The sequence below is a fragment of the Zingiber officinale genome, chromosome 1B (genome assembly GCF_018446385.1).
Source record: "Zingiber officinale cultivar Zhangliang chromosome 1B, Zo_v1.1, whole genome shotgun sequence".
NCBI lineage: Eukaryota > Viridiplantae > Streptophyta > Magnoliopsida > Zingiberales > Zingiberaceae > Zingiber > Zingiber officinale.
Window position 1 is genome coordinate 114,604,357 of NC_055986.1, and position 144,179 is coordinate 114,748,535.

At 40.0% G+C, this 144,179-nt stretch overlaps 6 protein-coding genes across 17 annotated transcripts; 3 read left to right on the forward strand and 3 right to left on the reverse strand.

Moving 5' to 3' along the window:
• Positions 1-4,877: 4,877 nt before the first annotated feature.
• LOC121974171 (WRKY transcription factor WRKY51-like) lies at positions 4,878-8,418 on the forward strand. Its single transcript, XM_042525244.1, has 4 exons — positions 4,878-5,637; positions 5,725-5,850; positions 5,939-6,084; positions 8,232-8,418. The coding sequence occupies exons 1-3, from the start codon at positions 4,940-4,942 to the stop codon at positions 6,081-6,083; spliced, it is 969 nt and encodes a 322-aa protein (XP_042381178.1). The 5' UTR covers positions 4,878-4,939; the 3' UTR covers position 6,084; positions 8,232-8,418.
• A 25,395-nt stretch (positions 8,419-33,813) lies between these two features.
• Positions 33,814-47,797, reverse strand: LOC121974187 (protein SEMI-ROLLED LEAF 2-like). Of its 8 annotated transcripts, none has more exons than XM_042525249.1 (20): positions 47,423-47,797; positions 46,653-46,795; positions 45,035-45,109; positions 44,284-44,399; positions 43,641-43,755; positions 43,415-43,543; positions 42,573-42,620; positions 41,338-41,414; positions 40,934-41,130; positions 40,560-40,852; positions 40,122-40,271; positions 39,624-40,043; positions 39,365-39,514; positions 39,022-39,094; positions 36,844-36,971; positions 36,036-36,236; positions 35,814-35,942; positions 35,618-35,737; positions 34,809-35,036; positions 33,814-34,294 (listed from the first exon to the last, which is right to left on the reverse strand). In XM_042525249.1, the coding sequence occupies exons 2-20, from the start codon at positions 46,785-46,787 to the stop codon at positions 34,124-34,126; spliced, it is 2,955 nt and encodes a 984-aa protein (XP_042381183.1). In that variant the 5' UTR covers positions 46,788-46,795; positions 47,423-47,797; the 3' UTR covers positions 33,814-34,123. The 8 variants fall into 8 exon arrangements, with proteins under 8 accessions (XP_042381183.1, XP_042381179.1, XP_042381184.1 ...); XM_042525245.1 differs by having other exon boundaries at positions 41,221-41,414; XM_042525250.1 differs by having other exon boundaries at positions 33,814-34,288; positions 47,423-47,796.
• Positions 47,798-50,076: 2,279 nt separating this feature from the next.
• Positions 50,077-54,291, forward strand: LOC121974271 (serine/threonine-protein kinase STY13-like). The gene is made up of 3 exons (XM_042525256.1): positions 50,077-50,246; positions 50,410-51,454; positions 53,648-54,291. The coding sequence occupies exons 2-3, from the start codon at positions 50,550-50,552 to the stop codon at positions 53,982-53,984; spliced, it is 1,242 nt and encodes a 413-aa protein (XP_042381190.1). The 5' UTR covers positions 50,077-50,246; positions 50,410-50,549; the 3' UTR covers positions 53,985-54,291.
• A 365-nt stretch (positions 54,292-54,656) lies between these two features.
• LOC121974299 (protein PHOSPHATE STARVATION RESPONSE 3-like) lies at positions 54,657-58,489 on the forward strand. 3 transcript variants are annotated; one of them, XM_042525302.1, is made up of 10 exons: positions 54,657-54,778; positions 54,866-55,214; positions 55,302-55,730; positions 56,032-56,737; positions 56,828-57,035; positions 57,112-57,188; positions 57,278-57,317; positions 57,649-57,718; positions 57,798-57,867; positions 58,126-58,489. In XM_042525302.1, exons 4-10 carry the CDS (start codon positions 56,087-56,089, stop codon positions 58,255-58,257), a joined length of 1,248 nt encoding a protein of 415 aa, XP_042381236.1. In that variant the 5' UTR covers positions 54,657-54,778; positions 54,866-55,214; positions 55,302-55,730; positions 56,032-56,086; the 3' UTR covers positions 58,258-58,489. The 3 variants fall into 3 exon arrangements, with proteins under 3 accessions (XP_042381236.1, XP_042381228.1, XP_042381244.1); XM_042525294.1 differs by lacking the exon at positions 55,302-55,730 and having other exon boundaries at positions 54,866-55,261; XM_042525310.1 differs by having other exon boundaries at positions 55,302-56,737; positions 57,115-57,188.
• Positions 58,490-58,777: 288 nt separating this feature from the next.
• On the reverse strand, positions 58,778-59,744 carry LOC121974320 (zinc finger AN1 domain-containing stress-associated protein 12-like). The gene is made up of 2 exons (XM_042525322.1): positions 59,432-59,744; positions 58,778-59,340 (listed from the first exon to the last, which is right to left on the reverse strand). The coding sequence occupies exons 1-2, from the start codon at positions 59,534-59,536 to the stop codon at positions 58,936-58,938; spliced, it is 510 nt and encodes a 169-aa protein (XP_042381256.1). The 5' UTR covers positions 59,537-59,744; the 3' UTR covers positions 58,778-58,935.
• Positions 59,745-60,816: 1,072 nt separating this feature from the next.
• Positions 60,817-67,771, reverse strand: LOC121974279. 3 transcript variants are annotated; one of them, XM_042525284.1, is made up of 4 exons: positions 67,495-67,771; positions 66,165-66,517; positions 61,529-66,057; positions 60,817-61,433 (listed from the first exon to the last, which is right to left on the reverse strand). In XM_042525284.1, coding segments are annotated over exons 2-3 (4,491 nt in total). In that variant the 5' UTR covers positions 66,167-66,517; positions 67,495-67,771; the 3' UTR covers positions 60,817-61,433; positions 61,529-61,568. The 3 variants fall into 3 exon arrangements, with proteins under 3 accessions (XP_042381218.1, XP_042381202.1, XP_042381210.1); XM_042525268.1 differs by having other exon boundaries at positions 66,165-66,522; XM_042525276.1 differs by having other exon boundaries at positions 61,525-66,057; positions 66,165-66,522.
• Positions 67,772-144,179: the final 76,408 nt, after the last annotated feature.

The following is a 144,179-nucleotide window of genomic DNA, read 5'->3' on the forward strand; positions in this document are numbered from 1 at the left end:
TCTTCACAGTAGATCATCATATTTTAAATCTAGATATTGATATGTATTTTTGACTACACCGATTTAACTATCTTTGACTTAATTTTGACTTTGACTTATGCTTTGCTCTGATAGTCGACTCATACTTTTCTAATATTTTTTTAGAATATGACCTATAAACTATTTTTAAAAAAATTCAAATTGTTTTCAAAATTTATGTGTTTTTTTTTGTAAAATTCGAATTTTTTTTACTGATATTTTTACTATCATACTGACTAAAAAATAAAATTTTCATTTTCTTTGCATTTTTCCAAAATATAAAAACACGGTCACCACATTTTTGTTTAATTTGACTAACACATAAAAATTACTAACTTCTGATAGTCGCTAGTAGCTAATTTTTTTTAAAAAAAATAGATAAATATTTTTTTTTTCCTGGACTCTAAAGAAATCGTTCTTTAATTGCTTGATTGGATTATAAAGAAATCTTACTTAACAATTTTTTTTACTTAAGTATTTTTTTTCATAATAAATTGTTGCTTAATCTTATAATATTCATCTTGAAAGATCTAGCCAGTTTGATATATATATATTTTTAAAAATGACCTTAGATAACGTCAAAAACAAAAAATTATATGTTAAAGTATTTTTAAAAATCGTAAAAACGCTTAGTATTTTCTAAAATTTCTTTAGGAAAATTGAATAAATTTTTTCATAAATCTGAGTGACTTGCAAATGTTTTAAAATTAGTGTTTTAAACCTTGTATATATTAAATGTTTTGAAAAATAACTGTCTGATTTTAATTTTTTTTTAAATACCGACTTAATATTTTCTTGCTAATAAACTTTTTTGATATATGAGAAAGAGGCAAGAAAGGTTAAAGTAAATATATTTTTAAAGACAAAGTATGTAAATTTTTAAAATAAAATTTTAAAATATGTTTTCTCTCTCGAGCATCTTTTAAAAACTCCTTACTTCAAAAATTCAAAAGTATTTAAGACTTTGAAGACTTAAACATCTTTGATTTTTTTTTAATATATCTTTAAAATACTATATTTTACTTAATTTTAAACTAGATTATCATAAATCAAAAAGAAAAAAATTATTGTTACCGTAAGCATTAGCTAATCAAATCTATATTTTGATATTAACAAATATTCAAAGTTAAGAGTTATTGTGATCTAACAAGGTTAACTAAATATATAAGAAAGTCCTAGTTGAGATTAAACAAAAAAAGTCTTGATAAAATGGACTGGATATGGAAGTCATGGTCGAGTGGTCTAGGTAGAAGTTTTGACATATCGAGGATATCAGACAGAAGTTCTAGGGGTCGAAGACACTAGGGAGGAAGCCCGGAGGTCGCGAACATCAGGTAGAAGTTTATACGAGTCGAGGATCGGACGTCTAGCGATAAGTCTCAGGGGGGGTCAAGATCGGATGCTAAACTAAAGTCCAAACAAGTCTGGACAACTGATGTTTGGAAAAAAAAAAAAGGTAAACTCTCCTAAGAGAAATAGATGAGGACGCATTCTCGGTTGAGGGAACAGTAGACATCGGTCCGATATGAGATTTCAACAAAATCTAAAAATCAAGACCAGACAGTCTAAAGACCGTTAATTCATTATATTTCCATATTATTATGTTTTCTTTACTAACTCTATGATGCAGAAGTCAAAAAGTCTGGAAATGCTATGATGCAGAAGTCAAAAACTCTGGAAATGTTGATTCAGGCGCTTGGAAGAGATCTAGATACCCTGATCACCTCAACTCGTCGCAGGATGAGATGACAGCCTTTGATTGGTCAACATACGTCCGCACCCAGATGCTTGAAAGGGATCTAGATGCCCGGAACAGGATAAACTCGACTAGGATAGAACTTCGATGAGGTACTCCCACATTAACTGTCCAAATGCTTAGAAGTGGATAAGTTGACAACCAAGGTGAATAAGATAGACCTTGGTGGAGACGTTTGGAAGGAATCTAGTGGCCAGAAAAGGACTATAAAAGAAGAGTTCAACAATCACCTCATATACATCATTTTTCATGACTTTCGTACTCACATGCTACTCCAAAAATCACTCCACAACACTGAAATACTACTCCGATGACACCAAAAATCTTACTCTTTCTTATTGGTATAATTGCTTTTTATATTCATTTGTTTATTATTGTATAATAGCCGAGTTCCCAACTTAAACACTCAACGACTCGGGGCTTAGACTAGCTGCACGGATTGTGAACCAAATACACAATGTGAGTTAGCATTGTTTATATTACTCATAATTCTACTACTTTAACTCATATTTTCTAAAAAAACAAAAAAAAAAAACATCGAGCTATTCATCCTCCCTTAACATTTTCTTTCCATCCTACACATCTGCGCTCTATTCATCCTCCCTAAACATTTTCTTTCCATCCTACACATCCGTGCTTTGTATTCAAGTAGATGCAGGCCTCATCAACGACAAGCCACCCATTCACATCTCCCCTGCTCGGTGGGCAAGTTGGTTGGTTGGTTGCTAGGACTCGATGATACCTCTTGAAAACAAACCATTTGTAGAAGTGACTTTTACAGCTGCAGGAATTCCATATGCATTTTTGAACTGCTCCATGCAATTTGAATGGCTTCGATCAGTATCACAAATGAATGAACTGACACCCCTTTCTCATTCAACGAGCAATGAAGTAGCACACCGTTGTGAGGGAAGTTCAAGCAGATCGAGCATGTTATATCATCCAAATCCAAATCCTCTTTAACATTCCCAAAGTCCATAAGGTAACGATGCGGCTTGAATGCTTTTTCGTCTATTAGTAATGGGAAACCACATCACAATTTGTTAAAATTGTCAACAATCCACTCAGAGTATCTGGTGATCATTAAACAAAAATAAATAAGTCTCAAGAAAAAAAAAGGAATTTAAAGAGGATTGTATTAATTGGAATTTATTGTTGAAAAAAAAAAGAAAAAAAAGGAAACAATAGAAACCAAAACAAAATTCACAAATATAACAATCATAAGAGTTATGACATAAGGGCAGCAAAGATAATTACTATAGGAAACATCAAAACTAATTTTGATCAACCTAAACTACAGGGACACTCAGAATAGGCTCTGCTTTTATGCACATAAAAAAAATATCAAACCCAATTCTATGGTTTAACTTTAAGAATTGGTATCTCAATTGACCCGCACGAATAGATTCAACATACAAAGATACAATTGGTTTCTCAAGATCATCCGAACATATGTGCTTTATTTAGATATGCAATTGATACTTTCTTAAGTATACATGCTAAAATCAAACCAAATGTATCACCATAATTTAGCATCCAGATCTCTTCAAAAGACAATGCGAAACTCACAGAAATATGCGAACGAATAAAATGCTTCCATGAGTTCAAAACTCCACCTAATTTTAGCTTGCTAAATGATGGGGACTGCAATGGGTTGTTTTCACTACTGTCTTGTCGAACATTCAGTTGCAAAAGCTTTAATGACAGTCTTGAAAAAGAATGCAATGGATCAATCAGTGTACTGGAAGTTCTTTGAATAGGATTACATGGCCTTTGCATCTAAAAATAACAAACTTCAAGAGATTATCTATAATTATTGCAACACTTAAATGGCTGGAGGCTTTCTCAAATTATGTTTTGTTTGACTATCAAAAAGGGAGAGAGCTTGCTAGTTGCTACTACTAGTTCTAGATTTGCACTATAAGATCTTACAGTGTTTCATTGCGAGCATATGTTCAAGTGCATTAGGTGAACCAAAATCATAAAGAGCTAACCTTCAGTGGTCATGGTACTTTCTTGTAATCTATTTAATCAATTGAAGACGTCTCAATTATGAGAATATTAACAGACTAATACATTGCAAGATTGATTTCAGCGGTGATTCTACAAACATATTAACTTCTGAGTAAATGTACATCGTTTTGTTTAATTCTTCCAGTTGTGAGATGAATTGATTTGTAATTATAGAAGAAAAGATAAATTCATTAACTTTAGAATCTGACTACAATAAGTAAGTAGAAGAATGCCAATGCACTATTCTGCTAGCAACAAAAAGAAATCCAGTTATCATCCAGAAGAAATTTTTAGAAAGTAAAGAAACAAAACGTCTGCAAGTCTTTTGAGCGCAATGCATGCCTTCATCGACCGAATTGGATCATTCTGAACTCTAGAAACAAATGTAAGACAAATGAATAATCTGAAACCAGACGGTTTAACAAGTTCGAAATCGAAATTTCACGGTGAACAACTATCAAATGGGAACCAGCTCAAGCGATTGTGCGACCGATTCGCCAATCGCAGAATTAAAAAAAAAAAAACACAAGGAAAAACACTTACTTTCTCATAAATTGGGGAAGGCGAAGAGGCGGAGCGAAGTCGAGGGGGAGCAACGAAACCCTAACTCCAATTCCATTTGGCCGGCCGAGAAGCAGCAAGCGAGAGAGTCGCACAAGAAAACCAATCGCCATTACTTTTTTCTTATCGACATTCGCAATCGCAATCAACTCGACGAAATCGCGAGGCCGATCGATCGATCGAAGTCTTCGAGCGCGAGTGAAAATTTTCTCAGCAGTTGACCCATTTGCCGTGAAAAACGATGGTTGACCCTAAGACAGCTGACTTGCACGTGCCAATTGCAGTACGTTGAATGATGTGTATATACAACCATTTCATCTTATAATTAGGTAAGCAAAACCAAAAAAATTAGGTAAGCAAAATAGTGGAGTTATTTGGAAAACGTCATTAATTGTTTTTCTGGGCAATCTCAGCCGTCGGATTGAAACTAACCAGCTTTAACACGAACCGTTAAGGGCCCTCTTCTTTTGCCTAGGCCCTAGGCCTATAAAATGCCCGCCCCTTCAGGTCTCATCGCCTGGCTAGTTCCTTCTCCGCCGCTTCCTTCTCGACTGCTCTTGCTTGCTAGTTGCTCGGCTCAGATCTGCGGCGATGGCCGTCGATCTGATGAGTTACGCCGAAATAGAGGAGAAGATGGCCATCCAGGAAGCTGGCGCCGCTGGACTCCGCTCCATGGAGCACCTCATCCTCCGCCTCTCCGATCACCGATCCCAGCAACAGCTAGATTGCCGCGATATCGCTGACGTCACCGTGTCCAAGTTCAAGAAGTTCATCTCCATCCTCAACCGTACCGGCCACGCCCGATTTCGTCGCGGCCCTACTGCATCGCCCCCGCCGCCGGCGGTGCCGGAGCCGGTTACCGCTGTGGCGAAAACCTTGACCCTCGCCCCCGTCCCGCTCCGGATCAAGCCTCCCGGGCATCCCCTTCCGCCTGCGGCGGTGCCTGCCCTGGCCCAGGCCCGGACCCTCGACTTCACTAAGCCGATTCCCGCCTCCGCAAGCGAGACGTCGCCGCCCAGCCGATTTAACAGGGAGTATTTCAGCATCTCTACGCCGATCTCCCCCGCGACATCTTCGTTCGTGTCTTCCGTCACTGGCGACGGCAGTCTGTCGAACAGCCGGTTCGGTGCCGCCTCATCCCTCCTCCCCCCGCCTGTTTCAGCCGGCAAGCTTCCGATCGTCTCCGCTGCGGTCGATCGACGGTGCCACGAGCACGCTCACGCGCACTCAGAGCACGTCGTCGGCAAGTGTGCCGTCCCCGGCGTGCGTTGCCACTGCTCCAAGAGAAGGTAACTGGAACTTAACCAAAAAAACTTCAAGATCGCAATATGACAAACAACCTTGACCCGATGCAACCCCAATCTGATTTTAATTAGGAAATCTCGTGTCAAGCGGACGATCCGCGTCCCGGCGGTGAGCTCGAAATCTTCCGACATTCCCGCCGACGAGTACTCGTGGCGAAAGTACGGGCAGAAGCCGATCAAGGGCTCCCCTTATCCCAGGTAAGCGTCGCCGTTTCCTCATTCTCCTCCGCCACCGAATCTCTGACGAACGGCCTTGGAATCGATCTAACATTCTCCTCTCTCGCAGGGGCTACTATAAGTGCAGCACCCTCCGCGGTTGCCCCGCCAGGAAGCACGTGGAGCGAGCACTCGACGACCCTTTGATGCTGATCGTGACCTACGAGGGGGAGCACCGCCATACCTCGAGCGCCGCCGCCGACTCCGTCATTTGAGGTCCTCCCCTTCTCCCGCAGTTTTCAATCTTCCCCGTTCACTTCTCCTGACTTTTTTTTTTCCCCTTTCCACGAAAATTACCCCAAAACAAAAAAGAAATTAATAAGAAAAAACAGAATAAAAAATTCAATAGCGAGGAAAGAAAAGGTCAAAAAAAACATTTGTCCAAAACTTTATTTTAACTTGGCATTTTCCTCGTAATCTACCATACACATCGTTAATTATCTTCTGAATAGACAGTAACATTGTTAACGATTGTTAATTATTATAAAAAGAGGAGAAGTTAGAGGGGTAGAAATTATGGGCACTAGAGTTAGAGCAATAAGTTGGGTTGGAGATTCGTTTGAAATCCGGGTAGGTAAATTGGAGTCAAAACGAGAGGGCCCTGCTTTCCCCGTTGACTGACAGTAGATGACAAAGCGACACGTGGGTGTTATTAATAATGGTTCCTATTTGGTGAAGTGGGTGGTTTTCACTCTATGAGTTAATTCAATGAGGACTAAATGGTGTGCGTAGTTGAGTCAAATTACTTTAGTTGGGGCACTATAAATAGTGGAGGATGACATGGTCTTTAATTTTAAGAGTAAATCTTGCTGGCGTCAACTAGAAATCTTTATCTCCCAATTAAAATACATGTATGGACATGTATATAATTAATGTGGTCATATGAAATTACTAAAATATCCATGTATCTGCATGCATGTATATATTCTAGCTGGTCAGATTCTGATCATTTAGCAATATCCTAATTTTAATATGCTTGACTTCTTCTTTATTATTATTATTATTATTTTTAATAATTTTGGTATTAGGGCTTCCCTCAATTAATTTTAAAATATAATTTATTTAAAATTGTTCTCTGTGATTCAAACTCTAGTCACCCTTTGAATTTGAGTAGCACGGTAATTTCCAAAAGTCTTGGTTAATTTATTAATATTCTAGAAACGCCACTTGCACTCAGTTTGATTCGATACCAAATGCCCAACCACTATCATGGGGGGAAAATGGCCAGTAGAAGAATCTTTAGCCTTTGTTTTTTTTTTATTTCACTAAATATTCCAAAAGATCAATACAAATCCAATTTGGCTTTGAATATTTTTGACTTGTGCATAGCAAACCTAGACAACCTTTTGGATTGTTGTCCAAGTTGGTCTTTGTTTATTAAATTAGATGCCTCAATAGTCAACCTTTTGTCTCGAAACTACTACACTACGTCTAGTGGGTGGAGGTTGGCATCAGTGCCCGAGAGCAATAATGAACTAATTTTATTGGACGATGCTCGTGGATGAAAGCCAACGCCCACTTCACTAGCTTTTTGAGTGGTTGGAGCAATATGTTCTTATGGTTCTGATGCTCTTTTTACTTCATAACTCAACCTAAAAAGGTTATTCAGTGCTATCCAGTAGCAAAATGTCAATCCAGTTGAATTGGCATCTATTGCCATCAACTAATGCAGGGACCACTCGCTTCCTGACAAGGCAAACCAAACCAAACCAAACCACGAAACGCTTGTGTAACACACTGGGCAAGGTCTGGTTTGACAAACGCCGCCCTATCAATGGCGATTTGGGACCACTTCCAATTAGCCTTTCATTGGATTCTGGACGACTCCATCACATGTCGGTGCTGTCCTTTCTTCGTCTAAATTAATTTCAGTCAACTCGGGTAGGTTTGACCTAGGGCCACAGATATCAATGTGGTGATGCATGACTCATGAGGGAATAATGCAATTGATAAAAGTTAATTGTCCATAAATTGCAACCTTACAATTTCTTTATTTATATTTTTTAAAAATATTCATTTCGCTCAGTGAAATTTACCTCTAAAGCTTCAAAGACAGCAAATCAGATAAGTTTGTAAGTTAAAATAGATGGAATGAATAAAGTAGACTAGGCTAGCTGAGTAACCACTACAAAGCAGCCTGCTGCACTTTGCGATTAAACATAGAGATAGAAATTTTTTATATATAATTCAAATGAAAAAGAGATTATAATAATCTTTAAATGATAGAAATAAGATCTTTTTTATATATAAATTATTTTCTAACAAACAGATAGACTCGATAACCAAGTTATTTTGAATGCTTATATCCTTCATTGATTGATGTAAATAATGATGAAATTTACACGCGTCATATAATCTAACAGGTTGGTAGGAACAAAAACTACACCGAGGGGTTTACTTTGCGGGCAGTTGCTTCGCATACCAATGCGATCGTAGTTGAGATGCCCGCTTTCAAGATGCCCGTTTTCATTGTTTATATTTGCCTATTTGGTTGTATTAATATGAATAATTTATTCTAGTAGTTTTATTTTGTCAATTTTTTTTGATGCACCTGCCTGAATTGGGTCGTGTAACTTGCCAATTTAGATGGTTAGTTCGCCTAGTCCAGCTCCAGGAATAGTCGTTTGGCTTCCTCGGTTGTTACTATGGCTTCTGTTGCCTGCCAAATCAACTGACCAACTTGATCTATTTTGTTTGCCTCTTATTTAGTTAGTATGATTAGATAAATTAGCTGGTTTATTAAACTTACCATTAAATACCTTAACACAATCAACCTATGTAATAATAATGCACAAATTTCAAACAATGAACATCGTACAAAAATTTCAAGAGAAACTAATTATCACTCTACCAGTTGATTCAATTTTCTTGCTAGAGTAAAAGATGATAATGTTAATCTCAGGTGATCTAGTATCGTCATCCCTTGTCCTAGCACAACGGTTTTTTGCATGAGGTAGGTAAAACGTTGTTTTTTGCATGAGGTAGGTAAAATGCTTAACGAGGAATTTTATATCAGTTGGAAATTGATCCTAAAAGCTATTAGAGTAATCATCCGTGATTGGAGCTTTTATGTAAATTATATGAATATATGATATGTGGATTACAGTTTCATCCAACAAAACACAATCAACATTCGATCTCTACCTCAGTTTCTCTGAGTGGTTCACAGTATGTGTGAAGGATGACTGTATTTCTTTTTTCTTTTATTTTCTAATTGAAAAAAAAATCATTCTAAGTATTAACATATAAGATGATACATAGTAAGAACAATAAAGTGCTGTGTTTCTCTATCTATTGACCCATATTAAGCAGCATGTCAAGCCCTTTCTCGCCAAACCTTGAAAATTCTTCAGGTATGGGAATGTTCAGCTCTGAACGAACCAGCTGCTCAATATTTCTTGTGACGCTCCCTAGTGGCGTATTGTTCACTGTGAAGGCTCTCGAAAAATTATTTTCGATGCCACAAAACCCGGGGACCCACCCATTCCAGAGTGCCCAAAACTAGTCGAACTACTTACTACTCGGGCTGTTGAAATTCCTAAAACCTAGTGCAAACTTACCATTCGAGACGACTAAGCTCGAGTAATTGCCCAGCCTGAAGAACTCTAAGGGTGTAATTGAGTCGACTCGAGTTAAACTCTTGAATGTTTGAATTTGACTCGTTTATAATCAAGTCGAGCTTGAGCTTTATTTAACGAATATATTTATAATTCACGAATTTATTTGAACTTTTATAGAGCCTAAATGAACTTAACAAATATAAATTATAAATTTAAATATTCATTAAAAATTATTTAGAAAAAATTATAATATTCTTATTAAAATTTATAATTTTATTCTAATAAATAAATTTAATATATTTGTCTATATTTTTCATAATTAGAGTATAAAATCTATAAATTCAATATCAAAATTATTAGGGTGCGCTTCGTTTACACGTTTTCTATTTTTATTTTTTGGAAAACGTGTTTTTTTTGAAAAATGATATTTGATTTATATTTTTCATGTCTCTTTTCTAAACAATAGATAGTATTTTTTGAAAAAATAGAGAATGTTTAAAAGTTATGTTCTATTTTTTAAAACCCACATGTTTTTCAGAAAATAAAAATGAAAAACGTGCAAATCATACGTACTCTTATTTTTTTCATTTAAAAATTAATTTATGAGTTTACTAACTGATATGGATATGAAAGGAAATTATGTGGGGGAGGAGGGGTAATTTTGTCATTGCATTATTTAGAGATTTATTAGGGGAAGAAAGCACTGTGCAAAAAGGGGGGGACTTGGTGTTGGGTTGGTTCCGTCGCCAGGAAGGAGGAGCTCTCTCTCCTCCCTCCTGGCCACCTCCTTTCCCAGGGATCAACGTCACTTCCTCCTCCTCCTTCTGGATTTTTCGGTCACCATCGAACGACGACGACTTCTTCCCCTTCTCCCTCCGGTCACTGCCTCCTCCTTCTCTCTCCCTGTCCTCTCGCCGGCAAATGCCTCCGGTCATCTCTCTTCTTCATCCGCGCGACCCTCGCCTCAAATGTCGCCGCTGTTTTCTCCAGCGAGGCCGCAGCCACTTTTCATCCTTCTCCTCTGCCGCCGTCTCATCTCCCCTTCGAGCGTACCACCGGCGACGACAGCAACCGTCGCCGCCCCTCCTCCTGTTCAGCGTCGCCTCCCTCTCTATCTCTCACACTCACCGGCAGTCCGTACGCCTTCTACCTCCTCATATCACTGCCGGCCAGCATTGCCTTCAGCAGTTGACGCCGCTCACAGCTGGTTGAGGCCGCCCCAAGCGATCAACGAAGTCCACAGCCAGGCGTCACCGTCTCCAGGGGATGGCGATGTCCTCCGGACCGTCTTCGTTAACACATACCTCTTCGATCCATCTGATCATACCCGTCTGACGACAATCCAACATTCTGTTATGACTCTTTGATTTAGACTGTTTCCAGCTTGTGAACCGTGGTTGTTCCTGGCCTTCGTGTCGTTTTATTGTGTTATGGCTTTTGTGTCGATCTGACTTGTGTATTGTATTCCATCCTACGCACTTATCCTGCCTGTGTGTCGTGTCCCGGCCTGCGTGCCGATCTAGTTTCCCGGCCTACGTGCCGACCTAGTGTCTCGACCTGCGTGTCGACCTCATGTCCCAGCCTACGTGCCGACCTAGTGTCCCGGCCTGCGTGCCGATCTCGTTTCCCGGTATGTGTGCTGGTTTCGTGTCCCGTCCTGCATGCCGCTAATATCTCCCGGGATGCGTGCTGGTATTTTATCTCGACCTGCAGCTCGTCTTCCGAGTCTGTGCCGCGTTCAGCTCCTCGTCGTTAGATCCAGCTCTCCAGCCTGATCGGAGTCATCCACTCTTCCGGGTCACGACAACTTGAGCCGCGTCCCATCCGAGGGCGCCCCCTGGGTCAGGGTACGTTCCTTGTTCATATTTCATATGCATTTTCATTATTTCATGGCTTAGTCTTGTACTCATATATTCGTTCGATCTGCCTCGAGCATCGGGGTACCGGGGGCCGGGTCAACCCGGTCACTGGCTACAGGTAGCGTTGACCAGAGGACTTTTGAAGACTTGGTCAACACAGAAGCCATCTCAGCACACCCCCCTCCGGGATGCCGCAATTCGGTCAACATTTCAGCCACCTCACCTGACGGTCCGTCTGACTCAGCTTCCGGACGAGATCAAATTTGGCGCCGTCTGTGGGAACATCCTTCACCTGTTCTGGAACGTGAAGATGGACGACGTCGGGAGGTTCTCTGCTATTATCACAATCCCGGAGGATCTCGATGCATATATTATATTCTATCCTCACTCCACTGGTATTCGGGAGTCGAGGGATCGAGTGGAGCTTTAGCTGGCTGACATGTTAGTTTTTCCGTTATGTTTTTTCCCTGACTCCACTGGTATTCGGGAGTTAAGGGATTTAGACAAACCCTTAGCCGGTTGGCACGGCTTCCCGATCAGGTACGTTACAAGCTCTGCTCCCTTTTTACGATTATAGGGACTGATATAGCTCCCTGATAAGAGAGTAAAATCCTAGTTCCTTGGTCAAAGACTAGGGCCTTCGATTTTTGATCGGACACTAGGGGCTCAGCTCCCCGCACATACACTTGGGACACAGCTCCCCGCTCATACATTTGGGACACAGCTCCCCGCTCATGCACTAGGGACACAGCTCCCCGATCATTGACTCGCAGTACGACTTCTCGATCAGGATCTAAGGGCCTCGCTCTTTGATTACGGGCTAGGGGCCTTACTCTCTAATCAGGGCCTAGCTCCCCAATCAGGTGTATTATAGGCTCTATACCCTTCGCCATGAGGCTCTGCATCCTCTTACTACTACCGGCTCTGCACTATAGGCTCTGCATCCTCATACTACTATAGGCGCTTCACTATATTATTATTATATGCCCTGCATCCTTCACCTGTTTTGCAGTCTCTTACATCTACAGGTGCTGCTACCTGCATCCACAGTGCTCTGCTTCCTTCTATAGTTATGGACTCTCTTCCCTTATATCGGCTTCACGCTTTTTATCCTCTCCCCTCGCTCCACGGGTATTTGGGAGTTGAGGGACTAAGATAGATCCTCAGTTGGTTGACACCACTCCGTGATCAGGTATGATACACGATCAGGTATGACAAAGGCTTATTCCCTCATGTTGCTACAGGCTTTGCTTCTATGGGCTTCAAGGCTTAGCCTCCCCCGTTCGGGGTCGAGATATCGCCACTGGTCTCGGGCCAGAGTATCACCACCAGTCTTGGATCGGAGTATCGCTAACGATCTCTGTCGAGCCTCCAGATCAATTCCCGGTCGGGCTTTCAGACCAATTCCCAGTCGGTCTTTCAGACCAATTCTCGGTCGGTCTTTCAGACCAAGTCCCGAGCAGGTCTCCAGATCAAGTCCTGGTCAGATCTCCAGATCAATTCCGGGTTAGGCCTTCAGATTGCTTTTTTGTCAGGCCTTAAGATTGTTTCCCGATCAGGTCTCCAGATCAAGTCCTGGTCAGACCTCCTGAACATTTCCTGGTTTGGCCTCTAGAACACTATTTGAGTCAGGCCTCCAGAGCATTTCCTGGTCAAGCCTCCAGAGCATTTCCGGGTCAGGCCTCCCGAACATTTCCTGGTCAGGCCTCCAGAACATTTCCTAGTCCGGCCTTAAGATTGTTTCCCGATCAGGTCTCCAGATCAAGTCCTGGTCAGACCTCCTGAGCATTTCCTGGTCTGGCCTCTAGAACACTATTTGAATCAGGCCTCCAGAGCATTTCCTAGTCAAGCCTCCCAAACATTTCCTGGTCAGGCCTCCCGAACATTTCCTGGTCAGACCTCTAGAACACCTCCCGGTCGGGATTCCAGACTATCGCCTCAGTGCGAGTTATAAGTGAGCATGCTCTCACGCCCAACGACCGACAGGTCGGATTCTAGACTCTTGTCTCAGTGCGAGTTATAAGTGAGCATGACTCTCACGCCCAACGACCTTCCCGGTCGGCTGTCCCAGACTCTCGCCCCAGTGCGAGTTATAAGTGAGCACTGCTCTCACGCTTAATCCCCCAACGACCTTCTCGGTCGGCTGTCCCAAACTCTCGCCTTACTGCGAGTTATAAGTGAGCTCTGCTCTCACGCCCAACGACCTTCTAGGTTGGGTCCCAGGCTCTCGCCCTAGTGCGAGTTATAAGTGAGCAAGGCTCTCACGCCCAACGACCTTCCCGGTCGGCTGTCCTAGACTCTCGCCTCAGTGAGAGTTATAAGTGAGTTCTGCTCTCACGCCTCCAGACTCTCGCTTCAGTGCGAGTTATAAGTGAGTAAGACTCTCACGCCCAACGACCTTCCCAGTCGGTTGCCCCAGACTCTCGCCCCAGTGCGAGTTATAAGTGAGCATGCTCTCACACCCAACGATCTCTCGGTCGGCACTGACTCAGTCGCCGCTCTGCTCGGCACGCATCCCACTTGATTCACTTGACGCTCTGCCCGGCACTCTCAGCTCACGTTTTCGCTCACCGCTGTTGCTCGGTCGGCACTCATCGATTCACTCGCCGCTCTAGTCAGCACTCATCATCCGCGTTTCGCTTATCACTGTTGCCCGGTCGGCGCTCACCACTCCACTTGCCGCGATGCCCGACACTCGCCATTCACGTTTCGCCCATCGCGATTGTTTGGCCGTTTGCTCGATTGCTCGCTCGTACCACTCGGCTACTCGCTTTACGCCAACTGGCTTATCGCTTACTAGCTTTCTCGGTTGTGTACTCGACATCGCTCGCTCGTTCTTATTTTGCCCAATAGACCTTCTCTCTGTTTCCTGGTCGGCATTGTTCAATTGCCTGGTCGCGATTTATTGATGCTCGGTCGTGCTCACGACTTTGCGCGTCCATCATACTCTTTATTGCCCGGTCACGACTTTATTGTCACTCGGTCGATATTTCCTCGGTTGCATTCACGGCTATGTTCGCTTGGTCACGCTCTTTATTACCAGGTCGCGATTCATTATCGCTCGGTCGACACTCGCTCGGTCGGCACTCACTCGATCACGCTCTTTATTACCAGGTCACGATTCATTATCGTCCGGTCGCAATTCACTATCGCTCGGTCGGCATTCGCTCGGTCGGCACTCGCTCGATCACGCTCTTTATTACCAGGTCACGATTCATTATCGCTCGGTCGGCATTCTCTCGGTCGCGCTCACGGCTCTGCTCGTCGATCATTCCTTCTATGGCCCGGTCGCGATCTATTGACGCTCGTTCAGTACTTTTCTCAGTCGCGCTCACGGCTCGGGCAATACTTTTCTCGGTCGCGCTCACGGCTTTGCTCGTCCGTCATTCTCTCCATTGCTCGATCGCGATTTATCGTCGCTCGGTCGACACTTTCTCAGTCACGCTCATGGCTCGGGCAATACTTTTCTCGATCGTGCTCACGGCTTTGCTCGTCCGTCATTCTCTCCATTGCTCGGTCGTGATTTATCGTCGCTCGGTCGGCACTTTCCCAGTCGCGCTCACGGCTTCGCTCATCGATCAGTCTCTCTATTGCCCGGTCGCGATTTCTCGTTGCTCGCTCGATTCTATTTGGGTCCCTTGCTCAGCATCGCCACAGTTGCTCGTTTGACGTGATAAGACGAGCCCAGAGTTCTGATTTCGTGTTCGGTAGTGATTCTGTGTAGGGCTTGGTCTAGTCAGTCGGACTTGCGCCTCCTTCGACTAGACTTGAGGGGGAGACTTGTGATATGGATATGGCTTTATGGCAGGAAAGGAAATTATGTGGGGGAGAAGGGGCAATTTTGTCATTGCACTATTTAGGGATTTATTAGGGGAAGAAAGCACTGTGCAAAAAGGAAGGGGGGGGGGGGGGGGGCTTGGTGTTGGGTTGGTTCGGCCGCCAAGAAGGAGGAGCTCTCTTTCCTCCCTCCTGGTCACCTCCTTTCCCAGGGATCAACGTCACTTCCTCCTCCTCCTTCTAGATTTTCCGGTCACCATCGAACGACGACAACTTCTTCCCCTTCTCCCTCCGGTCACCGCCTCCTCCTTCTCTCTCCCTGTCCTCTCGCCAGTAAATGCCTCCGGTCATCTCTCTTCCTCATCCGCGCGACCCTCGCCTCAAATGTCGCCGCTGTTTTCTCCAGTGAGGCCGCAGCCACTTTTCATCCTTCTCCTCTGCCGCCGTCTCATCTCCCCTTCGAGCGTACCACCGGCGACGACAGCAACCGTCGCCGCCCCTCCCCCTGTTCAACGTCGCCTCCCTCTCTATCTCTCACACTCGCCGGCAGTCCGTACGCCTTCTACCTCCTCATATCACTGCCGGCCAGCATTGCCTTCAGCAGTTGACGCCGCTCACAGCTGGTTGAGGCTGCCCCAGGTGGTCAACGAAGTCCACAGCCAGGCGTCACCGTCTCTGGGGGATGGCGATGTCCTCCGGACCGTCTTCGTTAGCACATACCTCTTCGATCCATCTGATCATACCCGTCTGACAACGATCCAACATTCCATTATGACCCTTTGATTTAGACTGTCTCCAGCTTGTGAGCCGTGGTTGTTCCCGGCCTTCGTGCCGTTTTATTATATTTTGGCTTTTGTGCCGATCTGGCTTGTGTATTGTATTCCGTCCTACGCGCTTATCCTGCCTGTGTGTTGTGTCCCGGCCTACGTGCCGATCTAGTTTCCCGGCCTACATGCCGACCTAGTGTCTCGGCCTGCGTGCTGACCTTATGTCCCGGCCTGCGTGCCAACCTAGTGTCCCGGCCTGCGTCCCGATCTCGTTTCCCGGTCTGTGTGCTGGTTTCGTGTCCCGGCCTGCATGCCGCTAATATCTCCCGGGATGCGTGCCGGTATTTTATCTCGACCTGCAGCTCGTCTTTCGAGTCTGTGCCGCATTCAGCTCCTCGTCGTTAGATCCAGCTCTCCAGCCTGATCGGAGTCATCCACTCTTCCGGGTCACGACAACTCGAGTCGCATCCCATCCGAGGGTGCCCCCTGGGCCAAGGTACGTTCCTCGTTCATATTTCATATGCATTTTCATTATTTCATGGCTTAGTCTTGTACTGATATATTCATTGGATCTGCCTTGAGCATCGGGGTACCGGGGGTCGGGTCAACCCGGTCACTGGCTGCAGGTAGCGTTGACCAGAGGACTTTTGAAGACTTGGTCAACACAGAAGTCATCTCAGCACACCCCCCTCCGGGACGCCACAATTCAGTCAATATTTCAGCCACCTCACCCGACAGTCCGTCTGACTCAGCTTCCGAACGGGATCATTAACGAACATTTTCACGAACTAACGAATCAAGTATTGTGAATCTTGAGCTTGATTTATTTATCTTAACGAGTTCAAATTAATTTTTATCGAACCGAATTTTGAATAGCTCATGCGCAGTTTAATTCATTTACACCCGTACGAAGAAGGCATCATGGATCTTAGGGGTCATTTTATCAAGAGTCTTGTGGTCAGCATTAGTATCGGCTACAAGATTATGGCCATTAGAGTTAGTACCGCCATGTTTGCATTTACTTTTCGACTGCTTGCTTAACGGATCTCCTTGAGTTTCCATTTCCTCTTAAGAGGCTTGGGGGGAGGGAACATCGAAGCATGGCCATGACTACCAAGGAGAGGCTTTGAGGTAGATGGATGAGGCGAGGAATGGATCCGCCCGTAGCGGCGGGAATTATGCCTCTTCGAATGTTTAGTGTGTTGAATAGAACAGAATTACCTTATAGAAAGCTGGATGGCAAATGAGGCCTACCTACTTCTAATGTCCAGGAGATTTTGTAGTTTGTTTTGGTCGAGGGTTAGGGTAGCCAAACAAGATTCGACACCTGGAACAAGAAGAAAATAATTGTAAAATGGCATTAATGCTTGTCGAATTAGCTATTTGAACGAGAAAAAACAGGAGAAATTTTCACGTGCCAAGGAGGAATGCCAATGTATATAGTTCGCCTTCAATTCCAAGAAGGTGGATGAAAGCTTCTTCCAGACTTCCTGAAATTTCTTTCCAGATGCATGCTGTTTAAATTGAACTTATCAAGTATTAGCGTAATATGTCATCAACATCTAACATTAGGAACACTATGTCACCAACATCTAACATTAGAAATATAACTGTAACCTTCGTGTACATGGACTCATCTAGATTTTACAAAAAAAATTAAACTATTTGATTACCTCATTAAAATAGATATTCCAATTTCTGAATGTTTATTTTAGTTCATAAATAGGCTGTTGAAACTTACATACTTTGGTTTTATCAACCGAAATAAAAATTTTGGATTGTACCATATACGTATCCTTGAACATGTTTCCATTAAGGAAAGTTGTTGATACGGCACGTTGTGAAGAGACCCAAAGGTAATATGGGGTCGACAGTCAAGACGATGTGACAATTAAAGTCTAGGTGAGGTTGTTGGTGCAGTTGACATCAATGATCAAACCTAAATTTAGATGAATGATAAATGGATTAAAGTTAAGTATAGTGTGATCTAACCTTTCTACCAAGTGTGCAGAACTTGATGGATGAACTGACACCAGATTGAAATCCAGCTAGCTTGGAGGACCTGATAGTTGGTATAGAAGTTCAAGTAGGTCAATAAGTGACCTGACATCTGGCGGGAACTCTGGCTGGGTCCGCAGGACCTGACAGTTGGTCAAAATTCAGTTAGGTTTGCGAATCTGACAACTGACGGAAAGACCTGGTGGGCCAAAAGAGAGTTAATCGATTCTGCATGGTAACTAAGATAAGTCACTGGAAGAGAGTATTCTAGTGAGGACAAGTTCCAATTAGGGACTTTAGGCGCTAGCCCAGTTTATGTCTATTTTGAAAACCTAGACTGAGACCATGACTAAATTCTGGTCTTAGAAAGACATGATCTAATTAATAATTCTATTTTATTATTATGCTAACTTTGTTTTGCAGTGTATAGTTTGATTTTAGACTAACGCATTTTGTAGGGTTGAAATAACAAAAATCAGCCTAAGATGAACAGTGTTTGAAGTGCCTCAGAGGTGTTTGGAGGCGCCTCAGATCAGCATGAAGGCGTCCTGGATAGGGCAAAGGTGCCCTCAAAGAGATAAAGTTTGCGGATAAGGTTTCGATGCACGGAGGCACCCTCGAGGCGTTGGAGGTGCCTTCGAAGCACATTGGAGGCATCTCAGAGTACTTGGAGACTCCCTCGCGCAGATAGAAATCGCAGTAAGTGGAGCTTATCAACACCGAGGTTTTCGAGATCATTTTTTCTACTAGAGGTGCCCTCATTGAGCTTAGAGGCACCTCGATACTCAATAAAAGGGCTATTCACCCAAGCATTCAAGACAACTCATTTACAACTTCCATACACGATCTTTCAGGATTTCAGCTATTCCGACTTCGCCCTCCTGCTGTGTTGTGACTGTTGGTACCCCAAGGTAGTTTTGATATGATCAAACAAGTTAGATTAGGTCTTGTTGTGTTTAACCTTGTGTCTAAGTGTACAGGAACTTAGGAGCACAAGAAGTCGAGCAAAAAACGCAGCTAGCGAGAAGGACGGCACGGGAGAGAGCCGACGGGCTCAGTGCGTTTGAGGAACGAGGTGCTGCGGAAGAGTATACCGACAGATGAGAAGGAAGTGTGTGGTGTTTCCAAGGGACGAGAAGTCGAAGCGGAAGATTGCCCAAGGAGCAAAAGACGCAGCTGCCCGAGGGACTAAAAGCTGTGGAAGAGTACGCTGACGGAGGAGAAGGAAGCACACGGCAATTCTGAAGGACGAGAAGCCGAAGTGGAAGCTTACTCGAGGAGAAGGCCGGAAGTTGGGTTCAGGTAAGCCCTATTTTGGATGGCCGAAATCATCTAAGTGAGCGGAGCCGGAGCAGAAGACCCGGACTGATGCAAACGGAACTGGGGTAAGAGACTGGGACCGAAAGTCAACAAAATGTTGACTTTTGGTGCTCGGGACGCTCGGACCAGTCCGGGGCGCCCGGGACCCAAGTTTTAGCCAAACTCGGCATGGCGTGTACCCTTGCGTTAGAGATAAAGTTTTATCCCATTCCAGGCACCTTGAACCCTTCCAGGCGCCCCGAGCAAGGCTATATAAGCAGTCCTGCTCCCAGAAACTAATAACAACAAGAAAGATCTAAACAACACTTGTATACACTTTCTTTTCTATTTAGCTTTGTCATTTTAAGCTTTCATTGTTGTAAAGAGGCTTCTCCGCCTGAAGGAGAAATTAGCACGACTTCATCTGCCTTGGATTAACAACCTCCCCGGTTGTAACTAAGTAAACATATTGTACCTCTGTCTTTTAGTTTATTATTCATTCTATATTTATGCAAGTGTTATTTTAAGTTATAAGTCCGAGAAAGATTCCTTTTGCTTGATTTGTGCAGGGGCTATTCAACCCCCCCTAGCCGACCACCAAGGATCCTAACAAGTGGTATCAGAGTCAGGACGCTTCAGAAGGACTAACCGTCAAACGAAACACATGAGACGATGGTCGGACCAAGCATCTACCCACCAAAGTTCGAGAGGGAGTTCTCAAGCTGGAAAAAGAGAATGGAGGTATTCTTTAAAATCGATTTTGAATTGCTTTTAATAATAAAGTTCAATTTTGTACCACCCGAAGGTGAGGAATAATACAGTGGACGAAGAAGGAGCAGGCCGACTTCGTGGCAAATGGCAAAGCATAGTTCCATCTGCTGAGCGTCCTACCGTCACAAGAAGTCAACCAAATCGGCACCTACAACTCAACAAAGGAGCTTTGGGAAAAGTTCCTTGAGCTACACGAAGGGACGTCCGAAGCCAAGCTCGCGAGACGGGATCTGCTAAGGAACCTGAGTAACATAAAATTGGAAGCAGAAGAAATCATTGCACATCTTCACTCGAGAATGAAGGAACTAATCACTGGACTCACGAATCTCAAAGAAAAGGTAAGCAACCGAGATTCGCTAAGGTACGCGCTTAATGCATTTCCTAGAACTACAGAGTCGACATCGTTAGTAGATACTTACTATATATCTAAAGATTTAGAATCTGTTACCTTAGAGGAAATGTTTTCAACATTTGAAGTCCATGAAATGAGATGTACAGATCCGAAGAAGGAGCCGAAGCACAATGTTGCCTTTAAGGCAAAGATGGTCGAACAAGATTTAGAATCCTCTCTCGATGACGAAGAAATGACAATGATGGTAAGGCGATTTAAAAAATTAGTTAAATCTAGAAAAACTAACCATCTGCATGATAGAAAGAAAAGAATAATCAGATGCTACCACTGCAACGAAGAAGAGCACGTTAAAGACAACTGTCCTAAGTTAAAGATCAAGAATAAGGACAAAGGAAAGAACAAGAATGTCCAATCTAACAAGTACAAGACGCTAAAGGCGACGTGGGACGAAACATCGTTCGAATCAGAGATTGAGGCTTTCTCCGGACTTACGTTAATGGCGAGTCACCAAAAAGATGAAAACGAAACAAGCTCGTCCGAAATGAGCATCGAGAGCATCGACGAAGGGGAGCAACATCAGAAGAAAGTAGCAGTTCAGAGGGAGCTACGGATAACAAGATCGACAAGGTAAGTCAGGTACGATCTCTTCCTCCCGATAAGTTATTTAAATTTGTTAAATTATTATCACTGTTGCAAACTAGAAAAATAAAATAAAGAATTAAAATTAATTGTCAAATCTTGTCTATTAGAAGATTTTAAAAAATTAAAATAAAAAATGATAAATTGAAAATACAAGTAGAATACTTGAAAAATCGTGCATGCTTAAATGTGAAAATTCAAAATATTAGGAAATATAATAATTTGAACTGTTATTTTAATTACCACAAGTGACAAATTAGAAAAATTTCTTAGAAATATATTCCGAAGAGATTTCTAATTAATCCAATTGGAAGGAACCTGTATTGGATTCTCAAATCTTGTATAAATTGAACTTTAATTAGACTTAGGGTTTTCAGTAAGAAAATTAAATGTTTGATTTCCTTAAGAGGCTTTGTCTAGAAAGTAGTTATTGCTCCAATAACCAAAAAGGTATAGTGCATCGCCACAACCTGGAAACTAATTAATGAAATAAAATATTTAATTGACTAATCGATAAAATATTTAATTATAATTAAATAGTATTTTAAATAGTTACTCAAACATTTTTTTCGGTATTTTTAACTTAGAATTTTTTTAAAAAAAACTTAAAGTTTTTTTAAAATTATTTGCCTATCAAAATTTTTTTTTGAAAGTATCAGCTTTATGTTACCAAAATTATTCAAATATTTTTTTGTAAATTTATTTAACTTAAGAAATTGTATTTGCAAAACTTAAAATTTCTAAAATTATTTATGTTGCAAATTATTTTCAAATTTTTTCAAAATTTTCAAAAACGTTATAAGTTTTTTATTAGAAAATCAGAGTTTTTTTATATAACAAAAAAAAGCTTTTTTATTTTTGAAAAGTTATCCTTAGATTTTTTTTGAGGTACCCCATTTTTTATGTGATCAAAGGGGGAGAAGGGAAGATTAAGTCTAGGGGGAGAAAGGAAGATTAAGTCTAGGGGGAGGTAGTTTTAACTTTTTTAAAATTTTTCACTTTAATTGCAAAGTTATTGCTTTTATTTTATGTTGGTTTACCCTAACTTAACTTAGGTTGCTCACATCAAAAAGAGGGAGATTGTCAGTACCCCAAAGTAGTTTTGATGTGATCAAACAAGTTAGGTTAGGTCCTATCGCGTTTAACCCTATGTCTAAGTGTGTAGGAACTTAGGAACACATGAAGTCGAGCAAAAGACGCAGTTAGTGAGAAGGACGGCACGGGAGAGAGCCAACGGGCTCGGTGCGTCTGAGGGACGAGGTGCTGCAGAAGAGTACACTGGCGAACGAAAAGGAAGTGTGTAGTGTTTTCGAGGGACGAGAAGCCGGAGTGGAAGATTACTCAAGGTGCAAAAGACGCAGCTGTCCGAGGGATGAAAAGTTGTGGAAGAGTACACTGGCGGACGAGAAGGAAGCACATGGCGATTCCGAGGGACGAGAAGTCAGAGCAGAAGCTTGCTCGAGGAGAAGGCCGGAAGTTGGGTTCGGATGAGCCCTATTCCGGATGGTCGAAATCACCCAAGCAAGCTGAGCAGGTGTCGAAGACCCGGACCGATGCAAGCGGAACCGGAGTAGGAGACCGGGACCGAAAGTCAACAAAATGTTGACTTTTGGTGCTCGGGGCGCCCAGACCAGGTCGGGGCGCTCGGAACCCAAGTTTTAGCCAAAATCGTCATGGCGTGTACCGTTGCGTTAAGGATAAAGTTTTATCCCATTCCAGGCGTCTGGAACCCTTTTAGACGCCCCAAGCAGGGCTATATAAGCAGCTCTGCTCCCAGAAGCTAATAACAACAAGAAAGATCTAAGCAACACTTGTACACACTTTCTTTTTTGTTTAGTTTTGTAATTTTGAGCTTTCATTGCTGTAAAGAGGCTTCTCTGCCTGAAAGATAAATTTGTACGACTTCATCTATCTTAGATTAACAACCTCCCTAATTGTAACCAAGTAAACTTGTTGTGCCTCTTTCTTTTAGTTTATTATTCATTCTATATTTATGTAAATGTTATTTTAAGTTATAAGTCCGAGAAAGATTCTTTTTGCTTGATTTGTGCAGGGACTATTCACCCCCCTCTAGCCGACAGTGGCACTGCAACATCCTACTATTATAGAGAAGTCGTCCAACACCGAGCTCGATCTGATAATCTTCAAGTGTTGGATAACAAAATTTTTAATTAAGTGTTTAATTACTGCATAAAGGAAAGTGTAGATTGTTATACTTGTCCTTAGTTTACAATTGTACTCTATTCCCTCTTCCGATGGTTCCAAAAGAGTTTTATAGTCGATTGTCGGTCTATACGGTCCAAGGGATCGTAGGTCTTGGTGTAGGAGTCGCCGAATACTTTAAATCAACTAACACCTCGAGTTTTTATTCTTGCTTTTTGTTTCTATGTTGTGTTATTCCGCTGCGTACACATTTTCAAAGTCGAAAAAGATAAGGACGCGTTTGGTTTGTGCGTTTTTCATTTTCATTTTCTGAAAAACGCGCGTTTATGAAAAATGATATTTTGTTTGTATTTTTCATGTCTGTTTTTTAAAAAATTAGATAGCGTTTTATAGAAAAATAGAGAATGACAAAAAGTCATTTTCTGTTTGCCTATGAGGAGTAGGAAGCTGAGCCCCGATGTTCGACCAATGGGGTCGACTAGATGTAAACTAGGAGTCATGCCCATGAGTTGGGAGTTGAACCTGGGTCTTCAACCGGCTTTGGGGCCGACCGAATTTTAAGTTGAGAGTCATGCCCATGAGGAGGGGGGAGCTAAGCCCAGATGTTCGACTAGATCTAGGACCCACTGGATATAAGCTGGGAGTTATGCCCATGAAGAGTGAGGAGCTGAGCCCCAGAGAAAGTGGTTCGTTCGGATACGTATACCTTAACTTTGACTGCCATTGTAGGATCGGTGAGCACGTAAGGGGTGAATCACATATCTTTTAAGAAACTTAGGGTGTGTTTGGTTTACACGTTTTCCATTTTCATTTTCTGAAAAACGCGCGTTTTCCAAAAAATGAAAATGGAAAACGTGTAAACCAAACACACCCTAAGTTTCTTAAAAGATACGTGATTCACCCCCCTTACGTGCTCACCGATCCTACAATGACAGTCAAAGTTAAGGTATACGTATCCGAACGAACCACTTTCTCTGGGGCTCAGTTCCTCACTCTTCATGGGCATGACTCCCAGCTTATATCCAGTGGGTCCTAGATCTAGTCGAACATCTGGGCTTAGCTCCCCCCTCCTCATGGGCATGACTCTCAACTTAAAATTCGGTCGGCCCCAAAGCCGGTTGAAGACCCAGGTTCAACTCCCAACTCATGGGCATGACTCCTAGTTTACATCTAGTCGACCCCATTGGTCGGACATTGGGGCTCAACTCCCCACTCCTCATAGGCATGACTCCTAGCTTACATCCGATCAGCCCTAGAGCCGGTCAGACACGCGAGCTCAGCTCCCCATTCATGGGCATGACTCCCAGCTTACATCTAGTCGGTCCTAGAGACGGTCGGATATTGAGGCTCAGCTCCCCACTCATGGGCATGACTCCTAGCTTACATCCAATCGGCCTATGTCGGTCGGACATTTGGGCTCAGCTCCCCACTCCTCATGGGCATGACTCCCAGCTTATATTCGGTCGGCTCCAGAGCCGATCCAACAATCGGACTCAATTCCCCACTCATGGGCATGACTCCTTGCTTACATCCAGTCAACCTAGAGCCGGTCGAACATTGAGACTTAATTCCCCACTCCTCATGGGCATGACTCCCAGCTTACATCCGGTCGACCTCAAAGCCAGTCAGACTCCCTCTAAGAGATAATATTGTCAAAGAATTACAACAACCTATCAGAGAATAACGGTTACTCACTAGAGAGTATTTCACTACTCTGACATATACCCTCAACGAAACTTTCCTCTGCCAAGGGGAAAGTTGTTGTACATCTTTCACCACTCGATATATTCTGACACTAGACATTCTCTGACGTCTCATCATTGTGGAGGTTATGAGAGATAGTATACCTCTCCATTGGCTAGGTACGTGCACACAAGCATCTACAATACTGTTCATCTTTTTTCACATTTTTGGTCGGGACTACTATTTTGACTTGAGCGTCAGAGTACCTGTGCAAGGGACCCCCTCCCTAGTTCTCACTCTAATGTTCCTATTTTCTCTCTCTGTGGTGTGCGCAGGCTCATGGTTTCCATCTACCAATCCCTTTGTCAACATTCCCGCCTCCTCACCAGTCACTCATCTACTCAACTTCCAGACAGGATCAATTGTTTTCATAATCATTTGTCATATCTTATAATCATGATGAGTTGTTATGGCCAGGAGTATCCAAATAAATTCGAACATGATTACTGGTGAGAAAGTTTCGTCATAGTCAATATCATATTTTTTGACGATGACCTTTTGCCATCAATCTCACTTTGTAGGTAATCAAATTATCATCCATATTGGTTTTCTTCTTAAAAATCTACTTACATCCACAGGTGTAATACCTTCAGTGGATCTAACAAGTTCTAAACTTGACTTTCATACATGAAATCATTTTTGATTTTATGGCTTCTAACTATGAGTCGCTTTCTGAACTATTCAAAACTTCTTCATAATTATTAGGCTTCTTATCCTCAACAAGTAACACGTCTTTCGATTCACTTATTTGAAATTCATCTCTTGAAAATTAGATATATCCTACTAGATCTACGAAGAGGTGGTGTAACAATAGGTTCAACCGTTACCTCATCCTTATGAGTAATTGATTGTGATTCCTGATTAGACATCTCTTCGGTGTCTATTGTGTAGGTGCAGCGGAGGCCGGCAAGAGGGGGTGAATTGCTCCTGAAAAATTAAAACTATACCCTCCTCGGAATTCAACTCAAAAATAAAAGCAACAGAAAAATAATAGCAACTAAATTAAGGAGACAGAAAATAAATCAGAAACAGAATTTAACCTGGTTACAACCAAAAGGGTTGTTAATCCAGGACGATGAAAGACGCACTAACAAAAATCTCCTTCTCTGAAGGCGGAGAAGCCTTTTACACTTTGGAAGCTCACTAGTTGCTTAGGAATTGCTTACAAGTTGGATGCTTGAGTTGATGTTTAATTCCTAGGTCCAGGGGTCCTTTTATAGCCCCTGGAAAGTCTATCTCGAGGGTCCAAGGCGCCTCCAACAAGGGTCCAAGGTGCCTCTAGGTAAGTGGTCGGATAGAACTCTATCCACAGCTCAACGATCGTTTTGACCAGGCTTAAGGTGCCTTAAACCTTGTTGAAGGCGCCTCCAAGGTGGAGGCGCCTTCAACAAGCTTTAAGGCGCCTCCAAGGTGGAGGCACCTTCAACAAGCTTTAAGGCGCCTCCAAGTTGGAGGCGCATCCATTACTTGTTGAGGGCGCCTTGAGCTCGGTTTCCAACCTGATTCTTCCTTTGTTTTGACTTCCGACACTCCGATCTTTTGGGTGATTGCGGCCAACCGGAATTGGGCTCACCCGAACCTAATTTCCGGCCTTCTCCTCGAGCAGCCTTCCTCCCTGGCTTAACGTCCCTCGAACACCGCGCACGTTCTTCTCGCCCACCGGTGTACTCTTCCGCAGCTCTCTCGTCCTTCGGACGCACCGAGCCCGTCGGCTCCCTTCCCGTGCCGTCCTTCTCGCTAGCTGCGTCTTCCACTCGACTTCCTGCGCTCCTAAGTTCTTGCACACTTAGACACATGGATCAAACACAAAGCAGGACCTAACCAACTTGGTTGATCACATCAAAAGTACCCCGGGGTCCAACATATTGGAGTTTCTTAATCTTCCCCAAGTTCAACCTCACTCCCACTGTTTTCCTGTAAAAGAACTTGTTCTCCAAGAATACAACATGCCTTGAAACAAACACTCATTATTCTAAGGGATGATAGAATTGGTAATCCATTATTTTCTTAGGGTAACTAATGTAGGCCCAACTCGTGTTGAAGCCCAACATGAATCTTCAATTCAAACTTCAAACGGACATAACTTATGACTTGGGACTTGGAATCAGGTTCTATCTATCGTCACACATGTAGAATTCGAAAACCTACGTTTGTTATCGGTGAAACCATAATCGTCAAATTTTCATCCCTAATTCTGTCGTTTAAACCCTTTTCAAGATATTTTTGTTATTTTTGGTAATTTTTATTTTTTAGATATTTAGGGTAATTTTCATATTTTTGGTATTTTTTAGAGAGGATTTATCTTGTTTCACTCTTGATTGGAGTTAAGATCATTAAGTTAATTACTTTCCTTTTTTGGTAAAAATCTATTTCCTTTCTTTAAAACTGTTAATTGTAATTTATTTCCTTATTTGAGTTTTAGGTTATGGTCTATATAAGAGTCATGTTTAGATATTGACGGATCAACCTAATGTGCGTAGATTATATATGTTTTAAATCATTTTTTAACGCACATCTACTTGTATTTCATACATATAATTTATGTTTATTGTACCATATTTCATTATTATGTTATACTTCCATTCAATTTGTCCGGAGATATTCTCTTTGCATATTTTAATTGACAGAACGTCATTTGGAGCGAAAATGGAGCAAAAGGCACACATTAAAGCAACTTGTGAAGATCATCAACATGAGTCTTGCCTCTTGGCATGGTCGTGTGCCCTTTCCCATTGCATAGAAGGGGTAGGTCATGCCTTAAGGCACAGTCGTGCCTCCCATTAGCAACAAACTAAGGAGTGGCCATGTGAAAACGCACGGTCGTGTCTCCCACCACGGATGAACTGTGTTCCGGTCGTGCCATATTTCCAGAGATACTTCAAAGGCCAACCGTGCCAAATGGCATGGTCGTGCCTTTCCACCCGAGGGCATCCATGCCACGATCATGCCTCCAAACACGACCGTGTAATGGAGAACAAGAGGGGGTCGTGTGACGTGGAGTTGAGACAGTGTCGTGCAGAAAATAGGGTTGTGTTGAATTTGAACAGACTGTAAACTTATTTTGAAACAGTTATAATTTTGTGCTTGGTTGGAGTTATGTACTATTCTTTATACCGAAATGTAGCTAATTTCAAGATCTACAACTTTTTTTTAGGTTCAACGGTGAGAAATAGGGGTCTAGCCATGCTAAAAGGCACGGTCGTGCCTCCCAGTCGCGACTAGATCGGGTCCTCGGTCCATACTGCAGACCAAAATTTGAACTATCATAACTTTCGGCTCAGTTGGATCCAGGGCTCGATCCAAATATTAGAATGTAGATAATTGGCTACAACTTTGGTTCAGGGTGAAATATGAGAAAATCATGTTTAAGGGGTGAAAAATCAGTTTTGGTGGAGACCTGCAAACCTAGTAGATATAGGCAGTTCGGAGGAGATATAAAAGGATCAAGAAATTCATTCTTTCACTCATCTTGGATTTAGGATTTCGTCTCTCTCCTTGGGGAAGAGTTCTCTCTTTAGGGGGGAAACCTATAGCTTCCATTTTCTTCAATCCGCACGATCCGTCCACCTCCGGAGCAAGGATTGCAAGCAAGAAGACTAGCGACACATAGATAAACATTTCTCTCTTCTCTATCTTGTGTTTTGGATTGTAGGATGCTTAATTTTTTCTCTTGTTTGTATCTTCCTTGCAATAGAGTAGATTTTCTCGATCTAAGATGTAGGAAGTAACTATGATGTGATGTGATGTATGAGCTATGTATTTGGTAATTTTCTTATTCTATGTCATGTTCTATATGTGTTGTACTTTTATGCGTTTGATGAAATGTGTCAATGGTGTAATCATATAGATGTATTTTGATTGTTTACCTCGTAGAGGGGATACTCTATATATTGTATGACCGAGGGCCCTAGTGACATGAGTTTCCCTTTAACTAGACATCTAGAGTATCACCTTGAAAGGAATGACAATTCTCCATAAGAAAGCATCTAATTAGGCTTGATGAGTTATCTCTCATCCTATGTTAATAAGTGTCTTGTGTAATCTAGCGATTATATGACCGGGGGTCCTAGTGATAAGGGTATCCCTTTAACCGACTTGTTAGGTTACCTCTTCTGCTTAGTGACATCGGATACCAATAGGGGTGACACTCTGACATGACCATCGCGAAATAATGTCAGTATTTAGTTAGACTTCCTACATGTGCATAAAGATGAAGGTAAGGAGATGAACAACACATATGGATATTAATTAGCATTATAATGAAACCGAACTCCTAGAATCATTCCTCAAATCACTCTTTCCCTCTCTCTACTTTCTTTTCCTTCACTCATATGCACTCTCTCTTCCCCTCTCTCTCCCTCTCTTCTCAATCTCTCTCTTTCAAGTGCTCGTGAACCAATCTTCGAATGTCTAGAAACTCATCATGTGAAGTTAACTAGTGCTTAATTAACAATCTCTGTGGGATAAATATTTTATTATTTGACGACAATCATGCACTTGCGGATTGTACACATCACAACCCTCTAGTTTTAATAAAAAGTTTTCTTCTTGGAGGTTCCTCTTTTTGTCTTCTCCTCAATTTTTCTCTTCTCTTTAGCCCGTAGGATAATCGCTATCATGTCCGGCTTTAGTTGGTATTAGAGCCTGAGAAGGTCATCAACAAATCCAATGGTGGGTCATTGTGGTCATAGTCACAGTTACAACAACAGGCTTCGATGGAGGAAGCTGAGCACTGTGGTCATAGCATCCAAGACATAATGACAATTGAGGATTTATGGAGGCAAGTTGCAAATTTAATCCAGCGTATGGCGGTGTGAGATCTCGAAGATCGTAAGATTTTAGATCGTGGATTTGAGTCTTCCTTCGAGAACCATATCACCGGTGGGACTCACCTCAGGAACGTCGTAGACGAGAGGAGCCTGTTGGAGACTTCGAATTTCAGGATCTGCTATAATTTTTCGGTTCATTGTGAGCAAAGGACCTCATTGAATAGATCAACGAAGTAAAGCATATCTTCAACTACAAGCGAGTTCTAGATTGGATGAAAGTGAAGTTAATTGTTGTGAGACTCAAAGGGCGAGTATCAGCATGATGGGAATAGATGCGGCGCTCTCAAGACAAGCAAGGTAAATCCCAAATAACTATCTGGGAAGATAAGAAGGAAAACATGAAGGAACACTTCCTTTCCTTTTCCTACACCCTAACTCTATTCCAGCGACTTCACTCATTAAGACAGGGCACGAGATCAGCCAACAAATATACAGAAGAGTTTTTCTAGCTAGTTGCCCGCAATGACCTATCAAAGATAAAGGAGCAGCAAGTGGCATGTTACTTAGGGGCTCTGCACTTGGCCTTGCAAGATGCCCTCAGTCTTCATTCACTCTTGACGGTGTCAGAGGCCTTTCAACGTACACTGACAGTTGAAAAGCAACAAAATAGGAAACCAGCGGGGAGAGGCAACCAGAACAATCGACCAACTCGTCCTCAAAATCTTCGTCCTTCACAGCAGCAGCCATCGTGACGAGTACTACAGCAGTCACCACAGGTTTACTCTAATGTCCCTGTCAAATGTTATCAATGTGGTGAATAAGGACATATGACACACCAATGCAGGAAGCCCTCTTCTACTGATCTAAAGGGTAAAAACTTGTTGATCGAGAAAGAGGTGACAAAAGATAGAATAGCAATTGACGATCCGATGTATGAAGCATCTGATGAAGTACCCTACAAGTTATCTTGACTGAATAAATAAAGTGAGGTAACAGTAGACCAACGATGCCTCGTTTCCTTTTCAATTGGCAAATATTTTGATAGCACTTGGTGTGATGTAGTGGTTATATATACATGCCATGTATTGTTGGGGCGACCTTGGTAGTATAATCGCAGTGCTTTTTTTTATTGGCAGAAGAATACCTATACCCTTAACGTCAAAGGAAAAAAAATTATGTTGGCACTGCGACAAGAAAGAACTACTCCAATTCCGATAGCTAAAAATACTAATCTTCTTTCTATATCCAAGTTTTTAGATGAAGTGGAGCAAGGAGTTGTGTATGTTTTCCTACCATGCCAAAGCATTGCTCAGATCATGGACGTTGAGTTATCAGTCGAAGTACAGCAACTGCTAGCGAATTTGGATGAACTGATGTCAAAAGATCTTCCTTCTGGACTACCACCTATATGAGATGTCCAACATCATATTAACCTTGTTTTGGGGTCGAGTTTGCCTAATCGGCTAGCTTATCACCTTAGCCCTAAGGAAGCAGAAAAATTACAACATCAGGTGGTGGAGTTGCTGGAAAAAGGACACATTCGAGAGAGCATGAACCCCTGTTTAATTTCTGCCCTACTAGTGTCGAAGAAGGATGGGTCGTGGCGTATATGTGTCGATAGCAGAGCCATCAACAAGATTACAGTGAAGTACAGATTTCTAATTCCTCATTTGGACAACATGTTGGATCAGCTATCTATTCTAAGGTCATCTCAGAAACTGACCTTAAAAGCGGATACCATCAGATCAACTATTTGATTCTTTCGGTGCAACCTACTCGCTCAGGTCCTCCATACTCTATCTCTAATAATTAGATTTTGTAGGATCGAAAAGAATTTAGATATCTCCACAATAGCATGATATTGTCCACTTTGGGCTTAAGCCCTCATGGTTTTGCTCTTGGGTTCTACCCAAAAGGCCTCATGCCAATGGAGATATCTTTTCTCTTATAAACCCATGATCTTTTCCATGTGTTTTCAATATGGGACTATGTTTGCAACTTTACAGCCCCAACACATTTATTGACAAGTTGGCACATTGACCTCTGAAAACTATTGAGTCGAAACTTGCTTTGCTGTCGAAACATTAAGATGTGAGCGTAACAAATGTACCTATGAAATAGTCAAAAGTAGATGATTATGACTTTCCATAAAGTTAGTGACAATCAAATTAGGTCCAGTTTGTTCCTTGACAAGTGAAATCTTTGATATACAACCAGTTCAAACTTCGCCACATGCTCTAACACTTGTCCATTGATCACCTTTTGTATGTTTATTTCACCGCATTTGATTTGTATGCTATTCTTTAAAGCATACAAATATTTTTCACACAACTTCATTTTTCTTGTTATTTTTCTTATTATTGTTTATCCTTGCGCTAAATTTGACTTCTTGTGCATATTGGTTATAAAATGAAAATGCATCCTTTATTGATAAGAGTTTCATCCTAATTTTTGACTTTTGATCATTTGCAACTTGGGGAATGTATAGATGCCCCTCGCCGTCATTTTCTTCCATTGCTGGCGAATGTCATATTCTTCAATTATCTGAAGTTCTCAAGTAGGTCTTGTTACACATCACACAGATTCAAAATTGTTAAGAAGAGTAGAGGTTCTATTCTGGATTATCTATCAGCTTTAAACAATACATGACAATAGATAACTCAAATAATAGTATATCTTATATATATTGTGCAAGTTGTCATAAATTAAAGATATTATTTAAGCATTGCAATTTAAAGAATTTAAAATCAAAAGCATTCCAATAATTCTTCCGAAAGTAATTTTCTCTTACAGCATTGCAAAAGGATATACTAACCAAAATGTTATAGCAGTTTTTTTCATAGCTGCTACAACGTACTGATTTAAGAGTATTGTAGCAGTTACATAATCGTAGCTGCTACAACGTGGTTAAACAAGAATATTGTAGTTATTACGAAACCGTAGCTTATAGCAGCTACGATAGCTGCTACAACGTGGTTAGACCAGAATGTTGTAGCAGCTATGGAACTATAGCTGGTATATTGTATTAGCTACAGTTTCGTAGTTGATACAATGTTGTATCAACTACGGAATTATAACATTTGGATGGAGTTGCAAGATATTTTGGATATGTACATTTGCAGAATACACTGCGGATGAATGGCAACAAGCAAGCTCAGCGAGGCGACACCAAGAGAGTTGATTGGCGATGACAGTGATCGATGACTCTACATAGTCGCAACACCATAGGAAACAAGGTAGTTCAAATGGGAGTTCGAAATATTTGAATTTTTGAAAGGGAACGAAGTTTAGTATTTTTTTTATTCTGATGTGAGCGCTACTATAGTAGAAAAATAATTAAATTTGGTGACAAAACACTGCTATAGTAAAAATTAAGCACAGTTATGCATCAGATGGCGGGGAGCATATCAGCTTTGTATATGTATATATATATGTGCTCGACTGGCCGTCCGCATTGTATTTTCACAACTGATATTACTCAAGGCAGCTGAAATCACTCGAAGCGTCTTGAGTGATTCCAGACACCCCGAGTGATTAACGTCCCGAGTCATCTCAATCATGAAAATACAACGCGGGTGGCTAGTTGGGCACCCTACCAGTGCCCTATATATATATAGAGAGAGAGAGAGAGAGGCACACATTGTCATGTTATTGCCATTCCTCCCAGGATTGCAAAAGCAACACAAAATGGATCTGCTCAAGTGGAAGAAGCTTGCAGTTGTGCCAAAGGATAACATCGACAAGAGCCAGAAGAAGCGTGATGTGCCCTTCGCTGTCCCTCAATGCCTACTTGCACCATCAGGCTTTTGGGATCCTGCTCAGAGGAGCAGAGGAGTATGGGTTCAGCAGGAAGGCATGCTGAGGATTCCCCGCGACATCACAGAGTTCAAGAGAGTTCGCAAGTAGTACTCTTCCTTTGTTTTGCTAGGAGAGTACTGCAAGTAGTAGTTTAGCAGAGAAAAATAAGAAAGGTTGCTACAAGGATTCTGTATTCTGATTTCGAGATGTTCAAGTAGGCAGAGTAAAATTTGAACACATTTTAGAAACAATGCCACGAGATTTCTACTCTGATACGATTACCAAAATGCAAATATCAGCTCATGTGCAATCGAATAGAAAGAAAAAAGGGTTTAGGAACATGCACCTTGTCAAAACTGTGAGTTGCACTTGAGGGAACGGCATGAACCTGAAACTGAATGAGGGTGGAGGCGTTGAGGGACCTGGAAATGAATTATCAAACAAGCAATAAGTTTGCAATTTAGAGGTTAAATTTCACTAAACTCTCCCTTTCAACCTGAGATAATGATTGGTTATTACAGGCACTTATGCATTTTTGTATACAATTTGAGGTTACATGTGGAAAAGCTTTTGTTTTCTACAGTTCTCGACAAGAACTAGGTTAAAAAAAATTGAAATAGTGGAATTTTTACACCTCCAGCAGAATGAATATGTAAAAAATCCTGTAGAACTATACAGTATACACAGGGTAAACGTGGGGAACTATTCCTAAAGAATTTCCACTTGTAGAAAATTGACTTTCACATATACAGTGTACCCCTTAGCAGCCTGCAGCCTTTAGGAAGTTGTCGAATGGGCTTGACGCCGGAAGCTTGAGGCACTGTGGCTGGTAAAGGAAGTCGATGGGTACCAAGGTATTGTTTCTTGTGTTGCTGTGTTTTCTCTGGATGTCTACAAGGTCTTCGTCCAGGAAAGGATTGCCACTCTGCACCCACATGATCAAGCCTTTAGCATACTAGGCGAAATCATTATTTTGGTTTCATACAAATAAATAAATACCTAGAGACACAGATACTTTCAATGAACTCGTAAAGAAAGTTTAAGTCGTCAAGATATGAATGGCTAGATGCTTACAAAATGAGCATGGGAGAAACTTGCAAAAAAAAAAAAAGAAACTCTAACACGAAGATTTGTAGAGATGGAAGCCAAAGAGCACAATTTGCCTAAATTTATATTAAAAAAGAAGACAAATTTTAAAAATCTTTCAACATAAAACAAGTTACAAAATTTGATTAGAGTAGCAACAACAAACTAAAAGCTAAAATCCTCCGAGTTGCAGAATCAACATTTTGGAAGAAAACGAGAAGATACACGACATTAGCATTATCAAAAAAAATCTTACTAGAGAAGTTGAAGGAGAGAATAACATGGTAAATGGTCGTCGTCATCATCATGATTTTTTTACTAGCAAATTGATGGCTTATAAATCCTATGTACTTTAGTACCTTTCCTACTTGGTCGATCTCGGAGCATGAATACTTTTGCATTCCATATTGGTCCTCCAGGGAGCCAACATCTAAAATATAATGTTTCTGTTGTGTGTTGGCAAAGACGGACATTTTCTGCTGTTTTCCCATCATAAGAGCCTCACAATGATTAGCCATCTCTTTAAATGGTACATCAGAGGTTGTTGACACTGAAAATCTTCCAACTTTCCATGCTGTATCGAAGACCTGCACAACCAGCTGAGTAAATAATAAAGGGACAAGGCAGCACACAGCTACTTCTTCACCAAGTAATAAAGGCACAATGTTAACAATTATATTATTTGCTATCGGTTTTTGTCTCAAATAAGGAAGTTCTCTCGCAGTTTTGCAAAGGATATGGTAGTTGAATTATTAATTACTAATTAAATTATAAAGCTTGATCCATGCAAACATCATATTTCATTCAACTCGACCATGGATTCAATTTGCATTTAACAAATTATAAGCCAAAAAATGATTGATATTCAAGTTAAAATGAAAAGTCTCGCTCCAATTTCCAAGTTATCTCTTAGGATGTCAGGCTCAACATTTTAGCAGGTATTCTTCCCAATCTTATGCTGACAAATTTAATTATGTTATACGGGTAGGAGAATTTCTTAAGTAAAAATTAAAAAACGAACCATGAAATGCAGAGTCTAAATCAGAAACTACAAGTGACTTCAGTATGCATGATTGTTTAGGTTCGCACGCTAGAAAGATCACTAATCTTAAATATTCTTGCATAATATAGAAACAGAGTACTGGAAAATGCATCAGTGGAAACATACTGTCTCTAGAAGCTGATCGACACTAAGAAGATTAGATCTGTCATCAGGCAACTCTGAATGATCTCGCCCAGTGTCAAATGATTCAGAAAAGTCCTCATGAACCAAAACGGCAGAAGTGACCTGTAAAACAAAATAAAAATGTTTCAATGATGGAGCTTTCAAGTCTCAAGGAGCACTTAAAATTCATGAGCCTTACCTCCTTTTCAATTACAGACTCACATGGCAAAAGCTGCCCAGATGATTTCATGAATTGAGGTCCAAGCGGACAAATATCATCAGGTAAGAAATCACTTAGCAATTGATTTCTTATTTTGAATTGCTCTGACTGCATAAACATTTAAAAGTTAATGGGAAACTGATAGTGAACAAGTAGTCATGCATCTGATGAATACAGACATCCAGTCCAATTGAGGATTACCTCTGATAAATCACTTAAGCTGTTCATGATGACAGAAACTATGGATTCTTTAGTCTGGCTTTCTGTTAGTTCTATGGCCTGAAGAGATATCGACGCTTTGTTATCATCCTCTTGTGACCCGTAAGTTACCAAAGAATTGTCAGCTGTAGTTTTCACAGCTTGAAGTTTGGAGTTGTCAACCAATTGGAGAAATGGATCAACCTGGACAAGGATAGCTCTTTATGAGAATTAATAGGTTCATAGAAGTACATAAGCTAGTTTTGTGGCAAATACATCATAAAATATAGTAAATCAACTGCCGAGATTAGCATAACACAATATTTCATCAAATTGAAGTTTATAGGACAATGACAGCTATTGTTTGAGAAGTAATGGAAGTATAAGCTTATTTCAGTGGCAATTTGCTTCATGAAAAATACTAGTAAATTATCTGTCAAAGTTGTTGGAGTAAGATAATAGTTGATCCTATCAAAACTGATAAGACAGGAATTTTATTGGATGCAAAATCTTACCAAATCCCATATAGTACCAAAAGGGTTGCCTTTCCAAGTACTAATCAGGATACATTTTTTCTTTTACTAGAATGCCAAAAAAATGAAATGTAGCAATCAGAACAATATGACGAAATTAGCAGCATGATGAGCATCACATAAATTATGAATTTTTAATTGACTACAAAAGGCTCCCTTTTGGAATAGCCATCGATTGTTTTTCTCTAGTACTGCCGAGCTTTAGCTGATTAGCAAGAATAAGTATGCTCTTAGAATGTAGAACGAAAGGGTAAAAACAGAACTGCAAGTGTGCATACTGTTTTCTTGTTGATGGTTGACTGCACAATTGAAATTAGGGGAGCGATATTAAATGCTTTTGAAGCAAATATGAACATAGCTGTGGCGAGAGTAAGAAGGGACCGCCGACGTGATGGTGGAAGCAACCCTACATAAAATCACACCAAAGGTCAACAAGAATGATTTCTTATGGAACACTAAAAATACCTATGTCAGTTGTGAAGGGAATAAAACAAGCAAACAACAATTAAACAAAAGAACCAATGTTTCTCCACTACTTGAGATTGGTTATATATACATTGAGCCACCGTCAAGCCCAATGTAGAATGTATCACTAGTAATATCCAAGCCATTTAGATCTGTTTTCATTATGTTAATTAACCCCACTAGGTGGAAAAGAAATCCAACTATTGGTTTCCTTTAGTTAAGCCAATAATTAAATTTAGAATTATTCAATTTAATTAATTAAAATGATATGTTGAATTTAGCAAATTGTTTTGATTAACTTGTGAATTTAAATCACAAATTATTAACTGTACACAAAACATTCAAATATTTATCGATTTTGTCTTTGACATGTTTTATTATCTTCAAAGAATAGTATACTGATTTATCTTTGCATGGATCTAACAAGATCACACTTTAAACTATATTCTCTTCTTGATCATTTAGCAAGCAGTTAATATGAAGAAGTGAATTAACCACTAATCTTTTTTTGCTTTTTACAAGTGTATAAGGTTATCAACCTAAAACATATGATATCTACTTATTTATATCTCACTTCACTCAAACTTAACTTAAAACTAGAGCATGTTATTTTAAATGAAAAGAAAACCTTATGAGAATAAAATGGCCATCCGTTAACAGCTATCAGGACTATAGTATACATTCCACATCAACCTTTATGATACATCTGAGGGTACTTTAAATTTGGTTAGATAACTACTCTACAGTCAACCCAAAAAGCATATGTTGTGGCTCAGTGATTGAAATATCGTTCAATGTCGAGCGGCACGTACGGTTTTTACAGTTCCGACACGGGAGCGAAACCGGCACAACTTGCGCGACAATTTTGTGTGCTTCATTGCACGCGTCACACGACAAAAGAAATCAAGCACGTGTCACGCGACAGAAGGAATCACAACAGACACGCAACGGAAGGAAGGAATTGTGACACAGCGCCGCTGGAAGCGTTGCTGGCGTCCCGGAGGCATCTTGAATACCTTGGGCACTCTTTGCAAAAGTACCATGAACCAGAAGCATTGTCGGACATCTCCGGCAGTGCCGGAAGCGTCGCCAGATGCCTCCGGCGACTCCGGAAGCGTTATGCAATGATTTTCTTATTCGAAAATTAAACCTGCGATTTAATTAATTCAAACAATTCCCAACTTAAGTGTGATATTTCAAATAGGCTTTCATAAATCTTAATTAAATTATCTCAATAAAATATATAAAAAATATATTTAAAATTAAAAAATTAATATATTTTATTAGTTGATATTCTTAAAATTCTTTTTTTATTTTTTTAAATTTTATTAAAATATTCTAAAAAAATAAAATATTCTAATAAATCAGATTTATATTTTGATAATTTTTTATTATTTTATATTTTTTTTACTGTTTTACTGATATTCTATTTTTTTACTATTTTAAATATATATATTATTTAAATTAATAATTAATTAAATAAATAAATAGTAATTTATATAATTACTGTATATAAAGTAACATCTTTGTAGAACTATGGAGTTGATTTAACCAAAATGTTGCTAGAACCAATGTTTCCATCTGATTCATGTCACTTCTTTTGGTATTAGTAAGGTAAATGTAACAATTTTAATTCGAGTTATTGATTGATCATTTTTTTTTAAAGAAAACTATATTTAATTATTTTTTTCTAACAATATTAAGTTGTTCAATAATTGAGAACTTATATAAAATTAATATACAACTTATTTTTAAATTATACACCATAAACATATTTATCTAATAATTACTATATATAAATAAAAAAAATACCAAAACCATAATGGCACGGCACGATACGATACCGAAATAGTATCGTTCCAATCTAGGACAATCTCGGCACGGGTCGAGATTTTAAGTCTTGCTGTGGATTAGGAAAGGGTTCAGAACATACTGTTATATTCTTTGTAAGCCTTCGCTTTTATTCTCAACAAAACAAATGAATATCTTACCCTCTGTAAGTGAAATGTTTCTCAAAGCAAAAGCAAGCTGAAAACTTCGTGCAAGTGACTCGTGGATTGATGACTGCAAAATCAGAAATAGAAAGATAAATTAATGATAGTTTTCTGAAGCTAGATTGTGAAATGTTATTAACCAATGCAGTGTTATTTGCTAAGAAACCATAAAGAGAGCACACATTGGAACACCGAAATCTAAGGCTACAATGTACTGCAGAGTAAGAAAAATGAACCAAACTATAACAGTAGAACTGTCACAGTCTAGGAAAGTAGATTTTATGTATCCCAAACAGAACTGTACTTAACCATATTTGCAACAAAATAAGAATTTGATTACCTTTGCTCGAGTAAACAGCAATGTCAAACTATAAGAATGAGCAATTGCTTCATAGTTCTCTGGAGCGTTTTCAGGAAACATAGCCTGGGCCCAAAATGATGAAAGAAGAAGTGTGATTTGACGACTGCTCAATCTTAAAAGAATAGAGTCCTGAATACATAAAGGCAAACAATTTGTGATTAAGTGAGCATACAAAGAGCTAGTTACATAAAGATGGAGTAGCTGAATAAATAATACTTGACTGTGTAAAGCTATTGACCTTATTTGACTTGACCACTGGAATATTATCTTCTCTTAAAAATGGAGGTCCTTTGATGCTACGAGTACGGCTTTGAGATGACTGCAGCTTAAAAAGCTTCACGTCTTTACCGTTTTCTTGTCCATTATGACTAGGAACCCTGCTCATATTTTGTTGGTATGCTTTTTCTGTCACAGATACCTTTTCCCATCTAAGCTTCTCAAACAAAGCAGCTGATGATGAAAAGACAGAAACAGTTCTTGAGAGTGTTCTCTGAAGATCAATGTCTTTAAGTAATTCTGGAGTCACTGATCTAGGTTGAGGAGATACAGAAGATGGAACAAGAACAACAGAGAATATACGATGAGCACCTACGCGTGTTTCATGATCAGGGTGCACCATTACTAAGAGCAATTGATGCATCAAAGTTTCAGGAAACACCTGAAATGCATGATGAGGAGAATGAATTACAGGCTTACGGCTAAAAAAATTAACCTATAATATGTATACTTGGCTGACCTTATTCCGATATGATAAATTTGGAACAGATGCAATTATCTGTGCAGTACGATACACTACAACAATAGTTGACCTTGCAATGGCCAAATTCAATGATAAATTTTCTAACATAACAGCCATCATGTCGAGAACAGGCCCAGCATCATCAATCTGTTGACAGACACCACATCAATGTCATAATTTTTGGTAAGAAAGGTCATGCTTCTCAAATCTAGCTCACAAAAAACTCCTTTCTAAAATATATTATATTTTAAGGACCTTTTTCAAAGACCTCGTTTTAAAGAAATAGATAAGCGGAAATACATGCTTAATCTTAGTATTGACATTCAGACAAGCAATGGTAAATAGAACATCAAACATAAATCTCTAGCTGAGAACCTTCTATGGTTTTGGCCTCCTATTTTCTTTTCAAAAAAAAAATCAGAAAAGTAACAATACCTTTTTAGATAAATGAACGATGCACTCATCTAGTGCATTTCGGAAATTGTCATTCCACTTGATGATGTCATCCCCCATATGTTTATTACCAAGTCCACAATGCATGGATTTACGTAAATGTTTCACAAGATCACTTATTGGACCAATAATTGCTGCAGATGCTTGTGCTTTAGACTGCTCAGCAAGACGAGCAGTAACTTCAACTATATTCAACTGAATATCTGGTTGTTTTATAATAGTCTTGTGCTCAAGATGCTTGACCAATATCGATATCAGAAGAGATGCATTTTGCCCTGTAAGGTGAGAAAAAATGAACTCTCAAGAAAAATACAAACACAAAAAACAAAGAAAATTGTAAAACAAAATTTTTTTACCATCCTTTTCCATCAATAACTGCATATCACATAAGACATATCGAGCAAGACCATTTTGTGCAGACCATGAACCATTATTATCAAAATAATAAAATAAAGACTCCAAAACACGCCGCACAGTAGTTGCTTCTTTGGCTAGCTTTGCCATGTTACGCAAGCAAACCCTAGACCAAAAGCAAGGACTGTTCTTCTCGTCCCTGTTAATTGTATATGGGTATAAAATATTAGACAAGTTGAGAAGCATTAAAACTACTGAACAGGTTAAACCTACAGGATGAAACTCTTACAAAGTCAAATTAAGTTCTCCTTTGTCATTTACAATACTTTTCCAGGAAGGAATCCTAGAAATGATAAAAGGAGAAGGAGATACATGACCCTCAGTTTTAAGGACTTCCTGTACCCACCGGCTCTGTTCACTTTGTTGATCATCCTCTGATTTCTTTTTGGTATCTCCATAGTTCTCAAAGACAGCAGAAACAATCTATATAGTACAAAAGACATGAAACTTAAAAAAAACAAAATAAATTTTATAACAATCCTAATAATATACAATCTAGAAAGATAGTAAATGTTCCTTGGACAAGAACTTAGCAACTAGTGGTGAATGTTTAGTAATTTTAACCATTAAAAAAAGTTTTAATGAAATATAATGAGAGGTTTGTGACGGACAAAACAAAAGTCTTAGAATCAATTGTATTTAGTCAAGATATGCCCACTGTGGTTCATGATACACTGATAGTTATTGGATATTCTGGACAGTAAATGAAGTGTCATTTTCAGCATTTTTTATACTTGTGAATTGTATTTTGTTACATATTTGTAGGTTGCTTTCCTCACAACTTTAGCTTTTGAGGATTATGTATAATTGGTTACCCAATTAAATCTGAACCAGGTACAGAAGCACACATGATGAGTTCCAATGTCAGCTCATTGCTCACTCCTTTTCTCTTGTTACATCATATACGCCCATCATGGATTCATCCCTTTTCCATTATTATAAGCATTCTTTACCCATGATTCAATCTTAGTATGGTTCATGAAGAAAGGCATTAAACCATGCATCTTAAATTTGGGCCTTTCCTAACAGCACAAGGTTTTTTGCAAGGGTCCCCAATCAAATCTCAACTTCTAAGAACTTACTTGGGAAGGCACAAGAATTACTCATACAAGAAAGTTCTGCAAGTCTTCTCATACAACTTCATAGATCACCATGGAAAACAAAGACACTGGCCCATAAGTCTAGAAGAAAAGGCGCATACAGGGTTTTATAAGCACATCGACATTAGGATTATGGAATTAACATTTGTTACTTTCTTTTTCTTAAGTTTTTTTTATTCTCTTGATAATTAGTTGATACTATATTATACTATGTCCAATGTGCTACAGTTAACAAATCATGAAAGTCCAAAATTAACTTAGACAAAGTGGAAAACCAGACATTGGTTTGTTTTTAGATCTTTCACTGAAATTCAAAGTTAAATTCTCGCTTGGTGAAGCTAAAATTCAACTTCAAGAAAGTATTTATATTATGAGGAAGAGTGTCATTCAATTTAACTGTTCTGTACATTAAAGAAGTCAGCATTGATATAAGTCATAGTTCAGTTTAATTGGAAATTTGAAAAGTATAAAATGTGCTTACACTGTTGAATTCCGTGGAGATGTGAGAATGCTCACCCATAAACCAAACCTACATGTCATTACAAAGGGACAACATATGAACTTCACTGGATCGCTAACGAGAAATAGAATGATCAATGAATTATAAAGAGAGTATTATGATTGAAAATATTGACTTGAATTAAACGGAGAGTAATATAAAATGATCTGAATTACTCATAATTGAGTTATATCAGAATGCAAAATTTACTTTTGTTATATTGATATTTAATTAAATATAGGATGCATTATTTGTAAGTTTGTTAACATAATGATTTTAATTAAAGCAAGTCCAATGTTAATTCAATCTGATTTTGATTTATTGAATTTAATGAATCCAAATTAATTACATCTGATTTTAAATAATTTAATTTAATTAATTAATTAATCAAATAAGATTAATTTTGATTTAATTTAATTAAGCTAATTTAAACTGATTTTATTGAAACCTAATTTTACTTAAATTCATTAAATTAGTTATCTTGATTTGGTTTCAATTAGCTTTAAAATGAGGTTTAACTAAAATCAGACTTGCCGTGATGAGGATGATATTAATATAATTTCACTAGTCAAGGTCAACCAATTTTTTAACTTAATGGTTTACTTAGATTGGGAAATGATTCTCAATCAAACAATCTATTCTGGCTGGTTTTCAAAAATAAGAATTGCACCCACTTAAAAAGTGCTCCTAGCTCTGCAACTGAAGTAGTTCATTAAGTTCAAATTTAAAAGATGTTATGACACCAAGATTCAGAAATTTATGAAATCATATAATGAGTTAAAATGAAATATGAAATGGTAACAAAATAATACAAGGTTAAATACCAATGAAGACAGAGCTTGCAACCCTGCTGCACGTAAACAGCATGCTTTCTCATCATCACCCAATTCTTGAGCTATACTGCACAATTTAGGAATCAGACCTTCTATATTGAACTGGTGTGTGCCATCAACCTAGAATTGGTAGCAGCATCATGATGTGAGATTTGCCAAAAATAGGCAAGTAGATTAAGATGGCAAAATGTAGATATGTAGCAGAGAAGAACTTTACTTGGCTATTAATAAAGTCAAAAAGTGTATAGCAACCTATAGTTTGCACTTCAGCTTGTCTTGTTTGATCAAAAAGTGTGTGTATGATGTCCAGTAAGCTACTTGCAAACAGAGGCCTGAAAAAGATAAATTCATAGGATAGGTCATGTCACCAAATTGTCAGGCATACATTATTAGCAAGTACATCTCAAAATCAAAGGAAAAGATCAATGGAAATAAAATTCTTCTGGAGTTGATTACAGCTTTATATACAGTCTTAGAAGCATAAATGGAAGAGTGAGTCAAATCCATTTAAGAATCCAGAGTGTAGGTAACATCCTTTAGAGGCCGGCAATTTATTAGATTCCTGTATATGTTCTCTCACAGAAGATTTAAGTATGTGCCACCCCATAATAAAATTGGAAGCTTGCTATATGGAATTTTGAATCAGATGTGTAACCACTACCCACTTCTTAGAAACCAAACATTTTATTCTACATTTCATGCACGCTCATCTAATCATACATGTCCTAATTCCTGGGCTTAGTGTCATTCACCAATAATGCAATCGTGAGGAAAGTCACGATAATTTGTGTAGATTGACCAAAGGTAAACATCATCAAGAAGAAACAAATAATAAAACCATAAATTCAAGTAAATCTTACATATGCTCCTTGCAACTAATCACCAATTTACGGTAGATACACATCACAATCTTAACATAGCCAAAGTGTTCGCTTCGCAACTCCTTGTAACATCTCTGCTCCAAATATTCTGTTATCTGCCAAATAAGCAACAAAATATATAAATATGGAAGCTAAAAAATAGCAACAGATGAGTATAGGATGAAAAATCACAGACAAACAGAAGAAATTATAAACTTAGATATAACAGATGGGATAAAATTCAACCAAAAACAAATGGGATAAAAGGAAGCATGTGCCAGGGGAAACGAGGAATAAAGAAAATCATTGTCTATTCAGATTGAAAATTAAAGCTCAGCTCCTCGGAAGGCATTATATGTGGTATCTGAAGTTCTGAACTACTTGAATCAAATAACCTTTTAAGGTGGGAAATAGTTAGTCAGCACAGAAATAGACAAGGTAGCCAATGCCCTTGCTCATGTGTGATGTTTTGATAGGAACAAAAAAAACATGTTTCTGCTCCTTGGAAGAATTCCTGATGGACATAGCTAAGTCCATTCTTCCGGATAAAGAGGCAGGACAGCAGGTATTCAGACATGGAAGATCAAGAAAAAAAAAAAGTGTCGGTAATTGAAGTTTAATGTGTATACTGGGCAATTTTTGTATCTCTTCTTTACAGTTTTCTTTTTGTACTTCTTTACGGGTAGGAAGTTGTTCAACTCCTAACACAAAGTCATCTTAAAGTAACCAAACAAAGAAGACAATACTTTACCTTTGGAATGCGAAGTGGGTTTCTAGAAGCATATTCACACAACTTCCCAATTTTTCTATCATTTGGTTCTTCATCCTGCAAAGAATTATTTGTTTTTACACATCAACTGAAGCATTTACTTGAAATCATTGTGATATAATCCAACAAAAATACAAGCAAGTAATCATATCTCGAGTCTACATCATAAACCTTTTAAAAACTGCATTTTAATGTTTTTGAGAAGGCATGAGTATACCAGTATCATGTATAGCATCCAATGTTACCATAATTTTGTTACAAGTACATCATACTATCATAGTATATGTGTCAATTTCGACAGTGGTTCAAGACACTTGACAAGAAAAATTGACAGCCAATATATAGATGAACACTCATACACACATGAGAAATTTGTTAGTTACTGTTTGTAATTAATTTATTAGGCATGTCCATCGGGCATTTATCTGTGCCAACTTAAGACAGAAAACAATCACTGTGTGGCTGAGTATGCATACCGGCTTTATCAAAATACATATGCCTCATGCCCACCATTACACAATTGGATTGAATATACTGCCAAGTTAGTGATTATAAAGGCCACATTTTACTTTAAGTTTCAACTCGATCATCTAGACCAAGCTAATTACTAGCATTTTAACTAAATGAACACCAAAATAAGCAGACCATACATAAAGGAACAAATCAAACATTGATAAATTAATTAATTTCTTTTAGGTTCAATTTAAATTGCTAACATACACAGAATTGACAAAATGAGAAGATATTTTTTTAAGATTTCTATAGTATTTAATTATTTATATAGGTTCAATCTTGCACAAATTTATTTTGTGTAGGCACTACATGTTTTGCTTACCGCTGACATCTTACATTGTATTTTCACTATTTTGTACTTTGTTATTCTCTAGGTGTGGATGTAAACAAACCCTTTTTTGGATTGTATATAGATTCAATTGTGTGGAAATTCTTGCTCCTGCTGAACCATTCAATGATTTTTCTTTTGATGATCTTCTGATTGTAGGAAAATAATCTAGACATCAATTAAAATGATAATAGATGGCATTAGTATTGTTAAAAATATATAAGGTCTATAGAAATATAATTTTCAGTTCTTAATATCGGCTATGCAAGTTGGTCCTGTTTTTGCAGTAACAATTGTAAGCATAACACAAACATGTAAATGAATGCACGACATATGATTTGTCAGTTGCAATGGAATTGTTACAATAAATAGCAGACTCTAAACCAAATTACTCAAAAATGGATAATCAGTAACTTGCCCATTAGAAAGGTGGTTAACGCAAGGGTAAAAGACACTTGAAATGTACGATAAATGTAAGATGTCGGTTTGAATGTTGGCTCACCACAATGCTCGGTATGTACATGGTTCCTGTACATTGTTTTTTACACGTGAAGGCACTAAATTGATATATTCCTTTAGTTGCATAAGAACATTAATGTTGAAGTACATGAGAAATCAAAAAGGTTTACAAGTAGCATGAAGTACCAACAACATGATTCTTATCAACATATTCAATCAGCGAATTGAGGAAAAGCCAAGATCTCACACTCAGAAGTCAGAAATAAAAGATAGCTAAGATGTCAGAACTATAAATATCACCTGAGATTGAGGAAAAATGTCAGCTAGCAGTTGCTTGTACCGCTTCACTGGTTGTCTAGATCGTGCCCTCAGTGCAGGGCAAAGATAGCACATTCTACCACATGCAGGCAAAATCTTCCTTGACATCACACCCATCTTGTATTCTACAAGAAAAAATTGTGGAATCTAAGAAAATTAGAAACACATGCATTTTAAGTTCTCGAGGCAGTTGAACTCAAACTTATTTACTATCATACACCATAATTGCTGATTTTCAAATTAAATGGCATTACTAGACCATGATTGCCGAAACCTTTACTATCATAAACCATATATTACATGGCATTACTAAACAATAATAGCTGAATCTCAACTTACATGGAATTGCCTAAGTGGGTTACGTGCCTATGAGACAAACCAAAATTTTGAATAACGATTAAGCTGAGTACAAATGGCCAGTTCATCCAACAGTGAGAGAATTCGAGTCAAGCTGAAGAAACCAATAAATATGTAGACATCCTATCCAAAAAAATTAATATGTAGACATATAGAATATAATTAAAGCAAGAAAACAGCAGAAGAATAGCGTATCAAAAGATTAAATATAAACGATTAAGATACTCGAGATGCTCACATATTTTCACGAATATGCATTACCTAATCAAACAAACGAAGAAAAATCCAATCTTTTACCCAAATATCAAGGATGACGGGTAAGAATGTTGCATTTTTAATCTAAAAAAAATACAAACCAATCGCCATCTCCCAGGTTGGAACCCACAAGCACGTACCTTAGAATAAACCCAGCAAACAATTCCACTAGTAACCGACCGGGTCGAAGGGGAAAGATGGAGGGAAACGACCAAGACCCTGCGAAGAGATGGATCGACGAGAAAGCGCAGGATCTTGCTCCAATTCGTTGGAAGACGAAGACAAAGGGGGGGAAATAGCTACCTTCCTCCCCCGCCTTTCCTCCCTGTTTCTCACTCTAGCTCTATCGTGGCGATGCCCTTGACCTTGTCCTGAAGAATTCTCGACCCTCTCCTCTATCCGCGGAGACTGCTTTCGCCCAATAATAATGCGAGAATCGAGAGCAAAACTCGGGGAAATCCAACTGCAGCATCGCCACGGAACGCCGATCTGCATTCAAAACCCTCTCTCTACCTTTCTTCCATTTTAACCTAATAATTTTGGATTTTTCCTCAATAAACCCTATCCTTCTAGCCATACAAAGGATCGAGGCCAACTTTGCTTTTTTGCCTAAATATAAATAAAATCAAAACAAGTCAAACAAACGACTCAATTCTTCATATTAGTCGAATACTAAGAATATGAACAATTTACGATTAAAAAAAAAACTAAAAGTCAATCAAACATCATTTAAAAATATTTTTTTATATAAAAATGAAAGAGATAAATATTATTTTTTTGTCTTCTCTCTTGTCAAGTAATCATTTATAGTAAGTATAAGAATAGAGAGGGAAAACAATAAGAATTGTTGAAAGATGTTTAAAAAAAAATCAAAGAAGGCAAAGTTTATGTAATGAATTGAAAATTTTCAATTATGAAGGATGTTTTTTTAAATGACCTAATAAAATGTGCAGCCAAGAAAATACTCTTAGCTGTCATTTTTGAAATATAAAATTCGGCAATTAATTAATTGTTTGTTGTGGAAAGGTGATTTCGTCTCCAAGTTAGGTAAAGGAGTTAATCATGAGGTCAACTTTAACCCGGCCGTTAATTAATTAAGTGTTTATTGTGGCAAATATGTGGTAACAACATTAAAACAAACGGCGGTTTTTATTAAGCCGGTCTCACGAACAGAGAGGAAGATAAATGTATATCTGTCGTCTAAGGTATCTCGTACGATTTGAAAGAGAAGTGATTAGTAAATTACAGAGAATTTTATTCAGTGTAGTAATAGTCAGATGACATGCAATGTATTTCTTAGATGTTAATAATCGATCTATGATCTATTACATTATATATTGCCAATTCATGAGACCAACAACAATATAAAATGTTTTTTAGGAGATTGTGAAAGGACATCAAATTATCACTCACGTATACAGGGTTCAATTTTAATTATAATTCAATTTTAATTATAATATATTTATAGAAATTTTTTTTCTAAATGAGATGCACAATCATAAAATGTTGGACTTCTGAGTTGTCCTAGTACTTTCCGATTTACCTTAATAATCAATAAAAAAATATTCATAGAACCAAATCGATCATCCCAAATTCGATATTACCTGGTTTATTAATTTTTTTACCTCAATAATTTTTTGTTTGATGGATGAAAATTGGATTAGAGCACAAATCCTCTGGACCGTAATTTACGGTCCAGAGAATGAACCACTACATCTATTGATTGATGATGATGGATCTCACCTATTAAATATGTGGGTTAATTCGATCCTGTCTGTACAGGCAGTGCCACAACCTCTCACATTGGGATGGTGGGACCCACATTTAAGTAGTGGGTCACATCCCTCTCATTGTGAGAGGTTAGGGCACTACCTGTACAGGCAAAGTGAAATTTATCAAATATGTGAGATTCATCTCATCAAAATAGGTGAGATCGATTTCCATCAATTAATAACTTATGTGATTCATCCTCTCGATTGTAATTTGTGGTGAAAAGGATCCTGAGTGACTGGATTAACCGTGGGAGATTAAAACTAATTATTGATTGCGGTAACCTGGCTGACTGGATTAGCCGTGGGAGATTAAAATTAATGATCAATCAGGCGCTAGTAATTGTCAACGCGCGTTCTAGTGATGTGGCATTCAACGCCGTCAAAGTTGGCGGGTCGGACAGGAACCAGCAACCGGTCCAAAGTCAAACTACAACTGCTACTTTTTTTAGCATTAATTTATTTGACACAGAAGTCAATTTATGTACTTTTTTAGTTAAAAATATCGTATCACTTAAATTTTCTCTTCGTTGTATGTAAAATAAAGTCAAATTGAATTATTGACCTGTGGACTTACGATATGTGTTTTTAATCCACATAACAGAATGTGTGTTTGGTGAGGCGAAGTTTAAAAAGAATAATTAGTTGATAATAAAGTTATATATTAAAAAAATTAATTAAAGTACTTAATTTAAGTTTTTTTAAAAAAATGATACACTAAAATTATTACGACACTTAGTAATTTTTTACTTTAAAATGGCCATTATTAGGAATTTGTAATTTACGAAAAAAACAGAGATATTTCTACGTTAAATTGAAACTATAAGGCTAAAATGATAATTTCATACCTATGGGGTCATTTTATGAAATATACAAAACAGTGCGGGGGCAAATGAAATTTTCTCTTAGTCTTATGTGAATGTAACACGTTATATTGAGATAACTGTCACATAACATGTCACAGTATCGGACATAACATGACCGTTACTTCCTCATCTCGATAGAAAAAAAATGAATAAGAAAAAGGAAATAAATAAATAGGAAGGGAAAGCAAGGGAAGACTTGCTCTGCGACCTAGTGCTCGTCGTCGTCATCTTCCTCCACCTCTTTATTATTCCATTCTGCGGCATACTTACTTTATTATTCCGTTTTCTCCTCTGCATCTTCTCTTCCGCGCAACCTGCTCTCGATCGAGGTACGTATCATCGAAATCAGTGTTTGTTTCGTTCTGATCTGCTTCGGATGTTGCTTTTGAGGTTATTCGGCCTCGGATGGCTTCAAAAAAGGATATTTTTGGTTGGTTTATGGGAGGGATTAAACTCTAGGTCTTATTTTTGGCTTCTATTTGGATGTAACAGTTATTGACGAACTTCAACTGGTTGGTCTGGCGCGGTTAGTTGTTTGGAATGGTTAAATAACTCGTATTTGGGTGGAATACTGGTGGATTAGAAAATTGTTTGAGAGTAACTTTGGGAATTTCGCCGTTGTTTGGATAGAGATGGAAGGTTCTAAATTTGCTGGCTTTATTAGTGGCGGCGGTGGTGTAAATGTTGTCGGGAACAGCTTTTACGACTTGGGATGCTACCGGAAGCTTGATGAGGGCTCTAACATGTCTGTAGATAGCATCGGAAGCCTGCAGACGAGCACTGGGGATGGATCCATTGCTATGTCCGTTCAAAATAGCAGTGTCGGATCAAACAACTCAAGAACTGGCATACTGCGTCATGGACTCCGTCTGTTTCCCGCTGCCAACTTATCAGCAGGGCACAGTGTGCGACCTGGTAGGGTGTCCCATGCCATAAATGACGATGGGTTGGCTCAGGCATTGATGGATCCACGTTATCCCACAGAATCTCTTCAGAACTATGATGAGTGGACTATTGATCTTAGGAAGTTGAATATGGGGATGGCCTTTGCTCAGGGTGCTTTTGGGAAACTTTATAAAGGCACATATGATGGAGAAGATGTTGCTATTAAGTTATTGGAAAAGCCAGAGAACGATCCTCAGAGGTCACAACTGATGGAGCAACAATTTGGTCAGGAGGTTATGATGCTGGCAAATCTCAAGCACCCGAATATTGTGAAGTTCATTGGAGCTTGCAGGAAGCCGATGGTCTGGTGCATTGTGACAGAATATGCCAAGGGAGGATCTGTGAGACAGTTTCTCATGAAAAGGCAGAATAGGTCAGTGCCTCTGAAACTGGCTGTCAAACAAGCATTAGATATTGCCAAGGGTATGGAGTATGTGCACGGGCTAGGGTTCATACATAGGGATCTTAAGTCTGACAATCTGCTTATAGTTGCGGACAAATCAATTAAGATTGCTGACTTTGGAGTTGCACGTATTGAGGTCAAGACTGAGGGGATGACGCCAGAAACTGGAACTTACCGTTGGATGGCACCGTATGCAAACATTCGTCTTATATTTTCTTAATAACTTGAGATATCGTAAAAGTTCTATAAATGCGATAAATTTGCAGCTCCTGGTTTCTTCATTGTTTTGTCAGTTAGCCATACTTTCAAGAAATTGTCCTGCATCTTATTCATGTTTGCTATTTGTCATTACCTAAATTTAGTAACCTAGTTAAAACTTATGTTGCTATGCATTAATGGAGTATATTTTTAGGCATTTGTTTGTACTAAAGCCTTTATTTTCTCCTCCCCGATGCAAAAAGATGGTACGAGCAGTGACAATTAATTATAAGTGGGCAAGTTGTTTAAATTTTTTCTTTTTATGAAAAATGCATACTGGATAGATACTAATATTTCAACCTGTGTGGCGATCATTCTCTCAAAACCCTTTGTTTTAGTTGCCTTGTTGGAGGCATCATGATTCATACACATGATCTATAATTGAAGTTCATACAGTAGACCAGGCGATGGCCTTGTAGCTTTAATTTATGAACAGGGACCAACATGGTCTTCAGAAGCTTACTACTCTAAATCATCATCAACATCAGACAGTTTTTAGTCAACCAGATGGTTAGATATTCTGTCGCATCTTTATTAAGGGACTGTTGGCAAATTTCTTGTCATCATGTGCTCATATTGTATGTTATTATACCACACAGTGTACATAGATGTGTTTCCTGCCATAGGACAAAAGTTTATACCTAAATGGGCTACATGCAGAATTTGAACTTGAAACCTCTTGTATGTCCAGATGCACAAGCCATCCAAGCATCTTCTCATGTGCGTGTTTTTATGATTTATCTTGTATGATGGATATATTATTTGTTTAAATGATAGCCTTATTGATGATTATGTTGCATGTACTTCCATTCTATCGCTAATACTTTGTCCATGATGACTGCTTCCCATCCATGAAGTTGATATTTTCAGGTTATTTTTTAGTAGCAATTAGATATTAGCATTTATGGAGGATAAATGTGGAAAAACTAAATTCCATTCCGAATTTGTTAAGAAGATCTGTAGCTATCTTTTTTAGACAAGTTGAACTGAAGAAGACATTGTGACTTTCGATTGCTTTAAATAATATTAGCTTGATTTAGATTCTAGTTATTATGTACTTTTTGGCACAAACTTTTATTGCTAATGTTTATAGAAGTATGAAATTCTGGCTAGGAGTTATTTCATCACATGTGGTTTTCTTATAGTGCTTTCCATTTAACATTTCTACTCGGCGTCCATTAAAAAAATACTAGCTTGTGGTTATTATTACTATTATTTTTCTGGCAGTTAATTTAGTTATTGCAAGTGGACATCTGTCAATTCTTACATGTTGATTGGTTGAAGTTTGGAACGAGTTATTCAAGGGTCCCAGGAAGATTAGGATATCATCAAGTAGGCTAAAGTCGCAATGAATGATTGAGGTGGGAGTTGAGTGAAGAAGATCAACAATTCTAGAAGGCTCCTTCTTACTCCCAAGTCCTGCACCCCTACTTCTAGAGGAAACCTTCCATGCTTGCTGAGAAATCATAACCTACTTTCATTCAATGCTCGATAGCGTCCTCCTCCTTCAAGAGTGGAAAAATATATTAGAATAATTCATTTTCTAATCAAGGATACTTCCTTCTTTTAGAGTTTGGACTATAAGAGTTTCCTTTTTCTCAATATCAAATCATCCTTTATGTCTTCAAGTACTCTTCATCTCTTCATTTGTGCCTTTAAATGTTGTATTTTGCATCTCTCTACTCTTCTTTCTGCAGGCTTGCACTCTGTGTCCCACTGGAATTTATTTCCAGAGAATGGATTTCTTATTTCCTATGTTTGACATATCAACTGTGTATAACTGGGACATGTGCTTACTTCACACATTTCTTCTCGTAAATATAAATAAACACATATGCCTTTGTAGATTGAAATGTATGTTTTGTCTCTCACATGACTCCACATCTTATTGAACATATGCAAATTTGCTATTGCTAAATAACAGCTGAAAATCTCATTGTTCATTTATCTTTACATTCGCATAGGCCAATATAACTTTTCTAGGTTGGTCTTAGCTCTCTTATACTTTGTTTATCGTAGTCATAATCGTCTTTGTGTTGCAGGCAATGCCCGGTATCTTTATGTTATCCTTTATGGCATTGATTGCTGATTAATTTATATGTGAAAACACCTTTGTGTTTGCAGAGAAATGATCCAACACCGACCCTACAATCAGAAAGTTGATGTTTATAGCTTTGGCATTGTTCTCTGGGAGCTCATAACCGGTATGCTTCCATTTCAAAATATGACAGCCGTGCAGGCAGCTTTTGCTGTGGTGAACAGGGAAGTGCGTCCCAACATACCACCGGATTGTCTCCCTGCGCTCGGTGAAATCATGAGACGCTGCTGGGATGCCAACCCTGACGTGCGCCCTTCCTTCGCCGAAATAGTCACAATGCTCGAGACCGCACAGCAAGAAATCGTAAACACTGTTCGCAAAGCACGCTTCAGATGCTGCATACAGCCAATGGCCATTGACTGAGAGGGTATGCAAGAAGTGCCTCAATTGTAGAAAATACCTTTTGAACCAACAAGGTACCGGTACCGGTACTGGAGCATTTTGCTCGATTCCCCCCTATGTCTAAAGTGTCGATTGGGAATGTTTGTGTCGATGTGTTCGAATGCTACCAAGTAGAAATAAGATATTGGGATCTTTGTTTTTATAGAACGCAAACGAATCTATTAGCTAAAGCTCGACTATTTCTACACTGCTTGATTGACTGTAGTCTCGACTTGTAAAATTCAGGCTAGATCCTGTGTTGTTCTATTGAAATCGAAAAGTTACTCCAGTCTTTGAAGTACCATTTTGTCGATAGACACAATCAGAAAGGTAGGTCTGTCACTTTAACGGTCCTTCTAGTGTCAGACGTTAAATGTGTGATGGAATAAATTTCAGATAAAGTTTATCAATTTCTGTGATCATTATACCAAAGATGTCATGAATGTATCATCTGTACTACATCATGAGGGTATCGGCATTCAGATAGAGGTCATCACGAGGTATAAGTCTCGATTTATTCCATTTCTAAGTGACTGAGGTCGTCTTCAGAAAAAAAAAAAAAAAATAGTCAATTTTTAATAAGATTTATTGTTTAAAAAAACTAAAGAAAAAATATATATGTTTAAATTTGAAAATTTTATTCTAAATCCAGCCGAAGAATCCTGGCGGCGGTTCGCTCGCTCCAGCCGTCTCGTGGTGTCAACGGAATGGCGATCGCCATCGTCGTCTTTGTCTTCGTCTTCGCTTTGATTTGCTTTTTGTCAGTGCACCACAAGGTTTGCCTACTTGTTCTTTTGTTGTAGTTTCTCCCCCACTAATACGCCGCCACCGTGCATTGATGATTAATCCATCTGGTGATCCAGTCGTACGAGGAAATAATTCATCGAGCTCAATCGTATTGTGATGTTGTTTGGATAAAGTAATGGAGAAGGGAGAGGAGAGAACAAGAAAACGCCTGCTCCTTCCGCATCCTTATCCACTGAGATGCACCTGATGTTATAATATTAGGGTCAAAGTGGATGCGTTTTGGGGAAATCTGCGGGGGGATTCTTTTCTGCCCCATTCAAAGTCCAATCATTTGCGTGAGGAGGAAGAGGCGAGACGGCGGCAGAAGCAAACGGCATTAAAACGAGGCTGCTTCGTACAAGAAAAAGGCGAGCAAAACAAAAAGATGCATTCTTTGTCTTCATTTCTGCGAGATTTCGACCCTCTGTAAGTTCTTGCAGCACGTGCAACTTTGGATCCAACTTCTGCGAACTGTAAGACTTCCTTATTCTTTCTCTCTGTTTTTTTTTAAAGGTTCCTGAGAGATCTCGAAGCTTATTGCCACTATGAACCCTTCTCGATCTGAAACTATGAGTCATAGCAATTCTGCTACGACTATGATAGACCAGCAAGTTTACAAGGAGAAAGGCGATTGTGTTCAACTGTTCATGAAAAATCTTGCTTGGATGTTGCGTGACTAAAAGGATTAGCAAGTTTTTTTTCCCACCGAACCTTTCTTGATTTGAAACCCATGAGCTATAGCAATTTGGCTACGACTCCGATAGATGAGCATGATGCTCTATGCAAGAACCAGCAAGTTTACCGAGAGACAATTGCGATCAACTAACTGTTCATGAAAAATCTTCTTTTGATGTTGCGTGTAGGAAAGGAAGACTGAGAGGGATTCTGTAGGAAAGGAAGACTGATAATGGGAAGATGGGATCCTAATGGAACCCCAAAAAGGTAGATTTTTGTCCTATGGGGAGAATAAGGACTAAAACACACGACTACAAGGTCACTTCCCAGTAATTTTGCTTAAGAAACTTAGCCAAGTTAGATGACTGTCATGTCCATAGTCGATGATGTATATTTTAATGCTTAAGCTGCTGTTGTATTTAAGATTACTTTCTTAAACTGAAAGGAAAATTGCCTCCTATTTCTATTGTGTATCATCCTGCAATTGTATTTGCTATTTTTGCTCTCTTCTCTCTTTCAGTGTTGGTTGGCTCATAAACAGTACATGGTTGTTTTTGCATATTCATAGCTTCAAGGAAGACTCGATTCAACAGCTTTTTGAGTAAGAGGCATTGGTCGAAAGCATGAGTAGCCACAATCTGGTTGCAGTGAAAGCAAATGATTCTCCTGAAGCAGCTAAACGTTCTTTCCATGCTTCATCTTCAGTGGTTCAGTTTCCTAAACAAAACGATCACCATAAACGGTTGGGTAAAAGCTCGTCCGTCGCCAGCACCTCCTGCACGTCAACTGTGCTGCTAAATTCATCAGACATCCTTGACTATGTTCCTATGCCTTTGAAATCAAACCAAGAGTCTGAATCAGAAGGTACTTTATCTTGTGGATCTCAACCACAATATTCAGATAACAGTTTCACCAATTCACCTACACTTCATGCGAGTCTCATCTCTTCGCCGACCAGAATCTCAGACTCTTGTGGAAAACTAAGTAACTCACACTTCCTTCCTCAATTTGTGGAATGTAAACCGCAGAACACGGCTGTTCAATCTTCTAACTCATCAATGTTGTCGAGTGGCAATGCGAGTGGCAAGGGTGAACACACAGATGATTTGACAATGGATTTCGCTTATTTGTGTGGAGATGCTTCAGATGGTAGCATTCATGGAGAAAATTATTTTTTCAATGACTTTGCATTTACTGAGCAAATGGAATTGCAAATCTTGTCGGAACAACTTGGTATTGCCATCACTGACAATGGGGAAAGCCATTGTTTAAATGTGAGTACCCTTGTTGCCTCTATTTTTTCTTCTTTAACTCTTATGTTATTTAATGTCCAATTTTCTACCTTAACTTGTTTCTATGTCTAGGACATATATGACCAACCGCAGGTCACATCTACTCCGTTACCTTCCAACTACAACAAAAATGCTGAGCCCTTAACGTCTTCTGCTGAAGTCCAATTGCATTCATCTCCTTCCGCCTCAATTTCAGCTCCAAATAAAAAAAGACTAAGATGGACCTTGGAGCTCCATGATAGATTTGTGGAAGCAGTCAACAAGCTCGATGGAGCTGAGAGTAAGAACTCTATTGTGTTTCACATAGTTGGACCAATTTACTAATCTTATTCAATAATGCACACTCTCGGGCACAGAAGCAACTCCAAAGGGCATTCTAAAGCTTATGAATATGGAAGGTTTGACGATTTTCCAAGTAAAGAGCCATTTGCAGGTAATCAAAGGAAATAAGATTTTGAATTGTTTTTACTTGAGAGTATATTCCTGATGGCATTTTTTTTTTTTTGCTTCAATGACTTCCAGAAATATCGACTTGCTAAATACGTCCTCGAGAAGAAAGAAGGTAATTTAAACAACAAAGCAATTATACATATGGTGTGCTGTTTAGGCACACGGTTAAGGATGTTTTAGCTAAATTGACAGTTCTAAACTTAATCATAATTGAGAATGATTGTGAATGAATGACCAACTGGATGAACTAATATATTGATCATTTGTTCATACAATATCCAGCTGATAATTCACATACATGCTTTCAAATCTAATCTTTGAACGAATGGTGCCAATACACCTGATAAATTCATTATGTATCTTTCCATCACATACTAATCCTTTATCGAATTCATACACTTTATTGATTGATCTAATATGTATGTGTTTACCTGTTTGTTCAGAGAAAAAAACTTCATGTATCGAAGACAAGGCGCCGCCAACTAATGATGACAGTGACTTGGCCACAAAGAGGTACCCCTTATTTGCCTCTCTGAATTAAGCACTTGCACTATATTCTCTTTTTTCGCGGGTAATGTTGTCTCAATGATAGGAGCAAAGAAGTTACAGAGGCTCTACGGCTGCAAATTGAGGTTCAAAAGCAGCTGCACGAACAACTAAAGGTCAGAAGACATGAATGGAAATTTCTTAGTAGAATTCATGCATACCATTTTTTATACAACATTACATCGTCGGTGACTAATTCTAGCTGACAGTATCAAGTTAAATGGTTTGTTTTGGATGTTTTGATATAAACTCTTGGAACCCAGAGCTACAAGGGAGGAATGTAGTTTACTATCATTTTGAATATGAGACTTGGCGGCGAATGTCCAAGTTCTACTATTCTCTCTCACTCTGAACCCTGTTTTTTTTTTTTGAAGGTTCAACGAGAACTTCAGCTACGCATCGAGGAAAATGCCAAGTACTTGCAGCAGATCATAGAAGAGCAGCTGAAGGCAAACAACTACGAGTCAGTAGAAGAACTGGAAATTGAGCAGCAAGGGCCTTCCTAAAATCTCTGCAACCAAATTGTTTCTTGTGTTTATTGATGCCTTTTTCATTGATTTCTTGGTGGTGTTGGGCATGGAGGATTGGAGTGGAGGTGATGTATCCATGCATTATTCTTAGTCAATTATTAAACAAAATTCTGTAAAGATGTCCATAGTTGTGCACTAATTTTAAATTTTTTGTCTATATAAAATTGTATAATGTGTTTTAAAAAACAAGTGTATATGTTCTGGATAAGCAACTACAAACAAGTTAAAATTATGAAATATAAAAAGTTCAATTCTTGGTATCAACCACAAGTAGGGGTGAGCATTCGGTTAATTCAGTTAATTTGATATTAATTTTGTATAATTTTTTTTTATTATTATTTTAAATAAATTTAGTTAATTCGATGTTAACTGAAATAACTAATTCGGTTAATTAAATTTTAATAAAATTTTGATTTGATTCGGTTAGCCAACACTAGCTCACCCCTAACCACATTATTCAATTCTTTTACTAGGACACTTCAGTCAGTTCAGTGTGTATTGTTGAAATAATATGAACTATTTCTTGAAATGATCATCCGGTCAGTACAACTTCACACACGAATTTTTCACCTCTTATTTCCATCTCAATTATTAGTATACAGATCAAATGCCCCCCAAACCACAAGCAAATCCACCGCACGCAACTACCATCCCTCAATAAGCTCTAATGGACGGAGGAGAATGCGGCAGGCTGCTGTTTTTATCTCTGCAAGCCATTCCATTCCTCGCCGCCGGCGGCAAGCGGAGTAATGGCTTGCAGCCGTGGTCAGTAGCGTACCTGTGCCGGAGGCAAGTCCTCAGGTTGCAGACATGGCAGGTGCTGGTGTTGGAGAAGGTGAGCACCTCTCGGCAGCGCTTCACGGGGCACTTGGCCTTCCTCTTCCTGGCCGGATCGCAGGACCCGGAGCTCCTGTGCCGCTCCAGGATCGCCGCCGCCTCCTCGCCCGCCATCTTATCCATGGACATGGAGCAGTCCTCGCACACCACCACGATCCGGCTGTGCTGTTCAGCGTTGGGGCAGTCGTGGCCTTTGTATGTCCTGTGCTCCAAGCAGAAGACCTGAGGGAAGGTGATGACGAGGGTTCACCAAATCGGTGATTCGGAGAGGGATTTTTGCAGGGAAAGGAGGGATTTAGGGTTGATTGCGCACCTTGTTGCAGCCATCGCAAGTGAAGGGCAGGAAATCGAGTTGGCTGCAGTCTTCGTGCTCGCAGTGCTCTCCCAGATCAGGAAACGCCTCCGTTCCTCTTCCCATAGCGATCGATCTCTCTCGCCTCCTCTTCTCTTCTTCCTCGGAAGCAAAGATATGAGATTCCTGAATCGAAGAGGTATTTATAGGCTTCTTATTGGCTTGGAGAGCAAGTCGCGTTGGTTTGAATTCCGCGTCGGCAGCCACCGTGGAAGGTTCCAGCGAAGTCTAGAGTTTCCTCGCTGACGTCCCTACTCCCGTTGGAGAGGAAGACGGACGACAGCGTGCGATGCAGGCCGATTGTTACGCTGGTAAGTTTAAAGGGCGCCTACGAGAGAAATGCAAGTTTTGGGATCCTGGTCTCATGGATCAGGATCTGGATCGGCCCGTTTCGCTGCCGGAAAAACGGGTCGGATTTTTATGCGTCTAACTCATTATTAATTGCTTGCTGCGACAAAATGTTCAGGAAATTTACCCTTCATTTATAGCATCAGTTGTCTAGTACTTGACCCGCCAGCCAACCTGAGCAGCTCACAAGCCTGCGTTTATTCTCACCAGCCTGTAGACATGTCAATTACAGACTCAAAGTTATTTCCAAGTGCAATATTAGCAATATCTTTGAGAGGATCAGGGCTCTTAACCAGTGTAAATTCATTCTTATACTTTATATTGATGTGTGTTTTAACCATCAAACTGTCAAGAGTTTGGGCTTGGTGTTTTCAAAAGAATGCAAAGAGTAGAATAAGTAGTATTCAGCAATCGAACACACTATCCATAACAGCTAAAGGGAAAAGGTAAAGCTCTAGGCTATGATACAACGATAGAACATTCAAATTATCATCTAAACACCTGTGATTCAAATTCTAACTATGACGAATTTATAAAAAAATTTCTTTCAAATGAGACACGGAACTAAAGAATACTAGATTCCTGAACTGCCGGCTGCGAGCGTTTCTCGATTTACTCTGATGGCCGATGAAAAATTTCGGGACTGAACCAGTCATCTCAGACTCAACGTTATCAGCCTGATTAATCATTTTTTTTTTTTAAGGAAAAAGGAAAAGTTCCACTTGACCGTCTATAAATTAACTCTGTAAAAAAAAAAAATTGGAAAGTTCGATCTAAAATTGTTAATTACATATAGTGGACAAACTGAAACAGAACCAAATGTCATCACAGCAACGGCTAATTGCAACCTAAAATTATCAATCACATACGAACATCTCTTCCAGCACAAACAAGAAATTCCACTTGCAAGGCTAACATAGACTTAATCGAAACATGAATGGTTGCACTATCCAACACAGCAGACACAAACAAGAAATTTTAGGTACAAGGCTAATACAGGCTAACAAAGCATAATCGAATGCATTAACCATCACAGTAAGAGGCAAATTTCAACCTAATATAATCATTTACATATGTTGACCGACCTCTTCAATACGAAACAAGAAGTTGCAAAAGTCTGGAAGATAACAAGACTAGGTGGTAGCTCTGCAACTGATTAATCATATTTCATGTGACAAAACTTGAACAGGATATTTCATGCAAGGAACTGCAAAGCATCACAACTCAAGCCAGCAGAGCTGTTGCAAACTGATCATAATCTAAGTTAACATGGAATATAACTTCACTGAACATGCAAAAGTACATTGGCAATGGATGATGCAATTGGGGAATTGCACATACAAAAGGTGGAATGGCAAAATGGCACACTTGGTTATCCGTGAGTTAGGTTTGGAACACATCTTAACATTGCAGGAACCTGAGATGCAGTGAACCTGGTAGCCTTGCAGAACAAAAGATCAGATGAGGATGTCACTGTCCTCCATGGCCATCTAATGTCATTGATGAGCAATTGTGAGCCGTGTGTGTGATTCCTGTATCATCCTTGATAAGAGTCCGTAACTCTGGGCTTGCCGTGTATTAACAGTGGAAGCCATTACAAAGGGTTCCAATCAACCTGAGCCAGTAATAGTGGAAGCTAAATCAATTATAAGAATGTGGGAAGGTCCAACAACACATGGTAAAAGAGAGAGAGGAATGACAGTAACTAACGCATAGGACAGCTACAGATGATTTCCTTCTTCGATTCTGGTTACCGCCAGGACAGTTGCTTATAGGAAGATCTGCCTGTTTCCCAGCCTCCTTCAGGTTCCTTCCTCTTCAAACCTCCAGCAGGAACTGTATGCATACCTACCTGCTCTTCTGCAAAACCCTGGGATGTGGCGGATAAAAGTTGTCTTGATGCTAAGTTGGATCTCTCAACTTTGCCTTCTGCATCTATATTCCCTGGGCCTGAATTTAGGTCGAGGCTTGGTGTGATCCATCTCCGAGGATTGTCAGACTCACTACCATTGCTGCCCTCTGGAAGACTCGCCAAGTGAGGCTTTCGATAATTGGATAAAACAGTACCAGCAGGTCCAACGAGTGGTGTAGGCATGGCATGAAAACCTGAAGCAATACTGGATGAAGACTCAGCATAGGTTGTTGACCCACCTGAAAAAGAAGTTGCTGGAAGTGGAAAATTATAACCATAGGTGAAGCCAGGATAAGGAAATGCTGCAGGAGTGAATCCCATTGGCAGAGACGATGAAATGACAGGACCTCTGTAAACATCACTGCCAAAAGGGCCACTAGGTGTCACTGGCCCCAAAGTTCTCTGGGCTCCAGGAGCTGCAACAATTGGGTAAAGCTGCTCTCTGTTGGACAAGAAAGATGGCATAGCTACAGCAGGGTAAGAACTACCAGGGGGGAACCATGATGATACACTTCCTAATTCATTAGTGTTCATTCTGATGTTACTAACTGGAAAAAGAAACGGCAAGCTACTAGCAGTTTTCATATTTTGGCTCCTGGTTAGAGATTCAGCAGAAATTTCATCTAGTCCTGGTCCATTATTTAAATCAAAATCCCTCAACATATTGGTTTCCCTATTAGGAAATTCTGTCAATGCAGGTGCTGCAGCCAAAAGTGGAACATCCTGTCGACAGGAGATGCTTGAGAAGGACTGCCCATTTTCTGTTTCATCAATTCTATTTAAATCAAGATTAAGTCCCCCGAAAATCCGTGCAGGTATATTGAGATTGCTTTCTGTCCCCAGTTTAGTGCCTCTACACTTGGAAGAGCTGCAAGTGGCCATGTCTTCCAGAACTCTTTCATCAGGTTCATTCAGATCAAAATCAAGTAGCGTATGGCACTGCTTTCCAGAAGAATTAGATGATGGTATCTCAGAAGTATTGTGTGCCATTTTCATAACTTTTCGTGGTTCTGCAGGCCGAAAGGCACTTGTAGCAGCAGAGCCTTTCCACCCGGCCTCACCCTTATTCTTCATTAAGTTTTCAGGTGGCAGAAAAGGCCCCTTGGCAGCTGCAGCAACTGTTATTTGAGCAGGTAAACCATTTGACATGGGAATTGTAAAAGGAGAGGGAATAGGCACATGGGTGGTAGAGGGACTAACTGTTGCAACTGAAACAGCAGCCTCAACTTGGTGTCCATCATCCCCAATGATGCCTTCATTCAAATCAAAGTCAAGCTTAGCTGAATCTGCTGCAGGTAAGACAGCAGATGAAGTCTCTGTAGGTGGTGAAAAATCCACATGAACATCCTCTACAGTCCTGGATAACAAAGAGCCTTCATGCTTTAATCCATGCTTGATTTCTGGGGGCATGCAACTTGTTGGCTCTACCTGATTGGCTAATCCCACAGGTGCACTTTCTTGAGCTTCCTCCATCTTCGAATCATCATTACCTCCCGCAATGCCAGTAGAGCTCGTTGATTGCCTTGCTGATTCATCAAGTTTAGGCAGAACAGAACTATTGTTCTCATGCTTGCCATTTAATTCTGAGTCACTGCTCTCCATTTTATCAGACTTACAAGTTCTGGACTTATCTGATGAAATAGTTACTTTACTTTGTTGCATAGGTAGCTTCAGTTCATATGAGGTGGCAACCTCAGCCACCTCTTTAGGTGCAGTACATGACTGAGATTCCTCAACAACAAACTTTTCTGATTCTTCACTGGCTGAAGCAGCTAATGCAAGCCGATGCCCATCTCGGGTAGCAACTTCTGATGGACACACATCATTATCTATGTTTGGATGAGTGCAATCAACAGGCTTGCTTTCATCTGTTGATGTGCTTCTTTCTTCGAGTTTGCAATCTGTGAACTGCTCTATGACTTCTCTATCAGTAGTCGGTTTTTCTTCCAGCTGAGAGGTTCCTTCAGTATCGTGTTTCACCGGATCAGCAGATTCAGACTCAGAGAGAGTTCTTCCACCTCTTTCTTCTTCTTTCTTTTTCTCAGAATTAATGCAAGAGTCTTCAGATTTATGGAAATTTGCAGCAGTATGAGATTGTTCACCTTGGCCACCTAGCAATTTATTTTCCTGCAATGTGGCAGTAGTTTCATTGTTTCCAGGAAAGATGGACTCATTGGAGTATGAAGCATCCTTGTTTAAGATGGAACCAGCACCCTTATCTTGCTTGCTGACATCTGTGACAACAGCTCCATTATAGCAAACATGCCTCTGTGTAATATCACCATCACTTAACATTGATTTTGGACTATGGACAACATCCCCTTCACTTGACAATTTCAACTTGGCCTCTGTTGATACATCCTCCAACGCAGGTGAAGTTCCATGCGAGACATTAGGGGAATTCAAGTCAGATTTGGAGATTTCTCCAGCTGCCACACTAGCAAGTAAATTCATCCCATTATCATCTTCAGTGGCTATAGGTGTAGTAGGTTCAGAATACCTAATGCAACTTTCAATTAAGGCATTTATAGAACGAAAAGAACTTCTCATCCTGGGTTCAGCTGAGGAAATTCCCTTTTCATTTCCAGATGATGAACACATAGCTTTTGCAGACTCTACATCCTTACCAGTTTCCTTGGCACTCTTGAGGTGTGATTCGTCGGGACCAGGTGATCTGAGACCTCCAGATCCAACTGGCTGATCATTGGCATCATTGCTCTGCCGTGATTCTTTATTGGAATCTCTGGAAATATTAGACCAATGAGTTTCACTCCTTGATTTCACCTTACGATAACCTTGCTCATGTTTGTCTGAGACACAAGGAGATGATGCTCCACTGCCTGTCACGGTGGAATCCTCAATTGAACCCCCAGTTGCACTTCTTTCAGGGCTTCGAACATGGCTAGGCAACTTTACAATGAGCCTTTGCTTATTTCCATGCTCTGATATGGGCATATCAATTGACTTTTCACAAAATATACCTGTTTGTGATGATTTTTCCTGTGTTTTAGCCCTACCAACGGAACCAGATTTACTTAGATGAATTTCTTTATGTGCCCCAGATATAGTTGTTCCAGAAACCCCATTGCCAGATCTTCGAGGATGAGATGAACTCCCAGCAGCCTTAGCAAAATTTACAGAACCAGGACTTGAACTTCTTGCGTGTTCCTTCTGCGAACTTCCCACTGTCTTAGTATGATCACTTGAATATGTCTGGCTATTGTTCTGGGATTGACTAGAACTACTGCTCTTCTCCTCCTTTGCAGCAACTGATGGCACATCTGTACTCCCAGTGTTAGCAGCAGCTTTGCAAGATGAGTCCTTCAAGCCAACACCAGAAGATATTACTAAAGCTGATCCAACTTTCAAGGAGCCTTGTGTCAATGAAGACGACTTTACAGTAGCATCTGAATGGCCAGACTTGAAAGATGTTGTTTTAGATGATGAAAACTGACTAACATGAGTCTTTGTAGGCACCTCAGTTACAGCAGTGCGCCGATTCCCTGCATGGGAAGCATCAGAAGAACCTGGTTTTACTTGCCAAACAGGTTGGTTTGATGTCACAAATTTTGCATCATTGATCTTCGTCATTTCTGCATCAACCCGTTTCTTCCATGTGTCAATAAGACCCCTAGCTTTCTTCTGTATCTCAAGGTTCTTATGGCTCCGTAAATTATTAACAGATTTACCAATATTGCAAGTCTGCAGAGCATTAAGGTTCACTGGCAATTTTGCAAGGGCGCGAAGAAGAGACAAGAGTAGCTCTTCAATTGTTTTATCACTTTCTTTGGGACTAACACCATCACTGGTCTTAGATTTGTGAACCTCCTGAAGCCATTCATCCAAGATCAATAGGCCTCGAAGCTGAACAAACCTAATAAGGCAATCATACCGATCAGTAGCTGTGATAACATCAGCAACTAGTGTTCGCACAGTTACATTCATTGTCTTCTCGGTTTTATCAAGATGCATGAGATTCACCAATTTCTCCACTCCTTCAGAGCTTACAAGTCCACCTTTATCTGTAATTTTGACTATCTCTGCCTTTACCATATTCTCTGTTTTAAAGCTAAAAGAATCATCGTCTGGTTTAGAGGAACACTCGCTCTTGATGAGCTCTGTACCATGATCAATTCTATCCTTCCTCTTCCCCTTTGAGTGAGAATGGAGAGATGATCCAGTAGTTCGTACACTATCAGAGCCAGTTTTCAGCTGAGTGCTTGTCAGACTATCAATTGGTTTAGGTGACCTTCCACCAGATTGTATTCCTGCATGCATTTCTGGTCGTGTTTTGCCCAAAAGCTGGTCTACTTCCTCTCTGAGATTCCTAAGATGACGAGGCAACAATTACCAGTCAGACTAGACAATACAACAAAAGAGGAAAACCAACTAATGGCACAGAGAGAAGGAATATCAGAATGGCACAAAACTCACATTGCTATTCTCTTGATCAGTTAACCACCACAAACACATGTTAGTAATGTCATATACTTAATATACAAATGAAGATATCCCAACGTCAGCTCAATGTCTGTTGTGATGGGGATGCATAGAAAAAAGATTTATGCAATTTTTTGGAAGACATAGGAATCGTATCCTTGTTGAATGCATAAAACTCTCATTTGAAGCAGCTTCAAGCAATCAAACTTATGCAAGCTTTGTCTCAGCAACAAATAACATGTAACTTAAAGTGATCTTCGCTTGCAAGAAACCAAGGTATTATTTAAAAAATAGGTGGTTCACTTCTTCCTTGGAGAAGAGCATGATCACCTATTCAAATTTCCCGTCTATCCTGCAAGGAAAGAATTTGATAAAATTAAGATGAGTTATGTGGCACAAAAGAATAGATGGATATTAGTTATGAAACATACCTACATAAATTAAGAAGTTGCCATCATTAATTAAAGCAGTCAAACTACTTCCTATTTCACAATTCAAGATCTGAATTACAGATCAGCGGCAACTGTCTAAAATAAGTATCGAAATTAAAAATAAAACAGCTACCAAACAGAATTCCAGTGATTGCAGGGAGAAACATTCACTACTTGCTGTCAAAAATCATAGGTCAAATTGAACACACCTCTTTCCAGAACTCCAAACATAAATCCTCTAATAAATCCTTATATGTCATTCACAAACTTAAAAAATCTAGTTTTCTCCCTTAAAATGAATAAAGACATACCTATTGATGGCCAGATGTAATGGAAGTATATGGAAAGAAATAATACAGGCAACAGAACTATATTGAACTTGTAAGCAGCCATCATGATAAATTTTATCCAAACAGTATCCTACCCAAATGGAATTCTACCTAAAGTTCATCCCAACGTTAGAAAAGAAACAAAACCATAAAAATTTCAGCAAGTTTACTCTCACGACTAAAAGATCAAGTTTGAGGCAACATGATTACCCGACTCTGTTAATTAGGCCCGAGTGTTCATACCAGAGCAATCATCATGACGGCTGATTTAAGTTACAGAAATCGAACAACCATTCTCAATATAAAACATGCCAAATTTCTCAAAAATTCCACGGCAACCACAGCTCTAAAAAAATAGCCGAATAAGGGGGGAAAGTGATGAAAATTAACAATAACACAACAATATAGCAGCAATCAAATCAGAAATTAGAAATTTTCCCACAAAGAACTCACACAAAAGACGGCACGGATCAAGAACACAAAGGAAGAAAAAAATTCATCTTCAGTACCGACCATCGCCGGGAAGGAGAGAATAAGTGCACAGAGTCAAACTCTATAACGAACCTCTGGACACCGGGACGGGATTCAGATCCGACCTCTGCGCGCCCCTCTACCAGCGGGATCCTCGATACAGGCTCGAGATGAGAAACCCTAATTCGGCTCGTACGGGAATCCAACTCCGAAGCAGAAGGAGAGATCGGAAGAAGGATCGGACACGAGAAACTGGAGGGAAATCTACGGATTGCGAGATGGAACGTATCGGGAACGGCAAATTGCGTCGAGGGTTTCGCGATCTGACGAAATGGGAGCACTTTGGGCAACGGGAGAAGTGGAAAGAAAAAGAGAGAAGATCGAAACGAAGATGACGCGGTGCCGTTTTGTTGGATGGTAGCGGCCGGTACCAGAGGAGGTGTGCCCGTGACCCGTCAAGCGTCCGGGTCTGCAACACCCGACCCGCTAAATTGGACCCGCCCCGATCCGAAATTCTGGTTCTCTTCGAGGGTAAATGAGTAAATCACACTCACGATGGGTTAAACTGTTATTTTCCAAAATCCAGAGGGCAAAATGTAAAAGACCCAACACCGAGCCGCAAACTGATTTTTTTTTATCAATATAAAATATCAAAAAGATTAATCACTTTGACGCTTCCTTCTCACTTTAGTGGATGCGGCAATTTGATAAATGACATACATGATATAATGTATTTATCAAAAAGATGCATTATCATTTTGTATATATCAAAAGGCATAAATAAATGATGTATAATATATAATATAATCCTCCCGTCAATCTCTTCGGTTCAGTAGTCAAATACCGAAGCATCCGAACCACTTTTTGAATAACTTTAATTTTAAAAAAATAACTTCGATCATTTGTCTACCTCCCTCTTTCGTAACATGCGAGTGCAGATCCAATTATGTGGAGAAATCTTCCCTATTGTAAAACCCTAGTTTAGTGACCTCGAGTGTTTCTCAAGCGACATCAAGCATTTCAGTGGCAAAAACCAGGACTGATCACGAGGCGCCAGTGAAGGGTTCTAGGGTTTACGTCAATCATCTTGTCTCATAATGACCCAAAAAAGTCGATCGGGTGTATCATCATCCTCTCAACATCAATTAGCTGTAAAGGTATCATTTTACAAACTCTATGATTTTGAGAAGCTCAACTAGTATGATTATAATGTTTAAATTTTTATAAAGTGTAGGGTTCAGTTGACGTTGGACAGAAACTCCATTGGAACAGTGTCCTAGGTCACTTTAAAAGTTTTTTTGAATCATCCACGAAAAAAGGAACGCATCAAGGGTCTATTATTTTACATGACTGACACATAGCGCTGATCAAACAGTCATTCTTTAGTATCTTTTTGGACATACAAGATATGCAACATGATCCTGTCCGAACGCTGAATCGATGGACGCTGGGTACGTGGCGCTCTTCCAACTAATGACGTGGGTCTCTGACCGGCCGTACGGATCTCCGGCGAACCTACAAAGAAGTCAGGCCGGGAAAAGGTTCCCGGCGACGACCCTCCGACGCTCAAGTCAGACAAGAGGAAAATGATAGCGGCTTCGAAGATGTGAGATCGCGTGATTGCGTACCTCCGTCGAAGTCTGAGGGCTCTTATATAGAGCTATGGGGAGGCTCAGGCACACCTAATGAGGCGTATACGTGTCCTTTGCCCATACCTTAGTATGGGCTTACCAGAGGAGCATGCCTAACACCATACTGCTACAGTCCGAGAACCTCTCTGATGGGACAGCAGAACCTTCTGTCGTAAGATTTTGCGTATGGTTTGATCGTTGAACATGCCGGTTGTCAGAAGATGTCTTCCAATGTCTCCTTGTCCTTTTGTCTCTTCTTTCCTCGCGCCGAGCGTCCATCCGCTTGGCAGGCATCAGTCCGACCGGTGAGATTCCACTCCACGTTCTCCGGTCGGCTGAGACGGATCCTCCACCATTGCTGCTTTACGCCTCGACCGAGCGGACTTCCCGCTCGGCCCCGCGACCCTGTTCACCATGAGCGTCGGAAACCCAACTCCCCGTCGGGCTGTCTTTGATTCTGCTCGGAGCCTTTCGGCCGGTCGACCCTACTCCTTTCCGATCGGCCATTTGACTTTTGACCTCCACGTGTCATTGGCTCCCCTCAAAGGGGGTCCCACGTCCGTACCGCCGGATCACTTGCCTCCCCTTCAAGTCTAGTCGAAGGAGGCGATTAGTCCGACTGACTGGACCGTCAGTCATGCCGAGCGGCGTCTATATGCAACTATCCTCCGCTCGGCCCCCACGGGGGTAGCTATAAGGTCAGTCAACGCCAACATTCCTCGGATCTCTTCGAAGCTTGCGCCAATCTCCATCATTAAGGCCGAGCACGCGCTCATTAAATGTGCTCCAGTAGCTGAACGCCACGTGGCGATGCTGCCGTCATCGTACAGCGGCGGCGTGGTGTCCAACGGGATAGAGGCGGTTCGAAATGGATAGCCCGATGCGTGCTTCGGTTCCCGTGACCTGCATCCAACGGTGGAGGCCGCTCGGGCTCAACCCTATAAAGCCTTCGCCTTCTCCCCCTCCTCGCCGCATTTGCGTCTTCGCGTGTCCAGTAGCTTCCTTTCGCGTTTCAGTGCTCTGGTGATCTCGTTGCTACTTCTTCCGGCGACTCCGTGTTCCTCCTCAATCTCTATTTTTCTGCGTAAGACCCTTCTTCTTTCCTATCTTTGGTTTTCTTTGCGTTTCTTCCCCGAGTTTTGGTCCTCTGGGCGCTGTCTCGCTTGTCGTCCTCTTCTTTCTATCATCTGCCTTTTGTGGTTTCGTCCGTTCGGACAATGGCTAGCTCCTCTCAGCCTCAAAACCAAGCTCTCGGCCCATGGTATACTACCATAGAGTCGCGCTTCGATCGGCGCGACGCCGATATTCTGATGGACTCTTTTGAAATCCCCTTCTGATTTTGAACTTATCTTACCCTCCCCCTCCGCTCGGCCGCACAAACCGCCGCGCGGAGCTTTCTGTGTTTTCCGCGACCAGTTCGTAGCCGGTCTGCGCTTTCCAATCCATCCTTTCATCATAGAAGTTTGTAATTTTTTCGGCATTCCGCTCGGAAGCCTAGTCCCTAACACTTTCCGCCTTCTATGCGGCGTCATCGTCTTGTTCAAAATCCACAACATCCCCCTCCGACCGGAGGTTTTATATTATTTTTATTACCCTAAACAGTCCGAGCTGGACACATACATGTTCCAGGCTCGGCCCGGTTTAGTTTTCTTCAATAAACTACCCTCTTCCAATAAACATTGGAAAGAGTTCTACTTCTATCTTCGTCTCCCCGAGCGGGCCACTTTCCGAACCCAGTGGAAGGTCGGGCCACTTTCCGAACCCAGTGGCAGGTCGGGCCGCTTTCCGAACCCAGTGGCAGGTCGGACCGCCAATCTCCCAGAGCTCAAAAGGTTCAAGACCCGACCAGATTATCTGCACGCTGCCAACATGTTAGCCAGTCTGAAGTTTGACATCAATAAGTTCCTGCCTGAAGGGGTGATGTACATATTCGGCCTGAGTCCGATCAGGACCCCCCTTCCGAGCGGCTTCGGTAAGAATTTTACTTGCGTATTCGCTTTGATTGCTCACTGATTTTCTCCTTTTTCCTTTGCAGCGGATATCATCATGGAGTCCGTGATGGCCGGCATTTTGAAGAGAAAAGCGGCGGCGCTCGAGGCCGCAGCTGCCAAGGAGATGGAGGCGCTCGGCATTGAGCCGGTCGGCTCACACGAAGGGGAGAGCGGGACGAATGCGGGGGAGTCGGCCGCTCAGGCTTCTCTCTCGGAACCGGCGGCTGGTGCAACTGCTAGCTGAGAGCCTTCCGTCCGGGAGGAAGGCTCCGCGCAGGAGGAAGAGCGCCCTCTTCGACAAAAGAGGCGTCGAGCGGAGACGCCACTTCGGTTGGCCACTTCTGCTTTCCAGCCATTCGAGCGGACCACGGCCGACTCTCGTGGCAAAGCCCCAGCGGTCGAGGCGATCTCCTCCGATCGGACCCCGTCGCAATTGGATGCGTCCGCGGACCCCCTTGAGGCCGTTCCTGTCAGTGCCCTTCTGCCCGCTCCCCGCCGAGTCGAACGCTCGGCCATTTTGTCTCAATTTTCTACGCCGACTTCCGATCCTTCCCCGGCTTCCGCTCAGACGACCTCCGGTCGGCACCGTACAATCAGAGTCTCCCTGCACCTCCCCACCGAAGAATTGATGCTCGAGGCCGCTCGGCCTACCGCGCCCGAGCACATGATCACAATGAAGGGGCCTCTAGCCGAAATGTGGGCCGACGCTCCGGCACGCGTCGCTATGATTCCACTAAGCAATCTGGCCAATAGCCATATGCAGCAGGCCACTAGGGTAAGTACGTTTTCTTTGAAGTCTTTTACGTATTCTTTCCGATCGGCCACTAACAATCTTGCTTATGTCAGCGATGGGTGGAGGAGATCGCAGTCTCCAATCGTCTGGCTATGGTGGACGAGGAGCTAAAGAGGTTGAAGGCTTCGGGTGGCCCGCTCGGCTCTCAAGGCCCCTCATACGCCGAGCTGCAGAAAGAGCTCAAAAAGACCCAAGACCTGTTGGCGGCTGAGCAAAAAAAGACGACCGATTAGGCCCATACTCTAGCCGAACTCGAGTGACAGGTCAAATCATGGGACCGCAAAATAAGCTTGGACACCGAGCGGAAGAACACGGCTATCGCCGATCTGGAGAAGAAGAATGTCGAGGCTCGGGGCCTGGAGCAAAGAGTTAAGGAGCTGATAGACCAGCTGGCCGGTGAGAAGGTGGCCCGATCGGACGTGGCGACGAAACTTGAGGCTGCCCTGCAAGAACACCAAGTCGCCGCCGACGCCTCCCGAGCGGCCCTCAAAGAATACCAGGAGGCTGAGCCAAGCCGGGTCGCCACCTTGAGGCAAAATTACATCCGTTCGGTCGAATTCTCCGAAAAAGTCTACGAACGGATGTACACTGCCTTCGAGCTTGCTATGAATGCCACCACAACCTACTTGAAGTCCAAGGGTCATCTTCCTAACTCCGTTATCATCCCGGCCCAAGATCAAGCGACGCTCCTCGGCACCATCCCAAAGGACATTTATGATTTTCTTGAGTAGAAGTCTTCATGTAATTCGGCCGCTCGGCTAAAAACTATCCTTGTTTTGTAATTCGGCCGCTCGGCCTTAATTTCTCTAATGATATGCTATCCTTTCGTCTGCTTTTTCTTTTGCTAATCAATACGCGTGCTGTCCGCTCGGCTCACCAACTACCGTTCATGTTCCCGTACTTCTCCCCATTATTCGCCTCTCATCCCACTTCTATTGGGTTCGAAAGGGATTTTTTACGAAGTATTTTGCATAGCTAGTCTGCTCGGCTGAATATATCCTGTTTCGCAAATGAACTTTTCGCTAGATGTTCATGAAGTACTTTTGGTTACTTGGCCGATCGGCCAAACGACTCACAAGTCGACTTCTTTATCGTCTTCTTCCGACTGGAGGGTTTATAGTCGCCGGCGCGACTCTCGATTTTTAACGTCGGAGCTCGACGGTCTTCCGCCCGGAGGGTTTATAGTCGCCGGTGCGACTCTCGATTTTTAACGTCGGAGCTCGACGGTCTTCCGGCCGGAGGGTTTATAGTCGCCGGCGCGACTCTCGATTTTTAACGTCGGAGCTCGACGATCTTCCAGCCAGAGGGTTTATAGTCGCCGGCGTAACTCTCGATTTTTAACGTCGGAGCTCGACGGTCTTCCAGTCGGAGGGTTTATAGTCGCCTATGTGACTCCCGACTTTTAACGTCGGAGCTCGATGGTCTTCCGACCGGAGGGTTTATAGTCGCCGGCGCGACTCTCGATTTTTAACGTCGGAGCTCGACGGTCTTCCGGCCGGAGGGTTTATAGTCGCCGTAGCGACTCGATTTTAACGTCGAGCTCGGCGGTCTTCCCGGAGGGTTTATAGTCACCGGTCGACTCTCAATTTTAACGTCGAACTCGCGATCCGTCCGGAGGGTTTATAGTCGCCAACTCATTTTAACGGAGCTCGACGGTCTTCCGGCCGGAGGGTTTATAGTCACCGGCGCGACTCTCGATTTTTAACGTCGGAGCTCGACGGTCTTCCGCCCGGAGGGTTTATAGTCGCCGGCGCGACTCTCGATTTTTAACGTTGGAGCTCGACGGTCTTCCGGCCGGAGGGTTTATAGTCGTCGGCGCGACTCTCGATTTTTAACGTCGGAACTCGATGGTCTTCCGGTTCGGCTGACGATGCTCTATACTTGCGCTAATTTTCCGATTTTTTTGCTCCTGCATTTCAAGTATACAGCCGAACGGAAAGTATACAGCATACATTTCATTTGCGCACCTTTCACCCCGCCTGGTAAGGCGCTTCCCCTTGAATGCCGACCGGATCTTTATCTCGGCCCCATGCTGAGATGTTCTTCGGTCGAAATTCTGATGCCGCTTGGCCTCCTGACGCTGACGTTGCTTGTTGCTCCAGTCGCTCGGTTTGCGACTTCTGCTTCTGTTGCTTCACGAGCTTAGCTGCTCTTGCCTCAATTAGAGCGTCGAGCTCCTCCTGGGAGAGCATCATGGTGTGCGGTCATCCAGCTTCGTCCATCTCTTCCGCTCGGATGCAGGTGCGTTCCCACAGAGAGCGCAAATTTGATCCTGTCCGAACGCTGAATCGATGGACGCTGGGCACGTCGCACTCTTCCAACTGATGACGTGGGTCTCTAACCGACCGTACGGATCTCCGGCGAACCTGCAAAGAAGTCGGGCCGGGAAGGGGTTCCCGGCGATGACCCTCCGACGCTCAAGTTAGACAAGAGGAAAATGATAGCGGTTTCGAAGATGTGAGATCGCGTAATTGCGTACCTCCGCCGAAGTCTGAGGGCTCTTATATAGAGCTATGGGGAGGCTCAGGCACACCTAACGAGGTGTATACGTGTCCTTTGCCCATACCTTAGCATGGGCTTACCAGAGGAGCATGCCTAACACCATACTGCTACAGTCCGAGAACCTCTCTGATGGGACAACAGAACCTTCTGTCGTAAGATTTTACGTATGGTTTGATCATTGAACATGCTGGTTGTCAGAAGATGTCTTCCAATGTCCCCTTGTCCTTTTGTCTCTTCTTTCCTCGCTCCGAGCGTCCATCCGCTCGGCAGGCATCAGTCCGACCGGTGAGATTCCACTCCACGTTCTCCGGTCGGCTGAGACGGATCCTCCACCATTGCTGCTTTACGCCTCGGCCGAGCGGAATTCCCGCTCGGCCCCGCGACCCTGTTCACCATGAGCGTCGGAAACCCAACTCCCCATCGGGCTGTCTTTGATTCCGCTCGGAGCCTTTTGGCCGGTCGACCCTACTCCTTTCCGATCGGCCATTTGACTTTTGACCTCCACGTGTCATTGGCTCCCCTCAAAGGGGGTCCCGCGTCCGTACCGCCGGATCACAGCACATACGTGGGATTTTGATCAATATATTTCAAAATTGGGATTCAAGTAGTCAAACCTTTAGATTCTTAGGTACAATATATAATTTCATATTTTAATCACAAAGTAGTTTTATGGTTAAATTAAATCTTTGGCTAAACGTGGACCTGATACGATATCACATCAGGACCATAGTGGGCCTGATATGATACAATAACAAGCCTAACGTGTGCTTCATATGGCAGCGTATCAAGCCCACGTTGGGCCTGATACTTTTGTATTTGTTGATAGAAGTCTAATATGTTGGTTGCTACTCGGAAAACCTAGAGGTTCCACTGTACAAAAATTTTATACAAAGGTCTGAACCTTTTCCTAGCTACCATGTGTTCTTTTAAATTAAATTTTGGATCGCCTGCGGAACTTAACACGTTTGATCCAAAACTTAATCTATTTGTTCTTTTAGGTTTAGACTTGGATTTCCTGCGGAACTTAACACGTTCGATCCAAATCACCTTAAGTTATTAATTCCATTAAATATTAATTTTCATAATTGGTTCTCAGTACTGACGTGGCGAGGCATATGACCTTCTTGGATATGGGACCAACCACCACCGACTAGACAAAACCTTTTACGGAAAGCTAATATTTAATTTCCTAAAATAACTTTAGGTTAATCGAAAGGAACAATCAAATCACAAGGAAAAATAAAACAAAAGAACACAACATCGAAAAACATATTCGAAATACTAGAATCGTAAGCCTCTTGTATTTGATATTATTTCCAAAAATAACTAGTATGATGCGGAAAGAAAAATTACTAGTTATACCTTTTAAAAAGACCTCTTGATCTTCTACCGTATTCCTCTTCTAACCTCGGACGTTGTGTGGGCAACGATCTTCCGAGATGAGAAACCACCAATGAACCTTCTTCTCCTCCTAGCTAGGTTCGGCCAACACAAGAGAGCTTCACCAAGGAAGAAGAAAAACACCAACCAAGCTCCAAGGGATGCAAGCTTTCTCTCCTTCTTGTTGGTGCAACCTTAGGTCAAGGCTGACCTGGGTGACCCGACTCGAGTTGACCTGACTCGAGGTATATTTTGATGTTTGACAAGAATAGAGAAGTTGTATTTTGATGTTTGACAAGAATAGAGAAGTTATATTTTGATGTTTGACAAGAATAGGGAGCTTGGCACGGGAAAAGTCCAAGTATGGAGACTTGGCACGGAAAAGTCCAAGTAGGGAGCTTGGCACGGGAAAAGTCCAAGCAGGGAGCTTGGCACGGGAAAAGTCTAAGTATGGAGACTTGGCACAGAAAAGTCTAAGCAGGGAGCTTGGCACGGGAAAAGTCCAAGCAGGGAGCTTGGCACGGGGAAAAGTCCAAGTATGGAAGCTTTGCATGGGAGGTCGAAGAGGGCTCGGTAGCTCGTTCTCTGGACCGGACGAAGTCGGAGAGGGCTCGGCAGCTCGTTCTCCGGACTAGGTCAGAGAGGGCTCGGTAGCTCGTTCTCTGGACCGGACGAAGTTGGAGAGGGCTCGGCAGCTCGTTCTCCAGACTAGGTCAGAGAGGGCTCGGTAGCTCGTTCTCTGACCCGGACGATGGAGTCGGAGAGGGCTCGGTAGCTCGTTCTCCGGACTAGGTCAGAGAGGGCTCGGTAGCTCGTTCTCTAGACCAGGAAGACGTTAGGGTTTAGGGCTGGGAAGCTCTAAAACCAACAGAGGCATTGGATCGGTCTGTTGACCGATCCAGTGATACTTTGGCTGTCTGGATCGGTCTGTCGACCGATCCAGTGATACCTTGGTTATCTGATCGGTCTGTGGACCGATCAGTAACCACACAGAAACTTTCTGTGAGTTATCTGATCGGTCTGGTGACCGATCAGTAAGAAGGTTGATCGGTCCACAGACTCTCTGAGAGTTGGGATCGGTCTGGGACCGATCGAGTGATACACTGATTCTCACTGTGGGTCTTCTGATCGGTCACAACGGCTAGATTTCTGCTTTCTCTTTGTCTTCTTCGCAGGTTCAGGATATAAATCGAGGTTGAGGGCCTCTACAGTGCTGCTGATTTTTTTCCTTACTCTTGACTGCGATCTGAGCTTTGCTGAGCTCTCCACTGCTGAAGCTTCGTGTGAGCTTCCCTCGGCTGGGTTTCCAACTGAACAGTTGCTGCTGTGGTTGGCATCCGTGAAGTTGCTGCTTCATCAACAGTCGATGAGAAGGCAAGCAAACTAGTGTTTTACATACATATTGTTCTTGACTTCTTGCTGTATTTCTTGTACTCTGATCTTGCTGTTGCAAGAGAGATTGTGGCGAGGTTTCTCCATCCAGAAGGAGTTTTTATTAGCCGGTTTTCCGGGGTCTCATCCACCGACGGATTGATAGGATTCGTCCACCTTACAGACACGCCGAGGAGTAGGAGTATCATCTCCGAACCTCGTTATATCGTCGCGTTTGAGGTTTGATCTTCTCCATTTTCGTTTCTACTTTTTATTTCCGCTGCGCTAACTAAAATTGTAGGAAGAAACGTGAATTTGGGGTCGGCTATTCACACCCGCCCCTCTCTAGCCGCGTCCGAAGGTCCTAACAAGTGGTATCAGAGCGTGGTCGCTCTTCGTTGGATTAACACCCGGGGGAGCACGAGCTAGAGAATGGATCAACTTGGAGAAGACGTCACGATTCCACCCTTCTACGATCGCGACGACTTCGCGTTTTGGAAGGTAAGAATGAAGTATTTTCTTATGACTAACCTAGTAAATTGGAATTGTGTACAAGTAGGTTTTATTCCTCCGGTGGATAAAGAAGGAGAACCTCTCGAGAAGAAGAAGTGGATGAAGGAACAAATCCACCAATCTATAATCAACGACGAGGTAATGAAAATCTTTGAATTTTCATTACCTAATGATATCTTGTGTAAGATAGGTGGATACACCAATGCCAAGGAGTTGTGGAACAACTTGGCTAAGTTCCATGAGGAGAGCTCCAATTCAAGTCATGAAGAGGAGTCAAGTGAGCCAAGTAGCTCACATCATGGAGGTATGGAATTAGAAGTTGAGGGCTACTCAACATCTAAGGAAGAAGAGGAGGAGAGTTCTTCTTCAAGACTGGAGCAAGAAGAAGAAGCCTCTACCTCCGGAAGGGATGAAGGAGAGAGCTTATATCCATCCTCAACCCTAGGTAACTCAAGCAACTTAATTTCAAGTAAATTACATATAATGTGCTTTGAGTGTAGAGAATATGGGCATTACAAAAGTAAATGTCCAAAGAGGATTAGGAAGACTCCACCGGCACCAAAAGTCAAGGAAGCCGGAGTCCCGATACGCAAGGGCAAGGAGCACGTGGTGTGCTTCCAATGCAAGCAAAGGGGACATTATAGGAGTCAATGTCCAAGGGGGAGGCAACCTCACAAGGACAAGAGACCAAGCACATCTATGGGGGGAGCTAAGGCAAACCCTAAGGTATCCTTTAAGGCACATTCTTGCAATTCTAATAAGACACATGCTAGTAGTTTTATTGCAATTGTCAATAATGATAAGCATGATAACCATAGAAACCGATACATGTGCTTAGGTGCCAAACATGTTAGCCTAGATAAGGACAATGCTAGAAATGCCAACCCTAGAGTTAACTCATCTAAGGTTAAGGAAAACCTAGATAGGAATCCCAAAACAACTAGACATATGCCTAGGAATACCTCAAAGAAAAATGGAAAATTAAAGCTTGAGGTATTAAAGAAGGAAAATCAAGTCTTGAGGTCAAGACTTGACACCTTAGAAAAGGCTCTTAAGAATTTGGAGAAGTCAACTCTAGGGTCTAAGGGTCAAAAATCAAAGCCCAAGGACATGAGAGGTTTGGGTCACAAACCTAAGTCTCAAGTGGTCAAGCCCGCTTATCATAATGTTCCATTCGATTATGGAACAAGATCTAGGGCTAGGAAGACTATCACCAAGGTCACAAGGGGAGTCACCCCTAGAGTTGATCTTGATGAGTCCCAAATGACCAAGGTTTTAAAGCCTAGGAGGGTCATTAGGAGGGTTGCTAGGGAAGTCATCCCTAGTGAATATTTAGTGAACCCAATGAGCTCAAATAGGTATTGGGTTCCTAGGAGCGTGATTCCTTCACGCTAGATGGTTTAGGGTGTGCCAACCTTAATTGGATAGGTAGTTAACCTACTCATGGCAAAAGGTGACATTTTAGGAATTTTCAAGGTGTAATCAAGCCTTGAAAATGAAATTTAAAATTCTTCCTAAGGTGATTAGGATGTGCCAACCACATTTGAGAAGTTTTCTAGGCTCAATCTAATTGGCACATAGTGATCTAAAAATCTTTAGTATATGATTTTAGGTCTATTACATTTAGGAATATAGAATTTATGGTAAAATGATCAAAATTATCAAAAATGGCAACTAAGGCTAGAATTAGGTATTTTCTATACCTTTATATGTTATTTGCCATACATTGTTTGTCATATGCCATGTCATGGCATCATATTTAACTTATTATCATTTAAGATGTCATGATAATACTTAGGTTAGTTATATGTCATGCCTTATTTAAGTTTCATACTTTATGTCATGACATCATGACATTGGCACTTATTTCCACTTATGATATTATTTTATGCCATGTCATCATCTCTTGCATTTATGATCAATTAAATTGATTTAAGGATAAAAACACAATTTGATATGGAAATCTAATTGTTGTTTAGAAAAAGCATGAGAACTTAGCTTAAGATGACCTAAACCCATATCTCACATCAAAATTGACTTGGATGTGTTTGATACACCTTAGATGTGTGTGAGATATTAGGATGATGAGTTAGGATCAAGGTGCATAGTTCTTGTACCTAGATGAGCCTAATTCGAAATTGAGGATCATAGGGAAAACTTGTGTACAAGTCATGTACATTTAGTCCTAAGATTGTGGTCCTAAATTGAATGGTTTAAAATCATTTCAAAATTGATTTGAAAAATCTTGATGAAGCTTTTCTAGTGATAGCATCATCATTGAGCAAGTTGATACAAAGATGGATTAACCTTAAGCTATTTCAAAGTCTTTCGAACTTTGTATCAAGATTAAAAAATAGGAGTTATTTTCATAGAAAACTATTTTTCCATGATAATATATGTTATGAGGAATGTATCCTCAAAATTTTACAATTTTTGGAATTTTCTGTAATTTTTTAGGGGTTTCTGAATTTCGGGAGAAAAATCAAAAATCCTTATCAGAGAGTTGTGGACCGATCAGAGAAGATCCTGATCGGTCCAGGGAAGTCTGGATCGGTCACTGGACCGATCCAGGTAGTGTGGATCGGTCTGGTGACCAATCTAGTGGAGTCCTGATCGGTCTGGTGACCGATCAGAGTGTGTCAAAATGCTGATTTTCGACTGTTGTCTGAAATTTCAGCTATGGAAGTTGGTGTTTTAGATTTCTAAAGGGTTGAAACTCTCCAAGACATTGTTGGTGCAATGGTCAAGGAGGAGTTGACCTTTAGGGGGAGTTTTACCTAATGGTCAAGGAGGAGTTGACCTTTAGGGGGAGTTTTACCTAATGGTCAAGGGGGAGTTGACCTTTAGGGGAAGTTTTTACTCGTCAAGATTTCTGAGGATGAGTGATATGGGATTATCACTAAGTTGACTGTGGATTTTAGTATCAAGGGAGATATTAAGGGTTTCAATGAAAGATATGGGATTTTCATTAGGAAGAAACTCTTGACCTTGATTCACTTTTTTTGATGTGTGTCAAAAAGGGGGAGAATGTCCAGAGAATGTTCAAGGAAGAACATTGGAGTTTGGGGAGAATGTTCAGAGAATGTTCAAGGAAGAACATTGGAGAACTATTGGAAAACCTGAGTTAGGTTATCGGGTTAACCTAACTTGATTATGGTTTTTGTCAAACATCAAAAAGGGGGAGATTGTTGGTGCAACCTTAGGTCAAGGTTGACCTGGGTGACCCGACTCGAGTTGACCTGACTCGAGGTATATTTTGATGTTTGACAAGAATAGAGAAGTTGTATTTTGATGTTTGACAAGAATAGAGAAGTTGTATTTTGATGTTTGACAAGAATAGGGAGCTTGGCACGGGAAAAATCCAAGTATGGAGACTTGGCACGGAAAAGTCCAAGCAGGGAGCTTGGCACGGGAAAAGTCCAAGTAGGGAGCTTGGCACGGGGAAAAGTCCAAGTATGGAAGCTTGGCATGGGAGGTCGGAGAGGGCTCGGTAACTCGTTCTCTGGACCGGACGAAGTCGGAGAGGGCTCGGCAGCTCGTTCTCTAGACTAGGTCAGAGAGGGCTCGGTAGCTCTTTCTCTGGACCGGACGAAGTCGGAGAGGGCTCGGCAGCTCGTTCTCTGACCCGGACGATGGAGTCGGAGAGGGCTCGGTAGCTCGTTCTCTAGACCAGGAAGACGTTAGGGTTTAGGGCTGGGAAGCTCTAAAACCAACAGAGGCATTGGATCGGTCTGTTGACCGATCCAGTGATACTTTGGCTGTCTGGATCGGTCTGTCGACCGATCCAGTGATACCTTGGTTATCTGATCGGTCTGTGGACCGATCAGTAACCACACAGAAACTTTCTGTGAGTTATCTGATCGGTCTGGTGACCGATCAGTAAGAAGGCGATATGATTCAGACCTATAGGCTGATCGGTCTGTGGACCGATCCACCTATAGGTTGATCGGTCCACAGACCGATCAGGGATCGCAACCAACTCTCTGTGAGAGTTGGGATCGGTCTGGGGACCGATCAGCGTAGGGCCTGATCGGTCCCCAGACCGATCAGATCCGCCCTGGACCAATCAGGGTGGAGCCTGATCGGTCCAGGCCTAGCCGTTGTGACTCAACGGCTAGATTTCTGCTTTCTCTTTGTCTTCTTCGCAGGTTCAGGATATAAATCGAGGTTGAGGGCCTCTACAGTGCTACTAATTTTTTTCCTTACTCTTGACTGCGATCTGAGCTTTGCTGAGCTCTCCACTGCTGAAGCTTCGTGTGAGCTTCCCTCGGCTGGGTTTCCAACTGAACAATTGCTGCTGTGGTTGGCATCCGTGAAGTTGCTGCTTCATCAACAGTCGACGAGAAGGCAAACAAACTAGTGTTTTACATACATATTGTTCTTGACTTCTTGCTGTATTTCTTTTACTCTGATCTTGCTGTTGCAAGAGAGATTGTGGCGAGGTTTCTCCACCCAGAAGGAGTTTTTATTAGCCGATTTTCCGGGGTCTCATCCACCGACGGATTGATAGGATTCGTCCACCTTACGGACACGCCGAGGAGTAGGAGTATCATCTCCGAACCTCGTTATATCGTCGCGTTTGAGGTTTGATCTTCTCCATTTTCGTTTCTACTTTTTATTTCCGCTGCGCTAACTAAAATTATAGGAAGAAACGTGAATTTGGGGTCGGCTATTCACACCCCCCCTCTCTAGCCGCGTCCGAAGGTCCTAACACTTCTTCTTCTTCTTCTCCAAGTAGTATCCGGCCACCACAAGAGCTCCAAGCAAGAGGGATGTTTCGGCCACCACAAAGAGGAAGAGAGGGAGAGGATGTTGGCCGGCCACACCAAGGAATAAGAGAGGAAGGAAAAATAATAGAGGTTGTACCCCATGAAGGCACCCCCACCCCTTCTTTTATATTCCTTAGCCTTGGTAAATTAGGAAATTTAATTACAATAAAATTTCCTTAATTTCCTTGACATGATTTAATTGAGAAAAATAAAATAAAATTTCTCAATTAAACTCTTAATGGCCGGCCACATCATAGAGAGGCAAATTAGACAAGTTTCAATCAACAAATTAAAACTTCCTAATTTGTTTCCGGAAATTTTAAAATTTCTCTTCAAAAATCCCTTCATGGTTGATAAAAAGAAATTTCTATAATTTAATTTTTCAACATGTGAATAATTTTTAAAGAGAAAATAAAATATCTTTCCAATCTACAAATAAGGAAAGAGATGTAATATCTTTCTTTAATCTTTTGTAGATCCTTTTAAGACAGATATTTTAATTTTAATTCTCTTTAATAAATTATATCTTCCACATAATAAAAATTAAAATTCTTTTTTAATTTAATTATGGCCGGCCCCCTCTAGCTTGGGTTCAAGCTAGGGCCGGCCACCCATGCCGGCCCTAGCTTGATTCCAAGCTAGCTTGGCCGGCCCCCTTTAGGTAGGTATAGAAGGTGGGTATAGGTGGGTATAGTACTATATAAATAAGATGCTACGATAGGGACCGAGAGGAGGAATTGGTTTTGGTCTCCCGATAAAATTAAGCATCCCGTGTTCGCTCCGAACACACAACTTAATTTTATCAATAATAATTCATTCCACTAGAGAACTATTATTGAACTACCGCACCAATCCCAAATTACATTTTTGGGCTCCTTCTTATTATGAGTGTGTTAGTCTCCCTGTGCTTAAGATATCGAATGTCCACTAATTAAGTGAGTTACTGACAACTCATTTAATTAATATCTTAGTCCAAGAGTAGTACCACTCAACCTTATCGTCATGTCGGACTAAGTCCACTTGCAGGGTTTAACATGACAATCCTTATGAGCTCCTCTTGAGGACATTATCAACCTAGTATCTCTAGGACACAGTTTCCTTCTATAATCAACAACACACACTATAAGTAATATCATTTCCCAACTTATCGAGCTTATTGATTTATCGAACTAAATCTCACCCATTGATAAATTAAAGAAATAAATATTAAATATATGTGCTTGTTATTATATTAGGATTAAGAGCACACACTTCTATAATAACTGAGGTATTTGTTCCTTTATAAAGTCAGTATAAAAGAAACAACCTCAAATGGTCCTACTCAATACACTCTAAGTGTACTAGTGTAATTATATAGTCAAGATAAACTAATTCCTAATTACACTACGACCTTCCAATGGTTTGTTCCTTTCCATTTTGGTCGTGAGCTACTGTTTATAATTTATAAGGTACTGATAACATCATCTTCTGTATGTAGCACCACATACTATGTTATCTACAATATAAATTAATTGAACAACTACAACTAAATGTAGACAATTTGACCAAATGTGATTCTTTATTCAAAATAAATGTTTACAAAAGCTTAGGCTTTCAGTATACACTCCAACAATCTCCCACTTATACTAATGACTAAGTTGCTATATCTTCTACCATACATCTGATTCTCATTCCCTCCACATGCCGGTCGAAAGCTTTCGCCGGAAGGGCCTTAGTGAAAGGATCTGCCAGGTTATCCGCTGATGCAATCTTGGCGATGACAACTTCTCCTCGCTTCACGATATCTCGTATCAGGTGGTACTTGCGTTCTATATGCTTACTTGCCTTATGAGCTCGTGGTTCCTTTGAGTTTGCAACTGCACCGCTATTATCACAATAAATTGTGATGATTTTGGGCAAACCAGGAATCACATCTAAGTACATTAGAAAGTTCCTGAGCCATACTGCTTCTTTAGCTACCTCAGAGGCTGCTACATACTCAGCTTCCATGGTTGAGTCCGAAACGCATTTCTGCTTAACACTCCTCCATGAAATGGCTCCACCTCCTAAAGTAAACACATAGCCTGATGTAGACTTACTGTTGTCCCTATCTGATTGGAAATCTGAATCCGTGTAACCCACAAGGAGCAAATCGTCTGCTTGGTAAACTAGCATATAATCTCTAGTCCTTCTCAGGTACTTTAATATATGCTTTACCGCAGTCCAATGTCCTTGTCCAGGGTTACTCTGATATCTACTAACCATGCCCACGGCAAAACAGATATCAGTGTTGGTTGCTACTCGGAAAACCTAGAGGTTCCACTGTACAAAAAATTTTGTACAAAGGTCTGAACCTTTTCCTAGCTACCATGTGTTCTTTTAAATTAAATTTTGGATCGCCTGCGGAACTTAACACGTTTGATCCAAAACTTAATCTATTTGTTCTTTTAGGTTTTGACTTGGATCTCCTGCGGAACTTAACACGTTCGACCCAAATCACCTTAAGTTATTAATTCCATTAAATATTAATTTCCATAATTGGTTCCCAGTACTGACGTGGCGAGGCACACGGCCTTCTTGGATATGGGAGCAACCACCACCGACTAGACAAAACCTTTTATAGAAAGCTAATATTTAATTTCCTAAAATAACTTTAGGTTAACCGAAAAGAACAATCAAATCACAAGGAAAAGAAAAAACAAAAGAACACAACATCGAAAAACATATTCGAAATTCTAGAATCGTAAGCCTCTTGTATTTGGTATTATTTCCATAAATAACTAGTATGATGCGAAAAGAAAAATTACTAGTTATACCTTGTAGAAAAACCTCTTGATCTTCTACCGTATTCCTCTTCTAACATCGGACGTTGTGTGGGCAACGATCTTCCGAGATGAGAAACCACCAAGCACCTTCTTCTTCTCCTAGCTAGGTTCGGCCAATCACAAAGAAGCTTCACCAAGGACGAAGAACAAAACACCAACCAAGCTCCAAGGGATACAAGCTTTCTCTCCTTCTTCTTCTTCTTCTCCAAGTAGTATCCGGCCACCACAAGAACTCCAAGCAAGAGATAAGTTTCGGCCACCACAAAAGAGGAAGAAAGGAAGAGGATGGCCGACCACAATAATTTTCTTCAAGGATGAATAAATGTTTATACCAAAAGCTAGGCTTTTAGTATACACTCTAACAATCTCCCACTTATACTAAAAGACTAAGCTGCTATATCTGCTGCCATACATCTGATTCCTAACCCTTCAACATGTCCATCAAAAGCTCTTGCCTTAAGGACCTCGGTGGAAGGATCTATAGGTCATCACCTGATGCAATCTAGGCAGCAACAACTTCTCCTCGTTTATACGATTTCTCGTATTGGGTGGTACTTGCGCTCTATTGTGTTTACTTGCCTTTATAGACTTATGGTTTCTTCGAGTTTGCTACTGCACCAATATTATTACAATAAATTGTAATAATCTTTGGGCAAACTAGAAATCATATCTAAGTCTATCTTGAGGTAATTAAGTCATTCAGCTTTTATGGCTACCTCAGAGGCTTGCCATATACTCAGCTTCTATGGTGGAGTCCAGAAAAATACCTATGCTTATCACTCTTCCATAGTTATGACTTTTCCTCCTAAAGTAAACACAAAACCCCGAGGTCGACTTATTATTGTCCCTATCCGATTGGAAGTCAAAATCCGTGTAACCCACAAGGACCAAATTAACTGCCTTGTAAGCTAGCATATAATCTCTAGTTCCTCTAAGGTACTTTAATATATGCTTTACTGCAGTCCAATGTCCTTGTCTAGGGTTACTTTGATATCTGCTAACTATGCCCTTGGCAAAACAGATTTCTGATCTCGTGCATAGCATACATTAGGTTGTCTAACTACCGAAGCATAAAGAACTGCCTACATGTCCTCAATCTCCTTTGATGTCATCGGAGACATCTCTTTAGATAAAGACACTCCATGCTTAAAAGGTAAGAAACCTTTCTAGGAGTTTTGCATGCTTAAAATGAGCAAAGATTTTTCCGATATATCAAGCTTGGGATAAGTAAAATATATTTTTTTTTCTTGCGATCCCTTATTACTTTGATCTCAAGAATATATACATTCTCCCAAGTCCTTTATATCGAATTATTTGGACAACCATACCCTTACTTCTGACAACATTTTGATATTGTTTCCAACTACCAAAAATGTTATCTACGTATAGTACAAGAAATACCACCACGCTTCCATCACACCTTTTGTATACACAAGACTTATCCGGTTACTAAATCCATAGATCTGGATTACTTTGATAAACCGGATGTTCCAAGACCTTGAAGCTTTGCCTCAGTCCATAGACTGATTGAGCTTGCACACAAGATGCTCTTAGCCCTTTGCAATGAACCCTTCTGGCTGCTTTATATGGATGCTTTCTTCAAGACTTCCATTAAGGAATGCTGTCTTGACATCCTCTTGCCAAATAGATAAAAGAATCTGGATAGACTTAAGCATGACTACCGGTGAAAAGTTTCCTTTTCATCAAGCCTTGATTTGAAAGTTACTACCTTCCTGTCTATCCCTCTTTTCCTATTATAGACCTTTTTACACCCAACGACTTTTACACCATTTGGTGATTCTACAAGCTTCCAGAATACATATATTCTAATTCTTTATTCATTACTCTTTGCCAAGATGCTGCATCTTTATCTTGGAGTGCTTCATCATATGGACGATCGGGTTCATGTCTCCTGGATCGAGTCCAAAAACTCTCTCAAAACATGAACCTATTTAGGTTGCATAACAACCCTCCCACTACAACAAGACACTTTCTGTAATTGTGTATCAATTTATGATACGTGTTGCAGTTTTCTTGTGGTATCTTATCTTGTACAGTTGGTACTAGGTTAGACATGTCCTTTATTATTTTCTTAAGAACAAATTTACTTATGAGCACGTGGTTCATTATATAGTCCTTTTCTAAAAAATCAGTCATTGATGCTAACAATGACCTTTTGATTTTTAAGACTATAAACCTACTTTTGTTTATCTAAGATAACTTACAAACAAGTGAACTCCTATCCAACTTATCATTGTCTCTCTTTAACATATGTGCTGGATTACCCGAATCTGAATATGCTTCAAAATAGGTTTTCACCTATTCAGCAATTCTATATGAGTAGAGAGTTCTAACTTGGAAGGTACTATGTTCACTTTCGTTTTCAGAGTTTATCCTTAAAACAAAATTTGGTAATTTTCTGAATAACTCATCATCTATCTAATTTTTTCATAAGAGTCCTTTACCTTCTTTCTACTACACCATTCTATTGGGGTGTACCAGGTGCAGTTAGTTGGGATTGAGTCCCGACTTCTGATAAGTGACTCCCAAATTATCCCAAGAGGTACTTGCCACTACGATCTTACCATAGTGACTTAATACTTTAACATTTCTCCACATCAGCCTTGTACTCTTTGAACTAATCAAAGTACTTAGTCTTGCGGCACATTAAGTAAATGTATTTGTATCTTGAATAACTATCTATAAAATAGATGAAATATTCGATACTACCTCTTGCCTGGATAGTCATAGGATCACATAAATCAGAATGAACCAATTTCAACATATCTTTGGCTCCATCCCCTTAGACTTAAAAGCTTCTTGGTTATTTTTCCTTCCAAGTAAGACTCGCAGGTTGGAAAGATTTCCACTACTAACGAACCCAAAAGTTCATCAGCTACCAATGAATCCTACTCAAGTTAATATAACCTAGCCTTAGATGCCAAAGATATATTGGTTCATTTCCGAAAGTTGCTTCCTCTTAAATTAGAAGATGTGTTATTAATTTCCATTTGTTGCCTCGTGGGAGTTATTGGATTATAAATTGTCAACCAACATACCGGAATAGATAACTTGCCTATTTTTCTTGATAACAACTTTGTTATCAAAATAGACACAATATCTATTCTATAATAGTTTAGAAACTGAAATCAGGTTCTTTCTAAACTTAGTATGTAAAGACAATTCCTAATAATTCAAATTTTATTTCTATTAGAGAATAAACCTCTCCCACTGCAACAACTGTTACTTTTGCAGTAGTGCCCATGTGGACGGTGTTTTTTATTTTCATTTAGTTGTCGGGTTTCCTGGAACCCTGCAATGAATTGCAGACATGATCAGTGGCTCCCATATCTACACACCAGGTACCACTAAACATGTATCAACTAATGAATAAAATACACCTATATCGTTCTTAGTTCTAAGAGGACAGTCTACCTTAATGTCCAAATCCTATTTCCAATCAATTATAATTGGGACCACTAAGTCTATCCTAAAGTATATCAGCTAGGGATTGACCATCATCCTAAGAATCACAAAAATATTTGGTTAAGACCAAATCCCATGAATTTTGTATGCCACGTTAGTGTGGACGTATACAAATTCAAAGAGGAAATTTTATCATTTAATTTTATTATCTCGTCAACCTTACTTTATGACGAATAAAATTAATAGTTGGTCTATCTTTAATCAAATATTTGGTCAAGACTCTAAATTTAAAATAATATTGATTCCTCTAACAATACTATTTAAATTTACCAACACCTCAAAACACCGTGAATTTTGCATGCTACGTTAGTGTGGACGTATACAAAATCAACATTTGTAAGAGGAGGGTTTTCACCCATTAACTATCTTGTCAGTGTAACTTTATGGCAAATAAAATTATCTCAAACACCGTTAATTTTGTATGTCACGTTAGTGTGGACGTATACAAAATCAATCATTTGTAAGAGGGGTTTTAACCCTTTAATTTTATTATCTTGTCAACCTAGTTTTATGACAAATTAATAGTTGGTTTCATTTGGTCGCAGTGACTCCGATGTGGAGGATACTATTAGATGTGTCTAAGTACCATTACTTGACACTAAGTCCATTAATAAGATTATGCCCTTCCGTTTGGGAAGATCCGCTCTTAATTAACTTCCTATAGTCATCCAAAATGGAAGTCTGTTCTAGTGAAACTAGCTCATCCGTTATGGAGGAAGGCACTTCGAGACCCAAGCTTGTTTGCATCACTTACAAACATGAGACCATGGGTATTTAAAAATCCCTCTCCCACTTAGTTATTTATAAATGAGGAATTTTAACTATGCTAGCCTACTAAACTTGTAAACTAACATGCACACACAATATAAAAGCAATAAATAGAAAATCTAATTTTCAATTATGGCTTTTATCTCTAGTTATCCTCCGTGTTGTCATCCCAAGCTTCCGCCATATTTGGCCACTACCACCGGTTAGTCTAGCATCCATCTTGCTCCTAGTTCACTGCGCCTCTGGTCCATAGAAGGTTCCACGCTTTGCAAGATTCGATCCGCGACATAAATAGAATTTTATATTTTGATCCTATATTCCATAAAAGGAATGTACATGTATCTAGATCAAAAATAAAATCATAATAAAACTAAATACAGCTCTGCTGTATTTTAATACAATCATGCACACACGATAAATGCCCTTGACATGTCAAGGGTCCAATCACACACTAATAACTAAAAGCCATAATAGTTGGATCTGCATCCACAAAGTTAGCACATCCTACTATTAACCTACATTATGAATGACTTGTGTAATTAAACTAATCAAATACACTGAAACCTAGCTACACTACCAATTGTTGGTTGCTACTCGGAAAACCTAGAGGTTCCACTGTACAAAAATTTTGTACAAAGGTCTGAACCTTTTCCTAGCTACCATGTGTTCTTTTAAATTAAATTTTGGATCGCCTGCGGAACTTAACACGTTTGATCCAAAACTTAATCTATTTGTTCTTTTAGGTTTTGACTTGGATCTCCTGCGGAACTTAACACGTTCGACCAAATCACCTTAAGTTATTAATTCCATTAAATATTAATTTCCATAATTGGTTCCCAGGACTTGACGTGGCGAGGCACACGACCTTCTTGGATATGGGAGCAACCACCACCGACTAGACAAAACTTTTTATAGAAAGCTAATATTTAATTTCCTAAAATAACTTTAGGTTAACCGAAAAGAACAATCAAATCACAAGGAAAAGAAAAACAAAAGAACACAACATCGAAAAACATATTCAAAATTCTAGAATCGTAAGCCTCTTGTATTTGGTATTATTTCCATAAATAACTAGTATGATGCGGAAAGAAAAATTACTAGTTATACCTTGTAGAAAAACCTCTTGATCTTCTACCGTATTCCTCTTCTAACCTCGGACGTTGTGTGGGCAACGATCTTCCGAGATGAGAAACCACCAAGCACCTTCTTCTTCTCCTAGTTAGGTTCGGCCAATCACAAAGAAGCTTCACCAAGGACGAAGAACAAAACACCAACCAAGCTCCAAGGGATACAAGCTTTCTTCTTCTTCTTCTTCTCCAAGTAGTATCCGGCCACCACAAGAACTCCAAGCAAGAGATAAGTTTCGGCCACCACAAAAGAGGAAGAAAGGAAGAGGATGGCCGGCCACAATAATTTTCTTCAAGGATGAATAATTTCGGCCACCACCAATGCTCCAAGGGATGCTAGAGATGAGACTTGCTTTCTCTCCTTCTTCTCCTTCCTTGATCCGGCCACAAACAAAAGCTCCACCAAGAAGATACAAAGAGGAGAAAGAAAGAAAGGAAGGCCAGCCACCACACCAAGGAAAAGAGGGAGAAAATAATAGAGGTTGTTCATGAAGGCACCCCTACCCCTTCTTTTATATTCCTTGGCTTTGGCAAATAAGGAAATTTATTTATAATAAAATTTCCTTAACTTTCCTTGACAACAATTAATTAAGAAAAAATTAAATAAATTTTCCTAATTAATTGTATGTGGCCGGCCACCTCATGTAGAGCAAATAGGATAATTTTAATCAACAATTAAAACTTCCTTTTTGTCTTTGGAAATTTTTAAAATAAAATTTCCTTTTAAAATCCTTCATGGTTGATAAAAGAAATTTCTATAATTTTAATTTTCAACATGTGAATAATTTTCGAGAAAAAATAAAATATCTTTCCAATCTACAAATAAGGAAAGAGATCTAATCTCTTTCTTTTAATCTTTTTGTAGATCTTTTTAAAGAGATATATTTTAATTTTAATTCTCTGTAATAAATTATATCTTCCACATAATAAAAATTAAAATTAAAATTCTTTTTAATTTAATGGGGGTCGGCCACCTAAGCTTGGGTTCAAGCTAGGGCCGGCCACCCATGAACCAAGGCTTGGCCGACCCTAGCTTGAACCACAAGCTAGCTTGGCCGGGCCCTTTCTCATGGGTATGAAGGTGGGTATAGGTGGGTATAGTACTCTATAAATAAGAGGTTACGATAGGAACCGAGAGGAGGAATTGGTTTTGGTCTCCCGATAAAATTAAGCATCCCGTGTTCGCCCCGAACACACAACTTAATTTTATTAATAATAATTCATTCCACTAGAGAACTATTATTGAACTACCGCACCAATCCCAAATTACATTTTTGGGCTCCTTCTTATTATGAGTGTGTTAGTCTCCCTGTGTTTAAGATATCGAATATCCACTAATTAAGTGAGTTACTGACAACTCATTTAATTAATATCTTAGTCCAAGAGTAGTACCACTCAACCTTATTATCATATCGGACTAAGTCCACCTGCAGGGTTTAACATGACAATCCTTATGAGCTCCTCTTGAGGACATTATCAGCCTAGTATCTCTAGGACATAGTTTCCTTTTATAATCAACAACACATACTATAAGTGATACCATTTCCCAACTTATCGGGCTTATTGATTTATCGAACTAAATCTCACCCATTGATAAATTAAAGAAATAAATATCAAATATATGTGCTTGTTATTATATTAGGATTAAGAGCACACACTTCCATAATAACCGAGGTCTTAGTTTCTTTATAAAGTCAGTATAAAGGAAACGACCTCAAATGGTCCTACTCAATACACTCTGAGTGTACTAGTGTAATTATACAGTCAAGATAAACTGATACCTAATTACACTACGACCTTCTAATGGTTTGTTCCTTTCCATTATGGTCATGAGCTACTGTTTATAATTTATAAGATACTGATAACATGATCCTCTGTATGTGACACCACACACCATGTTATCTACAATATAAATTAATTGAACAACTACATTTATCATAAATGTAGACATTTGACCAATGTGATTCTTATTTCTAGATAAATGTTTATACCAAAAGCTAGGCTTTTAGTATACACTCTAACAATCAGGTCTCGTACATAGCATTGCATACATTAGGCTTCCTATAGCCGAAGCATAAGGAACTGCTTTCATGTCCTCTATCTCCTTTGATGTCTTCGGAGACATCTCTTTAGATACAGCTACTCTATGCCTAAAAGGTAAGAAACCTTTCTTGGAATCTTGCATGCTAAAACGAGCAAGGATTGTATCTATGTATGAAGCTTGGGACAGACACAACATTCTTTTCTTGCGATCCCTTATAACTTTGATCCCAAGAATGTGTGCACAATCTCCTAAGTCCTTCATATCAAATTGTTTGGACAACCATACCCTTACGTCCGATAATATCTTGACATTATTGCCAATTAACAAAATATCATCTACATATAGTACAAGAAATACCACCACGTTTCCGTTACATTTCTTGTATACACAAGACTCATTCGGACACTGAATAAATCCATATGACTGGATTACTTCATTAAACCGGATGTTCCAAGATCTTGAAGCTTGCTTCAGTCCATAAATGGACCGATTGAGCTTGCACACTAGATGCTCTTTGTCTTTTTCAATAAACCCTTCTGGTTGCTTCATATGGATGTTCTCTTCAAGACTTCCATTGACATCTTGACATCCATTTGCCAAATCTCATAATCCATATGAGCAGTGATGGATAAGAGTATCCGGATAGACTTAAGCATGTCTACGGTGAAAAGGTTCCTCATAATCGATTCCCTCTTTCTGAGTGTACCCTTTCGCAACAAGCCTAGCTTTGAAGGTTTCTACCTTCCATCCCTCTTTTCCTTTTGTAGATCCACTTGCATCCAACGGCTTTTACACCATCGGTGGTTCTAAGCTCCTGGACCTTATTAGAGTACATAGACTCTATTTCAGAATTCATCGCCTTTTGCCAAGATGCTGCATCTATATCTTGGAGTGCTTCGTCATATGTCCGGGGATCAGGTTCATGCTTACCCGGGATCAAATCCGAAGACTCTCCCAAAAACATGAATCTCTCAGGCTGCCTTACAACCCTCCCACTACGACGAGGCATTGTCTGTGGTTATGTATCATGTGTGACACGTGTTGCAGTCTCTTGTGGTACTTCATCTTGTACTGTTGGTACTAAAGTAGACGTGCCCTCTCTTAGTTCTTCTAAAACAACTTTACTACTGGGCTTGTGATCCATTATATTGTCTTCTTCTAAAAACTGGGCATTGGTGCTAACAATGACCTTCTGGTCTTTAAGACTATAAAATAAACCTCCTTTCGTTCCTTTGGGATATCCCACAAACACGCGAACTTCTGTACGAGATTCTAACTTATCAGCATCTGGTTTCAGCACATGTGCTGGACTACCCTAAATCCGAATATGTCTTAGATTGAGTTTTCGCTCATTCCACAATTCTGTGGGAGTAGAAGAAACTGATTTAGAAGGTACTAAGTTCAGAATGTACATTGCCGTTTCCAGAGCGTATCCCCAAAATGAATTTGGTAATTCCGAATAACTCATCATCGATCTAACCATCTCCATAAGAGTCCTATTTCTTCGTTCTGCCACACCATTCTGTTGGGGTGTACCAGGTACAGATAATTAGGATTGAATCCCAGCCTCTGATAAGTAATTCCTAAACTCTCAAAAGAGGTATTCGCCACCACGATCAAATCGTAGTGTCTTGATACTTTTACCATGACGTTTCTCCACATCAGCCTTGTACTCTTTGAATTTATCAAAGCACTCGGACTTGCAGCGCATTAGGTAAATGTATCCATATCTTAAATAATCGTCTATGAAAGAGACAAAATATTCAAAACCTCCTCTTGCCTGGACAGACATAGGACCACACAAATCAGAGTGAACCAATTCTAACACTTCTTTGGCTCTATACCCCTTGGCCTTGAAAGGCCTCTTGGTCATTTTACCTTCCAAGCAAGATTCACAAGTTGGAAAAATTTCCAACTCTAATGAACCCAAAAGTCCATCGGCTATAAGCCTCTGAATCCTACTTAAGTTAATATGACCAAGCCTTAGATGCCAAAGATATGCTTGGTTCATTTCCGAAGATTCTTTTCTCTTATTAGAGTTAGAAGATGAGTTATAAATTTCCATGTTTTGCTTTGTGGATTAAAGTATACAAATTGCCAACTAATGTACCAGAACATATAATCACTTTATTTCTCTTAATAACTACATCGTTACTGAAAGAAACTGAATATCCATCTAAAAACAGTTTAGAAACTGAAATTAAATTCTTTCTAAAACTGGGTACATAAAGACAATTTCTTAAAACCAAATTTCTATTACTACTAAAAGATAAGTAGACGTCTCTCACTTCAATAGCCGCCACCTTAGTAGCATTGCCCATGTAGACGGTAATCTCTCCTTCAGTTAGTCGTCGGGTTTCCTGGAACCCCTGCAGGGAATTGCAGACATGATCAGTGGCTCCCGTATCTACACACCAGGTGCTGGTAGATAACACCGCTAAACATGTTTCAACAACTAGAGCATGAGATATACCTTTGTTGTTCTGATTCCTACGAGGACAGTCCGCCTTCCAATGCCCTGACTGCTTGCAGATGAAGCACTTACCCTTCGGCTTCTTCACTCCAGCTTTAAATCCTGTACTCTAAGTTTTATTCACTTTCTTTGCTGAACCAACTTGTTTCTTCTTCTTCTTTCCTTTCGGCTTAGAAGTAGAACCATTTTCAACATAGTGAATATGAGAGTTGTGACGAAACAATCCTTCCGCTGCCTGAAGTTCTGTCAGTAGTTCCGCCAATGAATATACCCTTTTGTTCATATTGTAATTCAGGCGGAATTGCTCAAAACTTCTAGGTAGTGTTTGGAGGATCATATCGATCTGGGTTTCCCCATCAATTTCTCCTCCAAGGATCTGTATCTCGTTCAGATAAGCCATCATCTTTAGGATATGATCCCTCACAGGAGTACCCTCTTGCATGGTGGCTGTCATTATCTTTCTCATGGCTTCTTGTCTAGAAGCCCTATCCTGATGACCAAAGAGTTCCTTGAGATTGTTCATAATATCATAGGATGTTGGTAAATCTTGATGCTGATGTTGCAATACATTTGACATTGAAGCCAAAATGTAACACCACGTCATTTCAACTGCTTTTACCCATTTCCTATGATATTCAATCTCCTCTTGGGTAAATTCACCAGTAGGTGCTTCAGGGCAAGGCTCAGTCAGTACAAATTTATAGCTTTCTGCAGTAAGAACAATGTCCAGATTCCTTTTCCAATCTATGTAATTAGGTCCAGTAAGTCTATTCTGTTAAAGTATGATGGACAGTGGGTTGAAAGTCATCCTAAGAATCACAAATAACTTTTGGTCAGAACTCTAAATTTAGAATAATATTGATTCCTCAAACAATACTATTTTAAATTAACCAACACCTCAAAACACCGTGAATATTGTATGCCACGATAGTGTGGACGTATACAAATTCAACATTTGTAAAAGGAGGGTTTAACCCATTAATTTTATTATCTTGTCAACCTAACTTTTTGACAAATAAAATTAATAGTTGGTATCCTTTGGTCACACAAATAATAGCAGTGACTCCGATGGGGAGGATATTATTAGATGTGCCTAAGTGTATATCATTACTTGACACTAAGTCCATTAATAAGATTATGCCCCTTCCGATGGGGAAGATCACACGCTCTTAATTAACTTCCTATAGTCATCCCAAATGGAAGTTTGTTCTAATGATCCACAAACAATCTCATCCGATATGGAGGAAGGCACTCAGAGCCAACGTGCAAGCTTGTTTGCATCACTTACAAACCAGTAATGGAGACCATGGGATTTACTTAAAAATCCCTCTCCCACTTAGTTATTTATAAATGAGAAATTTTAACTATGCTAGCCTACTAATCATGTATACTAACATGCACACACAGCACAATATAAAAGCAATAAATAGAAAATCTAATTTTCAACTATTATAGCTTTTATCTATAGTTGTCCTCCGTGTGTTGTCATCCCAAGCTGCTGCCATATTTGGCCACCGCCACCGGGTCTAGCTGTCGCATCCATCTTGCTCCTTATTCCGCTGCGCCTCTGGTCTTCAGAAGGTTCCACGCTTTGCAAGATTCGAACCGCGACAAAAATAGAATTTTACATTTTTGATCCTATATTCCATAAAAGGAACGTACATGTATCTAGATCAAAATTAAAATCCTAATAAAACTAAATACAACTCCTGCTGTATTTTATAATACAATCATGCACACACATATAAATGCCCTTGACATGTCCAAGGGTCCAATCACACACATAAAACTATAAGCCATAATAGTTGGATCCTGCATCCACAAAGTTAGCACGTCCTACTATTATCCTGCCTAAATTATGTATGACATGTGCATAATTAAACTAATACCAAATACACAGAGGCAAAACCCTAGCTCTAATACCAATTGTTGGTTGCTACTCGGAAAACCTAGAGGTTCCACTGTACAAAAATTTTGTACAAAGGTCTGAACCTTTTCCTAGCTACCATGTGTTCTTTTAAATTAAATTTGGATCACCTGCGGAACTTAACACGTTTGATCCAAAACTTAATCTATTTGTTCTTTTAGGTTTAGACTTGGATCTCTTGCGGAACTTAACACGTTCAATCCAAATCACCTTAAGTTATTAATTCTATTAAATATTAATTTCCATAATTGGTTTCCAGTACTGACGTGGCGAGGCATATGACCTTCTTGGATATGGGAGCAACCACCACCGACTAGACAAAACCTTTTACGGAAAGCTAATATTTAATTTCCTAAAATAACTTTAGGTTAACCGAAAGGAACAATCAAATCACAAGGAAAAATAAAACAAAAGAACACAACATCGAAAAATATATTCAAAATACTAGAATCGTAAGCCACTTGTATTTGATATTATTTCCAAAAATAACTAGTATGATACGGAAAGAAAAATTACTAGTTATACCTTTTAGAAAGACCTCTTGATCTTCTACCGTATTCCTCTTCTAACCTCGGACGTTGTGTGGGCAACGATCTTCCGAGATGAGAAACCACCAATGAACCTTCTTCTCCTCCTAGCTAGGTTCAGCCAACACAAGAGAGCTTCACCAAGGAAGAAGAAAAACACCAACCAAGCTCCAAGGGATGCAAGCTTTCTCTCCTTATTCTTCTTCTTCTCCAAGTAGTATCCGGCCACCACAAGAGCTCCAAGCAAGAGGGATGTTTCGGCCACCACAAAGAGGAAGAGAGGGAGAGGATGTTGGCCGGCCACACCAAGGAATAAGAGAGGAAGGAAAAATAATAGAGGTTGTACCCCATGAAGGCACCCCCACCCCTTCTTTTATATTCCTTAGCCTTGGTAAATTAGGAAATTTAATTACAATAAAATTTCCTTAATTTCCTTGACATGATTTAATTGAGAAAAATAAAATAAAATTTCCCAATTAAACTCTTAATGGCCGGACACATCATAGAGAGGCAAATTAGACAAGTTTCAATCAACAAATTAAAACTTCCTAATTTGTTTCCGGAAATTTTAAAATTTCTCTTCAAAAATCCCTTCATGATTGATAAAAATAAATTTCTATAATTTAATTTTTCAACATGTGAATAATTTTTAAATAGAAAATAAAATATCTTTCCAATCTACAAATAAGGAAAGAGATCTAATATCTTTCTTTAATCTTTTGTAGATCTTTTTAAGAGAGATATTTTAATTTTAATTCTCTTTAATAAATTATATCTTCCACATAATAAAAATTAAAATTAAAATTCCTTTTTAATTTAATTATGGCCGGCCCCCTCTAGCTTGGGTTCAAGCTAGGGCCGGCCACCCTAAACCATGCTTAGGCCGGCCTTAGCTTAATTCCAAGCTAGCTTGGCCGACCCCCTTTAGGTGGGTATAGAAGGTGGGTATAGGTGGGTATAGTACTCTATAAATAAGAGGCTACGATAGGGACCGAGAGGAGGAATTGGTTTGGTCTCCCGATAAAATTAAACATCCCGTGTTCGCCCCGAACACACAACTTAATTTTATCAATAATAATTCATTCCACTAGAGAACTATTATTGAACTACCACACCAATCCCAAATTACATTTTTGGGCTCCTTCTTATTATGAGTGTGTTAGTCTCCCTATGTTTAAGATATCGAATGTCCACTAATTAAGTGAGTTACTGACAACTCATTTAATTAATATCTTAGTCCAAGAGTAGTACCACTCAACCTTATCGTCATGTCGGACTAAGTCCACCTGCAGGGTTTAACATGACAATCCTTATGAGCTCGTCTTGAGGACATTATCAACCTAGTATCTCTAGGACACAGTTTCCTTCTATAATCAACAACACACACTATAAGTAATATCATTTCCCAACTTATTGAGCTTATTGATTTATCGAACTAAATCTCACCCATTGATAAATTAAATAAATAAATATTAAATATATGTGCTTGTTATTATATTAGGATTAAGAGCACACACTTCCATAATAACTGAGGTATTTTTTCCTTTATAAAGTCAGTATAAAAGAAACAACCTCAAATGGTCCTACTCAATACACTCTAAGTGTACTAGTGTAATTATATAGTCAAGATAAACTAATTCCTAATTACACTACGACATTCCAATGGTTTGTTCTTTTCCATTTTGGTCGTGAGCTACTGTTTATAATTTATAAGGTACTGATAACATCATCTTCTGTATGTCGCACCACATACTATGTTATCTACAATATAAATTAATTGAACAACTACAACTAAATGTAGACAATTTGACCAAATGTGATTCTTTATTCAAAATAAATGTTTACAAAAGCTTAGGCTTTCAGTATACACTCCAACATAATAATCATTTAACTTGGTCAGGTGTTCCGGTTGGCTTCACAAGAAGAGATGTTTCATTGCTGCTTGGTATTGCAAACCGAGGAGCTTCAATTCCGATGAATTCAACTAAAGCATTCGGTGACCTCTTTCTAACATACTTCTCAAACAAAAAAGAAGCTACTAGATCTAGAATTGAGGAGTTGCTTAAATTTTATGACAATCGTTTTGAAGGAGAAGATGATGTTTTATTATTTTACAAATTCTATATTTTGTATATATTTGTTTGTGTCTTATTTTCTTCTAGTACATATAAGGTCTCTTTATGTTTTATAGATATAGTAGATGATTTTGAAAATCTTGCTAGATTCAATTGGGTTGAAACCATCCATAAATTTATGACTCCACAATTACTTAAGATTGGGGACATATTTTCATCAACTGGGACAAAACAATCTAACACCAACCTCCCTTACCTAAAGGGATTTGTTGGTCTATTGGCAGTATGTTTATAATTTATGTGAAATTTATTAATATTTTGCGGACATTTATGAATAGGTAACCCTTGTGATGGTGAATCAGGCATGGTTTTTGGAGCATGTTCCAATCCAAAAACCATACAAAATAAAAGGAGCAAGAATAAATAAGTGGAGGAATATTCCTTCACATATTAGTAAGGTGAGGGAATTGTTTGATCAAGTCTCCTCTGAAGAGGTAAATTTTGAATACTTTGACTATAGTTTGGTTAAAAATTCTTGTTTTAACATGTGTTTTAATATTGTTACAGGTTTTGATTAACCTAATCCCTACCCAATATGAAAATTCATTGTTTGAGAATCTTATTGGCTTTGATGACAATCCACATGCAATGGAGACATCACAAATTGAAGTCACTGAAGGAGGAAGCCAAATTAATGAGTGTTGTAATTGCATTATTCAAGCAAACAGAATTAAAGAGCTAACAATGGAGAACATGCAATTGAATGAGAGGGTGAAAGAATTACTTTAAATAGTTGAAAATAAAGGCATGGAATCTCTCAATATAGCGAGCCTATAGACGATTCTCAATTTGAACCTGTAGGTGTTACAACAAGAAGTAGGAGAGGGCGTGACAGAAGTCGCTATGATTATAAGGATACTCCAATTGATAGTCCATTGTGGCTCAAAACTTTACCTAAGAGGCAGCGTAGAAATATACATATAAGTGAGCCTGCGGAAAAAGTTTCAAGTCCAGGAGATGGAAAAAAAGTTGTAAAAGAACTTGATGTTGCGGGGAAGGGAAAAGGAAAAATTGTCGTGGATGAAATGGAAGAAGAAAGAGATAGTGTAGAATTGATGGAAGATAAATCTGATGAAGAGGCAGAGGCAGAGAAGGATGCAGATATATTTGGCAATATGAAAATATAAGGAAACAAGCCATTGCTATAAGACGATATCTACAAATTTCATTGTAAATTGTTTGATTTAATACACTACAACAAAAACCTTCATAGACATCGGTTTTCCACCGGTGTCTATTTCATTTTCGACCGATGTCTATGAAGCCGATGTTAAAAGTCTGCCATTTTAGACATCGGGTTAAAACCGGTGTAGTATCACTTAACGACACCGGTCTTCAAATCGGTTATTAACCGGTGTAGTATCACTTAACGACACCGTTTCATCAACGATGTAAAACCGATGTAATATTGTATGTTAATAACACCAGTTTTAGCAGCGGTAAATGACCGATGTAATATTAGTTAATAACACCGGTTTTGCAGCGGTGGAAAACCGATGTAATATGTATATTTTTTAACAGCACAAATTGATTTCCGAAACAATGAAAAACCGACAATAAAAAAAAACACAAATATTCATAAATTATACAAATATTCTTCATTCAATAATATCCATAAAAAACACAAATATTCACAAATTATATAAATAATCTTCTTACAACAATATCCATAAAATACCCAAACATTCTTTTTACATCAAAAGCTAGCTAATAAATATCAAAATCAAGGTAGAACATTCTTTTAACACATCAAGGTAGAACCGCACTTCAAATGTAATCTAGCATGCATTCAGCCCACTCGAACCGCACTTCATCAATTTCAACTCTGGAGTACTTGAGATTTGTAAACTGTAAAAACATATAAATAATATATTAGTAAACCAAGACTAAAAAGGATACAACATGCAGAGTATCAGTAGTACAAGATGTTAGCAGTTCCTGCTAACAGAATTATATGCAAAGCTATATAAAGAATATTAGGCAGTAAGAGCATGGATAACAATGAGTCTGTCACATACTGATGCTTATATGGACAACTTAATGCCTATCCCATTGGATAAACTTTCATACACTCGACCAAACTATTATCCTAGGCATGCATTCCATGCATAAATTTGTAGATATATATGATTCTATCTTATATGCGTTTGCAGCAGATGAAAGAAGGGGTAACAAAATATGTTGCACAAACAAGAAACAAGGAACAAAGTTTAACAATAGAGCATTGCCTGCAAACTTGGCTATGAACAAAAAAAGGCAAGATAGTCTACATAGAAATAGAAACTTAGAGAACAAGAAGATCCAGAAGGTATGGTCACTTTCACACATCAGTACTTTAACAAATAGAATATTACAAAGGCCAATCATAGGAAGGAGAATTTTATCGAGAAAATAAAGTTGTATCCCATTTCGAGAATAACACACAGAAATTCTATCCTTCTCCACATCATTGACAAATATCCAGCAGTCATGTAAATCTTCTCATCTGAGAAATCCATTCCCTCAGTATAAAGAGCAAAACAGTGAGTATGCAAGGATATTCACCTTATGTACGCTTTCTTGTCCAAGGCAATGATTACCAAATGGTCCAGGAGTCTGCGTGTTCCATCTCCTGTCCGAAAACTTTGAAAAAACAAATCTATAATAGAACCAGGAGAAGCCCAGGCAGTATTCAAAGTTGTTAATATTACTGTTTTGTTTTTCATAGCTGCTTCCTTTAAAACTTTCTCAAGCTTAACATCGTTCTTTTCCTGCAAGCAGATATATAATTCTCTATAAAGGTGGAAAATTCACAATTGTTTGCAGGCACACAAGTTAAACGATATAAATTAGGGGGGGATGACTTATTATATTGCATAAAATAGCATAAATCAAGTGATTTACTAACAGCTTAAGCTCATGGGGCAGATAATCATCCAATCGGATTTAACATTGTATTAAGCAGAAGAAACAAAATCAGTCCAGGTACTAGGCTTGTCTACAAATTCAACTTTGCCAAAATGAAGTGTGTTGAGAATATAGCATTCAGAATTCAACATCAAAGGAATGGTAGCTAGAGAGTATCCTAGAAAGTCACAAGGCATAAAATTTTTGAAAACAGTTATAACTTTTCAATGTTTTAGAAACATTATAGACTAAACCCTATTATGTCTAATTGAAACAAGTTGATCGGGAAGGTTAAAATAAGTTAATCAGCTTTTTATATATGTTGGATTTACTATAGAAAACTTGCTGCATTATGCAGAAAAGACATTCAATTGCACTTTACAGTATCTTAAAGTTTTTCAAGAAGAACAAAATACTCTACAAAAGACTATTGTACACTTCATAAGTAACTCATATCATACACATACTAAGTGCATAATGAAAGTTGTTAAATTGTAGTTAGTCCAACAGAAATGGCTTCATAATTAGCATCAAGAAGTTCACCAAAACACAAATGATTAGGAAGACTAGCATATGAGGAATAGATTTAAATCATGAAACTTCTGACGCAGAAGGTACATGCTGGTCCAACAAAGTTGTACACAATTTAGTTGTTAAAATAAGTGAGATGAAACGTAAAGCAAAAAAACAGTTATGTGCAGAAATACATGTAATAATAAAATCGCTGCATAATTGAACATGCCCAAGATACACAGGTCATGACTCACTAAAACGTTGATGTTGTTGCTCAAATGTTATAACACGAGGAGGAAGGAACCCAAATCCATACATGATAAATATATAGAGCCGAACCTGATCATAGAAGTACCCCAAAGCCATACTATGCAATCTTAAACACTTAAAAGAGAAACATTTTATCACCTGTTTGAGACCAATAATGTTGATCCTGTCCGAATCGCTGAACCAAGGGACACTGGGCACGCGGCACGCTCCCAATCATTGGAGTGAACTTCCGGCTAGTCGAACGAAGCTCCGGCGATCCTGCACAAAAGTCTAGCCGGGAAGGGTTCCCGGCGACGACCCTCCGACGCTCAAGTCAGGTAAGTGGTGGAGAAAGTGGCTGCCAAATTTGTATTATGCGTACCTTCGGCGAAGTAATAGCCTCTTTATATAGGATGGAGAAAGGCGATGCATCGCTCAAAGATGCGTGTCGGCAGCCCATACCATGGTATGCCCTTGTCGAGAGCTTACCCTACCACAATCGAGCATGTTCTTTGATGTGATGGCAGGACCACCGTTGTCGGACTAGAAGTATGGCATAGCCATACGACTTGATGTCGTGAGATATCCCGTCTTTACCTTATCATTGGGGTGCGGCCGCCGGCGGCGATGAACGTCGTCCGGACGAGCTTGATTCTTTGCGCCGTCCAGGCGGCACTTCCTTCCGCTCGGTCCTTACGCACTGTTTTATTTGAGCGTCGGAACCCTGGTCCCTACCAGGGTGCCTTTTACTATCAGATTTCCCTTTCTTCTGAGTCCGGTCGGCTTGCCCTTTTCCGGCGAACCACTAGATCCTTTGACCTACCCTCAGCGTTGACTCCTTATGGGATTCCGGATTTTTACTACCGGATCACTTGCCTTCCTATCGAGTCTAGTCGAAGGAGGCAATGTCCGACTGACTGGACCGCCGATCTGTCGAACAATGATCATTGCCTTAGGCCGCTCGGCCATGCATAAGGATGCTCCTCCGAGCGGCGATATCTGTCCGTTCGGCGATACTTTGTCCGTGCCTTGTATTTTCTTGGAATCGATGTCCGTTGTTCTCCCACACTACCCATCACGTGCTCTGCGCACGGTAAGAGGAGCTCATTAAATGCGGCTAGTAACCGGCTGACACGTGGCGACCGTGCATTTGTCAGAGTATGGCGGTTGCGTCACTTCCGATGGGACAGCCGCCGTTTGAAACGGACGATCCGATGACAACCTCGATATCGACGACCTGGATCGGACGGTGGAGATCGTTTCCGGGCGGCGATATAAGACCCTTGACTCCGTTTCCGCCGCATTTCGTCTTCTTCGTTTCCAGATTCCTGTCACTCCTCCCTTCGCCGGCGACTTCGTGCTCAGATTTTCCGACGATCGCTCGGCAACTTCCGATCATCTCCCGCGTTTGTAAGATCCTTTTTCTCGCTCCAGACGCATTCCTCTTTCTGTTAATCATCCTTGTCAGTCGGTTTTCTCCCATCGCTTGAACCATTTTCTTCTATCCTGCATTCTGGCCTTTCGATCATGACCAGTACCTCGCAGTCAACCGGCGGTGTTCCGGGTCTTTGGTACTCGAACATGGAAAGTCGGTTCGACGAGGAAGACGCCATGCGACTTACTCGAGCATATGACCTACCGACCGACCACGAAATAGTGTTAGCCACGCCTTCCGATCGGCCTAATGATCCTCCGTCCGGCACTGTTGTCTTCTTTCGTGATCAATTCCTGGCCGGACTACGTTTTCCTCCTCACAAATTCTTCTTAGAAGTTTGCAACTATTTCCGCATTCCGCTCGGCCAAGTAGTTCCCAATTCTATTAGATTGCTGAGCGGAGTGGTAGTTTTGTTCAAACTGAACGACATTCCCTTAACCCCAAAAATCTTTCACTACTTCTACTATCCCAAGCAAGCCGAGTGGGGCACCTTTGTTTTCCAATCTAGGATAGGCTTCGTCCTTTTCGATAATATGCCGAGCTCCAACAAACACTGGAAGGAGCATTTTTTCTACATACGCTTTCCCGCCACTTTCCGCACCAAGTGGCAGACGGCTATGCCTGCGCAACCGGAGCTCGGCAAGTTTAGAGGTGACGTAGACTATCTCCACGCAGCCGAACAGCTAGTCGGTCAGCGCTATCACATTGACAAGATGCTTCTCCCAGGAGTAATGCATATATTCGGCTTGTCTTCTACACCAGCCGATCTGCCTTGTAGCATGAGTAAGCTTCCCTATCTCCCCTTTATTTTGTTCTAAGCGATTTATTCTGCCTTGCGGTGAGGTCATGTGGAAGGCGAGCCACAGAAGCTCAAGCGAAGGCCGCTCGGATTGAAGCGGTGACGAGCAGGAGGCCGAGCAGTCTTGCTTGGTGATCCGGCCGAAGAAGGTGAGGGCGCAACGGTCCCGAAGCCCGGACGCCCCGCCCCTCGATGAGGCCATGGGCATCTGAACCTGCAGTGAAGCTAAGTAGAGGCCGTTCGGCCGATGATGTCTTGCTGCCTTTTCGGAAGCTGCCGGCCGGGTCCTTTGCCTCTACACTTGATGAGCCGCAACCGGCGGGGTGTAGATCGCAGTCTTGTCGGCTGATTTCAGTCAGTACCCTACCCTCGGGATTCTCAGGGCCGGCTTGGAAGTTCCGCCGTCAGGCCCTTGATGACTCGACGACGTATCGGCGTTTAGGCGAGCTACCCACCTCTTCTGTTGGCGGGCCATCTCGGAGCGGGCGGCGGCGGAATCTGCCAAAACCGTTCTGCGCCTCCCTTGAGGCGTACATGGTGCCGATCGGTAGGTGTTTCTGACGGATGATCACCCTGACGGGTCCTCTCGCGCAAGCTTGGATAGATGCTCGGAGTCGTATAGCCAAGTTGACTCCCGGGCAGCTCGGCGACAGCAACCTTCAATCAGCTACTGGGGTATGGTCCCTCCCCTTCCTTTCTCTCATATTTGAAGTTTTTAACCTGCTCGTGTTTGCTAGCAGAACTGGGTGGAGCATATCGCCATTAGCGATTGGTTGGCCGAGCTGGAGGAGGAACTGAAGAAACAAAAAACGGCGGGGGATGCCAGGCAGTCGACGGCCGCTCTGGAGAAGGCCAAGAAATCGCTAGAAGCCGAGCGAAAACGAGCTGCTGATCTGGCGAGCAAGGTCGTTCGGCTCGAAGCAATGATTAAACAACGAGACAAGGAGATCCGGACGGTGACCACTCGGAAGCAACAGGCCATCAACGATATGGACCAGGGGGCTGGAGCAACGCATCAAGGACCTCGACGCCCTGCTGGCCACCGAAAAAGAGAGCCGCTCGGTGATCTCCAAAGATTCGATGGGGACTTGAAGGATCTCCAAGCTGCTAGCGAGCCGCCCACACCGCGCTCAAAGAATATCAAGAGGGGAGTCGGCCCGCTCGGCGAAGTGAGGAAGGCGTTCCTCCGCTCGGAAGACTTCGGAGAGAAGTTTACCGACAAGATATCCCTCACGTTCGAGGAGGCCATTAAGGCGGCGGTGGGCTATCTGAAGACCAAAGGTCATCTGCCTGCCGAGCTGACCATCCCCGACGAGGACCTGGCGAGCGTGATGGACACCATCCCCGACGCTCTTTTTGATTTTGATGTGTGAGGAGCGTTTCTGTTTAACTTCTTTTTGAATTCCCGCCGTTCGGCCCCGATTATCTGTGTAATGACTTTTTTGGCTTGCATATTAGACAATCTTCGGTTCCTTCCTATTTTAGCGAGAAATTTTTCCCTCGTCCCAACTTTAAGTGTTTCTTAAAACTCTTCCGCTCGGCACCACTGATGGCGCTCGTTCACTTGTTCGCCTTTTTTAATTCTGATTAACCGTCTATTACTTCGCGCCTCGCCTCAAAGGGGCTTTTGCTGGATTTTCGCTTCCTTTCGGACATTTATAGCGGTCGGTAGCGGCTCTCGATTTTAACGGGGCTCGTCGGCCGTCCTTCGGATTATTTATAGGCGGCTCGTCTCGATATTTATCGTCGGAGCTCGGCGGTCTTCCGCTCGGCGGTATAGACGCCGGCTCGTCTCGATATTTAACGTCGAGCTCGGCGGTCTTCTAGCGTCAGAGCGGCTCGTCTCTCGATATTTAACGTCGGAGCTCGGCGGTCTTCCGCTTGAGGGTTTATAGGCGCCGGCTCTCTCGAATTTTAACGTCGGAGCTCGGCGGTCTTCCGGTCGGTTTATAGACGCCGGCTCGTCTCGATTTTTAACGTCGGAGCTCGACGGTCTTCCGCTCGGACGTTTATAGACGCTGGCTCGTCTCTCGATATTTAACGTCGGAGCTCGACGGTCTTCCGCTCGGCAGTTTATAGACGCCGGCTCGTCTCTCGATATTTAACGTCGGAGCTCGACGGCGCGGCTCTCGATTTTTAACGACGAGCCCCGTCGTTAAAAATCGAGAGCCAACCTCTCTACCAAACCATTTAGCAAGTCTGCGATCTGCTCATAATTCATTGGGCACAAAGTATCAACTTCAAAACCAAACTTTTCATGTTCAGTACCAATTTTATTTCAGCAAAAAAAACATACAAGTCATCATAACAATATGACCAACGACAGTGAAACGTCTCTTTAAACTTCAAAGATAAACAAAGAGGCATCCCTTCCATATGGAATAGAAAAAATGAAACAATTCAATAAGTACAAGGAAATTAATTTTCATAAGAAACAACATCGATAAACTATTGATTCCTAGAGGCCAGCTCCATGGATCTTTTCTCAACATTGACCTCTATGTAAGGAAATGAATGGGAAAAAAAACAAATTCATAAACAAGGAGCCTTAAATAAGGAAATAAAGCAGTTTATTCAGGGTACAATAAATGGACAAGATTAATTTGCAATATTAATACGAAGGAAAAAAATCTTCTTTGTTCCTGTACTTCACAAGGATACTAGGACAGTAACTAATACAACCAGCCAAGTCTTCCTCGACTTAGATAATTAACATGATATGTATTTAGTTCCTACAGAATTCCATATACTAATCATTCAAAGAAAACTTAAAAAAAAACATAATAATTGGAAAGGAGAAACAAAATCACATCAATAGAGATCCTGTATAAACTTCTGTACACCAAATGCATGATCAGAGGCAATCCATATTTATCCACCAACGATCCCAGGAAGGACAAGCAGGCATAGCAGAAAAGCCAGATGAAGAGTATATACCTCCATTTCTCCTTGGGCTTGCAACCCGAAGCGAGATACCTCACGAGATCGGAGTAGAAACCGACACCAAATGGATGCCTCGCCACATTTAAGATTTCAATAACCTTACTCTCCTTCATTGACTCGGTTGCATTTTGCAATAGGGCTTGCACACGGATAGACATAGAAGTAAATGACAGAGGAAAGTATGCAACTGAACAATCACATTTTGGATATTGGCAAACAAATTCGACTAGACTGACCATTCGAAAGTTGTCGAACGATATGTGACCTTCTCCGTTTGGTGCTAGCAGCTTAAACTGTGATCTTAGATAAAACAGTTGATCCTCTGTTAGGGCTTTGGATAGCGCCTGAAAAGTACGATGCAATAAAAAAATATTAAACAAGTAAGATAGTGTATATAACCATTATATAAGTTCTGCATGTTGCTGTAAAACAGACTTCGAGGTTTTGATGAATTGAATATGATGGGTGCAAAATTGTTTGCCCGGGAACCGCTGTTTGTATGTTTGTTGTACTACTGCCTTAGGATATGATAAGAATAGGTTCAACAAATCAGCAATCAAATTTTAAATGATTTTTTTTTAAAAATTATTAGGTTGGAGAAAGCCTCAAGTAGTAAAGACCAACACAGCTTAATCATGATAATGATTTATCAAGAATACCAAGTCTACAAGATTTGAAATTTAAGCACACATTTACCGGGTTTGTAGAGTAGTAGCTCTAAGATATCCATATTGGGTTTGCCTTCTAAGTCATCTATTGCTATATCAATTTTTGAACCTTTAATTGTTAGTTTAAAGGCACCATACATTGTAGATCCCTTAACGTTCAAGACACATAGATCTAACACTTGCCTGCATTATTCATTGAGTTGAAATTTTGCCTTCTAATATTGTTAAATACTTCTATCTTGTTTTCATGTTAAACCTGGTATTTAATCCTTCCCCATTCTACATTAGCATTGCTTAAGTTTGTTGTGGAAATTCCATCTCATGCACTAACCCATATCAACTGAAGCAATAGTTCAATTTACAGAAATATAATTGTTAGACAGAAATATGAAAGTTGTGTTTTGTCAAAAAAAAATTAACAGGAAATATTGAGATTCTAAACAGTAGTTCAATTTATCTCCAAAAGAATAACTGAATCAAGGAAAACCAGAATACTTCAGTATCACTTACTTTTCATGATAACATGTACTACATCTTCAAAATTAATGACACCTTTATCTCCCAATACTTTTGCAAGCTCTCTGTAGAAGTTAGAGAAAAGACACAAATAAGATTAAATAGGGTAACTCAAAGTGTACGTTCTTCTAACAGCATCACTGAGTAGGATAATGCCACCCCATGAAGGCTATTACCTTTGCTTACATTGTGTTTAATTGAATAATTGGATTCATCATTTAATGCATCTTGATGCAAGCATAACCCACAACTATTAATATATTGGGCTATTAAATTATTGTATTTAAACATTCATCTCTGCATCATACCAAAAGCCACAGTTGTAAAAAAAACGTACATAAAGAACAAATTCTTAAGTTAAACCATCAAATAGAGAAGTCAACCTATTTTTTTCAATGTATGTATGGGTCAATGCCACATTGTATATTAAAGAAATGAGATTAGCGCAACCACCATAGTATAAACTCCATGAATGCATCTTATGAGAAACATCATCTAAACACCCTACCATATTATCTGGCAAGTTTGTCATAACTGTTTTTTTTTTCTTGTCTTCATCCGTTAGTTAAATATAGTTTCTTTTTCAGGTGAACTCCCATAGTATGCAAAATGCTCATTATCACTAATTCAGTAATTAAAAAAAGGAAAATGCACAATGCTATGTGAAATAGGGAATTATCCAAGCCATGGCTAGCTTTTCGCAGGCAGCCATTCCGACGGACATAATCTGCCTTGAAGAATTTCCAAATAATGTCCACCTCAAGTATTCAATATTACTCCTCAAATTCCATGGTATAAAGGAAACATTTTTCAAACTTGTAGAAGAACCTAAAAACCCATCAAAGTCATACATATCGGTCCGACAGGCACAAGGAATTAGAATCGTTTCAACGATGGGTGGCCGATGATGAAATACTTGTACATCGACAAGTCCCACGACATACAGTGAGTGATCCAGAGAGAGTATGAAATGATAGCACGGACGTTTCGATGGCAGATCCCTAGGTATGGATAGATGAGTTAGTTAGTAGGGAAAGAGATGGGCGAGATCTCACAGCAGGGTAGAATCTCTGACGGAGCCATTGAGGTGGGCATGGAGCTCGATCTTGGGCAGCAGTTTGCACCATTCCGGCAGCTCCATGTCTCCACCTACGTCCAAGTAAAAGAACTTATGTTAGCCCAAGATCGAGCTAACATAACGTCGAGTGCTTTCGTCATGCAGTTATAACCTGGAAATCATTTGCTAAATAGGAAGTCCAATTGAAGATGCACCTCAAAGGAATTCGAGATCTCAAATATTGAACTACTCAGGCATTAGGTGAAAACACAGTAGTGAAGAACAAAATTTTAAATAGAATCAAGTTTAGGTACTCTAATAAATTGATCGCCAATAGCATGCAAACTACTATTGTAACGTCCAAAAATTCTCAAAATAATTATTAGAAATATCCTAGTATTTTTCTGGAATTTTAGGATGTTTTTATGGAATTTTTAGATTAGCGGAAGTAGCAAAAATAAATAGAAAACGAAAACGGCCTAAGCGGGAATTGAACCCGAGACCTATGGTTTACGGATAATTCTAGTAACCAGTTGAACCCAGCAGGGTTGTGCTGAAAGGAAAGGGAGGCAATTAAATTTATATTAGAGTTGGGCCGAATTACCCACTTAATATAAATAGGAAATTATTAAGTGGGGTTTTATTTTGATCGGGATTCCTTTTCCTCAAACCCTCACCGACGCCACCTCTCCCTCTCCTCCCTCTCTCGGCGCCAACCACAAGCAAGGCTAGGGTTCCGTCCCAAGGGTTCCAAGGGCACCTTCCGGCGACGACTTCGACACGAGGACGCTCCCCTTCACGAGAGGAACGTGTAGACTCGAGAAGATCGTCGAAAGGATCGTCTCCTCCGGAGATCTAGCGATTTGATTTGTAAGAAATCTAGCACAGGAGGTAAGAAACCCCTCACCTGCAGTATAAGTAGCTTTCGTATGATTGTATGCATTGTTTTAGTCGTATGCAGATTTTTAGCAATAGGGTGTGAATTAGCGCACACCAAGCGTTTGATTAAATGCTTAGCTTAGTTAAATGTCATCTTAGGAATTTTAATAGCCTAGATAAATGCAATAGAAGCATTTTTACAGCTTCTTTAGTCTTGCTTCAACTTTTACAAGACTAGACGTCCAATGGGTGAGCTCCCACAGTCGCCTCTAGGTTTAGATAACCTAGTTCTGGGTTTAGACAACCTAGTAAAAGCAAGACAAGAGTTATTAGCTTATGTTCAGTATTTTATTTTCTTAGTGGCACTGTACTGGATTAGATATCCATTGGGTTGGGCTCCCATAGTCGTCCCTAGGTTCAGCTAACCTAGTAACCCTACTACATTCGGAATTTGCAACCCCGGGTTTAGTTAGGGATGCGCGCACAGCAAGTACAGTTGCCGGGCCCAAACAACAACATGATTATGTATTTTAATCTATTATGAATATAGTTTTCAAATATCACAAAATAGTTATGTGAATTCAGTTCAGCTTTAGCAATCAGATTAGTATTAGCTTAGCTCAGTTTTATATCAGTGTAGCTTTCTGTTAATACAACATGATAGTTTGTTATTAGCTTTATTGCCATGATCAGTTTTGCTTCTATACATTGTATGTCATGCCATGCTTAGCATATTCAGTATGTTCTTTTCAAATAGCATGTTTTCAAAGCATAAATAGCATCGTATGCATGTTTTGTGAGGTAGATGGTTTCTTACTAAGCTCTCAAGCTTACAGATACTATTTTCCTTATACTACAGATAAAGGTAAAGGGAAGATGGACTAGTGGAGGCTGGAGGTCAATGCAATGATGAAGATGTGTGTGGAAGGAACCTGGAGTAGAGATCTTGGAGAAACTAGCAAACTAAAACTTTAGTTTTATATAAACGTTATTTCCGCATTTTTAGTTATTTTGATGCATGAATCATGAAAGACCTGTTTAGAGTGTTAGTAATCATGCTTAGAATGTCAGTTAAATGTTGTTAGTATGTTTATAGCCATGTTAGAACTCACGTGTATGAATTTGGCACGAAACAGTGCTGAAATCAGAGTTCTAGTATGAAATCAGAAACCCCAATCGATCGGTCGATCGATGTCACGCCCCGGAGGAGTCTCTGTCCGAAGAAATTTCGGCAGCATCTCCCCTATACGGCGGACAATCTGAAACTTTTCTACAAGCACTATATACCTCAGCCACATGCGGCTGGGATAATAACAATAAAAGAAAACAAACACCACGCAGTTAATATCAAATTCAGCCTCTGGCTGACACAACCACAAATAAAGAAACCCAATACTAACCAAAACACAAAAACTGCTAGCTGGCTGGGCTTACACAACCAATAACAAATACAAAATACCACATAACAACATCAACACTCCAAAATAAAACCGGAGTAAACAAACCGATACATAAAACAAACAAAACATCGTGAGACCGATAAGTCTTACGATGTGACGTGGGGACCGAGGACATGATGCTCAGCGACACCATAAATAACACAGTACGAAAAGATAGTGTCAGCGGGGTGAGTTCAACAACTCGAATACCAATGGACATGAGTAGTAAGATATATCTAACGGCAACAAAACATGGAATCAACTTCCTAATCATATATAGGAATATGCAAAACCGAAAGGTGGAGGCTGTACTCACCAGAACTCCTATCCGGACAAAAAGGGTCGTCAAACCGAAAGTGTCAATAATCCTGTATGCGTGTCAAAGGTATGCATCAACCAAAATGTAGCAACCAAATGCAAACACAATCACAATAATATAAATACATCAATGCATATGATGCTAATGATGCGTCTGGTCACCCGCCAGTCGATCCTCTCACACACAAATGGCGAGACCGAGTGGGTAGGGCTATGACAACCGTGCACTCTGTCGTCACTACTCGATGATGACCGAGTGGGCGGGATGCTATCGGAGTACTCTGTCCTGTGACCCCAAATCATAGATGGGGAGCTCAATGCTCTCAACTCCGGTACACGATGGCGGGAGGTATCTCTGCGCTACCGAGTCACGACCAGCGGAGCCAAGCGAGTCCACCGTCTGCTACTACGTTGCTACACTAAATGCCAGGCCAAATAGGCGGGCCGGCTACCACAGCTGGGTCATATGACCAGGAAGCAATGAGAACCGCCACACACACGATATACCACTAAACCATGAGTGGGGTGTGTGCAGTAACTGGCGGTGTGCTCAACCATAGTAGAGCCGACAATCACATAAGATGCAATCATGATGCATGTCACTATGCATAACAAAAGCGATCAACATAACCATATCCACATATACAAAATGGGTACTTAAAAGCGATGGTCACATACCAAAATCTATAGTACATGGTCGATAGAATATCAAAACCTATGTCCCGAACATAATAAGTATGGAATAACCTGATCAGCATAGAAAATCCATATATACATAATATGGGTACCACAGAATCGATGGTCAATCCACGGATCTAGGGCATACAGGTCCTCTATGGTATAGCAACCTAGATCCTAAACATATCTCCTTCCATAACATATGTACCAACAATATGCACATATCAAGAATCAAGGTCTAGGTACACGAATCATATATGATATACAAATAGAGGTACACAAGTCAGTCATGGCATAAAATCTAAGTATCAGACAGTCTCGATACACATGACTGAAACCAAAAGTCCAGAACCTAGTCCTAACCTCAGTAAAACATGGTATGTCACTCTAGAAACTAAGATACTCATGGCAATAAGATACTCATGGCAACAAATCATGAGATATAAGCACGGATACATCACAGGCGACAAACCTAACATGCTATGGATATCAAACAGTGACATACCAAAGGCAAACATGTTCATTGCTCGTAGTTATAAAATACTATGCATATCCAAATGACAATATCATAAAAGATAAGTCAAGAGGTACCCGCCTCAAATGTAGATCGTGTGTCCTCTAACCAGAGCTCTAGTCTCAAATCAGAACCTGAAATAAATATACAATCAATCACTTAGGTTTATCGTAGATCAGATAATGCAAGCCAAAACCTCAATAAATCCAATCTAACAATCTCATCATTTTCTTCCAAAAATCCACCCAACACTTGATAATAATTTTCTGTTAATATAATCCACCTTAACAATTCCCCAAGTAAATGATTACCAATGAATCTAAATCTGTAACTAAACTACAATCATACAGTAACAGATTTGCTGAAACCCTAATCCTCAGTACAAAACTCACCTCAACAGATGAATTGTGGTTGATCCACAATTGAAGAGCTGCAACTGTATGCTGGACAAGAACACCTCAGCGCGAAAACCACCTTGCTGGGTTCTCCCCTTCTGGTCAAAAATCAACCATAAGATCACGAATGGAGATCACGGATCATATCAAGGAATGAAAATCACTAGTCCAACCATAACCTAATTCCAACCAAATCTATTCATCTTACCTTTCCAATCGTCAGTGCTGATCACAGAACAAGGTGAACTAGTTGCTACTGGAAACAAAGTATACCACAGCAAGACCTCCTTGCTAATGTCTTCCCCACAACGCACAAATGCTTGGCTGGAACTCTTCCTCACAGCCGTGATTTCTAACCCACAGTAGGAAAATCTTCACTGAACAGATCACGTATGAAGATCAATAACGGAGATCAAGAATTCAACAAGGCATTCAAATATATCCTACTTCCATAATCCATCTACTAACCTTACTGATCACCAACACCTTCAATCCCACTGTCAAAATTACTGCCGCTTGTTGTCATCTTCTCCAGCTTCTGGTTTTCCGGCGATCTAGGGCACCGAGTCAACCAGGGCGGCGGCGCACAGTGCTGAGGACAAGAAGAGGGGCGGCAGAGGAGAGAAAGCTAGGGCAAAGGACAGATGGTACCCTGCCGGCAAGGGATCTACATCTTGTCGTCGGTGACCGGGAGGAGGAAGTGGGATTCGGCAAGCATCAATGATCAGCGTCGGCGTCGGCGCTGCACAGAGTAGAGAGAAGAGAAGTGGCGCCGGTTGGTGGAGCAGTTAGGGCAGATCAGGGAGAAGAAGAAGAAGAGTCCGGCGCTAGGGATGAGGAGCGGCTCGGCCGGCGGTGGCTCGTGCTCGCCGGCGCTTGGGCAAGGACAAAGGAGAAGGAAGCCGCCGGCACTAGGAGGTTAGGGCTCGGGATGAGTTCGGCGGAGGAGAAGAGAAATGGCACGCGGGGAGGTTTGGGGCACGCACGGGTTCGGCGGGGAGAGGAAGGAATTAAACAAAAAGAAAAAGGAAAAGAGAAAAAAAATAATAATAACTTTTCCTCACTTAAATGGGTAGCCTAAACAGGCTTTCCTGGACCCCTTTTTATCCCCGTAAAGTCTCTCATACGAGCTCCGAAAAATTTCCGAAAAATTTCTAAAAATTCCAGAAAATTTCCTTATCATTATTCGCCATTTTTTTTCCGGTATTTTACAATCGATTGGATGCTTCTCAATCGATGAGCCAATCGATTGGGGAGTTCGTACCGCGAACAGTAGGCTTCTGGATCGATCAGCCGATCGATCCAGCAAATTTTGTCGCGAACAGTAGGCTCTGGGATCGATCACTGTATCGATTGGTCAGTCTGGATCGATCAGCAGATCGATCCAGAATATTGGCTCGAGCACAGTAGCGTGCTGGATCGATCACTGGATCGATCCAACCTGACTTCCGCCTACAGTAGCCACCTGGATCGATCAATGGATCGATCCGGCAATTCCAATCGATCCGTGGATCGATTGGGAGGCCTGACATCAGCAAGAAACTCTTAGTTAAGTTCCTTGACCATTGGGGGATGTAATATATGTCATGAATAGTTTAGATTACACCCCTTAGCACATGTAGAACCAAGAAATGATGATAGTTTAGTAAAATTTCAATTAGTACAGCTTCCGCACTTAGATTTAATGATGGTCATGGAATAGTTAGCACAGATTAATGTAACGATCGGCCTCACAGCCTAGTCAGTAGAAGGTGGGTCGTTACAACTATGACTACAGAAATGTGATAACCTTTCGACTTCATTTGACTGTCGAGGGAAGGATCAAGATTCCAGATAACAAAAAACAATTAAAAAAATATTTTTTTATTTAATCATTGATAGAAGCTACTATTTCATATTTTATTAGAATTCTCCTTATTTATATAAATTGCCTAAAATTTACAAAAAGGGGCAAATCACACATTTGTTCAAAATTTAACCTTAGTTAAGAATTTGGAGAATAAAATAATAATAAAGTTAGGTTAGGGTTACAGAGGGTTCTTATTTTTTTCCCCTTGTCAAAGTCTCCTCCTTGGATCATGAAATCCTTGATCACACGATGAAATGCAGATCCTTTGTAACCGAAGCCTTTCTCACCTGATCAAAATAGTCACTAATGCAAATACTTTCACCAATCAAACGAAACAGAAATCTGTTGGGCGGAGAAAAAAATCAAGAACAAAACCAAAAGAAACAAAAGAGAAGATGAAGTGACCTGTGCAAAGAGCACGAAAATTTTCTGCGGTTTGAGGGACATCATCCCCGTACAACCCTATCACAATCCTGCCCACATCCTTCCCCACCGGGTTGCCGATGCTGATGTCAAAGTAGACTTTGGTGGTCACCTTAGACTGCAGCGCAACTTCCTAAAACCCCAGCACAAAAACACATCGTAGCTACATTTTTCATTTCCAGAGAACAAAGACCAAATAGATACCAGATCTCGGAAAAGATAAAGTCAAAAAAGGATGCGGTGTGGTTGGAGGAGATACCAGGTCTCCTCTTCTCAACCAAATGGAGGAGTTGGAGGAGATGCGGTGTGGTTGGACGGAGAAGCAAGGGCATCGTGTCTTGATCCTAATCGGGAGAGGAAGGGGCGTCGATCTAGGAAGGGGGAAGAGGGAGATGAGGTTGAGAGAGATGATCGGAGGTTTAGGTTTAGGTTTAGGCGAGAGAGATGGTCGCGCGGAGGAAGGGGCGCGATATAGATTTAGGTTTGGAGGAAACTTGACAGTGTAAATTTTGGCTAGTGGGAAAAATAAAATATTTTATTTTGGTTCATTAACACCGGGTTTTATAAAATCGATGTTAAAATCGGTGTCTATTAACGAAAAAAGGGCGCTCATAGACATCGCCTAAAAAACCGATGTCTATGAGCTAAAATCTGCGCTCATAGACACCGGTTTTTGGAAAAACCGGTGTAAAATACTCAAAGACATCGGTTTTTTGCTTAAAACCGTTGTTGTTCCACTGATGTCTATGAGAGTTTTTGTTGTAGTGATAGATTATCTAAATGTATTTTATGTTTATGTGCATAGTATGTGAAGAAGCAATTTAAGACTTCCAAGAAAAAAAAACAAGACGAAGAGGTGATGTACTTGTTAAAAGCGTTGGTGAAACTAAAGTATATGAAATACACAGTTGATCAGTCCAGACAATTATATGCTTCTCTAATTACATAGTTGATCTATGGTTCTCATATTTAAATTTGTAAAAATAATCATTGATTTGTTTACTTTGTAGGTTTACAAATGATTTAGTTTGGGAGGAACCATCCTTTTGTTTAGATATGTATTCTCTGTTATCTGGTGTGAATGGAGAGATGTTGACAAGAGGGGGCGTAATCGACACGTATTATAAAATTCTATTTAGAGGGCATTCTTGTCTGGAAGGACATACAACAAGTTTATATAGTTGCTCAACATTATTCACTGTAAGGAATTTATTTGAGAATAGTACAAATTAGAATTCATTTTATTATTTGATTATGTATGTATGACTTCGCATATTTGTAGTCATTAATGAAATCGTCAAGTAAGTTTGTCTTCCAACACCTGATAAAGACAGATAGAGGAGATGAAGAGGTTAGGTATATTTTTATACCTTTGTGCAGTGATAATGCACACTTCCACTTGCTGATGGTAGACACCAAATCAATGACGTTCAATCAGTACAATTCTCTAGCAAGTGGAAGTAAATACAAATATGAATTTGAAGCGGCGGTGAGCATCCAATATTCATGAGTATGTTTTTATTCTAATATAAATGCTAGTTGATGGAAAATGTAAATTTTCTCTTCAATCTTATAGGTATCATATTTTAAACTCTATAGTCGTGAGCACATTGCTGCTATTGATCCAAAATTTGAAAGGCATTATCCGTTCGATAAATTGGTCTCTCGCACAATAGAATGTCCACAACAACAAGCCAGGTAAGTTGATCACAGAGTGTGAATAGAACATATTGATAAAAAATATTGACCATTAAAATGGTGTTGTTATTTACAGTGTTGATTTTGACTTCTTTGTAATGCAATACATTCGATGTCTCCTATACGATATGAAGATGGATTTCAAACAAGGAGACATGAAAAAGATTAGAATTGATGTAATAGTATCAATTTTGAGGGATAAGTTTTTTAAAACATTGGATTAAATATCCATAGTCTTGTAAGGCAAAAACTTGTAGAGAATGTAAATGAACTTACGTAGTGTAAGTAGTTTTATATCTTTGTATGTAGTCTTTGTTGTTTAATATAGTGATATATATTATATGAGAAGAGTATAAACTGTCACTGGAATATTAATAATATTGCATAGTGATTAGTCACAATATCCAAATTGCGATGCTGGTGCTTATCAGTGAAATCCAAATTGCGATGCTAGTGCTTATCAGTGAAAATAGAGATAATGTATATAAGTTATACTGCACACCATTTCTATCTTCTCAAAACTAAAAAAATAGTAACGGTTGGGATTGTTTAGAAAATCAAATAGGCTCGGACCAACACTCGGTTTCAAGAGCACAAGGTAGGCTTTGAAATTTGAATTAGGCATGTAATTATAGAACACCAAAGTAACTAAATTACGAGAAAAAAAAATTGGTTCTTATTCCTGAAACTGCAAGAAACACATGTTGTATTACAAATGGCACGGACAAAGAACTTCTTACCTAGGGTTTATAACTATGTTTTGAGACCATATATACCTTCCCCCCTTTCAAACCTTCATACGGAGGGTGAGATCAAGTAAATCCAAGTAGGGTAGGCCTATAAGTGGGTTTTGGCCAAAACCCACTGATGGACCTAGACACCTGTGATTCGACCCATTTCAAGTCTCGTGTGATTAGGGTATTGCAAGGACTCCAATGGTGCTATCCAATACACAAAGCTCTCTATGGGTGATAGCAGGTGGAGAAAAAATCCAGCCTCCCTTTGGGCCTGATATCTATCCATATCAGGCCTAATGTGGACCTGATATGGTACAATATTAGGCCCAACGTGCATAACTTTGCATTTCAATTGAACATCTCTATTTTGTTATGGATTTCAAAGTCTGCTATTTTTTTCAAACTATAAATTACCTAAAAATAAAATTTGAAGGTGCTACCATAGGGTTTAAGTCTACAACATGACCATCAGTGGGTTCTGTGCCAACTAACATGGAGCCATAACTTAGTTTTCAGGGTGTATAAATTTATTTTAACACCATATATACCATCTCCCCACCCAGACCTTCACAGGGAACTTGATTTCATGTAAATCCAAATAGGAGAGGGTCATCAGTGGGTTTTGGTCAAAACCCACTGATGGACCTAGACACCTCTGATTTGACCCATTTCAGTTCGAGTGGGATTATGGAATTGCAAGAACTCCAACGGTGCTAACAAATCATAAATTTAAAGCTATATATGTATGGTAGCAAGTGTTGAAAAAAAAAATCAACCACCGTTGGGCTTGATATGAGAGCATATCAGGCCCACCGTGGCCCTGATATGAGTGTATATTAGGTCAAACGTGGGCTTGATATGAGCGCATATCAGGGCCAACGTGGGCTTGATATGGTATCATTTCTTAAAACTTAATTCTATCTCCTCCTTATATAAACTCAAAATGTGCTACCATGCTCCTTATAAACATAAAATAAAATAAAATAAAATTAGAAGGTGCTACCATAGGGTTTAAGTCTACAGCATTGCCATCAGTGGGTTCTGTGCCAACTGGCACAGAGCAATAACTTAGTTTCCAGGGTATATAAATACATTTTGACACCTTATATACCATCTCCCCACTCAGACCTTCACAGGGAACTTGATTTCAACTAAATCAAAGTAGGGGAGGGCCATCAGTGGGTTTTGGTCAAAACTTACTGATGGACCTAGACACCTCTGACCCATTTCAGTTCGAGTGGGAATCTGAAATTGCAAGGACTCCAATGGTACTAGCAAATCATGTTTTAAAGCTCCATAGGTGTGGTAGTAAGTGTTGAAAAAAATAAAAAATCAGCCACCGTTGGGCCTGATATGAGAGCATATCAGGCCTAACGTGGGCCTAATATGAGCGCATATCAGGACCAACGTGGGCCTGGTATGGTATCGTTTCTTAAAACTTGATTCTATCTCCCCCTTTTATAAACTCAAAACGTGCTACCATGCTCCTTATCAAATAAAATAAAATAAAATAAAATGTGAAGGTGCTACCATAGGGTTTAAGTCTACAGCATGGTCATCAGTGGGTTCTGTGTCAACTGGCAAGGAGCAATAACTTAGTTTCTAGGGTGTATAAATACATTTTGACACTTTATATACCATCTCCCCACTCAGACCTTCACAGGGAACTTGATTTCAACTAAATCCAAGTAGGGGAAGGTCATTAGTGGGTTTTGGTCAAAACCCACTACTAGACCTAGACACTTCTGACCCATTTCAGTTCGAGTGGGAATTAGGAATTGCAAGGACTCCAATGGTGCTAGCAAATCATGTTTTAAAGCTCCATAGGTGTGGTAGCAAGTGTTGAAAAAAAAACAAAAAATCAGCCACCGTTGGGCCTGATATGAGCGCATATCAGGCCCAACGTGGGCCTGGTATAGTATCATTTCTTAAAACTTGATTCTATCTCCCCCTTCTATAAACTTAAAACGTGCTACCATGCTCCTTATCAAAAAAATAAAATAAAATAAAATTTGAAGGTGCTACCATAGGGTTTAAGTCTACAGCATGGCCATCAGTGGGTTCTGTGCCAACTGACACAGAGCAATAACTTAGTTTCCAGGGTGTATAAATACGTTTTGACACCTTATATACCATCTCCCCACTCAGACCTTCACAGGGAACTTGATTTCAACTAAATCCAAGTAGGGGAAGGCCATCAGTGGGTTTTGGTCAAAATCCACTGATGGACCTAGACACCTCTGATTTAACCCATTTTAGTTCGAGTGGAAATCTAGAATTGCAAGGACTCTAACGGTGCTAGCAAATTATGTTTTAAAGCTCCACAGGTGTGATAGCAAGTGTTGAAAAAAAACATCACCCACCGTTGGGCCAGATATCAGAGCATATCAGGCCCACCGTGGGCCTGATATAAGTGCATATCAGGGTCAACGTGGCTCTGGTATGGTATCATTTCTTAAAACTTGATTCTATCTCCCTCTTCTATAAACTCAAAACATGCTATCATGCTCCTTATAAAAAAAATAAAATAAAATAAAATTTGAAGGTGCTACCATAGGGTTTAAGTCTACAGCATGACCATCAGTGGGTTCTGTGCCAACTGGTACGGAGCCATAACTTAGTTTCCAGGGTGTATAAATTCGTTTTGACACCATATATGTAGGGGATCGGTGGCCAACTAAAAGGGGGGGTTGGATAGACGGCGCCCCCAAATAATCGATTTTCCTACGATGTTAGCTTGTGCAGCGGAATAATACTAAAAAAAACAAACTAAATAATAAAGGAAAGAAAAACAAGAAAACTGCTAACACATTCGTTTAACATGGTTCGGAGATTAGGACTCCTATTCCACGACTGTCCGTAAGGTGGGTGATCCCTATCCATCGGTGGATTAGCCCCCGACAAACTCCGGCTATCTCAAGTCGCTCCTTGTGGGTGGAGAAACCTCACTACAACACTAACCAAGACTCTTGAGACTAGTAGACTACTAATAAAGATTAACCACCTCTATTTCGTCAGGGATAACCAAGCTTCCAAGCCTTGGTTATATAGGCCGCGGGTTGAAAACCCCGCCTACCAGTCGACTATCAAAACATGCAGTCGACTGCCCTCTGTGGAAATTCGACCGTTACATCCCAACAGCTCGATACTAGTGGACTGCTAAAACTAGCAGTCGACTGCCCCACACTGACCGAACGAACAGAAGCATTCTGTTCACTCCCAGTCGACTGCACGATCGACTGCTAAAACATGCAGACGACTGCTACAGTGACGCTACAGTACAACTACAATAACGTTACAGTAAAACCCTAAAACTAGAATTTTACTCCGAGTACAATCTCTCATGCACTCGTACCCTCACCCTTATGACTCACTTGACGTTTCTTTGCAGCCTTGACCTCTTGCCTTCAAGCCTACTTCCTTTGGCTCTCGCCCTCGGATGCATTCAAGCTCGCGGCTCACCCCCAATGTTATCCTTCGTGTATGCCTCAAAGTCGCTTCTCTCGACCCTTATCTTTGCTGCCTTGTCAACGGTCCCTCGGATGCTCCATTCTTCACCAGACCCGAAGTCATCAACCTTAGTCACATGTGGATCCTGCATACTTGCACACTCACATACACATATCAAATAACAACGGTGAACCTAACTTAAACCCTTTGCCCAAACACCAAAACACATGGTCCCACGGACCATTGAGATTGCTCCAACAATCTCCCCTTTTTTGATGTTTGACAATACGTTTAAGTTAGGTAAAACATAATAGCAAATAAACATGCTAAAACAAATAGACTTACGTTGCCAAGGCTACGCACTTGGACTTACACCGCCGAATGGACTTACGTTGCCAAGGATACACACTTGGACTTACACTGCCGAATGGACTTACGTTGCCAAGGCTACACACTTGGACTTACACTGCCAAAATAAAAATACAAACATGCATTGGAACCTATCCCAAGGCTCCCCCTACACCTATGCTCCACATTGAGCTAGGAATTTTTCATATAAGGCTTTTTAAGAACCTATCACAAGGCTCCCCCTACATGTCACAAGGCTCCCCCTACGCAAAGGCACTAAGGTTTTCCCAACTAAACCTTTACTTCTCCCCCTTTGCCTAACACCCAAAAATCTTTCGAACAATATCCCAATTGTTGAAAACTTATCATCCAACTGACTTTAAACTCATGTATTTATTCCCCATGGATCCCATACATCTATACGAGCTAACCCGATCAAAATCCAGTGTTGAAAACACTTTCAGACTGGTATCAGTCGACTGCTCTTATCGAAATGAGCTTACAGAGACATTATATGCTCAAAAATACTGTTACCAGTCGACTGCTAACTGTAGCAGTCGACTGGTACGCTATTTCTGAAAAAATTAACTTTTTCTGACCAATTTCAGAAATACACCAGAAATTCCACAGACCTCCAAAAATTCTCAAATTTTGTGGAGAGGTCTATTTTATCAATGTCTACTTGGAAAAAATATATATAAAAATATATTTATCACAAATCCCAAGATTGACACAAAATATAAAACTAGCTAAAAAGTTCAATTGAACATTTACCTAAAGTCCTAGTTTTGGCTTCCTCTTGATGTATTTGCCCATACTAACCCACAATGCATCCCTAGCATTGGTTTATATGACATCTATACATCCAAAATCAATTATCATGCTATATGACCCCAATGCCATATTTCTAAGCATAAAACATAAACCAATTGTGCCAAATCCCTAGGTTTGAGACTCAAGTCCGTCTCCAAGCCACTTGACACATTCCATGGCTTGTCTAGACTCCCAAATAAAGCCCACCTGAGATCCATTGGCCATGGGCCCCAACTTGATTCTTTGAGCTCTCCCTAGAGCTCTTAACCTTAGCCACCTCCTTAGGTGACTCATCCACAATTGCTAGGTCACATCAGTGCACCTCCGGTGACACTTGGCCTATAAACCTAACATTCTTAAACTTGGACACCTTGTCCTTGGTTAATTTCTCCTTACCTTTAAATGGCTTTCTCTTGCCATTTATTGGCTTCTCCTTGCTATAGTCATATGCAACCCTAGCATATGACTTTTCCTTAGCCTTGGAGACACTAGGTCGGTATCCTAGACCCGATCTATCATTGTTGGGTCTTTGGCTACCCAACACCATACCTAAACGCTTAGATCCAACATTGAATCTTTCTAGGATTTTCTCCAATTTATCAAGTTTTACTTTCAAAGCTTGATTTTCCCTTTCTAGGTTCCTAACCCTAGAATTGACTTGTCCATATTGGACATTCCTAGACCTACCCATTTTTCTAGGCATATGTCTCCCCTTCTTGGGATTAATGCCTTGGGTATCCTTAGGTCTACCATTTCTAGATTTATCATGTATTGGTCTCCTAGGATTTTGATCTACACTTACCCTATTCCTATCATGATATTTAAATCCAAAATTTTGCATGGGCATATAATGATTAACATTATTTTCCTAGCATGCAAGGAGGAATGAAAATTTGAATTGCATTTCAAATTAGGGTATACCTCCCTTACCCTTGAAGCTCCCCCTTGACTTGAGCTCTTCTTCTTCTTCTCCCATTTCTTCAATTGTTCCAACTTCTTGAACTCTCCCTTCCTAGGGCATTTTGTGTGGTAGTGTCCCTTCTCCCCACATGTGAAGCATATAATGCGCATTTTCCTTCTTTGGGCTTCTTCATTCCTACAACCCTTGTTAGTGTTTAACATAACTTGAATGAGTTTAGGATTTACCTTCTTCTTACCCATTGGACACCTACTCGTGTAGTGTCCCTTCTTATTGCACCCGAAGTAAATTATGTGGTTCTTTGACTTTCCTTCGATGGAGGTGCTCACTAGGTTGACTTCCAAGACTTCTTCTTCTTCTTCTTCACTTGTCTTGGATTCTTCTTCAACCTTTGAGGATGTACATGCTACCTCATATTCCTCATCCACACTTGTGGATGGCCTCTCTTCATCCTTCTCCTCCTCGGAAGTTGAGCATGAATTGACTTCCATTTGCTCCTCCTCAACTTGAGCAATTAAACTCATCTCCTTGGGTTCTTCTTCTTCTTGTGTAGGTTTAGATTCTTCCCCTAGAACCATCTTCACTTTGCTCTACAAATTATGGGCATTCTCATATTTACCTATACGGCTTATCACGTCATTAGGTAAAATATCAATTAACGTAGATATTACCTCATCATTCTCCTTTGATCGTGAGGTTTGCTCCTCTGTCCAATGACGTGGTCGGAGTCTCTTCCCTTTCTTGTCTCTTGGGACTTTGAACGGATCCTTGATCACCATCATGGTGTCTCAATCCGTGTCAAAGAAGATTTCCATCTTCATTATCCAAAATGTGATGTCCCCAAGGCTTCCTCCTTCAAACTTTGGAGGTTTAATCAAGCCGGTCATCTTCGTGTAGTTGCTCTTCTCGGTGGTTAGTCCAGTGAAGTGCGAACCTCACTCTGATACCACTTGTAGGGGATCGATGGTCGACTTAAAGGGGGATTGGATAGACGACACCCTCAAATAATCACTTTTCCTACGATGTTAACTTGCGCAACGGAATAATACTAAAACAAACAAGCTAAATAATAAAGGAAAGAAAAATAAGCAAACCGCTAACACATTCATTTAACGTGGTTCAGAGATTAGGGCTCCTACTCCACGGCTGCCCGTAAGGTGGACGATTCATATCCGTCAGTGGATTAGCCCCCGACAAACTCCAGCTATTTCAAGTCGCTCCTTGTGGGTGGAGAAATCTCACCACAACACCAACCAAGACTCTTGAGACTAGTAGACTACTAATAGAGATTAACCACCTCTATTTCGCCAGGGATAACCAAGCTTCCAAGCCTTGGTTATATAGGCCGAGGGTCGAAAACCCCGCCTACCAGTTGACTGTCAAAACATGCAGTCGACTGCCCTCTGTGGAAATTCGATTGTTACATCCCAACGGCTCGATACTAGTGGACTGCTAAAACTAGCAGTCGACTGTTCCACACTAACCGAACGAATAGAAGCATTAACATGCAGTCGACTGCTACAGTAACGCTACAGTACAGCTACAGTAACGTTACAGTACTGCTATAGTAACGCTACAGTAAACCCCTAAAACTAGGATTTTACTCCGAGTACAATCTCTCATGCACTCGTACCCTCACCCTTTTGACTCACTTGATGTTTCTTTGCAACATTGACCTCTTGCCTTCAAGCTTACTTCCTTTGGCTCTTGTCCCTCGGATGCATTCAAGCCCACGGCTCGTCCCCAATGTCATCCTTTGCGTATGTCTCGAAGTCGCTTCCCTCGGCCCTTGTCCTCGCTGCCTTGTCTACAGTCCCTCGGATGCTCCATCCTTCACCGGACCCGAAGCCATCAACTTGAGTCACATGTGTATCCTGCATACCTGCACACTCACATACACATATCAAATAACAAGGGTGAACCTAACTTAAACCCTTTGCCCAAACACCAAAACACATGGCCCCACGGACCATTAGGATTGCTCCAATAATATATACCATCTCCCTACCCAGACCATTGGTAAATCTAAGTAGGGGAAGTCCATTAGTGGATTTTGGTCAAAACCCACTGATGGACCTAGACACCTCTGATTTGACCCATTTCAGTTTGAGTGGGATTTTAGAATTACAAGGACTCCAACGGTGCTAGAAAATCCTGATTTAAAACTATATATTTGTGGTAGCAAGTGTTAAAAAAAAATTAGCCACCGTTGGGCCTGATATTAGAGCATATCAAGCTCACTGTGGGCCTAATATGAGTGCATATCAGACCCAACATGGGCCTGATATGAGCGCATATCAGGCCCAACGTGGGCCTGGTATGGTATCGTTTCTTAAAACTTGATTCTATCTCCCCCTTCTATAAACTCAACACGTGCTACCATGGTCCTTATAAAAAAAATAAAATAAATTAAAATTTAAAGGTGCTACCATAGGGTTTAAGTCTACAGCATGGCCATTAGTGGGTTCTGTTCCAACTGGCACGGAGCCATAACTTAGTTTCCAGGGTATATAAATTCATTTTGACACTATATATACCATATCCCCACCCAGACCTTCACAGGAAACTTTATTTTAGGTAAATCCAAGTATGGGAGGGTTTTGGTCAAAATCCACTGGTGGACCTAAACACCTCTGATTTGACCCATTTCAGTTCGAGTGAGAATCTAGAATTGCAAGGACTCCAACGGTGCTAGCAAATCATGGTTTAAATCTCTATATGTGTGGTAGAAAGTGTTGAAAAAAATTAAATCAGCCACAATTAGTAAAATAAAATATGTGAGAGCATATCAGGCCCAACGTGGGCCAGGTATAGTTTCGTATCTCGTATCAAAAAACTTGATTATATCTCCCCCTTATAAAAAAAATAAAATAAAAGAATTTGATTCACCATAATTTTAATTTACACAAACATTAAATCATTACAAGAATAGTCACATTCATTATGAATAAAGAATCACATTTGGTCAAATTGTCTACATTTAGTTGTAGTTGTTCAATTAATTTATACTGTAGATAACATAGTATGTGGTGCCACATGCAGAAGATGATGTTATCAGTACCTTATAAATTATAAACAGTAGCTCACGACCAAAATGGAAAGGAACAAACCATTAGAAGGTCGTAGTGTAATTAGGTATCAGTTTATCTTGACTGTATAATTACACTAGTACACTTAGAGTGTATTGAGTAGGACCATTTGAGGTCATTTCTTTTATACTGATTTTATAAAGAAACAAAGACCTCGGTTATTATTGAAGTGTGTGCTCTTAATCCTGATATAATAACAAGCACATATATTTGATATTTATTTCTTTAATTTATCAATGGATGAGATTTAGTTCGATGAATCAATAAGCCCGATAAGTTGGGAAATGATATCATTTATAGTGTGTGTTGTTGATTATAGAAGGAAACTGTGTCCTAGAGATACTAGGTTGATAATGTCCCCAAGAGGAGCTCATAAGGATTGTCATGTTAAACCCTGCAGGTGGACTTAGTCCGACATGACGATAAGGTTGAGTGGTACTACTCTTGGACTAAGATATTAATTAAATGAGTTGTCAGTAACTCACTTAATTAGTGGACATTCGATATCTTAAACACAGGGAGACTAACACACTCATAATAAGAAGGAGCCCAAAAATGTAATTTGGGATTGGTGCGGTAGTTCAATAATAGTTCTCTAGTGGAATGAATTATTATTGATAAAATTAAGTTGTGTGTTCGAAATGAACATTAATTTTATCGGAGACCAAAATCAATTCCTCCTCTCGGTCCCTATCGTAGCCTCTTAATTATAGAGTACCATACCCACCTATACCCACCTTCTTACCCATAATATAGGGGCCGGCCAAGCTAGCTTAGGGCCGGCCATGGGTATGTTCATGGGTGAATTCATGTGGTCGTCCCTATTAAAATAAAAGGAATTTTAATTTTAAATTTTTCTTATGTGGATAATATAATTTTAAAGAGAGTTTAAAAATTTAAATCCTTCCTTTTATAAGATTCTACAAAAGATTAAGAGAAGAGTTAAAATCTCTTTCCTTATTTGTAGATTAAAAGGTTGATTTTAATTTTGGTAAAAACTTTCCTTTTAATTATATTCATGATTTAAAAGAAAGTTTAAAAATTAAAAATTCTCTTTTATTAGTTTCTACAAAATATTAAGAAAAGATTTAATATCTTTCCTTATTTGTAGATTGAAAGGAGATTTTAATTTTTAGAGATAACTTTCCTTTTTGGAAATTATCCACATGTTTAAAAGAAAGATTTTAATTTATAAAATTTCTTTTTATTAACCAATCATGAAGGGATTAAAATTATTGGAGAAATTTTTATAAATTTCTAGAAACAAATTAGGAAGTTTTAATTAAAACTTTCCTTGTTTTGGGGAGAAGAGTGGTCGGCCATTATAATTTGAAAAGAAAAAATTATTTTAATTAAATAAATTTTCCTTTTCAATGGCAAAAGAATTAAGGAAGTTTTTATTAAAGTTTCCTTATTTGCCAAGACCAAGGATTATAAAAGAGGGGGTAGAGGAGACTTTAAGGCTAACGACTCTATTCTATTTTTCCTCTCTTTTCTCCTTGGGTGTGGCCGGCCCTTTCTTTCCTCTCCTCTCCTTTGTGTGGCCGAAACCTTCTCATGGTGGAGATAGCTTTGGTGGCCGGATCTAAGAAGGAGAAGAAGGAGAGAAAAGAAGCCTCTTTTCTAGCATCCCTTGGAGCATGGTGGTGGTGGCCGAACCTCTTCATCCTAGGAGAAGTTTTGATGGCCGAAACTTGTAAGGAAGAAGAAGGTGCTTGGTGGTTCTCATCTCGGAAGATCGTTTCCCACACAACGTCCGAGGTTAGAAGAGGAATACGGTAGAAGATCAAGAGGTCTTTCTAAAAGGTATAACTAGTAATTTTTGTTTCCGCATCATACTAGTTATTTTTGGAAATAATACTAAATATAAGAGGCTTACGATTCTAGAATTTCGAATATGTTTTTCGATGTTGTGTTCTTTTGTTTTATTTTTCCTTGTGATTTGATTGTTCTTTTCGATTAACCTAAAGTTATTTTAGGAAATTAAATATTAGCTTTCTATAAAAGGTTTTGTCTAGTCGTTGGTGGTTGCTCCCATATCCAAGAAGGTCATGTGCCTCGCCACGTCAGTACTGGAAACCAATTATGGAAATTAATATTTAATGGAATTAATAACTTAAGGTGATTTGGGTCGAACGTGTTAAGTTCCGTAGGAGATCCAAGTCTAAACCTAAAAGAACAAATAGATTAAGTTTTGGATCAAATGTGTTAAGTTCCGCAGGCGATCCAAAATTCAATTTAAAAGAACACATGGTAGCTAGGAAAGGGTTCAGATCTTTGTACAAAATTTTTGTACAGTGGAACCTCTAGGTTTTCCGAGTAGCAACCAACAATTGGTATCAGAGCTAGGGTTTTGCCTCTGTGTATTTGGTATTAGTTTAATTATGCACATGTCATACATAATTTAGGCAGGATAATAGTAGGATGTGCTAACTTTGTGGATGCAAGATCCAACTATTATGGCTTTTAGTTATTATGTGTGTGATTGGACCCTTGGACATGTCAAGGGCATTTATATGTGTGTGCATGATTGTATTATAAAATACAGCAGGAGCTGTATTTAGTTTTATTAGGATTTTATTTTTGATCTAGATACATGTACATTCCTTTTATGGAATATAGGATCAAAAATGTAAAATTCTATTTATGTCGCGGATCGAATCTTACAAAGCGTGGAACCTTCTAAGGACCAGAGGCGCAGCGGAACTAGGAGCAAGATGGATGCGACAGCTAGACCCGGTGGCGGTGGCCAAATATGGCAGCAGCTTGGGATGACAACACACGGAGGACAACTAGAGATAAAAGCCATAATAGTTGAAAATTAGATTTTCTATTTATTGCTTTTATATTGTGCTATGTGTGCATGTTGGTTTACATATTTAGTAGGCTAGCATAGTTAAAATTCCTCATTTATAAATAACTAAGTGGGAGAGGGATTTTAAGTAAATCCCATGGTCTCCATTCTGGTTTGTAAGTGATGCAAACAAGCTTGCGTTGGCTCTAAGTGCCTTCCTCCATAATGGATGAGCTTGTTTGTGGATCACTAGAATGACTTCCAATTTTGGATGACTATAGGAAGTTAATTAAGGCGTGTGATCTTCCCCAACGGAAGGGGCATAATCTTATTAATAGACTTAGTGTCAAGTAATGGTATACACTTAGACACATTTAATAGTATCCTCCCAACGGAGTCACTACTATCACTTGTGTGACCAAAGGAAAACCAACTATTGATTTGTCATAAAACTAGATTGGCAATATAATAAAATTAATAAACCCCTCTTACAAATGTTTGAATTTGTATACGTCCACACTAACGTGGCATACAAGATTCATGGTGTTTGAGGTAATTTTATTTGTCAAAAGTTATATTGACAAGATAGTCAATGGGTAAAACCCTCCTCTTACAAATGAGGAATTTGTATCGTCCACACTAACGTGGCATGCAAAATTCACGGTGTTTGAGGTGTTGGTGAATTTAAATAATATTGTTTGAGGAATCAATGTTATTTTAAATTCAAAGAGTTTTGACCAAATATTTGATCAAAGACAGATCAACTATTAATTTTATTCGTCATAAAGTAAAGTTGACGAGATAATAAAATTAATGAATAAAATCTCCTCTTCGATTTTGTATATACAAAATTCATGGAGATTTTAAGGAGTTGATCTTGACCAAATATTTTTGTGATTCTTAGGATGTTTGTCAATCCCTAGTAGTCATACTATAGAAAAAGACTTAGTAGTCCAATTGTAATGATTGGAAATAGGACTTGGACATTAAGGTAGACTGTCTTCTTAGAACTAAGAACAATTTAGGTGTATTTAATTCATTAGTTGAAACATGTCTAGTGGTGTTATCTACCAGAACCTGGAGTGTAGATACAAGATGCCATTAATCATGTCTGCAATTCATTGCAGGGTTCCAGGAAACCCGACAACTAAATGAAAGGTAAATCACCGTCCACATGGGCACTAATGTAAAAGTGGTAGCTGTTGTAGTGGGAGATGTTTATCTTTTGATAAGAATAAAATATGGATTTTAAGTAATTGTCTTTACGTACCAAGTTTAGAAAGAACCTGATTTCAGTTTCTAAACTATTATAGATATTGTGTCTATTTTGATAACAAAGTTGTTATCAAGAAAAATAGGGAAGTTATCTATTCTGGTATGATTGTTGACAATTTATAATCCAATAACTCCCACGATACAACAAATGGAAATTAGTAACACATCTTTTAATTTTAAGAGAAAGCAACCTTTAGAAATGAACCAATTATATCTTTGGCATCTAAAGCTAGGTTATACTTGAGTAGGATTCATTGGTAGCTGATGAACTTTTGGGTTCATTAGTAGTGGAAATCTTTCCAACCTGCGAGTCTTACTTGGAAGGAAAATAACCAAGAAGCTTTTAAGTCCGAGGGGTATGGAGTCAAAGATATGTTGAAAACGGTTCATTCTGATCCTATGACTATCCAGACAAGAGGTAGTATTGAATATTTTGTCTATTTTATAGACAACTATTCAAGATACAAATAAATTTACTTAATGTACCGCAAGACTAAGTACTTTGATTAGTTCAAAGAGTACAAGGTTGATGCGGAGAAATGTTAAAGTAAAAAGTCACTATGGAAGATCGTAGTGGCAAGTACCTCTTGAGAGATTTTAGGAGTCACTTATCAGTAGTTGGATTTCAATCCCAACTAACTGCATCTGGCACACCCCAACAGAATGGTGTAGTAGAAAGAAGGTAAAGGACTCTTATGGAATAATTAGATAGATGATGAGTTATTCAGAAAATTATCAAATTTGTTTTAAGGATAAACTCTGAAAACGAAAGTGAACATAGTACCTTCTAAATTAGAACTCTCTACTCATATAGAATTGCTGAATAGGTGAAAACCTATTTTGAAGCATATTCGGATTCAGGAAATCCAGCACATATAGAGAGACAATGATAAGTTGGATAGGAGTTCACTTGTTTGTAAGTTATCCTAGATAAACAAAAGTAGGTTTATAGTCTTAAAAATCAGAAGGTCATTGTTAGCATCAATGACTGATTTTTAGAAAAGGACTATATAATGAACCACGTGCTCATAAGTAAATTTGTTCTTAAGGAAATAATAAAGGACATGTCTAACCTAGTACCAACTGTACAAGATGAGATATCACAAGAAAACTGCAACACGTATCACAAATGATACACAATTGCAGAAAGTGTCTTGTCGTAGTGGGAGGGTTGTTAGGCAACCTAAATAGGTTCATGTTTTGGGAGAGGTTTTGGATTCGATCCCTGGAGGGCATGAACCTGATCTCCGGTCATATGATAAAGTACTCCAAGATAAAGATGCAAGCATCTTGGCAAAGAGTAATGAATAATAGAATTAGAATATATGTATTCTAATAAAATCTGGAAGCTTGTAGAACCACCAAATGGTGTAAAAGCCTTTGGGTGTAAAAAGGTCAATAATAGGAAAAGAGGGATAGAAAGGAAGGTAGTAACTTTCAAAGCAAGGCTTGATGAAAAAGAAACTTTTTCACTGGTAGCCATGCTTAAGTCTATCCGGATTCTTTTATCTATTTGGCAAGTGGATGTCAAGACAGCATTCTTTAATGGAAGTCTTGATGAAAGCATCCATATAAAGCAACTAGAAGGGTTCATTGCAAAGGGCTAAGAGCATCTTGTGTGCAAGCTCAATCAGTCTATGGACTGAAGTAAAGCTTCAAGGTCTTGGAACATCCGGTTTATCAAAGTAATCCAGACCTATGGATTTATTGAGTAAACGGATAAGTCTTGTGTATACAAAAGGTGTGATGGAAACGTGGTGGTATTTCTTGTACTATACGTAGATAACATTTTTGGTAGTTGGAAACAATATCAAAATGTTGTCAGAAGTAAGGGTATGGTTGTCCAAATAATTCGATATAAAGGACTTGGGAGAATGTATATATTTTTGAGATCAAAGTAATAAGGGATCGAAAGAAAAAATATATTTTACTTATCCCAAGCTTGATACATCGGAAAATCCTTGCTCGTTTTAAGCATGCAAAACTCCTCGACAGGTTTCTTACCTTTTAAGCATGGAGTGTCTTTATCTAAAGAGATGTCTCCGATGACATCAAAGGAGATTGAGGACATGTAGGCAGTTCTTTATGCTTCGGCAGTTAGACAACCTAATGTATGCTATGCACGAGATCAGAAATCTGTTTTGCCAAGGGCATAGTTAGCAGATATCAAAGTAACCCTAGACAAGGACATTAGACTGCAGTAAAGCATATAGAGGCGCTAGAGATTATATGCTAGCTTACAAGGCAGTTAATTTGGTCCCTGTGGGTTACACAGATTTTGACTTCTAATCGGATAAGGACAATAATAAGTTGACCTCGGGGTTTTGTGTTTACTTTAGGAGGTAAAGTCATAACTATGGAAAAGTGATAAGCATAGGTGTTTTTCTGGACTCCACCATAGAAGCTTAGTATATGGCAAGCCTCTGAGGTAGCCATAAAAGCTGAATGACTCAATAACCTCAAGATAGACTTAGATATGATTTCTGGTTTGTCCAAAGATTATTACAATTTATTGTAATAATGTTGGTGCAGTAGCAAACTCAAAGAAATCATAAGTCTATAAGGCAAGTAAACACAATAGAGCGCAAGTACCACCCAATACGAGAAATTGTATAAACAAAGAGAAGTTGTTGCCGCCTAGATTGCATCAGGTAATGACCTATAGATCCTTTCACTAAGGTCCTTAAGGCAAGAGCTTTTGATGGGCATGTTGAAGGGTTGAGAATCAGATGTATGGCAGCAGATATGGCAGCTTAGTCTTTTAGTATAAGTGGGAGATTGTTGGAGTGTATACTGAAAGCCTAAGCTTTGTAAACATTCATTATGAATAAAGAATCACATTTGGTCAAATTGTCTACATTTAGTTGTAGTTGTTCAATTAATTTATACTGTAGATAACATAGTATGTGGTGCCACATGCAGAAGATGATGTTATCAGTACCTTATAAATTATAAACAGTAGCTCACGACCAAAATGGAAAGGAACAAACCATTAGAAGGTCGTAGTGTAATTAGGTATCAGTTTATCTTGACTGTATAATTACACTAGTACACTTAGAGTGTATTGAGTAGGACCATTTGAGGTCATTTCTTTTATATTGATTTTATAAAGAAACAAAGACCTCGGTTATTATGGAAGTGTGTGCTCTTAATCCTGATATAATAACAAGCACATATATTTGATATTTATTTCTTTAATTTATCAATGGGTGAGATTTAGTTCGATGAATCAATAAGCCCGATAAGTTGGGAAATGGTATCACTTATAGTGTGTGTTGTTGATTATAGAAGGAAACTGTGTCCTAGAGATACTAGGTTGATAATGTCCCCAAGAGGAGCTCATAAGGATTGTCATGTTAAACCCTGCAGGTGGACTTAGTCCGACATGACGATAAGGTTGAGTGGTACTACTCTTGGACTAAGATATTAATTAAATGAGTTGTCAGTAACTCACTTAATTAGTGGACATTCGATATCTTAAACACAGGGAGACTAACACACTCATAATAAGAAGGAGCCCAAAATGTAATTTGGGATTGGTGCGGTAGTTCAATAATAGTTCTCTAGTGGAATGAATTATTATTGATAAAATTAAGTTGTGTGTTCGGGGCAAACACGGGATGCTTAATTTTATCGGGAGACCAAAACCAATTCCTCCTCTCGGTCCCTATCGTAGCCTCTTAATTATAGAGTACTATACCCACCTATACCCACCTTCTTACCCATCCTATAGGGGGCCATGGGTATGTTCATGGGTGAATTCATGTGGTCGTCCCTATTAAAATAAAAAGGAATTTTAATTTTAAAATTTTTCTTATGTGGATAATATAATTTAAAAGAGAGTTTAAAAATTTAAATCCTTCCTTTTATAAGATTCTACAAAAGATTAAGAGAAGAGTTAAAATCTCTTTCCTTATTTGTAGATTAAAAGGTTGATTTTAATTTTGGTAAAAACTTTCCTTTTAATTATATTCATGATTTAAAAGAAAGTTTAAAAATTAAAAATTCTCTTTTATTAGTTTCTACAAAAGATTAAGAAAAGATTTAATATCTTTCCTTATTTGTAGATTGAAAGGAGATTTTAATTTTTAGAGATAACTTTCCTTTTTGGAAATTATCCACATGTTTAAAAGAAAGATTTTAATTTATAAAATTTCTTTTTATTAACCAATCATGAAGGGATTAAAATTATTGGAGAAATTTTTATAAATTTCTAGAAACAAATTAGGAAGTTTTAATTTTTGTTTTAATTAAAGCTTTCCTTGTTTTGGGGAGAAGAGTGGCCGGCCATTATAATTTGAAAAGAAAAAATTATTTTAATTAAATAAATTTTCCTTTTCAATGGCAAAAGAATTAAGGAAGTTTTTATTAAATTTTCCTTATTTGCCAAGACGAAGGATTATAAAAGAGGGGGTAGAGGAGGCTTTAAGGCTAACGACTCTATTCTATTTTTCCTCTCTTTTCTCCTTGGGTGTGGCCGGCCCTTTCTTTCCTCTCCTCTCCTTTGTGTGGCCGAAACCTTCTCATGGTGGAGATAGCTTTGGTGGCCGGATCTAAGAAGGAGAAGAAGGAGAGAAAAGAAGCCTCTTTTCTAGCATCCCTTGGAGCATGGTGGTGGTGGCCGAACCTCTTCATCCTAGGAGAAGTTTTGATGGCCGAAACTTGTAAGGAAGAAGAAGGTGCTTGGTGGTTCTCATCTCGGAAGATCGTTGTCCACACAACGTCCGAGGTTAGAAGAGGAATACGGTAGAAGATCAAGAGGTCTTTCTAAAAGGTATAACTAGTAATTTTTGTTTCCGCATCATACTAGTTATTTTTGGAAATAATACCAAATACAAGAGGCTTACGATTCTAGAATTTCGAATATGTTTTTCGATGTTGTGTTCTTTTGTTTTATTTTTCCTTGTGATTTGATTGTTCTTTTCGGTTAACCTAAAGTTATTTTAGGAAATTAAATATTAGCTTTCTATAAAAGGTTTTGTCTAGTCGGTGGTGGTTGCTCCCATATCCAAGAAGGCCATGTGCCTCGCCACGTCAGTACTGGGAACCAATTATGGAAATTAATATTTAATGGAATTAATAACTTAAGGTGATTTGGGTCGAACGTGTTAAGTTCCGCAGGAGATCCAAGTCTAAACCTAAAAGAACAAATAGATTAAGTTTTGGATCAAACGTGTTAAGTTCCGCAGGCGATCCAAAATTTAATTTAAAAGAACACATGGTAGATAGGAAAGGGTTCAGATCTTTGTACAAAATTTTTGTACAGTGGAACCTCTAGGTTTTCCGAGTAGCAACCAACAACATCATCTCAAAGGATGGTATCATGGTAGACCCAGTAAGATAGAAGCTGTGAGCAACTGGAAAAGACCCAAGAACGCCAGTGAGATCAGAAGCTTTCTGGGATTAACAGGTTACTACAGGAAATTCGTAGAGGACTTCTCCAGGATAGCCTCCCCACTGACAGCTCTTACCAGAAAGAACAGAAAATTTCAGTGGACAGAGGACTATGAGAACAGTTTCAGCGAGCTGAAAAGGAGATTGACCAGTGCACCTATTCTGACTCTACCAGAGAACGCAGATAGCTTTGACATATATAGTGATGCCTCGAAGTTGGGACTAGGAGCAGTGCTGATGCAAGATGGCAAGGTGATCGCCTATGCCTCCAGACAACTTAAGGATTATGAGAAGAACTATCCTACTCATGACCTTGAGCTTGCAGCAGTGGTGTTCGCTCTCAAGATTTGGAGACATTACTTGTATGGAGTCCAGTGCAGAGTGTATACAGATCATCAGAGTCTGAAGTACTTCTTCACTCAGAAGGATCTGAATATGTGACAGCGCAGATGGCTAGAACTGGTCAAAGACTACGACATAGATATCCTCTACCACCCAGGAAAAGCGAATAGGGTAGTAGACGCCCTTAGCAGAAAATCCAGTGCTGCTCTATTATCTCTAGCAGCCATGTCACCACCCCTACAGAAAGAGATCACAGATTTCGGTCTCGAACTCATAGTCGGACAGCTCTCTACTATGACATTAGAGTCTACCTTGCTTGGTGACATCCAGACAGCTCAGGAGCAGGATCCTGAAATTCAGAGAATCAAGCAAGATTTAGCATAATCAGAAAGTGGAGAATTCAGAGTGTCCGCTAGCGGGGTGTTGTATTTTGATGACAGATTATGTGTTTCAGATCAGGAGGAACTCAGAAGGAAGATTTTAGATGAGGCTCACAAGACTCCCTATGCGATGCATCCAGGCTCCACCAAAATGTACCAGGACTTGAAGAAGCGTTTTTGGTGGCCCGAGATGAAGAGAGACATCGCTCGATATGTCAGCACCTGCCTAACCTGTCAGAGGGTTAAAGCAGAACATCAGAGACCAAGAGGAGTTTTGCAGCCTATTCAGATTCCGGAATGGAAGTGGGAAGACATTTCTATGGATTTCATAGTGGGATTACCCAGAACCACGAATGGTTTTGATACCATCTGGGTAATAGTCGACAGGTTGACTAAATCAGCCCACTTCTTAGCTATCAGGATATCCTACTCCATGGAACAGCTAGCACAGTTGTATCTCAAGGAGATCGTTAGGTTACATGGAGTCCCACGAACCATTATTTCCGACAGAGATAGCAGATTCACATCACACTTCTAGGAGTGTGTACAGTCAGCTTTGGGCACGAAGTTAAAGTTTAGCACAACTTTCCATCCTCAGACAGATGGTTAGACGTAGCGAGTAAATCAAGTACTCGAAGATATACTCCGAGCATGTGCCCTAGATTTCAAAGGAAGTTGGTGCAAATATCTGAGTTTAGCAGAATTTGCATACAACAACAGCTATCAGGCCACTATCGGCATGGCACCTTACGAGGCTCTCTATGGGCGGAGGTGTAGATCTCCAATCTGCTGGTATGAGAGTGGTGAACAGAAAGAGCTAGAACTTCAGACAGATCTAGTGGCAGATACCACAGCAGCTATACAGCAGATCCGCCAGAGGATAGAGACAGCTTAGAGCCGCCAGAAAAGCTATGCTGATATACGGCGCAGACCTTTGGAGTTTTCAGTTGGGGATTCAGTGTTCCTTAGAGTAGCTCCCATGAAGGGAGTAATGCGTTTTGGGAAGAAGGGCAAGCTAAGTCCCCGATATGTTGGACCATACCTTATCAGCAGAAGAGTGGGTAAGGTAGCATATGAGCTAGAGCTACCCCAGGAAATGTCAGCTGTCCACAATGTATTTCATGTCTCTATGCTGAAGAAGCATATCCCAGATGCCACCCAGGTGATTGAGCCCCAGTCGGTACAGATCCGCGAAGACCTCAGCTATGACAGTCGGCCTATTCAGATAATAAATCGAGCAGTTAAGAAATTGCGGAACAAGGAAGTACCATTAGTCAAAATTATTTGGCACAGTCACACAGCAGAACATGAGACAGAAGTACCCAGAATTATTCTAAGTTCGAGGATGAACTTTTTATAAGGTATGGGGGATTGTAACGCCTGAAAATTCTCAAAACTATTTTAGAAATATTCTATGATTTTTCTGGAATTTTAGAATATTTTTACAGAATTTTTAGAGTAACGGAAGTTGCAAAAACAAATAGAAAACGAAAATGGCCTAAGCGGGAATTGAACCCGAGACCTACGGTTTACGGATAATGTTAGTAACCAGTTGAACCCAGCAGGGCCGTGCTGAAAGGAAAGGGAGGCAATTAAATTTATATTATAGTTGGTCTGAAATTACCCACTTAATATAAATAGGGAATTTAATAGGTGAAGAGTTATTTTTTTTAACGTGACTTTTCCTTCTCCTCACCCTAGCCACGCCGCCCCCTTCCCTCTCCTTCTCTCGGCGCCAACCACAAGAAGAAACCTAGGATTCCTTTCCTAAGGCTTCAAGGACACCTTCCGGCGACATCTCCGACACGAGGACGTTCCCCTTCGCGAGAGGAACGCTTAGACGCGAGAAGATCGTCGAAAGGATCGTCTTCTCCGGAAATTCAGCAATTAGAATCGTAAGAAAATCCTAACAGGAGGTAAGAAACCCCTCACCTACAGTATAAGTAGCTTCCGTGTGAATTCCATGTTTTAGTTTAGTAATATGTAGACTTTCGGCACAAGGATGCGAATTAGTGCATACTAAGTGTTCGATAAAATTATTTAGCACAGAAAAATGCAACTTAGGCATTTTTAATAGCTCAGTAAATGCAATAGAAGCATTTAAATAGTTTAGTTAGCCTTGCCACAGCATATATGGGACTACAGTCCAATGGGTGGGCACCCACAGTCGCCTCTAGGTTCAGATAACCTAGTAGAAGCAAGGTAAATTAATTAGCTATGATTCAGTATTTTATTTTCAGTAGTGGCACTGTACAGGATTAGATATCCATTGGGCTGGGCTCCCATAGTCGGTCCCTAGGTTTAGATAACCTAGTAAACCTTGCTAAATTCAGGATTTGCAACCCCGGGTTTAGTTGAGGATGCGCGCATAGCATGTACAGTTGCCGGGCCCATTAGCAGTATGATTATGTATTTTAATCTATTATATTATAGTTTTTCAAAACTCACAAAGATCAGTTATGTTAGTGAGTTTGAATTCAGTTCCAGACTAGTTTAATTCATGTTCAGCTCAGTTTTCCTTGTTGTTACACATGATAGTTATGGTTAGCTTTGTATGTCATGCTTTGGTGTTCATGATCAGTTTTTATTACACATGTTTAGATGATAGTATGCCATGACTAGCTTTGATTTCTATGTATGATAACATGCCATGTTTCAGTCTAATCAGTGCACTTTCAAACAGCATGTTTTAAAAGTATATTGCATCGAATGCATGTTTTAGTGAGGTAGATGGTTTCTTACTAAGCGAAAGCTTATAGATACTTTCTTTTCCTTATACTGCAGATAAAGGTAAAGGAAAGATGGACTAGTGGAGGCTGGAGGACAATGCTACGAGGATGTGTGTGGGCAGGAACTTGGAATAAAAGATCTTAGGGATCTAACAAGCTTTATTTATGCATTAGAACTTTCAGCAAAATTAGTTAACTGTTAGAACCTTATTATTCTACACATAGTACATTTGCATGCCATGAATTAGTGAATCGTGCGTGATATCATGTTTAAAATGTTAGCTAATACATGTTAAAAATGTTTCTAGCTGCTATAGACTTGATGTGTATGAGTTGGGCACGAAATAGTGCTGCAATCAGGGGTTCTGATTCGAAATCAGAAACCCAGATCGATCTACAGATCGATCAGAATTGGGTTGTGCCACTGGATCGGTCAGCTGACCGATCCAGATGCGAACAGAGAGTACAGAAGCTCACTGATCGGTCAGCCGACCGATCAGTGAGCCACTGGATCGGTCTACCGACCGATTAGTGTACTCCTGGATCGGTCGGTAGACCGATCCAACCGCAGACAGAAGCAATGTAGTTTTTTGATAGGTCAGCCGACCGATCCAGAGTTTTTCTCCGTGCCAGTATCAAGCTGGATCGATCACTGGATCGATCCGACAGCCCAATCGATTGATTACAGCTAGCAGGACATCCGAGAGGCATAGATTATCTTCCCTAGCATGTGTACAACTCCTAGGTACACCTAGAATATTAAGTTCAGATTTTACAGTAATCAGTTTAGTAAAATTTTAATCAATCCAGATTTTCGCAATAGTAATTTAGCGCAGCATAATGTAGCGATCGGCCTCACAGCCTAGTCAGTAGAAGACAGGTCGTTACAATCTCGAGGTCATTAGCATACAAAGAGAAGGTATAACTAGTATTTTTCTTCCGCATCATACTAGTTATTTTTCTTTGTAAGAATTCCAAACACAAGAGACATTAGATCTAGTTTTTCGAATTAGTAATTCGTGTTTGTGTTTTTCTTTGTTTTTTGAATTTGTGATTCGATTATTCTTTTTGGTTAAACCTATAGTTATATAAGGAAATTAAATATTAGCTTTCCTTAAAAGGATATGTCTAGGCGGTGGTGGATGCTCCCATACCCAAGAAGTCCATGTGCCTCGCCATGCAGTTCTGGAAGTCAATTTTAGAAATTAATATTTAATTAAATTTATAACATAGGTGGATTTGGATCAATAGTGTTAAGTTTCGCTTGCGATCCAAGTCTAAACCATTAAGAACAAATAAGTTAAATTTGGAATCAATGATGTTATGTTCCGTCTGTGATTATTAATTTAACTTCTAAAGAACACAATAGGTTATTTAAGGAAAGGTTCGACACTTGTACAAATTTTTTGTACAGTGGAACCGGTATGATTTTCCTAAGACTAACCAACACCTAGCTACCGTATAACCACACCCAGAAAAATAACTCTTAGATTCCGTAATAACGACTATGCTCTTATTCTAACATGCTCATAACAGTAACACAAACCCTAGGCTAAACCGTTATAGAAAGAACCACTAAATGGGCAATGGAGCTACGTATGAAACCGATTCTAGAATGTTGGTGATGGTAGAGTCACACCTCGAACGGAGCTACGTAGAATGCCTTCGAAAAGAAGATGACGACCGAAGCAGGAGAGTGTGCGCTTTTGCAGATTGAAACTTGGGCCTGATATCCCATAATTTTATTTTAAATTTATTCGACTCGATTTATTTGTATGATTAATTATTATTATTTTCTGATAATACTCTTTAATATTAGGCCCCACGTTGGGCCTGATATGCGCTCATATCAGGCCCACGTTGGGCCTGATACACTCTCATATCAGGCCCAACGATGGCCGATTTTATTTTTTTTCAACACTTTCTACCATACCTATGAAACTTCAAACCATGATTTGCTAGCACCATTAGAGTCCTTGAAATTCCATAATCACACTCAAACTGAAATGGGTCCAATCAGAGGTGTCTAGGTCCATTAGTGGGTTTTGACCAAAACCCACTGATGAACCTCCCCTACTTGGATTTACCTGAAATCAAGTTCCTATAAAGGTTTGGGTGGAGAGATGGTATATATGATGTCAAAACGAATTTATATACTCTGGAAACTAAGTTATGGCTCCGTGCCAGTTGGCACAGAACCCACTGATGGTCATGCTATAGACTTAAACCCTATGATAGCACCTTCAAATTTTATTTTATTTTATTTTATTTTATTTTTTTGATAAGGAGCATGGTAGCACATTTTGAGTTTATAGAAAGGGGAGATAGAATCAAGTTTTAAGAAACGATACCATACCAGACCCACGTTGGGCCTGATATGCGCTCATATCAGGCCCACGTTGGGCCTGATATACACTCATATCAGGCCCACGGCGGGCCTGATATGCTCTCATATCAGGCCCACCTGTGGCTAATTTTTTTTCAACACTTGTTACCACACCTATGGAGCTTCAAAACATGATTTGCTAGCACCGTTGGAGTCCTTGCAATTCCAGATTCCCACTCGAACTGAAATGGGTCAAATCAGAGGTGTCTAGGTCCATCAGTGGATTTTGACCAAAACCCACTGATGACCCTCCCCTACTTGGATTTAGTTGAAATCAAGTTCCCTGTGAAAGTCTGAGTGGGAAGATGGTATATAAGGTGTCAAAACATATTTATACACCCTGGAAACTAAGTTATTGCTCCATGCTAGTTAGCATGGAATAGTGCACCTCTTTTCTTTTCAATTATATATATATATATATATATATATATATATACTCTTATATTATCTAAATGTATTCTAGTTACTAAAAAATTGTAATTTCTATCTGATTTTTGATTTCCTCAAATTCTCGTTCAATTAGAAGGTTTCAGAGGGGAGGAGCTATAAATTTAAAACAACGCCTTGTAAGTTTGGAAAACCAACAACTACCATTTTATTTTTAAGTCAAATATGTGGTAGA

What these genes read in the sequence shown, in the direction of transcription:
- LOC121974171 (XM_042525244.1), top strand. Translation starts at nt 4,940, where the DNA reads ATGGCCGTCGATCTGATGAGTTACGCCGAAATAGAGGAGAAGATGGCC. An exon ending in TGCCACTGCTCCAAGAGAAG is followed by an intron (nt 5,638 to 5,724) that starts GTAACTGGAACT and finishes GATTTTAATTAG; the next exon opens with GAAATCTCGTGTCAAGCGGA. An exon ending in AAGGGCTCCCCTTATCCCAG is followed by an intron (nt 5,851 to 5,938) that starts GTAAGCGTCGCC and finishes CCTCTCTCGCAG; the next exon opens with GGGCTACTATAAGTGCAGCA.
- LOC121974187 (XM_042525245.1), bottom strand. Translation starts at nt 46,787, where the DNA reads ATGGGTGTGATGTCAAGGAAGATTTTGCCTGCATGTGGTAGAATGTGC. An exon ending in TCGATCAGCTTCTAGAGACA is followed by an intron (nt 35,037 to 35,617) that starts GTATGTTTCCAC and finishes CTGGTTGTGCAG; the next exon opens with GTCTTCGATACAGCATGGAA. An exon ending in AGATCGACCAAGTAGGAAAG is followed by an intron (nt 34,295 to 34,808) that starts GTACTAAAGTAC and finishes TTGATCATGTGG; the next exon opens with GTGCAGAGTGGCAATCCTTT.
- LOC121974271 (XM_042525256.1), top strand. Translation starts at nt 50,550, where the DNA reads ATGGAAGGTTCTAAATTTGCTGGCTTTATTAGTGGCGGCGGTGGTGTA. An exon ending in ACTTACCGTTGGATGGCACC is followed by an intron (nt 51,455 to 53,647) that starts GTATGCAAACAT and finishes TTGTGTTTGCAG; the next exon opens with AGAAATGATCCAACACCGAC.
- LOC121974299 (XM_042525294.1), top strand. Translation starts at nt 56,087, where the DNA reads ATGAGTAGCCACAATCTGGTTGCAGTGAAAGCAAATGATTCTCCTGAA. An exon ending in CAAGCTCGATGGAGCTGAGA is followed by an intron (nt 57,036 to 57,111) that starts GTAAGAACTCTA and finishes TCTCGGGCACAG; the next exon opens with AAGCAACTCCAAAGGGCATT. An exon ending in AGCTGCACGAACAACTAAAG is followed by an intron (nt 57,868 to 58,125) that starts GTCAGAAGACAT and finishes TTTTTTTTGAAG; the next exon opens with GTTCAACGAGAACTTCAGCT.
- LOC121974320 (XM_042525322.1), bottom strand. Translation starts at nt 59,536, where the DNA reads ATGGGAAGAGGAACGGAGGCGTTTCCTGATCTGGGAGAGCACTGCGAG. An exon ending in CTTGCGATGGCTGCAACAAG is followed by an intron (nt 59,341 to 59,431) that starts GTGCGCAATCAA and finishes ACCTTCCCTCAG; the next exon opens with GTCTTCTGCTTGGAGCACAG.